General features: G+C 33.0%; 4 protein-coding genes across 4 annotated transcripts; 1 reads left to right on the top strand and 3 right to left on the bottom strand.

Annotated features, from left to right (window-relative positions):
• Positions 1–22,037: 22,037 nt before the first annotated feature.
• xmas (RRM_XMAS2 and SAC3_GANP domain-containing protein xmas) lies at positions 22,038–64,017 on the bottom strand. Its single transcript, XM_072523246.1, has 7 exons — positions 63,874–64,017; positions 63,491–63,822; positions 63,236–63,350; positions 49,127–49,340; positions 42,781–42,966; positions 42,398–42,727; positions 22,038–27,806 (listed from the first exon to the last, which is right to left on the bottom strand). Exons 1-7 carry the CDS (start codon positions 63,897–63,899, stop codon positions 24,495–24,497), a joined length of 4,515 nt encoding a protein of 1,504 aa, XP_072379347.1. The 5' UTR covers positions 63,900–64,017; the 3' UTR covers positions 22,038–24,494.
• A 4,045-nt stretch (positions 64,018–68,062) lies between these two features.
• On the bottom strand, positions 68,063–71,281 carry LOC140433388 (uncharacterized). Its single transcript, XM_072521402.1, has 4 exons — positions 71,091–71,281; positions 70,130–70,229; positions 69,777–69,963; positions 68,063–69,717 (listed from the first exon to the last, which is right to left on the bottom strand). The coding sequence occupies exons 3-4, from the start codon at positions 69,899–69,901 to the stop codon at positions 68,688–68,690; spliced, it is 1,155 nt and encodes a 384-aa protein (XP_072377503.1). The 5' UTR covers positions 69,902–69,963; positions 70,130–70,229; positions 71,091–71,281; the 3' UTR covers positions 68,063–68,687.
• Positions 71,282–75,557: 4,276 nt separating this feature from the next.
• On the top strand, positions 75,558–76,007 carry LOC140433831 (uncharacterized). The gene has a single exon (XM_072521806.1). It carries the CDS (start codon positions 75,558–75,560, stop codon positions 76,005–76,007), a length of 450 nt encoding a protein of 149 aa, XP_072377907.1.
• Positions 76,008–79,130: 3,123 nt separating this feature from the next.
• Positions 79,131–122,910, bottom strand: LOC140434749 (uncharacterized). Its single transcript, XM_072523245.1, has 2 exons — positions 122,395–122,910; positions 79,131–81,006 (listed from the first exon to the last, which is right to left on the bottom strand). The coding sequence occupies exons 1-2, from the start codon at positions 122,828–122,830 to the stop codon at positions 79,274–79,276; spliced, it is 2,169 nt and encodes a 722-aa protein (XP_072379346.1). The 5' UTR covers positions 122,831–122,910; the 3' UTR covers positions 79,131–79,273.
• Between the last annotated feature and the right edge of the window lie 7,505 nt (positions 122,911–130,415).

Raw genomic sequence — 130,415 nt, 5'->3', positions numbered from 1 at the left:
ATACCTAAGTTTTGGTCTTTCTCTGGCTGGTCTTCCCACTGGTCCTCTTCGGTCGAAAATTTTCAATTTTTTACAATCTGCTTCACTATAAAACCAGTAAGTAAAATTGTTTGTCTTTACAATGTCAGAGAGATGTAAGGTCCAATGACCAAAGCATCAGAACACAAATAGTGGCTTGTTTACCGGTGGGATGCACACATACACAGATACGCGAACACAAATACTAAAAGAAGCACAGATCACAATGGCTGGGCGCTGTTGAAGGCGTAGCTTCCACTACTGTAGGCACTGTCATGAACGATTTGGTAGGTCCAAGGAATCATATCGCTTCAATCTCTTCGCTTGTTGGTTGTTGAGAAGATTGTATGCCAGGGTGTTAGGATGCACGCGCAACCTGTTTTTATATTGTTTAGAAATTTATTTTGCAATCTTCAGAGACTGTTAGTATCTGCATATCTCTATTTAAGGTGTCATCCTGGATATACCAAGGGGCATTAGCGATTGTTCTTAGAGTTTTAAATTGAAATCTTTGTATTTTCATAACATAATATGAAAGCAGCATTCAGCTGGAGCTGCGAACCATTTGACCAAACGGGTTTTATTATTACTTTTTTATTAGGTAAAAGTAATTTTTTTTTAAACTGGATTTGGATTTTCTCCAAAATGTCATAATACCGGAGTCCCCAAACTGATATAAAATTAACCGCAATACTTAAAACTAGATATTCAGAAGGATGAACTGTGGAGGACCAAAAACAGATTTTACTTCTTATATGAAGTGGTAGGACAGACGCAATGGCAAGTTTTGCTTTTGATGTTATTGAGACTCTCGAAATAGGCTAGAAGAGGTTATGACATCGATTGGATGTTTATTACACAAAAATTCTGAACCTACATACTTGTGTCCCTGCCTGAAAAACGCATAATTTTAGTTTTCTGTGGTTACTTTTAGTTCCTTTAAGATGGCATAGCTGTGCAAATATTGAGTTTATTCTGACTCTATGTCAGACAGAAATATTGAGAATAAAATAGCTTCCCTAATAGGCCTAATAGGGCTTATTACTTCTCCCTGGAGAACTCCTGAATCGATAGAAAATGGCGATGTGTAAGAGCCATTAGTTCTGAAACGTGTAGCGGCATTCGAGTAAAAATTTTGCAATAAACCAACAAAACGTGTACTGACTTCACAACTATACAATTTATGCCAGAGTAAAGAGTGATTAACTTTATCAAATTCGCATTTAAAGTTAACGAATATGGCAAAAACGTTACATTTTCGAAGTCGGAGCTGTATCTGTATAGCGGAGAAGAGTGTGTATACATTGTAAGTGCAGCCTCTATTTTGCTGAAACCCTGAATGGCATTCTGGAAATTGCTGGAAATAGAAAATTGCTCGCAGAGACGGTTATATAAAATGTGCATAAACACCTTACATAAACAACTTATTAACGCAATGCCTCGGTAATTATTAGTATTAGGGTCTTCCTTTGGTCCTTTTTTATGTATCATTGTTGTGATTATATTACCCCTGGATCAAGGAACTTGTTTTTCCTCAAGTACTTTATTAAAAAGTGAAGTTAGGTATACGATCCAGTTAGGGAGATATTTTAAGAATTCATAAGATAATTCGATATTACGTTGATTCCCTACAGTTACAAAGTTTTGTTATAATTTCTTTTTTTGTTTGTTTCTGTTTATAATTTTCAGACAGTTTGTTCTTTTTCCTCGGTAAATTTTAGTGTTCTTTTTTGGAAGAGACATATGAGTTGAGATACTCTGAGGAAAAATAATTTTGTTTGCAGATTTGTAGTCTATTTTTCAGATTTTTTTTTGTTTGATACATTCATGGCCGAACCAAAGCTGTTGTATTCGGTTATTATTATTACTACTATTTTTACTATGACTATTTTACAAATATGAAGTTTCAGTTCAGTGGCAGTTTCGTTTACCGCGTCAAGAAAATTATTGTAAGCAACGTCCATGTTAGATATACATGTAACTCTAGGGGAATTCAGCATTTGTAATTTATAAGCCATATATTATTCCTCCGAAAGTTTGAAAACGTATGATTTAATGGTAGTATTATTATTCAAAGCAGGAACCTCACTGTAATAATATTTGAGCTTGCAGGTTACTGTAAAGTGATCAGAAGAAGGGATTGTATGAACCTCGAAATCGTCTACGTCATTCAAGTAAACACTGTTCAGCCAAATCAAATCAATTACACTTTTCCCTAGAGAATTAGCAAAAGTGAACTGAGCGGGAGAGTCTGAAATAGCCCTCCCGTTTTTACACAAAATCCGTTTTAATCCATAAAGTCAGAAAGAATTCTGCCTCTTGTATTTAAAACCTTGTCACGGTTTGATCTTATATCAGACAAATCAGTATGTTCGAACAGTGTAAACTAACAAGACAGAAAATTCACCATGGCGACTTTTCAATTAAATATGAGTTAAATTTGTTACTGACAAGTATCATAAGACCACAACTTGCTCTTACAGTTGATTTTTCTTTAGTAGCCTTTGATTGAATTATATGACGGGATGAAAACTAATCCAAGGTAATTTCCAGAAGATGAGTGAGCCAAGTTTCTGTAATACATAAAAAACTAAGATCCTCAATTTCTTTACAGGTTTCATGCAAGTTGTTGAAACCCTGACAGTTCCAGAATGTGATATTAATTGTTTTGTCGAAATGTTTTAATAATTTTAGGGCCAGATTCATGTACGGGAGAATTTTCCTCTTTGCGTGTCCGTTTATTTTGAGCAATCGGAATAATACTAGGTATCTCTCTAATATACTTTATTGTGACTTCATTTTTCTTCCTATCTTCGAGCACCTGACGAAGATCAGTTCAATGTTGCCTTTGAATGAGAGTGAGGTCTAATCGAATGAATAAATTTAGATAGGATGAGCGTGATAACGATCTACCTACTTTTTTTTAATGTTGTATGCACCTTCAGTCAAAGAAAGGGAAATTTTAAATGATCGAGGAAGAGATAAAAATGTCGGGAAAGAAATGACAGGCATAATTTACAAAAAGAGTCATCAGATCAATAATGACATACGCGATAGAAACACTGCCTGACACAAAGAGAACAAAAAGGATGTTAGAAACAGCAGAGATGAAAACACTTAGTAAATTTGATGGTAAAATACTACGGGACAGAGCTAGAAGTACAGATCTACGACGTACATACAAAATGGAGGACATCGAGGAGTGGATAAGAAATAGAAGAGTAGAATGTGGTACACGTAAGTACAATCATGTAAAAACTAAATCTGCGTAACTCCCTTGGTGTTCCTGACGAAGTTGATGGAAATGATGCTGTCGCAGTAGTACGCCACTGCTCATTATTCAATTTCAGTTCCATCTATGTTACTATTTTAGATACTTGTAACCTAATTTCAGCAATAAGATGTGGTGAAAAGTTCAGCATCAGGCATGGAATCGTAAAATTTGTGAATAGTAGATTTTTTTGGTACAGTTTCTATCTGCGTTAAAATTTTTTTAAACAACTGATACCTAACTTGCTGTCTCTTCCAAAATATTGACCAAAGCATTTTAATTAGATATTTTTAACTTTTTTTCCCAAGGGAGTGAAACATTGTTGACTATCTAATAGACTAGTTTGAGCATTTTTTCGATTGTCTTCGGTACTTTTTTGAATCTCTGATAGATCTTGGGACTCCTCTACAATGTCTTGTGTCTCCGGTGTACATTCTCCAGTCTCTGTTTCATTTTAAACATTTAAATCTGCGGGAAGTTCCACGCTTGATTTTTCTTCGTTAGTTACAGTACTTCTCTGTGACTGAACTTCCGTAAGAAATATTAATTGAGACATATACTCCCACGTACGTTGGTTTTTTGCCTAACCTCTGCCGCCAGTGTCGTATCTTTTTTTTATGTAGTGGTCCGTAATACTTATGTTTCCATTGTTTTTGACATCTGCTACTAAAGATATTCTGTATAGTAATATAATTTAAAATAAATAATGGATTTCTTTCTAAACATAGTTTTTTACAGATTTTTGGCCACTATAGAAAGTCTTCGATCACTAGCATTTCAATTTCGCATCTCACTTCCGCATATCAAAAATATCGGAAAACAAATTAAAAGCGATTTGTAAGCGTATGAAACTACACTTATTCTACAATTACAAACAGTTTTTTTTTTCATTATTTTGTTAGCCTTAGTAGATGCAAATTGTAAAATATTATTTTTATAATTTACATGTGCGGCTGGGGTGTAGAGTTGTGTTATAGAGGTAACACCTTTTATCGGAACGACCACATCGAGCGTCATAGACGAGATATGGTTCTTGATAACTGGTCCTCATAAGACAGCTAACTCTCACTTATGGCTCCACGTGCCTTACCCGGGCAACTGCATTGGTCTGCAGGCTAAACTAAGTGAGGGTAGCCAGAGATGGCGAAAATTTTACCGAGCGATTGCCGGTATAAGCGATCCCCCACTTGCTGACCAACGGCTTCGGGCGGATGAGTTGGTAAGTGGTAGGGCACTCTATTGTCCTGGAGTTAAGAAATCTGCTCCGAAGGAGAATGAATCAAAATTTGGCCAACGGCATAAGGATGTAGAAGGCAAGGGGAAACCACTACATTAAAGATCCCTATGGATTTCCCCAGGAAAATTATCATGGCTTTCGGTAGTGATAAGGAATATGTTACTGATCATGGACTTCGGAAGTCAAGATCCGGCAAGGGAGGATACTTAAACTCAGAATGCAAGGCCTCCCAGGTCGACATCATGCGAAATCCTTGCAACAACAAAACAATTTTGAAGAGTAAAACACCTAAATTGAGATGCTTACAAATGGCCACCTGGAACGTTAAAAGTATGTACGAAAGTGGCAAAGCACATAACATCGTAAAAGAAGTCAAGAGACTCAAAATCGATATAATGGGTATCAGTGAAACTCATTGGCCCAACTCGGGGGAATGTAATATCCTAGACCATGCAATGTACTACTCTGGTAACGATACCCCTAAACACAATCATGGAGTTGGAATAATCGTTGCACCTCGTTTAAAATCGTCAATAAACCTACACTGCACTATCAGACCGAATGATTTTTTTACAGCTGTATGCGTCCCCATTTGATTTGAACATAATACAGATATACGCACCTACAGCTGACAAAGAGGAAACAATAATGGAAGACTTCTACGAACAACTAGAAATCTTAATTAAGGCAACCAAAAAGAATGAAATAACACTTATAATGGGAGATTTCAACGCGAAAGTAGGACGAGGCAAAACAGGAAAGGTAGTGGGAAATTCCGGACTTCGTGAAAGAAACGAAAGAGGAGATCGTCTAGTTCAATTTTGCCAAGAACACAACCTAGTACTTACTAACACTCTCTTTAAGCTCCCGCACCGTAGACTCTATACCTGGAAATCACCGACAGACTCACCTGGTAAAATAATCAGAAATCAAATAGATTATATAGCTGCACCAATCAGGTTTAGAAACTCCATCAAAGTCGTAAAAACTTACCCGGGTGCGGACGTAGCATCAGACCACAATCCGGTGGTATGTAAGTTTGAAGTAAAGTTAAAAAAGCCAAATGTAAAGAACAGGCCCGAAACGCTAGATATTAGGAAGATTTCCAACAATAATATTAAACAACAGATGCAGGAGAATTTAAATACCGAAATATCAAAAATCCTTAAAAATAACAATGAACGGCTGGAAAAGTGGAGTGAAATTAAAGAAGAGATTAGGACTTCAAGCACTAAGTTTTTACTATCTGATAAGAGAAAAAAGAAAGACTGGATGACTGCAGAAATCCTTGACATGATGAAAGAGAGACGGATATATAAAACTAAAGATACTGCCAAATACCGTGAAACCCATAGACGAATAAGAGTTGAGATAAGCAAAACTAAAGAGAAATGGTTCTCGGAGAGAGGCGAAGAAATCGAACAGTGCGAAAAGGTATACGACTATCACAATATGCATAAGAAGATAAAGGAACTCACAACAAAGAAAAGCTACAATATTTTATAGAAAGGGCTATGCGATGATAATGGAAATCTATAACTAGACCCCGACAAAATAGTTAGAATCTAGGAAACTTATGTGGAACAACTGTTTAATGATGACCGTCCTAGTGGGTATACACTGAGCAATGATGATACTGGCCCTTTTATTCTAAAATCAGAAGTGGAGAATGCTATAAAGGGTCTTAAAAATAACAAAAGACCAGGCAACGATAACGTATACGGGGAAGTATTGAAAATGCTTAGCGAAACAAACAGTCAATTTCTAGACTCACTCGTCAGACTCTTTAACAATATTTATAACAGCGGGGAGTTTCCTGAAGACTGGCTAGAGACTGCCATACCGAAAAAACCAAAAGCAAAGTCTTGTGATCAACATCGGATGATAAGTCTAATTATCCACATTTCGAAGGCATACACCAAGGTTATTTACAACAGAATAAGCAAAAAATGCGAGGATAACATTGGAGATTCGCAGTTTGGGTTTCGGAATTCTCTTGGGACAAGAGAAGCACTTTTTAGTCTACAGGTACTCATCCAGCGCTGCAGAGATATGAACAAAGACGTGTACATATGCTTTATAGACTACGCAAAAGCATTCGATAACGTAAAGCACGAAAAGATAATTGAAGTTCTCCATAAGATCGGAGTCGACTACAGAGACATTCGAACAATAGCGAGTCTCTATTGGGGTCAAACAGCTAAAGTGAAAGTAGGATCTACATTGACCAATAAAATTGAGATCAAGAAAGGGGTACGACAGGGCTGTATCTTGTCTCCTATTCTCTTTAATATATACTCAGAAGAAGTATTTAAGACAGCGCTGGAGGAAAGCACAGAAGGCATAAAGATAAATGGAGAAATAATTAATAACATAAGGTATGCTGATGACACTGTGATTCTAGCAAGTAGCATGGAGGAACTGAGTTGCCTAATGAGTAAGATACAAAAAACAAGTGCACAATACGGACTCAGACTAAATATCACAAAAACCAAATGGATGTTAGTAAGCAAAACCCAACAACCACCACAGCAAGTGATATTAGACAATGAAAGAATTGAACACGTGGATTCGTACATCTACTTGGGAACAACAGTTAACTCAAATTGGGATCAAGCGAAGGAAATGCATCAATCAAGCAATCAAGCATCGTTCACTAGCATGAAGCAAATTTTCACCTCTAAAAGCCTCTCCCTACCTCTCAAAATTCGACTTCTGAAATGTTATGTATTCCCGGTTTTGTTATATGGAATGGAGGCGTGGACAATGACCGCAACATTGATGAAAAAAGTAGAGGCCTTCGAAATGTGGGCTTACCGACGTATATTCTGGACTGAGCACGTGACCAACGAAGAGGTACTACGAAGGATAGGTAAAGAGAGAGAGGTAGGAATAAGTATAAAGAAAAGAAAGTTGTAATACTTGGGTCACATTATGAGACATAATAAATATAGAGTACTACAGCTGATCGTTCAAGGGAAAATAGACAGCAGAAGGGGTCCAGGGAGGAGAAGACACTCGTGGCTCCAAAACCTGCGGCAATGGTTCGGATTGTCATCTGCTGAACTATTCAGATCTGCCGTAAACAAAGTCAGAATAGCCATGTTGATTGCCAACGTTCGGAACGGACAAGGCACATGAAGAAGACATGTGCGGCATCATACAAATTCTTCGCACCAATTCAACTAACAATTCATCTTGTTCTTTTTGATATCGTCTGCCATAGTCATAACGTCCACCGGTTGCAATGCTTCGAAACCATATGAACCGACACACGCAGCGGGTAGACGCCAACCGTCGACGCTAGCCGTTACCGCTGGTGTGTCTGAGAAACCACGTGTATACACTCTCGATCGAAGTTCTTCGGACGAAGTGAAGTTAATCAAGGAAGTATCTGTCTACACTCTCGTACTCACTGAACTTCGATCAACTTCGCGAGTAGTATAGTGGCCGCTTTAGGAGTAACATTCAAACGTTCACGACAGCTGTGCAGCTGTTGTACGTCGCCACTGATGTGTGTTCAGACAAACCAGCGTCTAACTTCTCGAATAGTCCATCACTATCGTCGTTATTATCAACGCCTCGCCGGTCCTGCCGCACAGTAGGTCGAAAACGTCAAAAAGTGCTTAAAATGTTTTTTTCTTCCTATATTCAATCGATTGATGATTTGTAAATTTGCATAGGCCTACCTTGTATGCAATCGGAACTGGAATTTTATACCCCTTTGTCCACTACAAAGCTAATGGTAGCCTTTAGACGGCGAAGTACCATGAGTGCGGGAATTTGAACAAATTTTTAAGAAATAGTCTATATTTTTTTTATTAAAGGGGAGTATATTAATTTCTCTCCTATCCAACGATGGTATTATGAGGAACAAAATTAATAATATAATATTAAAACCGAAAATCAGTTTTGATCAGCCCCGAAAACCTAGAGAATTCAAGGTTTTTACCAATACCCTACAAAAAAATTGCCTCTTATTTACTCTTTGAAATACATATTAATCAGTTATCAAGGGTCTAAATAAAGATCCTAAAAGGGAACCCCGAGTCCAAATAAATCGAAAAAAACTCTCTAATTACTCCAGTCGTCAGAGACGAAAATGCCACTGACCCTCTAAAAATCATACAAACAAGCTGAGTTTTGCTGAAAATGTCAATTTTGAACAAATATTTTGTCAAAAAATATGCAAAAAGTTTTCACTCCTACCCCTCGGCTTCTCCCTAAAAAACTCCCTCGTATAAGGAAAACGGAAAAAAATCGATTTACCAATAATCTGTACGTCGTACGTCGTAGAAAAAGGTTACAAATTAAACATGTAGGTGAGATAATTTTAAACAGAAATGTTTATTAACACTTTTTGTGTAGAATGAACACTTCTCTCAGAAACAAAGCTTAAAGCGAATGTCAGTTACGCGCGCAAAATCAATTAAACAAAATTTGTTTCAACTCGACAGTAAAAATTCGATATATTTTGATCAGTCTCCTATCGACAAAAATCAAGATTCGTTAAGGTGAAGACTGAAGCTTTCATATGCAATTTTTGTATTTTGCCGCAAATGAAGCCAGTTATTGTAAAGGTGTGTAATAAATAAACATAAATTAAATTAAAGTTAACATAAAAATATACAGATGCTTCATTAAACATAAACATGATGAACTGTGCTAGATTTGTGTGAATCACCCTGTACATTTACATTTATATCTAAAAAGCGCACATTTGAATTTAATAGTTGATGTGTCCCAGTGTTGTTCATAATTCAAAGTGGTTCATATTCCATAAGTGGTTTCCACACTTTCTAATTTCAAAAATTCTCCCTGTATTATGCATAATAGACTCAATATGATATAGTTGGTTGAGATCGGGTTGTTAAGGAGCTTTTAAAAATATAAAAGTATACAAGTTGTTCCTTTAAAAAAAGGTTTTGAACTATACTAGGCTTACGTGAGTCACCCTATACACTTAAATCTATGTTTATTTAAAAAGCGCGTATATATATATATATATATATATATATATATATATATATATATATATATATATATATATATATATATATGTCGAGGATTGGAGAGTTCGGCCCTGATAGCGATCAAATCTACCACGTTATCAGCAGTCCCAAAATATAGTCATTTTAAACGGTAAAAACATATCAGAATTTAATATTTTATACTTAATGTTTTGTTCCGTTTTTTTTTCTCTTTTGCTGTTTTTCTTCTCTGTCAAAGTTGGAGCTGTGAATTGGACATCCTCAGAAGTAGGAGATGAAACAGCAGAAGTAGTACGTTTATGTGAAATATTTTGTGTTAATGACGGATCAGACTTGGTATTGTCAACCAAGGTATTTTCGCAGAATTCATAGGAGTATTGATAGGCTGAGAGAGGGGTGGGTTTGCCAATTCTGGATTTTGGGTCTAAGATGACTCAAACTTGTCTGGGACTAATTTTTTATTTATTTGCGAGCTGTGAGCTGTTGGATTCAAAAGCTGTAGTGATTCCAGCAATAGGAGTTTGGGCAAGAGATATGTTACCTGATTGAGTATTACTTTTTGTAGGTATTATATTCAAAGTTGGCGAAAAAGAGACAGTGCATTGTGAAGCACTATGTCCTGCTTGCTTGAATTTGAAACAATTATGGCACTAGAATTTTCTACCAAATAACAAAATTTATTTAATTTATTAATGTTTTATATTTTAAGAACGATTTCCGAAGTGGAACTTAGTTTACAATTTAAAGTAAAATTGTGGCTTATTCCCAACAAAAATAGTAAATTGTATTAGGGTTCTTTTCACCAAAAGTACCTTATGTACTAAATTTCAAGACTTAAAAACTTTTTCTTTAAGAATTATCGCAAAGACGTCGTTATCGAAAGCAGAGACGAAAAATTTATGAAAAAGGTCAATAAATTAATACGCAATGTGAGTCAGCATAGGCAATTCAAAGTGAATATTCCAGTCCTTTATTATTTATCTAAATTCTTTATTAGAGTATAGAATACTTATTTAGTATTCTTTATTACTTCTATTATATATGTACTATTAAAACGTAATATTTAAATGTGTTAGGCACAAAGCCTTTAACTACTAAGGCAAAATTAACAGATTTTTAAAAATATTTTCACAATTAAAAAGATGTAATCTGCGAAAGGTATGCAAATCAAGATTTGTTAAAATATAGTCTCAAAAAAGCCATTTTCAGTTTGCCTAAACTATTGAAAGTGGAATATTTACGAATTTGTGGTCTTTAAAAGCTCTTAATGATTCTACAGAACATTCGAATACATTCCTAAATTACATAGTAATAAAATCGAAGAGACAAAAGAAGACATGATTAAAGAAGTAACAATAGGTATAGTGGAGAAAAGATATAATGAGATAACGAGAACCTTTAAAAATATCCGCCTAGAAATTGAAAAGACTAAGCAACTGAGAGTTAAAAGTTAAGTAGAAGTGATTTGTTCCCCTGTCAATGGAATAATTAAGCCTCCTACATTTGACGGCGAGACCTCCTGGCCAGTGTATAGAATACAATTCAAAGCTGCTGCACAAAATAATAGATGGACATATGAACAGAACGCAACAGTTCTCATATTAGCACTTTGAGGTAAGGCTGTCGAAATTCTCCAAAATATCCCAGAGGACGCACAAAAGAACTAGGAGACCATTATATCGGCTCTAGAACTAAAAAACGGCAGCCAATATTTGATGCAAGTATACCAACTAAACGTGCGTCAACTAAAGGTGCGTATCCAAGGCTCCAACGAATCTGTCTATAAATACGGAGCGGAAGTAGAAAAGGTGGCACGACTCGCTTAGCCTGAAGCCCCGGAAAAGTTCCTAGACCAATTCACTATCCAATGTATGATGGCCTGCGCGATGTAGATCTTCAGCAAACATTACGCCTAGGAAGAGGACGGTAGGACGGTAGAATGTGCCGCGTCATCAACGCAAAGTCCGTCAAGTAATAAGTGTTGCCTAAGTGGAAGAAGGCGATCTAAATACGCTAATTCTTTGAAACAAAAACGTCAGGAGCGCCCAAAGTGTTACAATTGTGGATTGGTAGGCCACCTTCAACGTGATTGCAGACAACGTATATGAGCAGAGGACAGAAAATCGGCCGACAGGCCATTCCCACCACAGCAACGCAGTTCCCGGTTCTCAATATCCACTATAAGACGAAGCAGCGACAGTTTGGATACAGATGGACTTCTCAAGAGTCACCGAGTAGGAAGAAGTCATGCGAATGCCTACTTTTTCTCGAAAAGACCGCGAGGAGTGCAACTGTCGATTCTGGGAGCGCCAAAAAGTACGGCGGCGCCAGATTCGACAATTGAAATCCCTAGAGGACAGAAGTAAAGACGAAGTTCTAACCAAGGAACACCTCCAGGCTGAGCAGAAGAAAGATCCAGATCCAAATCTAGTCCGTGCGCAGAAGAAAGATCCAGGTGTGAAGATATTCCGTGAGTGGCTGGACAACGGAGTTAGGCCACAGTGGCAGGAGATCACCAAATTTGGGCGAGCAGTGAAGGGCTATTGGCTTCAGTGGGAGTCCTTGTCGGATCCTCTATCCGACGGCGTGGTAGAAGGACATAACCGGGCCATCATCAACTACCTGCCCCTGTTTGTACATGAAAATCAGAGAGACTGGGACACACTGGCGCCTCTGTTATGCTAGCCTTCTTCTCATGACGCCGTCTCCTTTCGAAGGTTGACGATCCAAATGGCAATTGTAGTTTTGGAAACTGCTGAGCGAAATATTTCTGCGGATGAGCATGAGCGGTCGAACCATCTCCTCAGGTCTTTCAGCCACGAGTTCTGGCGTCTTCCTACTGATCTTTTGCCTTGTACTTTTCCTTCCAGTATAACTTGAAGTAATTCATATCTTTCGCCTCTCAACACATGACCCAAGTATTGCATTTTCTTCTCTTTGATTATTCTTAGTAATTCTTTTTGTTTACACATGCGACAAAGTACCTCAACATTAGTAACTCTTTCTACCCATGGAATTCTCAACATTCGTCTGTATATGTACATCTCAAAGGCATCTATGCTTTTTTCTATTTCAGAGTCCATTGTCCAACTTTCACAGCCATACAGTAAGACAGAAAAAACGTAACATCGGATCGTTCGGATTCTAAGCTGTAGACTAAGGTCTGATCTTGTAAAAAATGTTTTCATGTTCATGAATGTTTTCCTTGCTTGTTCGATTCTTGATAGGATTTCTTTTTTTGGATTACACTGACTATTGATATACTTTACTTTACTTAATCAGTAGAACCCATTTGTACCTTTCGGTGTTGGGCCGTTTACAATACAATTCATCAAATTACAATATTTGACAGTCTTCTGAGGTGTCCTAGCTCTTAACGAACTTTCTCCATTCCTTCCTATTGGATGCCATCTGTGTTGCTTCCTGCCAAGTCTTACCCTTACTCTGCAGTATCTGCGAGATGTCACTGTTCCATTCTTTAATGGGTCTTCCTCTTCTGTTCTTCCCTATTGGTTTAGCGTCCCACACTCTTTTTACTTGTCTATTATTGTCCATCCGGGTTAGATGTCCGAACCATGCCAATTTTTTCTCTTTGATTGACTCGAGTATCGGTTTGATTTTGAGTCTTTCTCTTATTTCTTCATTTCTGATTCTATCAGTTCTTTTTACTCCTATCGTTCTTCTGAGGTATTTCATCTCTGCTGCCTGAATTCTGCTCTGATGTCTTTTGTTTAATATCCAATTTTCTGCTCCATATGTCACTGTAGGTCTATATATTGTTTTGTATATTGTCATCTTGGTCTTTGTTGATATTTCTTTGTTATTAAGTAATCCTCTATTTAGTGCTTGGAATAGTTTTCCTGTGTTTTCCATTCTGTTGTTAAGATCATCCTCGATGTCTCCTTTGTTGTTGATTACTGTTCCTAAGTATTTGTATGAATTTGTCTATCTGTATTATTTGTATTATTTTTTGTTGGTCTATCATTACTTCTATTTGATCTTCCGTCCCTTGTTTCCTTGATATTTTCATTATTTGAGTCTTCTCTTTGTTTACGTTTAAGTTGTATTTGCTTGCTTCTAGGTTCCATTTCTCTAAGTTGTATTTCAGTTTTTCTGCAGTTTCCGCAATTAATACTATGTCGTCTGCAAATATACACATCTCAGCATTTATCATTTGCATTTTGTTCCAACCAATGCAGTATTTCTTGAATGTTTTCTTACATTCTTTCACTATCTCATCTATTACATTTATGAATAGTACTGGGCTGAGACTTCCCCCTTGTCTAACTCCTTGGGTTGTTTCAAATGGTTCTGACTGTATATTTAACATTCTTACTGTATTTGTTGTTTTCATGTATATACTCTTTGTTGCTTCTATCAGTTCTTCACTTACTTGTTTCTTCTTTAGGCTTTCCCATATATCTTTTCTTTTGACTGAGTCGAATGTTTTTTCCATGTCTATAAAGCTTAGATGTATTTCTTTATTTTTCTTTAAGGCTTTTTCTATTACTTGTTGCATGGTGAATATATGGTCTTGTGTGTTGTGTCCTTTCCTGAATCCACTTTGTACATCCTCTAATTTATGTTCTATTTCTTTTCTAATTTTCCTTTCTATTATGGTTTCGTATACTTTTGCTGCTACACATGTGTGACTATTGATATTTGCTCCCAAATATGGCGATGTGGCGATACCCAACAATAATGTTCGTGTTAAACAAAACGAAAAGATCGCCAAGTACAGGGATCTGGAAATTCAAATACGAAGACAGTGGAGAATGGAAAGTACCCAGACAATATCTATTATTCTCTCTACTACTGGAGTCATTCCGAAGAACCTCCTAGAAAACATAAAAGAGCTAGATCTGAATGAACATCTCTACAAGACCATGCAGAAAGCTTTACTACTCTCAACGTCCAGATATGTATAAAAATGTTTGGGAGATACTCCAGAGTACCAAGTAACCTAGGGTTCGATAGCACGGAAAGAGTCCCACCAGAGCTCAATCCTTTTGATACCGTAGGTATCTGAGATGAGTGAATTTTCCCCTTAGAGGGAGTGTGAGCCGTATGGCTAAATCTGGATGTCACTAAATCATACAAATACTATATATCCTTACCATACATTAATGGATTTTCTGAACAAATGTCACAAATGTAGGCAAAATATGATATTCATGTTGGACATCAATCATCAAAAACAAATATTTTTCAAAGTTTAAACCCAAGGTTAATAAAGATCATCAATCAAATGTTATTTATAAAATAAATTGTAAAGACTCTAATTTAACATATATTGGGCAAACACACCAATACCTGCATAGAAGGATTGTTGCACACAAACACAGTGTACAGACCTACGGATTAAACACAACAGCCCTAACCAAATATTTTCTAGAAAATAGCCATCTTTTTGATTTTGAAAATGTACAGATTTTGGAAACAGAAAAAATTACAACAAAAGATGCATATTGGAGATGATTCACATGACTGAAGAGACGTTTGGGCGATTTTTAAACATCGAGTCGATTCAATTTCTTTGTGTAATATCTTAAGACCGGTTAAGGTGATAATACTCTTTGCATAATGGCAGTTTAGAACAGAGTAATCACCATAAGATTTGTGCAGTACACCGGAACTGAAGAAACTTTTGAAAATTATTATATAGGATGTCCCCGTCGTCAGCTTGCTTCCTCCACCGAACCTAATTCTACATCTCTTGATTGTTCGTCCCTGAGTATGGAAATGGTTGCTTTGTCCCTGTTGGAGAATATGTCCAGATATATGTTCCATATATGTTTAATAAGTTTTTTTTAAAGTTAAGCGCGAAACAGTGAAATCAAGGTAACATTTAACATATTAATTTTAAAGTAAAGACAGACATTTTTTTTGCTAAAAGTAATAATTGCTTTCATTAAAATTTAAAAGGATTTGTAATAATTAATAAATTGTAAATTTTATGGTTTAACTTAGCTGTCATTTTAATTGTTTTTTTTTTAATTTAATGTTAACATATGATAGCTAGCATTATTTTTTCGATATTTATTTGTTTTGTTAGTTTAAAAAAAAGGTTAATCTCTGTGCAGTAACATTTGTAAGTTTTTGTAGTATCTCCAACCCCTGGAGTTTGTAAACGGACACATACGTAAGTTTTTTTATTCTGTATTTGGCAACTATTTATATAGTATATTTTTTGTGCCATTTATATGTTTGATAACTGTTTGTATGACACAAAAAATTTTGTTTTTTTATTAACATTTAAGATTTTTACAATCTGTTTTGCAGTGAAAACAATAAGTAAAATTTTTTGTCTTTACATGACAGAGAGATGTAAGGTCCAGTGACCAAATCATCACGACACAAATTGGCTTTTTACCGGTAGGATGCGCACAGACACTGATACGCGAGCACTAAAAGCGGCACTGATCACAATGGCTGGGTGCTGTTGAAGGCGTAACTCCCACTGCTGTAGGCTCTGTCAGGATCGGTGAGGTAGGTCCAAGGGGTCATGTCGCTTCAATCTCTTCGCTTGTTGGTTGTTGAGAAGATTGTGTGCCAGGGTATTAGGATGCACCCGCAACCTGTTTTGATATTGTTCAGAAGTTTTTTTGCACTCTTCAGAGAGTGTTAGTACCTGAACATCTCTATGTATTGCATCATTCTGGATATACCAAGGTGCATTAGCGATTGTTCTCAGAGTTTTGGATTGGAATCTTTGTATTATCATAATATTAGATTTGCTAGCTGAACCCCAGAGCTGTGAGCCATATGTCCAAATGGGTTTTATTATTGTATTGTTGTCAATCGATAGGTGAGAGTTTTTTCCCAACATCCAGTAAGTTTTCTGTATAAAATTCCCAATTGAAGCCTTTTCGTCCATATATGTTTGGTCCAAGTTGGACGTTTGTCAAGGTGAATACCTAAGTATTTTACGTCATGCTTTTGGGGCAAAGGATGTCCATTGAGGTTAACTTGTGGACATGTACCTCTTCTTAGAGTGAATGTAATTTGTATGGATTTTGGGGGGTTTACTCTAATTCTCCAGAGTTTAAGCCATTCATTTGTTTTGTTCAGATGCAGTTGCAGTCTCTCTGATGCTATTATTGGGTTGCTATGAGAGGCCAAGAAAGCAGTATCATCTGCGAATGTTGCAAGCGTTAGGTTATTGCTTATTGGCAAGTAGGCCGTATATATCAGGTACAGAATCGGTCCGAGCACACTACCCTGAGGTACACCAGATAGGATGGGATAGAGTTTTGTATAGGCTTCACTATATTTTACCAGATATCTCCTTTCTGTAAGGTATGATTGAAGCAGTTTAAAGTAAGGGTAAGGTAAATTTTTCTTTAATTTGTACAGAAGTCCTGTATGCCACACCTTGTCAAAAGCTTGAGAGGCGTCTAAAAAGGCTGCAGTACAGTATTGCTTGTTCTCGAGACTACTTCTTATTGTTGTGTATAGTCTGTGAACTTGTTCGATTGTACCATGTTGGTTACGAAAACCGAATTGATGGTCAGGTATGAGACACTTTTCGTCCAATATTGGTTTGATTTTTCGTAGCAGAAGTTTTTCAAAGACCTTAGAGATGACTGGGAGTAGACTAATCGGTCGATATGAGTTGACATCTTTTGGATCTTTACTAGGTTTTTGAATGAGTATAATCTGTGCCACTTTCCATCGCAGAGGGAAGTAATGCAGACTAAGCATAGCATTGAAGATCATAGTGATTATTCTGTAACAGTCATTGGTTAGTTCCTGGAGGATCTTACCCGTTATGAGGACGAATCCCGGAGCCTTATTGGGTTGTATCTCATTCTTTATTATCTGTTTTAGTTCTTTAATATTAAACTTGGTGATTGGTAGATCCATTTGATATGGAGCCTCAAGAAAAGAATTAAATGGTTCTTCTTGTTCTAATGGCACTACTCTGTTAAATGGACTAAATACTGTAGAAAGATGTTCAGCGAATGTCTCAGATTTTTCTGTGTCTGTTCTTGCCCATTTACCTTTGACATTTTTTAGAGGAGGTATGGCGTCTTGTGGACCTTTTACCTTTCTCGTCGCTTTCCATAGAGAATAATTGGTGTCTTTGGACGGAGTCAAATTTTCTAAGTTTGGATCCCCCTGTTTTTCTCTTCTTTTAATAGATTTTTAAGTCTTCTGGTAATTCTGTTTAAATTTTGTTTGTCAATAGGAGCGTGTGTGTTTTGCCACTTTTTCCTAAGTTTTCTTTTCTCATCGATCAGGTTTTTTGCACTTTGCGAACAGTTTATGCTTTCCTTCCATGTTGTTTGTTCAGGAGTAGAAATCCAACCTGCCTTTTGTATGGAGGTAGTAAGTTGTTGTACCACATTTTCAAATTGTAATTCTGTTTTAAGTGGCAAGTTCGTTGGTATTTGTTCTGCTAGTGCGCTTCGGAATATTTTCCAATTTGTTTTATTATTGGTTAGAACTGGAGGCTTATTTCTGAGTATGATTTTGGAGTCTAGGTCAGAGAATGGGAGAATGATCTGAAGAGAGGTCCCAGCATGATTCTATTGCTAAATAGTTAAGAGAGATACCTTTAATCACACAGAAGTCTAAGAGATCTGGTGTTTTATTTGGATCTGTAGGCCAATAAGTTGGTTCTCCTGTAGATATGTGTTGTAGGTTGTTTCCTGTTATTAACTTCAGCAGTTGTCTACCCCTTGTTGTAATTACTCTAGAGCCCCAGTGATGATGTTTACAGTTAAAGTCTCCTCCTGCTATGAATTTGTGTCCAAGAGAACTGAAATAGGTGCTAAAGTTCTTTTCGTTGATTGGTTGACCAGGAGGACAGTAGACCGCAGATAAGGTAAGGTTGCCTAGCCAGTCTTCGATGACAATGCTAGTTGATTGCAAGTACTTTTCCCTGAGCTTATTTAACTCATGGTGTTTTATATTAGATTTGATAATGATAGCTGTGCCACCGTGTGCCTTGTCATTTGGATTTTTTGTGTAGTGGACAATGTATTTTGAAATTTTGATATAGTTTTTGTCTGTTAGATGAGCTTCTGATACAAGCATAACATCAATTTTCTTCTCGTCGAAGAAAATTTTTATTTCTTGGATGTTGTTCGTTAGGCCATTTGAGTTCCAGACGGCTATTTTAAGTCTGTGTTGCATTAGTGCATTTTGGAAATCATAGTCATAAGAAGATTAAGCATAGTGTCCATTCTCTCTACTAGTTTTGTCATCAGGTTTTCAAGGTTGGCAATTTTCGTTGAATGGTTTGAGCCGACATTAGTTTGTTGATTTGTGATTTCATCCTCTTGACTATTTCCTGAAGTTTTTTGAGCGTAAGAAACACCAGGGGTTACTCTTTGACTATTGGTTTCATAGGTGTCTGTTCTGTGGGTCTCTTGATTCTTTCTGAGTTGGGGGAATTTTTCTTTTTGTATTTGTTTGTATACGCTGCAGCCCTTATAGTTGGCCGGATGGTTTCCCATACAAAGTACACATTTTACGTTATTGCTGCGTTTTTTTCGTGGACAATGTAAAGTAAGATGATTACTTGCACACTTTACGCATCTTGGAGGCATATGGCAGAATTTTTGTGTGTGACCGTAGCGTTGATATTTGGTACATTGGGGAACCTGACGTTTGGGATATGGTGGTTCGAAGGACACAATCATGTTCTGGAGTGCTCTCACATCATATATGTCTTTATTATTTGGCTTAGTTTTTAATTCTATATAAAAGAGCGGAAGCGCTATTTTGGATCCATTCTTATATATATTAGCTATGTTGGTTACTTCGTGTCCCATTAATCCTAGCTCATGTAGTAAAGCGTCTTTATCTGCTGTCTGATGCATATTACGAAGCACAACTCGGAATGTTCTTTCTTCCTTTGTTTGGTAGGTGTGATAATGTGTTTTTTTCTCATTGAGTGCTTTGGTTATGTTTCGGTAATATTCAGAAGTTGAGGGCTGGATCTTTACTTGGTCGTTATAGAGACATCTGATGGAATATCCCAGAGGGGATATTGTGTCTAACAATTGTCGAAGAGGTGGGTGGGGGTTGAATACTTTCTTTAACTGCATCAGTTCTGGTTTGGTTGGTCTCATCAGGTACTTCATCTAAGCTAGCAAATCTATTAGACGTTGGTGTGGGTGCTTTGAGCCAGTAATCGCTCATTATTGTTTGTTTTAGTTGTTTATCACCTCCAGGGCTGTCATTTCTTGCTCGTTTGTGGGCTTGAACAGTTTTCCATTCTTGATCTTGGTTTTCTTGGCTATCTTGTGGATTAGCGATGTATATTTGTGACGGTAGATAAGAAGAAGAAGAAGCATGATTAGAAAGAAAAGAGTTACCTGGTTGTTCATGTTGATTCTGTCTCTTGGAGTAGTATATTGGTTGAGCAATTTTCATTGCTTTGTTGTTCGCTAGACAAGGTTCTGTTGCATGGTAGTTATTTGCAGATTAGAAATGTGTTTTTCTGAAGTTGAACTTCTCGGCGGAGATCTGCTCACTTTGTTTGAATTTAAGAACGGATTGTCTATGTCCATCCTGTATCACGATTAAATATTTTATACATCACGATCAATTATTTATGATACGCCTATGACTTTTATTTGCCGGTATTTGGCGTTTGGAAATAGCACTTGTTTTATTTTGTTTGCGTTTTTAGAACACTGATAATTAATATTAGTAATTAACGATATAGTTTCCAATAAGAACTGGTTACTATAATAGATATTTTTGTACTAGAAAAACAAATTTATGCGACCGTCTCCAGCAAAGGTTGGAACGAGACTCAGACAAAAATAAACGTTTGATTTGTTTCTCTGATCCATTTTTTTGTTTTTATTTAGAAAATCTCCTAACCCTTTATGTATTTTTTATTTTAGGATATTTTTCCTAAATCCAGCAAGTTTAGGATTCTTCGAAGCGGCGTCCTTTCCTGTAAAATAGCTAGAAGCCCTTTCTTGTTGTATTAATTGTCCAGTTGTCCAGGAGATTTACGTAAGTAACCCCTTTGTTTCATATTCTGGTAGTTACCCCCAATCCAACCCCCTTGTCATTTACTTATCCACGACCCCAGCTCTCCAACAACCCCCTGAGTTCCGTTCGCATACGTATCGATTTGTTTTGCTTGTCCTTTCTCAACCCCTTTAGTTTCTGTCCCCAATTTTCTACCCCCATAATCTTACCCTATGGTAGGCAAAATATATATCGTTACAACTTATAACTCAATTATAGAAGGTCCTGTATGTCAAAAAACAACATTTGGTGCCTGGTAAATGTAAAACTTTTTTAAGTTATAAGTTCATGAACATAAATATCCGATTGGATGTTAACGGACTAAGTGGTGTGGAAGTTTTATTGTATTAACTATTATATGAAATGAACAAAATTTGATGGTTAGGACATGGTTTTGTAGTATGTTAATAGTATAGTACTCAACTTATAACTTAAGAAAGAACGAAAGAGTTAAGAAGCTTGTTACTTCTATAAAAAAAGAAAAAGAAGATTGTACTATTGAAAATCAACCTGTACAAGAAAAAGAAACTGATAAAGATGATTTAAGTTTATGGTGTATTTTTGATGAATTGGACATGACTCATCTAAACATACACCTGTATCGAGAGATATAAAAGAAGTCGACATGTATTTGTCTGATGATATATTACCCACAAAAAAATTCGAACGGAGATTGGAACTGTCCATTACAGTGGTGGAAAAACCATCGCCATGTGTATCCTAACTTAACCTATATTCATTAACTTATATTCATAACTTATATTCATAAAATATTGTAGTATTGTAACAAAATCTGTTCCTTGTGAACACGAAATGTTCAAAATCTGGTTTAATTTTAAATAAAAGAAGAACACGGTTACCAAGAAAGTGAAAAAAATTTATGTTTTTAAATGTCAATTTAGACGATTCGCGATTTAATAATGTGTAATGTAAATGTAAGTACTATTTGTATATTTAAAATGTCAACGACCCACCTCTAGTTTCTTATATTAGGATCGGAACCAGAGATATGTAAAATATCTCTTATCGGAACTAATCCTTTCACTAATGGGCAATGGACGTCAATAAGAAATATGGAGGGGAGACCAAGGGGAAATATGATTCTTATCTTTGTCTATTCGGTGAAAATATGATTTTATATCTGTGTTAGATATCCTGTTAAATTTTACCATACCAACAATAAACTTTTACCTACACAGTATATATATATATATATATATATATATATATATATATATTAAACTTTTTGTAATACGTAGAATTTAAAACCTTATAAGCAGCATAAAATTTTTATTACAGAAAAAATTTCTTGGGTTAAAACTTTATCTTCAGATCTTGAAAAGTTTTAACCCAATGTTTTTTTATTAATTAATACGATTAAAGTGAACTGTAACCTGCTCTTAAAATAAAAACTCAATTACGGAAAAAAAATCACCACTGGTCAGATCCAATATTCTTGGCCAATTCGAGTTGACTGTCAATTGCACTCCATAAATTGGTGATAATAAGTGAATAGGCGCACTGTTTTTTCAATGATATTTAATGTAAATTGTTTTTGAGTATCAAATATTTTTTTATAAAGTTATACAATACAAAAATTTCTACCTCTCAGTATTAATAGCCCAAATAAACTTAAAGGTGCAGCCTTTTTCATTAAAAAGAGAAGAATAATCATGAATAATGGAAGTTTATATTCATTAATTTTCATTAAAAACTTTCTATTTTTAAATACTAATCTACAAACGACTATACAATTTTAAAAATAAACTTTGGTTTTAATTGACGCAGTTTTATTTTTATAATAAACTGAAAGATGAATATTTGTTTGTTTTAATATTGGCTATGAGCACGTATGATCAGTTGTATAGTAATTTTCAGTTACTGCCAGTCGGTCAATGTTTAACCAAGGTAGCAAAAACAATTACTAAATTTACAGTTGGGATCAGCGAAATAAGTATATTAAGCTTACTTCAAGTACAGAAGATTGGAAGTTTAAAGTTGATAAGATGAGCAGATAATAAAACCAGAGATAATCGCTCAAATAAATATTACTGCAAGCGAGAATTTACTTCAACTTGAATAACTGAACTTATTGGTCTTCAAAACAAAAGAATGCTTTTCATGAAATGAAATGGAATGATTTGAGTCTCTTAAGATTTTATTTACTCCATTAAACATAAATTTGAAATTAACAGAAAAATTAATTATTAATAACACAAATGTAAAAGCTGTATGAGTATATGGCTATGGAAGATATCACCACCCATAGTAAACCAATTACAACTTTATCAAGTACATCAATGAAGCTTTACGAAAAATTCGTCATATATTTTCACCTAATCGAATCTCAAACGAAAATTTATGGAACCAAACCAACCAAGAAAACGTCATAAGGCCAATAAGGTGAAGATAAAGCAGATGGCTGGGCCACACACTCTGTAGACCCCAGATGACACTGCCAGGACAGCGCTGAATTGGAATCCTTAATAACAAAAGAAGTGTCTACTAGTATTTATACGAAAGGTAATATATTTATAATTTTGTAAAGACGCACCCTGTATATTTCTAATTTACTTATACAGATAACTTGATTATTAAAAAAACTTTTATTTAACACTTTTTTGGAAACCCATCAGAAATCTAAGTAATTAGCAAGTTACATTACTTTTTGTACCAACTGAATAAACACACTAAAAAGGAGTGACAAGGAGAAACAAAGCTACAACCTAACATATCCCTACTTGAATTTAAGTATTTTTCACAAACTAGAGGAATGACAATAACATTACTTTCTCCATTCACATCTTTTAAGGTGACAGTTAAATACTTTCGTTAAAACAATATGACGAAAACCTGACTTAAAACTAATCGTAAATATAATTACCAGAGGGAAGAAAAGGAATTTATGATTATTGTACCATAATTAAATAGTACTAATTTTTTAGAAAATTTAAATATTTATTACAAAAAGTACTAACCTTATAACTAACAATAATAAACCTTAACAATACAATACAAATACTTGGTACTCTAAAAGTCTAAAACTAGTATAATTTTTTATGTCGACATACTTGTTGCAGAAGGAAATGTAATATGTGAATTAGATCAAATAGTTTTGTCTTGTATAAAATTCTTCGTTTTGTATTCATCGTTACCAGAGCTCCTCTAAATTTATTAAAAGTGTATGAGAGGAAGCAAAATAAAGGCAACAGGGATAGAGTTTCTCAGGAGAAACTGTAGAGACAAGAGATAAAATAAACATTGCTGATATTAAGAACCGTATGGATATAATGTGGCAGAAGATCCAGAAGCCTTCGCAATGGTGATCGCCAACGTCGGATAACTCTGATATGGCACGCGAAGGAGAAGAAGAACGGATATAAACTTCGATATAATCTATTATAAAACCATTTAGACATGAAATACACGAGGCAATGGATATAACAAACCTGCGAGATGGATATTGGCAAGATAGACAGAGACGAAGAGAACGGTTCAGAAAAAATGTGCAAATTTTTAGTAGTAGTAGTAGTAGTAGTAGTAGTAGTAGTAGTATGAAAAGTATGTACCCGCTTACCAAAAATAGGAAAATGTAAATAAAAATTTACGCGAAGTTTTAAATAGATGAATCAAAATAAAAAATGACTCTACACCGAAGTAAGCAACGATAATTTCATCGGCTGGAAAGATGATGATTAGTGCCTTTTGGAACTCCAAAATTTTATTGATTTCCAAATACTATGAAATAACAGTATATTTGGAATTTTTCCAGAGCAGCGCCCTATCAATGAAATCGAGTTATTGCAGAAATTTAGAAATAGATTTGTAGTAAACAAAAGGCCTGCAGAAATAAATATGTCTTAAAATGCAATACTCATTTTTTCATCACTAGAACTTTTTTATCTTATCGTTGTATTAACTAAATTTATTTAAAAAATCACATATTTTTACTTCTTATTGTATTTGTCTAAATATAAATCTATCTCTCTGCAATCGCATTGCTTAAACTTTGTTCCAATCGAGATGAAATCCTCTTTTGCACAGCCATAGTAGCAGCTAAATTATCCAAAGACTTATTTAAATCTGACAATTCTTTGGCCATACGAGATGCTTCCGGTTTGGGCAATAAACAGCTTTCCCATATTGTATTAATAGCCTGTTCGCTGATTTCTAAATGCTCTGATAGGGTAGGATTTTTCTTAATTTCCTTAGCAGCTCTCTTTATTAAATCTTCTTCAATAAATTTCTTAATAACTGGGTGGTAGATATAAAACCAATCACAGTAATCATACTCACTAAGAATATTCTTGTTATAAATAACGAAGTATTCTTTGAAAATGGAACCTGCAAATTGTTTGGGTAAGGAATGATTTATACTTGCCAACTTTTGTAAAGCTAGCGGTCCTATAATATCGGTCCACAATACATATTGGATATCTTTAAAATTTATGTTTGGATCTATGTATTGTAAAAATAAACTCATTGTCTTATAAAATAGATTTCTAGGTTGCCCGGTAAGTTTTGAACAGTAATTCATGACGCTTAGTTCCAGTTCTTGCTCATTGAGTGGGGGCCAATCGTATTTCCAAGCTGGTAAACTCAGATCATCTAATATTCTTTCCAATTTTTCAAAGTAACAAGATGATTTCCAATTTCGAGGAAAATAATGAAAAGAACATGGTAGGTAATCCGGAATTTTACTCTTCAGATATTTTTTAAACTCCTCTGGAAAAACTGCATATTCCGAATTTGATTTGTCCAAAATAATTGATTTTAATCTACGGAGACCTTCGTTGTATAAATTCAACACTACGTTCGGATTCTGTAGACATTTTTTGTAACTGGAGTTCCACTTGGCAAAACTATTAGCTCTTTTCCACAGTTCCGTACAAAGATACTTCGATATAAAAGATTTTAAACTGTCCAGTTCCAGAGGTGGCCAACTCTCCACATTCTTTGCCAAAAATAATAGTCCTTCCTCTACAGCATTAATTAATTTAGGAGTAAATGCGTTCTCGACTAACACTATACAATTGGTAATAATGTTTTCCTCCATAAGGTTTTCCAATTTTTTCTCATTGCTGTTATACTCTTGAAGAATAATAACTATTGGTACAGTATTGTGGACACCAAATCCTTTAAGACTAGCGAGAATTCTCTGCTGGAGACTAGAATTATAATCTTTAGCGAGAAAAATTATACCATTTGCATCAAACTGATGAATCATAGAACCTTGCTGTTTTTCAACACAGTATGTAACGGATTCCAAGTTATTTGGTTTGCAATGTTCCAAATGTAAGTATCTATTTTCTGATTTTGACCACAGAAATGCACTTTCCATGGCTTCTTCCAGTCTATTTAATCCAACTTTCAATTCATTGGCATCGGGCAAACTTACTACAACTTTCCAAAAAATATTTTTCGGTTTATTAACAGTCAGTTCAAATATTCGATTCTTTAAAACAGCGTACGTCAACTCAAATAAGTTTACACATTTAAAGTCTTCCATGAGAAGATGTTCAATATCTAAAGGTTTACCATATTTGTACCTTTTCATTAATGTCAGATTTAAATCTTGGGAAGAAACAGACAATTCATGCGCCGATTGTTCCAAAGTTTTTGTGTTTATCCAAAGAGGGCTGCAGTCTATAGCTTTGCGTTTTCTTCTGTTTTTTGATGCATTAGTTTTCCACTCGCAAAATATTTTCAATACTAACCTTCTTTCCATGTTTTCTTTTATTGCAATTAGCCTCTGTTGTCGAATTAGATGGTCCACTTTGTCTACCAACGAATTTATTAAATTTTTTACGTCAGATTTTATTTCCATTTCTTTTAATTGTTCCTCCTCTTTTCGAATTTCTTCTAGTCGTCTTCTTAATTCTTCTTCTTGTCGCTGTTTCTTAATTTCCCTTAATCGTTTTTCTTCTCTTAATGCTTCCTCTAGTTCTTCGCGACGTTTTTCTTCCTCTATTCTCATTAACTCCAATCTTCTTTGCTCGTGCAATCTTTTTAATTCGAGTTGTTTCTGTTCTCTCTGTAAGTCCAATCTTTTTTGCTCCGCCAACCTCTGCATCTCAAGTTTCTTTTGTTCTTCGATATATCTCAATCGTTCTTCCTCTTGTTTCTTAAAGAGCTCCTCTTCATCTCTCTTTCTTTGTTCTTGAATTTCCAACACTGTGGTTGGATCTGGTTCAGGGACCAAATCAGCTTCGTTTTGTTTCGATGGAAGCACCAAATCAAATTTAAATCCACCCAGTTTAGATTTAGTTTCTTGTGGAACTGGTTGTGTTATAAAACTAAAATTTGTTTGATTTGTAGAGCTCATATTGGTGACACTGTTTGTTCCAAATGTGGATTGGAAGCTTACTGATGATCCGAAGATATTTTTCGGTGAAGGGGGTGTTGTATCGAAGATGCTACCTTGTTTAGAAGTTGATTCGTTTTGACTGAATGCAAATGGATTAGTAACTTTTTCCTCCATTTTATTAAATAAGAAGGGACTCCCCACGTTATCACCCTTTTTAGCCAAAAATGGATTATCAATTGTTTGTTCTTTCGTTGCAACTGGAAATAAATTTTTACTTTTCACTTCCTCGTCTTTTCTTTTAAATGAAAAAGACTTATCTGCTTTTTCCTCCCTTTCTGCGAAGACAAATGTATCAGATGATTTTTGTGCAAATGATGAATTTTTAGTTTTCGATGATTCGACATTTTCCTCTAGTTGTTGCAATAACTTCAATTTTACTGTTTCTAAATCAAAGTGTTCTAAAATATCTTTATCGATTAAATATCCTTTTTGATCAAAACTATTATGGAGTTTGTGTGATTCGTAAGTTTTTGGTGGTAAATCCTTTCCACATATTGTTTTGCCCACAGAATATTGTCGTTTTTCCTCGACTATATTAGATCTATCCAGTATATAAGGAAGTTCTGGCATAATAAAACCATTTTTATCTAAAATTACATGTTTAGTATCTTCTGTAATAAAAAGGCCATAATACTCTAAAAAATCCCTTGTTGAATCTATGTCATCAAACGCCAAGACTTTCGTTAATTCAGTCAAAGGGTAAGATGTTTTTGTGGTTCGTGGTAGATAACATTTATGAAGCGTCTTTAAAGCAGTTAAGCGTATTTGGTTAAAATACCTCATGAAAATGCATGCGTTTAAATAGGTTGTAGAATATAACAATTTAAAAAATTTTACATAGTTGTTTTTATCTATTGCAGAATGGACTTGTACGGCAAACTGTACTTCTTTGGACTGTTGAATCTCCCTGCGAAGCTGTTGAACCTACAAAAATAGTTTTTTTTGCATTATCTTGAGTCTATCTAGAGTCATATATATATATATATATATATATATATATATATATATATATATATATATATATATATATATATATATATATAATATATATATATATTATATATATATATATATATATATATATATATATATATATATATAAACGGAGCATAAATATTTAATACATTGTATCTGTACCAGGTTTGAAACAGTAGACCAATAAAAAAAAGTTAACACATTAACGCCCTATATTATAACAAAATTAAGTTCGATATGCAGAAAATATCGCCCAACAGAGGAGAGACACTGTGCCCCTTTTGCGAGGCCAGCCGAAAACAATCGAAATTTTCATTTGTCAAGCTGAGCTTGACTGTTTAACTTCGAACGGTGTGTCAATGATGCCAAACATACTATAATTATTAATATATAAACTTAGGTATAACAGTAAGTATTTCTTTACTTCGCGTAACTAATAATAGATGAAACCAATTCTGAACAGGACCAGAGTTCATCAACCCCTCCAAAAAAGAAAATTTGTATCAAGAGAATCTAAAAATATCGCAAACTGGGAATCAACTTTTAAATGGGTTTGTAGTGATTAAGATTCCAAAACAAAAGCGTACTGTGAAGTTTGTTCTAGTTCACTGAAATCGAAGATTCGGGTATTGAAACTTCATGAAAATACTGCAAAACATAAACAAATGATAAATTCTAACACTCACAGTTCTCAAGCATCATTAGTAAAGTTAATTAAAACAAAACAAAGAAATAGATTAATTACCAATACTGTTAACGGTAGCTTATCAATACTTTCATCTCAACGTATAAAGGAAAAAAATAGTATATGCGTAATATTTGAGCCGTCAAAGCAACCGTACATGGTATCAATGGATAGCATCAAAATATGTCATGAAATAAACTAAGTTTTACTATCATGACCAAAATTTTTAGAATGTATTGTCCAATATTATATTTTAAATTTGTGTGTTTAATGTTGAGTGTCAAAGTTTATTTTAAATAATCTCAACGACTATGTCTTGAAAAAGGAATAAAGCCATTCCGAAAGCTCGATAAAAAGTCAAAAGAGTGTTTCTCCAACATCTCGGCCAACCTTCTGACTGCAGCCCTAATAAACCTATATATATATATATATATATATATATATATATATATATATATATATATATATATATATATATATATATATATATATTTATAAATATATATATATATATATATATATATATACATATATATATATATATATATGTATATACACACAATATGTCCCACTAAGTTGGAACCATGGTGTTTTATTAAAACACCATTTTACCGGCAGCATTCAAGAAGCCAGGAGTGGTAATTTCATTATACATTAAATTATTCAATTTCAATATTAATTAATATAATAATGCTACCTAAAGTTAAAATCAAATCATAACTATTGCTGTATTGTTGAAAGTGCATCTATGATTTTCTTAGTTCTTCATTCTCTTTTTCAATGTTTTTTACTTATACATTTTTTATATAAAAAACAAAACCACATGTTCTTTTTGCTGTGCTTAGTTTGAACAAATTGTTAACTTATTTAGTTCAATTTATTGTTTATACATCGTAATCGTATAATGTCCACTTACTTAAGTGTCTTTACAACTTTAATATCACTGACTGCTACATATCTTTTTAAGGTAACACATGTAACAACTTTTCCATGCTTATGTGGTTTTTTCATATTGTTCTTTTTAGATGAACTGATGATGCTTTCTGATTAAGAAAGCGAAACGTCTTCAATAAATAGATGAAGTAGCCATCAACTTTGTCTTTTTTCTCCACCTTTTGACAAAAAAAAACCCACCACTCTTCTGAGTTATCCTTAATTTATATTGGATTGACGGTCGTACTCCTTTTCTCGATATATATGTATATATATATATATATATATATATATATATATATATATATATATATATATATAGATATATATATATATATATATATATATATATATATATATATATATACAGTAAAACCTCTCTTAACCGAAACCTTTTTAACCGAAACATCGTTTAACCGAAACGGCTGACAGTTTCAATAATTTCGTCAATAAAAAGTAAATGTTTGTCGCAAAACGTAAACAATTCCGTTAATTTCACTCACCAATTGATGTCTATGTGTGTTGGGAAATCACAAAAACCAAGAGCTCTAAAAGATATTTCCGAAAAGGCATTTTAAGGTATAGAAGCCAAAAAAGTTCATGGATGTCGACCACTTTATTTTTAGAATGGTTTGAAAATGAATTCGTCTCAAGTGTAAAATCCTTTTTAAAATCAAAAAACCTTCTCATCAAAGCATTGTTGCTTGTTGACAATGCGCCCTCACCCTCAAAATCTACAAAATGGTGACAATTGTCACATTTTTGCCACCGAATGTCACAAGCTTAATCCAGCTGTTAGACCAGGGGGTCATAGAGACATTATAGAGAAGCATTCTTAAGACATCTGTTATTACAGGAGACGAATTAATCCAAAAGTATTCCCGAAATTCTCAAATCTTTAACAATAAAACATTTTTATTGGTGAGCTGAGTCGTGGGCCAAGATCAAATCTTCAACTTTAGAAAAATGCTGGAACAAACTTTTTGATAAGATTTTGATTGACGATCCTGAAGAAGAAAATGGTAAGAAAACGACAGAAGAAATTAAACCTTTCATTAAAAATTTGCCGGGACATGACCAAATTAACTAAGAAGAGAAACGTGACTGGTTAGCAGCTGATGACTCAGAACGTGAATTCATCGACCAGGACATCATTGATATGGTTCTTTATCAAGACAACCTGAGCATATCAGATGACGACCCAAGAGTCAACAGGCAGCACAAGACCGTCGACGAGATTTTCAATGCTTTAGAGGAAAGAATTTTATACAGTAGGCCTAATTAGTTAGGGACAGGACTAGATTCTTAATTTTTGTTGTCATTACATAAAGTTTTGTCCTTTTCAGATTGCTTTACGTTTCGTCGAACAATCGAATGAGGCAAACTCATGACTTTCTGCAAATTAACGATGGAGGGAGAGAGAAACATCGTTGTCAAACGAAAACGCAAAAAAATAGCAGATTTCTTTAAAAAAGCATGTTAAACTTGTTCATTTTCCTTAATTTTATTTCTTTATTTTGGATTTACTTATTAGAAAACATTACGAAATCAACTCATAGTATTTTTTAATACCAATACTTTGATCAAGAATATTATAAAAAACAATGTTATTTTTAACCGAAATTCTTGTTATCCGAAACGGCCTCCCCCCCAATTATTTCGGTTAACGGAGGTTTTACTGTATATATATATATATATATATATATATATATATATATATATATATTTATATATATATATATATATATATATATATATATATATATTTATATATATATATATATATATATATATATATATATATATATATATTATATAAAGAGTGACAAGAAAATAGGTAGGACACAGATCTTCAAAACTATACGGTCGCCAAAAAGGAAGTAGCAGGAGCGCATACAAATTTATGCGATCAACTTGATATCAGCGAACGAGAAACAAAGATATATAAAATGGCCAAACATGGGACAAAGAAAGAAAGATTTTAATCAGATTAGTTGTATCCGAGATGAAAATAATAAAATACTAGTTCTGGAGAAGGATATAACAAAGAGATGGAAAAAGTGCTTTGACAGTTTATCAAATGAAAGATTTGACAGAAAACCAGTTAAATTAACGGATATGAAAGATTTGACAGAAAAAGAAGTTAAATTAACGGATACAGTGCCAAAAATGGACACCAAAATATCACAGGAGGAAGTGGTTCAAGCACTTCAAAAAATAAAGAAAGGTAAAGCAGTTGGACCAGATGATATCCCTGGGAAAGTGTGGACAGTATAAGGAGCGACAGGAACAAGTTGACTAACAGGTTTATTTAATAGAATTATGGAAGTGGGACAAACGATAGAGAAATATATTAGTACCTGTTTACAAAAACAATGAAGATAATACAATAATGTGCAAACTGCAGGACCATAAGACTTCTTAGTCACACCAGGTAAATATGGAAGAGTGTAATTGATAGACGTATACGTGAAGAAACCGAAACATCTGATAATCAGTTAATCGAAAAATAAAGGAATAAATAAATAAACGCTCATATGGTATCCATTGATCTTGAGAAAGCATGACAGTTTCTCGGTAGAATCTGTGGTGTTCATTCAATAAGGAAGGAATCTCCGGCGAATAGAGAGATATCGCAAGTGCATTTTTATCGCACTCTAATAGCGGAATACGCTATTTTGACATGTACCCAAGCGCATAGTGAATGTTACGTTAATAACGGATAAGGGCTTCCGCTATTTGGGTCGAAATAAGGGGTGGTAATTACGTTAAACGATAATTTGACATTTCGCATAAAACATAAAAATATTTGATAGAATACAAATTTAGAAACTAAAAACTGTGACTGTGGATCAAGTGGATGATCTTGTTTGGCAATCTAACCTTATCTATGTTGTTTGGTTTGTTTTGAGAAACACGTGTGTTCTTATTTTGTTTAGACAAGTTTTATACATTGATATTGACTATTGGTTAAATCATTAAAATTAAAGTGCACGTCTACCCTTGTATATCAATATCTTCTCCTTGTAGCAAATTAACATGAATTAAGTCTTCAATTTCGTTATCATCAGCACCAGCTATTATTGCTGCATCAATTTCCAAATCCATTATTCAATAAAAAAAAACAATTAAGTACAAGTAGTTATATTCGAGTATGGCTATGACTAACATTAATTTCTAGGTTACAGTTAATGCCAAACGTCGGTTGTCATAATAACGTTAAGTCTTATCGTACCCCCCAGAACAATTTGCGATAACTCTCTTGATACCTGTGTTTCAACAGACCGTTATCCGTTATTTACGTCTCAATACGGTATTAACGTTTGACGTTGCGATATCTCTCTAATATGTAAAGATTGTGGGCGACATGCATAAGAGAGTAACAACTAGTGTTAGGCTAGGTGTGGGAGAGACTGATAAATTTCATTCTAAAGTAGATTACACCAAGGCACGGTGCTTATTTGTTTCTTGTTGTGTTCCTTGTTTGCTTTCATTAGTTTTAGATTAGATAACAACGAAACTACAGGAAATAGTGAAAGCGACTCAGAACAAAAACTGCAACAGTGGAGACAAGCTCTCGAGAAAAAAGGTTTAAAAGTTAGTATGACAAAACCAAAGTATTTGGAATGTTCATTTAAAGATGAAGTTAGTACACAAAAAAATGATAGCTTTGGATGGTGAAATGATTGTGAAAAGTAATAGTTTCAAGTAACTAGGATCGATATTACAGAGTAATGGAGAGATAGATGTATGTAGAAAAATTAAGGATGCATGCATGTAAAATTAAGGTTGGATGGATGAAGTAGAAGGAAGCAAGTGGTGTGTTGTGTGACAGATTAATTCCAATGAAGCTGAAGGGATAAATCTAGAAAACAGTCATACGACCAGCTATGGTGTATGGAACTGAATGTTGGGCGGTTAAAAAGAAAGAGGAACAACTCTCAGAAATGCGAATGCTTAGATGGATGAGTGAAGTAACAAAAAAAAAAAAAGGATTTTATAAGGATATATATTGTTATTATTTTAAAATGCTGTGAATAATTTAAATGCTGAAGGAAGTTGAAACTAATATAATAAAAAAAAATGTTTATTGTGTGTGTAGAATTAGGTAATTTTACAGTTGTAAATACGCTGAATAATTATTCAAGAAACCAAAGGACGTATATTGGTGTAGTGACATATGGTTTCCTTTGTGTGCAAAACGGTAAATCGGAAATTTTATTTATGAGACAATATATCTGACCTCGCACAGGTAGTAGATTAAGAGATAGTTAGATAGATAGAAATAGCTGTTTAATTTTACGTGGAAATGAGGGAAATGTGGAATGAGAGAAGTTTGTTACTGAGGCATAGGAAAGATTTTAGTAGGCAGAAGTGTTGGCGAGAAAGATAACATCCGGTGTTGGTTAAAGGAGATAAAAAGGAATAAGGAGACAAAATTTCAATCTTTTACAGAAAATTGTTCGAGAAGTAAGTAGTCAGCAACAAAAAGCCGGCATTTTGATCGAAAAGTCTTTTTGATAACTAAAAAGTTTGTCGTGAGTAAAAGTGTTCCAAGTGTTCAGAGGCAGAGTTGAAAGCAGTGCAGTTTTGGAGATAATATGTAAGTCAATTTATTTAATTTGAAGTGGGTTTGGAATCATCTTATCAAAATTTTAAGAGATATGTTTGATGCTTTCATTTCGGTAGGATGGACATACTATGTACATTAGGTAGGATACTAACTAAGGAGGACAATTTATTCATAGCAGAGGACAGGAGTTCATTTTAATTCATCGGGATTTGGTTTGTTTTAATTATTCAGTATAAAAGAACTTTCCATAAATCACTATAAATTTGGTGGATATTTTCGTATACGTTTCTATGTAAACTTAGACAACTATAGAAGTAGATAAATCGTTGCGATAACTTAATATGAATATCAACTATTATTATAACTTTCAAAGTATAAAAAATTTAGAGGCATTATCAATATTATTATTTGCAATATCTGATCAGATCGATAATAAAAAAAAAACATCTAAATTTATTCATTTTGCATTAGCAAAGCAATACAAAATTTATATAATATAGTGCATGATTGAACACATTACATATTTTCTGGTTGAGTAATCGATAATAAAATAAAAAGCGCATTTTTATATATTTTTTTTTATATTTCCAATTGCCTTATAGGATTCTGAAATAATTTTGAATATAATTATATTAGTCGTCCCAGTCTGTGGATCAAGATTCGAATCCATTCGTTCTCACCGTTACACAACCAGCGAACAACGACTTTCAACTTTTTGCATCATTAAAAATCGGGCATAAAACTTACAAAGCACTAATTAATACAGAGGCTATTAAAAATTATGCCGGAGACAAAATTACATAGGCATACAAGGGCTCCCTAGAAAGCTATAGCAGAAAAATAGAATTAGCGAACGGTTCATCGATGGAACTAAATAAGAAATTAGCTATCGACTTCAAGATCGAATCGATAATTTACAGACCCGAGAAACATTCATAATAATGCACGGATTAACAGAAGAAGAAGAAGTTTATTGATTCAAAAATAGGGAAAGCATTATTACATACAAAATTAATCAATTTATAACATTCATATATGATAAAAATAACAATTACACTTAAAATATAGTATCTAGACTTATTAAAAAATATAAAACAATAATATATAACATAAAACATGACAACAAAACAACTACCTAACTATTGGTGCTTTTAATATGGTCCATTAATTTGCTTTTAAACATTTGTATAGATGAACAACTTTTAACTGTTTGAGGAAGCTTATTAAAAAGATCAAAACCCTTAAACAACAAAGTGTTTCTTGAAGCCGTCCTTTTTGTTTTCACAATGTGTAAATTGCACTTACCTCGAGTAGAGTAATTGTGAATATCACAATTCCGTGTAATAAACTCACAAAAGTAAGCAGGGGCCAAATTATTTAGAATTTTATAAATGAACAACATTGTAAGGTAAAAGACCCTTTGTTGAACTAAAACCCACTGCAGCATGCTAAGCATTGTTGCTATAGGTGTATATCTGGTTCCACCAATAATGATTCTCATTCCACCATTTTGTAATTTTTGCAACTGGGCCGATTGATTTAAATTGAAGAGAAAAATAACCGACGAGCAAAAATCGAAGTGAGGTTGAATAATCGCATTAAAAACTGTAATTTTAGTTGCAGTTGACAAATTTTTAGATATTCTTGAAAAAAAGTATAATTTTTTAGAAATCTTTTTTAATAGGTAATTAAAATGGTCATTAAAAGACAATAAATTATCCAATTTAAAACCAAGGTATTTAATTGTTGTAATGATTTCTATTTTGTCATTGTCAATTTGAAGATTAATAGTATTAATATTAATATTTGAGTATTTGTATTTCATTGTTATTATCATAGCCTTTGTCTTTAACACATTTAACTTTAGTTTGTTGATCTTTAAATATTTATTAACAGACTGCAATGCTGAGTTCATTTTAGATACAGCATTTTCTAAGTTTGAATCAAAACATGCAAGTAGGGTGTCATCTGTATACAAATTAAAGAAATCACATTTAACAAACAAGTTTATATCATTTAAATACAATATAAATAAAAGGGGTCCTAAGACACTACCTTGAGGTACCCCAATATTAACACTAATTGCAGAAGAAGTAATATCATCAATCCTCACTTGTTGCTTTCTATTCAATAAGTAATCTTGAAACCATTCAAGAATATTTCCTCCAATACCATAGCCTTCTAATTTAGTGAGAAGTATATTACGATCAATAGTTTCAAACGCTCTTTTTAAATCAAGGAATACTACTACTACAAAATTATTATTGTCCAATTCAGACCTGAATTTACAAAGTGAAAGTTGCAGTGCAGTTTCACATGAATACTTTTTACGAAAACCTGACTGAGTATTCATTAAGATTTCATTTTTATCAATGTGATCCATGACTTGATCATATACTACCAATTCTAATAATTTCTCAATGGGCGGAAGTATATTTATAGGTCTAAATTCATCCGCCTTAATAGTATTATTAACTTTTGGTATTGGAACAACTGTACTGATTTTTAATAAATCTGGAATTTTTGATGATCTAAGAGAAGTATTTATAAAATTTAAGATAACGTGACCACAAGTTACAAAAAACTCTTTTAATATTTTGGAGTTTAGTATTTCATGTTACTTCTATTATCTAACGACTTAACCATGACTGCCAAGTCGCTCAGTGACAGTAACCGAAATTCATGTATACTAGGATACAAATTCTGATTATCATAACTCCATAGTTCTTCAGAGTCGATAGTTTCAACAATTTGCTGAATACTAGAGACGAAATACTCACCAAACTGACGCACCATTTCAACTTTGTCGCTCAGAATGCATAACTGATTCTGAACCTTAAATTCAATGCGATAAGGGAATTTTTGACAATTATTGTTAATTAGTGTTTTTAGCGTTTTCCACATAAGTCTAAAGTTATTTTTATACCTATCGATTTTATCAAAATAATATTGTTCTTTTTTTGCTTTTAACATATTAACTACTACATTTCTTGCTCTTTTAAAATCCTCCCATTTGGCATTTCTATCATTTATGTTAGCAGTTTTAAAAGCTTTGTATAATTTGTCCCTAATTTTAATTTTACTATTAACTTCGTTATCAAACCATGGTATGTTACTTTTGATCTGACATGTTTGAATAGGTGCTATTTTATTTATGACAGACTGACTGTTTGATAAAATTTCATTGTAAATAGTATTGACATCAGTACAATCTAAATCCCAATCACAAGAAAGTAAATTCATTTGGATTTGATATATTTTTTTCTCGTTCAGACATCTGTAACGTTTACTAGATACATTAACATTTTGAAAGCTATTACTAAAACTGACCGATATTATTGAATGATCACTCAACTTGGGAGTTGAATGAACAAAACAACTAACCAGATCATTATTAACAAGAACATAATCAATTAAGGTTTCACTAAAATTCGTAATTCTAGTAGGTTCTGTTACTAACTGCTTAATGCCACATTGTAAAAACATTGCTTTAATTTTCTGAGTGTAGAAGCTGGCACTTAAAAAATCCAAATTAAAATCACCAATTAAAATACAATTGACATTACTTTTAAATAATTCATCAAAAATATGCTCTAAGTTATCTAAAAATACTGCATCAGAACTAGAAGGTGAATGATACATGCCACCCAAAACAATCTTGTAAGAACCAATATCTACTTTAATAAATTTACACCAAAAATTATCTTTTTTAACAAAAGTTTTAGCGGCAGTACACTTAAGGTTATCCTGAACATATAGTACAACACCCCCTGTAGATCGTTTAGATGAATTGCAGCGTATCACCTTATACCCACACAAAGCAATTTCAGAATCTTCAATTTCACTTGTAACTCGAGCTTCGCTAACCACTATTATTTTAGGACAATAACACAGCAGACTTAACTTGATTTGATCCATTTTGTTTAACAAGCTCTGTGCATTTAAATATAAAACATCAATATTAAATAATATACTAGGGCTACTTACTAGTTTTTTTGAGATAATATTACGTCTTTTTTCACTATTGTAGGCTTATTATTAATGAATTTGATTGTTTTAGAATTATCACCTTTCTTAACCATATCATCTAATTGTAATTTGATTTTCTTGAAATACTCTTGCTGGGCTTTTGTTTGATCAAGGGAAATTCTGACATCGGGCACTTTAATTAATCTTTTATTTTTGACAACAGTTTTAGCATCTTCAGCTGTATTCAATACTACTTTAATGGGTCTCGTTCTGTTAGCAAATTTTCCCAATCTAAATAGTTTAATATTATTTTTGTTAATATTAAAATCAGTCAAAATATTTAGTACCGCTTGTTTGTCCTTTGCATTACGATCCGATTGATTATTTTTAACAGAGTCATTAACATTAAATATAATTATATTGGAAGCCCTATTCTGCCTCTCCAGCATTTCGTAAATAATATCCTCCATATCTGGTGCAACAGATGTGACATTTTCCTTATGTAGAATTTTATTTATACTTTCCTTAAGCTCACTCACTTCTTTTAACAGAGCTGGTACCTTCTGAAATCCCACTTCACACTGTTCACAGAAAAACTTTAGTTTACGTTTCGTTTTCAACTGCATGCATTTAACTTCAGGTGCTGTTAGATTACCACATTCCATACAAAGCACAGTTCTGCATCCATCACAAGCAAAAACTTGATTTAAGTCAAGTTGGTTTTTACACTCGGCGCATGTATCCATTTTATTTATTAAAATATAGAACAAATATAGAAAACTTCCTGGACTATAATCATAATCTCGGAACCACGTAGCCTTATCAGCACATTAAGTTTTTATTGTCACTATTTTATTTTATTCATCAACTTTTTGTAGTAAAGAAAGGATTCAACATCAAAGTTATTCAATTAAACAGCTAGTTACACTTAAAATTTTCTAGAAATTTACTTATACACAATTTCAATTTTAACTTGCCAAAAAATTAGAAATTTTTGACCAGTTTAAACCATAAAACAACACACATTTATGGAGCACATCAATTTACCATACAATTAGAATACAGTTTTTTTGAAAAGACGCTATATCTGAGTCAAATTTCTTAGCAAAAATTCAATTAAGTTCGATCGAGATATGACTACACAACATACGAAGCTTCGAAAAGAGACCTGTAATGCTTTGAAGTACACTACCCAAACTAGTACAGATTTTGTAACGACTTTCGAAAAGTCAGCGAGCTATCAGATAAGGACGCATATCCGTTACCCAGAATATCGGAAATTCTGGATAGACTCAAAGAGGCAAATTTCATTTCAGCCCTTGATTTAAAACAAGATTATTTCCAAATACCTCTGGAACAGACAAGCCGCCCAGTAACAGCATTTAATAATAACCGAAAAAGGACACCTTCAATTTAAAATTACTCCATTTGACCTGCACTCCGCTGGAGCAACTTTCCAACGCCTGGATATAGTAATATCTCCCGTTATAGAGTTTACATTCGCCTAATTAGATGATATCGAAGACATTCCAAGAGCATTTAAATCATCTACAAGAAGTCTTTCGAAGACTGAGAGTGGCTAGATTATAGATAAACATCGAAAAATGCACATTTTGCCATCCAGAACTCAGATACTTGGGACACATTGTTGGAATAGAAGGAATAAAAAGCGACCCGGAGAAAACCACCGCTATAAGCGTACTTGTGGCACCGAAAAATGTGCGTCGGATCCGCCGTTTTCTAGGAATAACTTCATGGTACCGCCGATTCATAGAAAACTATTCGACAATTAAATAACAGGACCACTAAATTTGCATCTGGAAAAGAGATTAAAATGGAAATGGACCGATAAACAGCAACACCCTTTTAAAGAGCTTAAATCGAAACTTACATCAGCCCCAGTATTAGCATGCCCAGATTTTTCGAAAACATTTGATGGAGTGGTGGACGTGATGTTGCGTTAACACAGAAGTATGACGGACAAGATACTCCACGGCCGAAAAAGAATGTCTATCCATCGTATACGGAATAAAACAAATGAAACTATACATTGAAGGTTATAATTTTAAGGTCATCTCAGACCAACAGTCCTTGAAATTGCCGAGGAACCTGAAAAATCCTTCGGGTTGGTTAGCTAGGTGGACTTTAGAATTACAACAGTATGACTTTGAGGTAATATATAAAAAGGGAGTCCTCAACAAGCAGATGCTTTATCCCGGCAACCACAAGAAATTCGTAGCGAAGAACCAGAGCTGGAATTGTTAGCAATAAAATTTGCCGAATGGTGCAAAAATACTACTGGACTAAAAGGTTTAAACAAATTGCAGACTGCTAGAGCTTGTAGGAAGCGCCTTCAGTATAAACCGTCACAGATACAACCAGCAGGAAAAATGCAACCATCCATTGTAGAGAAGCCTTGACATAACGTCTCCATCGATTTAATGGGACCATTCCCAAGATCTACAAAACGGAAAATTTTTTATAGTCATCCAAGACCGGTTTACGAAATGGGTTATCGCCCAACCGATAAAGAAAGCATCCGTAAGCTCCATCATGGACACTCTGTGCTCAAAAATATTTATGCAGTTCGGAATCCCACAGAAAGTCATATCGGATAACGGTTTACAATTCACATGTAGCAATTTTAAAAGGTTCCTAAAAATATACAACGTCCTTACATCACTGTGCAGATTGCTTTGTTTGTCTTCATTGGATCAACATCCCTAAATGAAGCCAAACATCCGTTTTAAATATCTAAATCTTGAAAACGTATCTTCAACAATAGGTCTAAAAATGAACATCAGTAAGACCAAATTTATGACAAATTTAGTTCCCAGCGAACACCTAATCATCCAAAATCAAGTGGTAGAATTGACAGAAAAGTACATATATCTTGGTCATGAAATCAAAATAGGCAAGGACAACCAAACCTGCGAATTTCAACGACGAATAACACTGGCTTGGGCGGCGTATGGTTCACTAAGAGACATCTTTAAGAGCAACATCCCGGAGCTATGAAACGGAAGTTCTTCTATGACCAATGTGTTCTTCCTATTATGACCATCGAGCAAAAAGACAAAAGAGGGAATGTAATCCTTATGAAAAGGAGACCAAAAAAGTGGCCTCTGATGGCGGACATATCCGGAAATGCGAATGCGCCAAATTTAAATTTTCCGACACTTATTAACAGTAGCTATAAAATATTTTTCGAATGTGTCTTAGACGAGAAAGTTTTAATTAAATATTAACGATAATAGTCTAAAATGCGACACAATTGTTAAAAAGCTTCAATATAAATAAGATTTCATGTGACAGTTGGGACAAACAATAACATAACCCAACTAAATTTAATGTCTTAAACAAGGAAAGGGACTCTCTTTCCTTGTTTAATGTGGCCTCTCAAGATGGCACTTCCTGTCTAACAATATTTTTGCCCCCACTACCTTTACATTCCCTCTTTTGTATTTTTGCTCGATGATTATGACATACGAAGCAGAAACTCTCACGCTCACAAAAACAACAGCACTAAAAATGCGAGTGGCACAAAGGCGCATGGAAAGATCATTTCTCGGCGTGACAAAAAACGATAAAATAAGGAATCAAGACTTAAGGAAAAGAACAGGTATCAGTGATGTCGTCGAACGTATAGCCAAGCTGAAATGGAATTGGACAGGTCACATAGCGAGACTGAAAGACACAAGATGGACCCGAAAACTAATTGACTGGCGCCCACGAGAAGACAAACGCAGCAGAGGACGACCACCAATACGCTGGATGGACGACATTAGACGAATATCCAAGAAATGGCAACAAGAAGCACAGAACCGTGAAGAGTGGCGAAAAAATAGAAGAGACCTATGTCCAGCAGTGGACAGAAGAGGTTGCATGATGATGATAATATATATATATATATATATATATATATATATATATATATATATATATATATATATATATATATATATATATATAAACCATTTAAACATCATTTTAAAACTGGGCACCATTTTGACTAGGTACTCAAATTTTAAAGTTCTGAAGCAAGAAATTAATTATAAAAAAAGATTAAAATTAAGATTAAAGAAAAATAGGCAATAAATTACAAAGCAGACACGGGACAATTAAGCAAGTCCATAATTGGTATCATAGTTACATAGTTTTTTTTTATTATTTTTATCAAAATTATATTGTAGTTTTCTCCTGATAATACTAATATTGAGACATAAAGAAAAAAGAGTTTTATTTACAAATAACGGACACCGCAGACCTGGTAACACACAACAATTATTTGTTGTGTTAACGTTGGTAAAATTTAAAATTTGAAACTAACGACACGTCGTGAAATGAAATGAAAAGAATAAGTATGATAAATCGTCTCACCTCCCACATAAAATTTCCATCATTTAAATTCAGCAAAATGACATACGCTCTAAATTCAGCTTCATTCTTACAACTTTCACCTTTAAGCGATAAATCATGATACATATACTTCAAGGTTTGCAAACATTTCGTCAAGTTTTCAGTGTTAATTTTCTGATCAAATACCGAAGGATCTTCTGCTACAAGTCTGGCTGAGCAATGGATGTGAAATCGAGCACATTGTTCTACTAACTCAACTGCTCCCTGGGAACAGAGTTCCTGTTGTGTGATATCCTTTCTAATACTTCGAGTTCGATCCCAAAGAAAATGAAACCAATCACCGATATGAATCTGCAAATGCATCCATTAAAAAGGATTTATGAAAGATTTTAGTAAATAAATACCTCGTCCGTGTCGCACAGATCAATTATATTATGTAAAAGATAGCCCATAGTCATTTGTAGAACATCTACTGGTCGCAATTCATGTGCCAACGGAGCCTCTTGATCAGCGGAACTTCTAGAATATTGTTTGACAGCTTTGTTGTGTTTCATTGTCCTTTCGTTTTCATCTTGTTCATACCAGGCCACCTAAAATGACCGTGAAATGAAAAAATTAAAATTATAAACAAAAAATTAAACTTATATATTATAATTTATTACAAAACATACATTATCATAAACTAGACAATGATTCAATACAATACAATACAATTCAAAGACAATAAACAAGAAGCAGGAGTGATTCGAACTTCACATATTTAATCATATTTATTATGGTTATATTAATTGATATTTTAGGATTTCAAACCACTATAACGAATTTACTAGAGTAATTAACTTAATATATACAGTGTGTCCTAGTAATGGAACGTGATTTCACTAACGGTGATACAGTCACGCTGATTTATAAATAAATAAATAAATCACCGATAACTAGCGTTCCTTTCTAACTTCGATAACCGTGATCAGTGACCAGATATATCAGATATCAAATCACGGTCACTGGCTCACAAAACTGTTTATATAATATATTACTCATATTGTTTATATAATAAATATGATATTCTCGGTGAACGTGATTTGGAGAACGGTAACTAACATCTGGGTTTTACTAACCGGTGAATATTAGAAACTGAAATACCAGATATTTTATGTTATTATCTACTGATATTTGTCTTTTTAAAATGATGTCATTGATTTAACGTACTGAATATATTTTTTCTTTCATAAAAACATTCTTATATAAATAAGTTTATAAAAAAATTTAAGTGAAATTCTGGAGTTATTTTTAGTTTTATTTAAAAAGGAAGCGTTGTCAAGAAAGTTTTAAAGTGCTTTCTTTAAATGGATTATTTTATTGATATCATTGTAAATTTATTATTATAATTATAAGTTAAACCATCTAGTTGTGAAAGTTAAACAAATCAATTATCAGCAATATGTTTTTATAGTAATACCTAACACAGAGTGATCGCGATAGTTCTGTTTAGTTTACGATACTTGTGACTACCTGTTACTGTACGTAAAAGAACGGTGATTACGGTCACCGTTTAAAATCACCGTTATTTAAAAATCACGGTCACTGATCGCAGCCACGTTCATCACTTGTGCCCAACTAAGTCAGCATTATTTACTTTTATTTGTAGTTTTATTATAAAAACTTATTCTTTACAAAAAGTTCTGCATGTTCTAAAACCTAAAATACAATCATCAAATATTAATTTTTTTCAGTCATATACGCGGTTTGTCAAAAAATATGAATTGTGGATAGATATTGTTAACTCCTAAATAAAATTCATATTTTTTATAAAAACCTCGTACATGAATACAGAAATTTAATATCTGATAGTCGCATCTAGGTATTAGATCATTCAGAACTTCTTATTTACAAGAACTTTTTTCATTAACCTAAAAAAAAGTGGTACAGTAGACGGTACTGTAGACTAGCGTGAAGCTTCATACTATGTTTGATGTTTTTTTTTTTAATTTAAATATTTTTAAAATTGAATAAAGTCATTTTATTAATTATTTATTATTTCTATAGATTTTAATAAAATTAAAAACTTTACATTTATACATTTACATTTGTATAACGCACTCTCCTCGTCACGAAAACGGACTCTTCCAACTGTTATGTTGTACTGTTATTTTGTAAAAGGCCATATTTAATATGTGCCGATTTAAAAATCTCTTCCAAAGTGTAAATATGAAAATTCAACTTAAAATGTTTTACTAATAACCCTTTTTATCGCACTTTAATACAATATTCGAACTGATAACTGTAAAAATCCGACATTGTATTTATATGAAATTATTTTAAAACTAGAAGTGTCTAAAACAAACATTTAAACAGATGATTAATATTAATTATTGTTATTAATTAGATGGAATTTAGAATGATTTTAAATTTTGACCGTTCGAGAATCGTTACGAATCGAATTCTAGTATCATTCTTTTATTTTTCTGTTTATTTTACTATATTTTTTATTCGCAGATATTTTTTTAATTTTTTACATTTCATTTATTGCCTATATTTTGTTTGTTAATATTTTTTCTTTTTCTTAAAAGAAAATGGAGAGTAGTGAATCGATGTGCGGACCGCTATTTCGTAGCGCTACTTCCGTGACGCTTCCCTCGGCATTTTACTACTAGAGAAAAAGTAATATAACACTATTATAGAAGCTTCGCTTCAAAAGTTTTCCATATTATGCATACTTAATTGGGCGATATGGGAAACTTATTTATTTTTATCTTATGAAGAAAAAAAATTCTTTATAAAAAGTTCTGAAAGATCTAAAACCTAGAATATTAATTTTTTTAGTCATATACGCAGTTTGTCAAAAATATGGATTTTATGTAAGAGTTAACAATATCCATAATTCATATTTTTTGACAAACTGGGTAGGTATATAACTAAAAAAATTTAATATTTGATCTTATATTTTAGGTTTTAGAACATGCAGAACTTTTTATAAAGTATAACTTTTTGAAACGGAACTTCTATAATGGAGTTGTATAACTTTTTCGCTATACTGAAATGCAAAGGCGAGTGTCACGAAAGAAGTGCCATGAGACGGCGTCACGAAATAACGGTCTTCACATCGATTCACTACTCTCCATCAATTCGTTTCTGGTCATCATATATTTATTCTAAGCAGGTTTAAATTAAAAACTGTAAAAAAATAACTATCAAAATAAGGAGTTCATATCGAGACTCTAAATCGAACGGAGGATTAAATGTTTCCATGTCTACGTGCGACCGGTTCTCGAATTGAACAGATAAATGTTAAAGTGAAGTGATTAAAAAGCAATCAATTAATAATAGACTTGAAAACAATAAACTCATCAAAATTTTGTAAATTTAAAAACAATTTACCAATTTATATATAATGTTTCCAACGGGGAACGGACCAGAATTTGACAAATCCTGGTCCGTCCATCAAATAAAATAAATGGTTACGCACTAATGCATATTCCAAACAACACACAGGGTCAACCACAAATCAACAATACACAGGGTTATCCACAAATCTCAAAAACACCAGGTATGTCCAATATGCAAATTAACCAACCCACAACATCTTCCACCAATATGATATTTCCCCCAAAACAAGAAAATATATAAATCGACAAAACGCGCCACATAACACCAATATAAATAACAGTTTGAGTTTTAACTTTAATCTTGGGTACTGTTCTGAAGCTATTTTCTTGTGGCATCTTAATGCAATTACTATTTTCATTGGAAATAAGCCCAATATAAGTTTAAAATAATTTATTATTGGCGTTTCGATTTCCACTGCAGAAATCGTTCTTAAAATACAAACAATAAATTAAACAAATTTTACATAATGACGGTATTAGATTTTTGTTTCGATGCAGGGCAGCGAAAGCCGCTTATACGTATTTCGACCTCTTTAGGTCTCCTCAGAACGGTATAGCCACTGCTCTGAACCAAAACAAAAATCTCTCCCGTCCTAGACAATAGTTATCAAAATAACTATATACGGACGTAACTACGCCATCTAAAAACAAAAAGACAAATCAAACGATTTCTACCTAGCGAAACCGAATTCAAATTTTTACCAGTGTTTCCTAAAACTTGCGAAACAAACAGCTGGATAAATTGGATAAATGTTTGTTTCGCAAGTTTTAGGAAACACAGTGGTAAAAATTTGAATTCGGTTTCGCTAGGTAGAAATCGTTTGATTTCTCTTTTTGTAAACAAATTTTGTTTTTTGTTACTTGGTGAAAAATTCATCTAATAATTTAATTTTATCTGACTCATTCATATTGAAAATTCGGAAATATATTATACATTTTAAAGTAGACGACTTTAAAGTTATACATTTGCCAATATTGTTGAGTTGCGTTCCTGGGACGACTTTATTGTAAGATAGTTCGTTCATTCGATTACATGAAATTAACTTTAACTTGAGAATACCCGTCAGAAAAAATCATAGCATTTGATCCGTCTTTAAAAAGACACCCACATGCAATGATGACAGTAAAATTCTTCCGTTAGTGATTCAATAGTAAATCATGAGAAAAAACCAGGAAAAACATCATGATACTATCCAGACATGCTAAGTATTTTTTTCTTATTCGTATTATAGTTTACTCTAAATAAACACCAAACTCTCATTTTTTATGTATGTTTTAAAAACATAAATGATGTATCCTCGATAGGTTGTTTTCCTGAATAGGTTTGATTTCTTTGTTATTGAGGCAAAAGTAGTAAGTACTCTGGAAATTTTTATTTTAAAGTAAGACGATTTTGTAAATGATTAAAACTGTATAAATACCCATTTATATTATGTGAATGAATAATTTATAAAATATACAGTCACAACCATTTAAAACAACTCAAGGAGTTAGACCAGGGGGAAGTCTCAGTCCAGTGCTATTCATAAATGTAATAGATGAGATAGTGAAAGAATGTAAGAAAACATTCAAGAAATTCTGCATCGGTTGGAACAGAATGCAAATGGTAAACGCTGAGATATGTATATTTGCAGACGACATAGTATTCATTGCGGGAACTGCAGAAAAACTAAAATACAACTTAGAGAAATGGAACCTAGAAGCAAGCAAATACAACTTAAACATAAACAAAGAGAAGACTCAGATAATGAAAATATCAAAGAAACAAGAGACGGAAGATCAAATAGAAGTAATGATAGACCAACAAAAAATAATACAGACAAATTCATACAAATACTTAGGAACAGTAATCAACAACAAAGTAGACATTGAGGACGATCTTAACAACAGAATGGAAAACACAGGAAAACTATTCCAAGCACTAAATAGAGGATTCCTTAACAACAAAGAAATATCAACAAAGACCAAGATGACAATATACAAAACAATATATAGACCCACAGTGACATATGGAGCAGAAAATTGGATATTAAACAAAAGACATCAGAGCAGAATTCAGGCAGCAGAGATGAAATACCTCAGAAGAACGATCGGAGTAAAAAGAACTGATAGAATCAGAAATGAAGAAATAAGAGAAAGACTCAAAATCAAACCGATACTCGACTCAATCAAGGAGAAAAAATTGACATGGTTCGGACATCTAACCCGGATGGACAATAATAGACAAGTAAAAAGAGTGTGGGACGCCAAACCAATAGGGAAGAACAGAAGAGGAAGACCCATTAAAGAATAGAACAGTGACATCTCGCAGATACTGCAGAGTAAGGGTAAGACTTGGCAGGAAGTAACACAAATGGCATACAATAGGCAGGAATGGAGAAAGTTTGTTAAGAGCTAGGACACCTCAGAAGACTGTGAATTATTGTAATTTAATGAATTGTATTATAAACGGCCCAACACCGAAAGGTACAAATGGGTCTACTGATTAAGTAAGTAAGTAAGTAAGTTATAAAGGATTTTAAATTAATAAAAGTATTACTTATATGTATTTTTCTTTTACTTTGTGGTATTGCCGTAATTTTGATAAAATGTATCAGTATATAAGTCCGACCCTGTATACAACTATAAATAGAAGATAAAATCCGAAATATCTTGCTACGAACAGTACTTAGTGGAATACTCCCCTACAAGTCATTTTAAAAAGTTTATCTAATTTTATAAATTAGGTTAACTGATAGTCATTAGAAACACTTATTGTCAATGTAGACAGATTGAGTGAATAAACTTTCAAATATATATATATATATATATATATATATATATATATATATATATATATATATATATATATATATATATATATATATATATATATATATATTCTCAAGGTTTCAAATATTAGTTTACTCTTGTATACATTTTTAAGTTAATAGTTCTGTTCTGCGAAAATACAACAAAAATGATAAAACGAACGCGTTATATTTTTAACATTTGGTTATTCTTTGATTTTACAGTATATGTGGTAGTAGTAACATATATGCAACCTAAACTGGTCTTTTTAGGTTGGGCTGCACTCCGAAAAATGAGACGACAGGTGGACAAAAATATTAGAGACCACGTACAGACAAGCAAAGCCGCGGAAGACCCCAACGCGATGAACTAATTACCTCAAAAGAATTGTGACCAATTGGATAGTAGAGGCGCAAAACAGAAAAAGATGGAAATATCTGGAGGAGGCCTATGTTCAACAATGAACAAAGCAAGGCTGATTGATGATGACGAATGATTAACATATATAATTAGAAAGGTAAGATTTCGTGGAAACCGGACATATGAACAAAATTATCATAGTACATTCTCTTACCTGATGTTTTATTTCTCTAAACAGTCTTTCTTTTTCAGGGCACATATCAGGACATGTCCCGACTGTAGCCGATGACTGTTCTGTAGGATTTCGCTTCAGTTTAAGTTTCATCAATTTGTCTCTGGCCTCCAAAATTCTATACTTATCATCAACAGTACAACCTTGAGACACAACTAACTTTACCAGTTCTATTTCCTCTGCAGATAGGGCAGCACTAAAAATTTTAATTTTTCAGGATAATGTACACATTCGTAGATATACTAAAAAAATAAATAAAACTGTCATAACACTACTGTATACTTGTAATGCACCTGAACACAATTTGATAAAAGTTAAATTACAATAAAGTCTCCTACATGTTATTGTATTAAAACGTCGCTTAGTAATAACACTCAAATGTAAAGCACTCTGTGCTTTAGATAGAAAGATAAAAAATATTAAGCATCAGATATATTGATGACTTAGAGGATGTTATACAGAGTGGTCCTTAAGTAATTGTACAAAAAGAAACCGTAGATTATACACTTTAAAATATTACGATTTAAGCCAAATTGCTTTAATAAAATGTTGATATTAAGAAAGATACAGGGATAAAGATACATTATTTTAACAAAAAAAGGTATACTTGTTAATAACTTCAAAACTCAGCAGTTTTCGAGATAATCGCATTTTACAAATCAACTACATAATTCAGATTTAACGCAATTACTCGCAACGAAAGAAAATTAGACAAAAGCATCAATACTTCTGAATTTTGGTATAAAATACTGTTGTGAATTTATTAATTGTTAAGTCTTTAATTTATAATGTCTTGTTCTTATCTTAATTCATTAAAAAGCACAATAACTGATATTTATTTATTTATCACTACATATACAATAATTTATTAGTAGGCGAGCGTAACAATATCGCGAGCGCGAATCTTCTTTATTAACTGTTTCTTCAATTAGAGTTCCGTTATTATATACCAGTGCCGTTATCTCGAAAAGTCTAAAACCTTCGATGGCGAAACGGTAAAGGCAAACTGGATTTCCCTCGCATCGGTTCGCCCTTATTCCGGAAGGTCATTCAGGTAAATCGAAGTCTCTCGTAAAATCTAAAACATATTAGCATTAGTCATCATATATTTTACAGTTATTTTTAGGCCAGGATAGTTATCGTAACATTGCCCCCCTCTTAAAAGATGGTTCCTCCTGGAACCTTGTCGGGACTGGAACCGGAACTGTATGCTGGTATCGGCAACTGGACCCTCTTTTACAACTTCCAGTTGTATAAAAATGACAAGGGACGGTTTTCTCTCCGCACCAGTAACTATGCGGATTGCAACAGACTAACACCTGGACTTCGGTGTCTTTGAAGATCTCCTCCACCATATTTCGGATAACCCTCCAATCTAATTGGCGGCACTCCAACTTTGGTATGGCTAACTTTTGCACGTCGGACTCTAGTACGTGCTCTCTCAATTGAAGTAAGGCTTCCCATACATCTCGGTAGGTAGGTTGGTCACGGGCAGTGTCTTTTGTCACCAGGTAGAAAAGGTAACGTGATGCATCTTGGAGCTTCAAGGTTTTACCGGGAGCTGGCACTTGGCATTGAAGTTCTGCAACTCGACCAAACTTCCTTCGAAAGACGGATGCCAACCCTGGTGCGTCCTTGATACTGGCCGGGATGGTAAGGGCCAGCGAGTAGTCATCGGGGAGCGCGAGTAGATCTTGCTTTTCTTCAGTGGTAACACCATGTCTCGCTTTACCGGTACCTCCATAGGCACCCATGAATTCCTCAAACGTGAGGTCACACACATCTTGGACTTGGTTTACTTCCACTTCTTCATCTACGTCGTGGTCACCTTCGAAAGACGCCAGCCGGTTATGGTGTACTATCATCGGCTTTCCCCTCGGAATCTTGCTTATTCGATAGATGACATCGTTGATTTTCTCCATGACGAGGTATGGACCTTCCCAAAACTGCTGCAATTTGGGAGAACAACCTTTTCGCTTCTTGGGATTATACAGCCATACTTTGTCGTTCTTCTTAAAGCAACCCTTTTCGACTTGTGTATCGTACCGTTTCTTCATTCGGTCGCTAGCGATCTGAAGGTGGGAACGGACCAACTCATGTACATCGTCCATTCTTCTTCGTAATTCGATCACATAATCTTCACCTGCTACATCTTCTCCAGGTCGACACCCAAATTCTAGATCACAAGGTAGTCGCATTTCGCGTCCGAATAGGACTCTGGCTGGTGTCTGGCCCGTTGATTCGTTAACAGCAGATCTGTAGGCCATTGTGAAGAACGGAAGGTATTGGTCCCAGTCTCGCTGATGATCGGACACCATCTTTGTCAAATACTTGCCAACTGTCCTATTCATTCGTTCTACCATACCATCCGATTGCGGATGATACGCGGTAGTTCTTGTTTTCTTCATGCCTAGTCTATCACATATTCCTTGGAATAGATCACTTTCGAAGTTCCTGCCTTGGTCACTATGGATCTCCAAAGGCACTCCAAATCGGCTGATATATTCTTGGATCAACTTATCTGCAACGGTGGCGGCCTTCTGGTCTGGAAGTGCATAAATCTCGACCCACTTAGTGAAGTAAAGTAATCCATTACTACCAACATGTACTTGCCCCCATTTTCACTTTCTGGAAATGGCCCTGCAATGTCCAAAGCTATTCTTTCAAACGGGCTTCCAACATTATATTGTCTCATAGGAGCTCTCCTTTTCCGGTGAGGCCCGTTACTCGTAGCACAAATAGTACATTTCTTACACCAGTCTTTTACGTCGTCGGAACTGTTCATCCAATAAAACCGTTCCCGAATTTGCTGAAGGGTTTTCCTTACACCAAAATGCCCTCCCGATGGACTGTCGTGTAACTGACGAAGTACTTCGGCTATTCTGCTCTTTGGGATCACCAACTGTCTTCTTTTCTCTGAACCGTCATCATTTTCCAGGACTCGTTTGAGCAAGCCATCTTCGATGATAAATGAGTCCCACTGGGCCCAATACGTCTTAACTACTGAGCATAGGTTTGATATTTCCTGCCAAGGTGGTCGACGGTTTTCCTCTTTCCATTTTCGGATTTTCCGTATAACTGGATCTCTCTCTTGTTCTTCCCTTATCTTAGTAGGCGTCCAGTCGTCGTTGACAATCGTCGTTCTTAGCACTGCTGCTTCCTTGGATTCCGTTTTGTTGCAGTGGGAACACTCTGCTGGGCATGGCCTTCTGGAAAGAGAATCAGCATTTCTGTGGCTAACTCCGGCTCGGTGCTCAATCTTAAAATCGTATTCTTGGAGTCGTTCGATCCACCTGGCTATCTGACCCTCTGGATTCTTAAACTGCATCAACCACTTAAGGGCGGCATGGTCGGTTCGGATTAAAAACTTCCTTCCATAGAGGTATTGATAGAAGTGCTCTACTGATTTCACTACTGCCAGAAGTTCTCTTCTCGTGACGCAATAATTCCGCTCAGGTTTTGAAAGAACTTTACTAAAATATCCGAGGACTCGTTCCTGTCCTCCTTGAATCTGAGACAGCACTCCTCCAATTCCCACATTACTTGCATCTGTATCTAAGATGAACTCTCCTTCTGGCAGTGGATACCCTAAAATTGGTGCTGTTATTAAATGCTTTTTCAAGGTCTCAAAGGCATTTTGGCAGTCTGTATCCCAGCGGTAATCTCTTGCTTCCTCCGTAAGTCGCGTTAATGGCTTAGCGATATCTGCAAACTTCTTAATAAACCTCCGGTAGTAAGTACATAGTCCAAGAAAACTTCTCACTTGATGTTTGTCAGTTGGTTTTGGCCATTCCTTAATGGAATCGATTTTCCCCTTATCCACGGCCACTCCTTCTTTACTGACTATATGACCCAGATAATTGACTTTACCTTGAAATAGCTGGCACTTCTTGGGGTTTAGCATCAATTGGGCAGCTTTAAGTCGATTAAAAACGTTTTCTAAATTCCTCAAATGATCTTCGAATGTCTCCCCCAAGACGATTATGTCATCTAAATAAACCAGGCATGTTTTCCAAGATAACCCTCTCAACACATTTTCCATAAGCCTCTCAAATGTCGCAGGAGCATTACAGAGTCCAAATGGCATAACGTTGAATTGCCACAATCCAGATCCTGTGGTGAAGGCTGTCTTTTCTTTATCTACTGGGTCCATTTCTACCTGCCAGTATCCAGACTTCAAATCCAAAGTAGAAAACAATTTACTTCCAGCCAATGTGTCCAATGTGTCATCGATCCGAGGCAGAGGATAACTATCTTTCTTGGTAACGTTGTTCAGCAAACGGTAATCCACACAGAACCTCGTCGTTCCGTCTTTCTTCTTAACCAGGACCACCGGAGAGACCCATGGGCTCGTAGAAGGTTCTATCACCCCGTCTTTCTTCATTTCCTGAACAATCGTTTCAGCTTCCTCTCTCTTCGCCTGTGGTAATCGTCGAGCTGTTTGACGAATTGGCTTAGCATTACCAGTATCAATTTTATGCTTAACAACGGTAGTTCTTCCCGTCTGTCCTCCTTTCGGTACGAAAATATCACGATACTGCCGAAGAAATTCCCTTAATTTCCTTTTCTCCATCTGATTTAGAGACTGTCCTGCAACTGCAACCATTTGGTCGAATTTGTCGTTGGAATTATCAGATGTTGTCGCCTGACGGATTATGGATGTCACAGGTACACAAGTTCCTACCTTTGTCTCTTTCTTGATGGTCACTGGGTAGTCGTTGACATTGATAAGTCTCACAGGAATTTCTTTGGCCGAAGTCACCAATTCCTTTCCAATTATGATTTCACGGCCAACCTCATCGTCGTGGTTCCAAGGCTCCATCATAACAGGTGTCCCTTCGTCTACAATTCCCTGTAGTCGCGCTACTATGATCGTTTCGCTTCTCGCAGGCACGACTGTATCTTCTGTAATGGCTGCTTGCACAGTGTTGTCATTATGTGGATGGAGAAATACCTCCTCGTTGCCAACTTTGATTACCTTATTCTTAAAATCCAATTGGAATCCATGCATATTCATTACGTGCATTCCTAATATAACATCCTCTTCGATGTCAGCAACTATAACAGTATGGACGAACTTTTCTGCTCCAATTCAAAATTGTACCTGGATTTCTCCATGAATGTTAGCATTTTCACCTGTAGCGGTCCGAAGTCGCAACCTCGTTGGTAACAGTTTCTTTCGGCTGTTTATAACTGTCGGGCGTATAATGGTTCTGGTCGCTCCGGTATCCACCAACAACGTATGCTTTTTACCATTTATGTCTCCATCTACATATACACTATCTTCACGACATTTCAAAGAAGCTATTAGTATGAGAGGGTCTTTGGAAAAGTTCTGGGTCGAAGCTGCCCCCCTAAGGCTGACCCGTTCTAGTTTTCCTGATGGTGAGTTTCTTGATTTGCGTCGTACCTAGGGTGCTTACAGGAGCTTCGTACGTGTCCTATTTCGCCACAATTCCAGCATCTGATGGTCTTCGTTTTCTTGTATGTCATGCTTTTTATCATATTAACGAGCTGGTCAAGTTTATCTTCATCTCCTTCCTCTTTTACAGTTCTAACTTTACTGTACCCGCCAGAGGCCTGCGTAGCTGACTCGTATTCGAGGGCGGCGGATAAGATATCAACCAGCGTTTTGTGACGAGCTAATCGCAGTGTTCTCTGCATTTCATGATCACGAAGACCATCAATAAACGTTTGAACGGCCAATTTTTCCATCATGTCTTCGGGAGCTGTTGGATAAGCATATCGTACTAATCTGGCAATATCTACCTCATATTCTTGAAGAGCCTCATCTTTCTCCTGTCTACGATTTTTAAGCTGTGACTGATATACATGCTCCAAATGTTCGTGGCCATATCGCATATTTAACCTCTTCTTCAGTTGTTCGAAATCATCGGTCTCCTCTACGGCTATGGTCTGAAGCACATCTAAGGCATCTCCTCGAAGAGCGATAGTCAGGTTTACAGCCTTTTCTTTTTCAGACCATCCATTTGCTCTTGCGGCTGATTCGAACTGTTTCATGTAGTTGTTCCATGATGATTTTCCGTCGAAAGTTGGGACTTTCACATGGACAGTACCTCCACTTCCTTCAAATTTCGGTCGTGTTTCCAACTTACATTTCGTCTCGTATTCTTTTGTCTCCACTGTAATTGGATTGTTTCCTCTCTCTGCTGTCCCGGTTTCCTCCATCTTCCTTTCTATCTCTTTAATCTTTTCTTCGAAGGCCGACATATCGGCAGCAACTTGGTTTTTTAGCGAAGACATTCTATTGTCGAGGGCAGACATCTCAGAAGTTACTTTAGAGATTTCCAAAGAGATATTAGCAGAGACTTTGCTTTCCAGCGAAGAAATCTCGTTAGAAACTTTGTCTTCCAAAGAAGCGATGTCGCCGGAAACTTTGTTCTCTAATGATGCGATATCACCAGAAACTTTGTTCTCTAATGATGCGATGTCACCAGAAACTTTGGCTACATCACCAGAAACTTTCGAAATCGACGAGAGGACAGCATCATGCTTGTCTTCAAATATATAAGTTTCCGGATCCAAACCTTCTTCTTTTAAAGCGTTCTTTAGTCGTTGGACTAAATCAGCCTTTTTCCCGGTAGAAGCTAATTCCCTATCTTCAAGATGCCTTCTTAAATCCGTAACTGTGAGCTCATAAATCGTCGTCATTTTCACAATTTATTTTATATTCACTTGTATTATTATTATAAGTCTAATTTATGTTCGATCTCACTTCTGCCACCATTTGTTGTGAATTTATTAATTGTTAAGTCTTTAATTTATAATGTCTTGTTCTTATCTTAATTCATTAAAAAGCACAATAACTGATATTTATTTATTTATCACTACATATACAATAATTTATTAGTAGGCGAGCGTAACAACAATATCGCGAGCGCGAATCTTCTTTATTAACTGTCCCTTCAATTAGAGTTCCGTTATTATATACCAGTGCCGTTATCTCGAAAAGTCTAAAACCTTCGATGGCGAAACGGTAAAGGCAAACTGGATTTCCCTCGCATCGGTTCGCCCTTATTCCGGAAGGTCATTCAGGTAAATCGAAGTCTCTCGTAAAATCTAAAACATATTAGCATTAGTCATCATATATTTTACAGTTATTTTTAGGCCAGGATAGTTATCGTAACAATACCTTTAATAAAGTTAATAGTTAGCAAGCAGATATCCTACATGTTATTGTATTAAAACGTCGCTTAGTAATAACACTCAAATGTAAAGCACTCTGTGCTTTAGATAGAAAGATAAAAAATATTAAGCATCAGATATATTGATGACTTAGAGGATGTTATACAGAGTGGTCCTTAAGTAATTGTACAAAAAGAAACCGTAGATTATACACTTTAAAATATTACGATTTAAGCCAAATTGCTTTAATAAAATATTATAGATATTAAGAAAGATACAGGGTGTTAAAGTGGAAATTTAAAATTTTAATTTTCGCTATAATTTTTATGTTTGTGAACATTTATGTATCAAAATTCATAACTGGGTACTATTGAACATCATAAATTATAATTTGATGCATGCTTTAATGTAGCTGATAGAGGGAGCCACATATGCCACATATGTGACATACATTTGCACTTAACTTTTTTGCTCTCTAAGTTACCGGTGTTTGTTATATAAAATATTAAAGATACATTATTTTAACAAAAAAAAAGGTATACTTGTTAATAACTTCAAAACTCAGCAGTTTAAGAGATAATCGCATTTTACAAATCAACTACATAATTCAGATTTAACGCAATTACTCCAAGCAACGAAAGAAAATTAGACAAAAACATCAATACTTCTGAATTTTGGTATAAAATACCTTTAATAAAGTTAATAGTTAACGAAATATTAAATAAAATAAATATATTAGCAGGATATAATAGCAGAATTTGACAAAATAACAGAATAATTGGATTTTACATCAAACATTTTACGTTGTATGTTAAATTAAAATCATTATCAAAATATTTTATTTATAAACCAAATTAAGAAATAGTTAAACTAAATAACATTAAACTTTTTGTCAAAGTAAGTGTTCGATATGTCCACCATTTTATTTAATTCATTTGTCAATACATTCCATAAAAGATCGTCTCATATCAAATAGCATCATTGGTTATAAAGAAACTGCTGCAGAATCTATGGTTTCTTTATGTACAATTACTTAAGGACCACCCTGTATATGGTCAATATTAATAACCGGAGTCGAGGCATGGGCGCTAAAGACAGTGAACTTATATAAACCAAATGCCTCTAAAATTTCAAATTATCAGGCGAAAATGATAACAATAGCACACAAAACGGGATGTGGCACTCCGGGAGTGACCGAGTAGTGGAAGCATAGCTTTCTTCTATTATATTTATTTTTTCATTTTATGAATTTTATCAATTTTATTATTATATTGTTTTTGTTTTATTTATTTTATTTTACGTTATTTGATTTTATTTTATTTTAACTTTTTTTTTTTGTTTTATTACGAAACCCGCGTTGGGCTGCGTTTACTAATCCAATTAGTGTGTGGTCACGCGATCTTCGTTACAGTCGTTTCATTTTACCGTTTCAGTCGTTTTTATGTTTTCTGCTAGTCTGTCACCAGCAGCGACAGCAACAGCAGTGGTAAACACAATAACAAAGTAGGAAGTCCAAGCACTACAAAAAATAAAGGAAGCTAAAGTAGTTGGAGCACATAATATTCGTAAGATATAACCAAATTGAGTAATAATAATGGGTTGTCGAGATACCTACCACAATAAATAAAAAATCCCATTTTCGTCACAATATGTCTAATCGGAATAATAGATAAGAAGTTACAAATTGACACCCCATCGTTTAATTCAATATATATTATGGATATGAATGAACGTATGAATTGGCCAAATGCAACCTTCAACTAAAATGGCGTAACTTATACTTATACAAGTGTCAGCTCATAACAAGTTCATAATGAAAGTGATTTGATTAAAGATTTCATTTTAGTAATCACTTATTTTACCACAACATTTTTTTGAAATTGATATCGATTGTAGACAGGCGATATATCGGTGGAGCTCACTATACTCCACACATGGTTCTAAAACTATTGTGGCATTTTTTATATTAATTATTATATTTTATAGCCGTAATGGTAATAAAAAGATATTTTATATTTACCGCATCGATTTCCACTACGGAAATTGTTCTAAATAAACTTCTAAATAAAAAATAAAGATAAAGTTCCCCAAGAAAGTCTATTTGGATAACGATTTCCAACATTTTCGAATTAGAGTTAGTGTATATACAATATACACCGGTATTTAGGCGCCACGCCCTTCCGGTAGGGATCTATGGAGGAGTATCACCGAGACACAAGCCCTTACCTCTTGCCGTACTGCTCCACCATAGGTTTTTTCCACCATTTTTATTTTTCTGTACACCGAGCCGGGGCTTGAACATACATCCATTGGTTTATTCGACAGTGAAGCGAATGAGAATCAGCCGCCTGGCCCGCTTTGGCTATCTGACCGACGGTCGATAATTATACATTTATTATACCTATCTTTATACATAGTATATATATATATATATATATATATATATATATATATATATATATATATATATATATATATATATATATATATATAACGGTTCATAAATTTCCGCGCTCAGATAAATGAAAATTACTAAGTTCTCGGTAAGAAAAAAAGCAAAAAAAGATGAAACTAAATTCCAATAAGTTATTACCGACTACAAAAATGGGGATACTATTAAGTAAGGGAAATATATTACGCGTTATTGTGACAATTGTAGGTATTACAAAATCGAGACAAAAAGGGATACATTACCACAGTTATTTACAATAAATCAGTTCCTCTCATCAGGGAAGAGTTCCAATCAGGCTCTTCTCATTGCTACCTAAAAAGTTTCAGTTGTTAAAAAATCTCTTCGTGAGATTGCGGACTTCATCTCTACGTGGTGATCAAGGATACAGAAGTTTGTCATGTTTGAATAAATAGTAGGTATTTTTGATACAACGTTGTATTATTTTCTAATACAATATTCAACATTAACAAGGAAACTCGACATTAACCAGGTAATGTCAACAGCTCTGAATTTCGTATGAAATTAACATTACATTTCTGTTAAAGTTAAGATTTTCCAGTTAATGTCGAGATATTATCCATTTTCGAAGTTTAACCGTAACATTAATGGGTCAACAGTTGTACTGATCTTGTCAGTGACACCTTTAATAAAAGGTAGAATAGGAGAAACGGAGAACGATTGAACAACATAAGATACGCTGATGATACTGTCACTTTTGCAGACAGACTTAAAGGTCTGCAGACACTTGTCTCCAGGGTGGCACCAACTTTTGTTATCTGGGTGCAAACTTAAATGAACAGTGGGACCAATCGACGGAAATTAAGATAAGGATCGAGAAGGCAAGATCAGCTTTCGTCAAAATGAAAAAAATCTTTAACAGCCACGATATAAAATTGGAAATAAAAGTTCGTTTACTAAAATGCTACTGGAGTCATGGACCTTAACTGAAGCATCAGTGAAGAGACTCGAAGCATTTGAGATGTGGTGCTATAGACGCATGTTGAGGATTTCTTGGATACACAGAGTTACCAACGAAGAAGTACTACATAGAATGGGTAAAGAGCGCGAACTAGTCATAATCATAAAACGTCGCAAACTAGAATACCTGGGCCATATAATGCGCAATGAACAAAGATGCAACCTACTTCGGACCATACTTCAAGGTAAAGTGCATGGGAAAAGAGGTCCGGGACGAAGAAGAATATCCTGGCTGCATAACCTGCGAAAATGGTTTAACTTAACCGCTACCGGACTTTTCAGGGCAGCAGTCAACAAAGTCAGAATAGCCATGTTAGTGTCCAACATCCGTAACGGATAGGCACTATAAGAAGAAGAAGAATAGGATTTGAAATTTCCGCGGGAGCTATATGTGGTTTCAGTTGTTTTCCGGGTTTAACTCCGCGTTAAATAGTTTTGGTTTTTAGAAAAACCATTGTTTTGGAGACGTTTCGGCAAGGTCACACTTGCCATTGTCAAGTCAGATTAGTTCTTCGCTATTTTATTTTCTACGTTTTTCTGCAGAATTGGTTTCCACGTATTTCATCTCTGGTGTTTAAATTTTTCGGATGTTTTTCGATTTCTATGGCTTCCCTGATTACACGTCTGGCCTTATTTTCGATGTTGGCTAACATTTTTGTTCCATTTAAGTCTATTTTGTGTCCTGTGTTTATGACATGTTGTGCTAGGGATGAAGTTTTATCTTTTCTTTCGATGGCGTTTCGATGTTCTTCGCGTCTAACCTGTATCCTTCGATTTGTTTGTCCGATGTACGATTTATCGCAGTCTTCAGGATTCTGTATACGCCTTGATTTTCCAATGCAACTTTTGTTTTTAATGATGGTAATATGGTTACTGCTGATTTTGTCTGTCGTACCCTTTATATAGGGCAGGATAGTTTTTCCGACTGGTTTTTCTTCTTTTTCTGGATCTGTGCTGTTGTTTCGGGATTTCTGTGCTTTTTCAATCGTGGACATGGAGAAACCATTTTTTCTTAGAGCTGTTTTGACTTTATGCATTTCTTCGTTCTTATGGTCCTCATCTGCCAGTTTCTCAGATCTTGTTATTAAGGTTTTTATTAGCGAATTTAATTGTGCAGGATGATGGTGTGAGTCTGCGTGTAAGTACCTGTCAGTATGGGTTGGTTTTCGGTATACTGTATGTCCTATGCATCCGTCTTCTTTCTTAATAACTAACACATCTAGTAATGGAAGTTGTTGGTTATTCTCCTGTTCCATGGTAAACTGTATTTTTGGATGGATATTGTTAATGTGTTCTAGGCATTCATTAAGTTTCTCTTCTCCATGTGTCCAGATAATAAATGTGTCATCAACATACCTAAGCCACAGTTTGGGCTATTAATTAGAATTTTCTTTAATTTATAGAAGGCGGCTCTGGCTTTTTTAATGCATATTCTTATTTCTTTATTTATATCCCAGTTATCGTTAACGTTTGCGCCCAAATAGGTAATATTGTGAAATCTTTCTAACTCTATTCCATACGCTCTGATGTTCGTTGGTTGTAACTCCGTTTTGCTGACAATCATAAGTTTTGTCTTAGAAGTATTAAGTTTTAGCCCATATTCATCACATGCTTTGGTTACCCTGTTTATAAGTCATTGCAGGTCTTCTTCATTGGAGGTAATAAGTACCGTGTCATCTGTATACCTGAGATTGTTGACATTAATTCCGCTGATTTTAATGCCTGTATCTTCAACTAAGGCTTCTTTGAAAATAAATTACATCCTTGCCTCACTCCACGTCGTATTTCCACTGCTTCCGTCGTGTTGTGTCCAATTCGTATGTTTGCACATTGATGCCAATACAAATTTTTGATAATACTGAGAATAATAGATTTCCCAGTGGACACCAGTTTGAAGGTTTAAATTTCCTAAAATCCATTATGTGAACTTGGTGGGGAGCGGATCCCCAAACAGCACTACTTTTTTATAGAGTGTATATAAGATGAATCATTGGTTATGGTTATACACTTTATGGAACAGCCAATAAAATTAACCTAAGTAAAGTGGATATTATAAAGAACAAAGCACTAAGAATATGTATGGGAACAATGAAATCTACACCTCTCAAACCCCTAAGAGCAGAAGAAAAAAACAGCCCTTAGGACTCAGAGGATCATTTTTTGCAGAAAAAAACAATGGTTAAATTACAAAGGAAAGGAGCACCTATCATTAGCAATATATTCAAGCTTAACGAATATGATTTAACTAACCCTTTTTGGAGAATAAAAACTCTCCTCCTATTTGCAAAGGACTAAGAAATGTGGCTAAACAACAAACAACACAAATAGAATTCGATTACTTCAGCTTAGTCAGCATATGTTGTGTGTTTATAGTACCCAATCAGATACAAAAAAAAATCAAGTTACATAAACATACATCTATTTTTAGAGCTGACGCTATAGCAATACAAAAAGCATTAGAATATGTACAGCAGGACAATTACCAAAATGTAATTATTTTTATAGATTCGCTTTCAGTTTTAAAAAATTTGAATTCCAATACATGCAACCACATTATACTTAACATTAAAAATAGACTTAAAAATTTATAAGATCTTAATAAAAATATTAAATTCAACTGGATCAAATCACACGCAGGTATAACAAACACTGAAGTCACAGATAACATTCCCAAAGAAAGTATACAAATGGGAGAAGATATCTAACAAGAATGGGTGAATTATTAATAGAAGAACATATAAATTTAACAAAACAAAAAATGTTGAAGAAGTGGACATACTTATGGCCAGAGTACTGTTTTACAAATCCAACTTGATATACTAAAATAGAAACCAAATTGAGAAGAAATCCTTGGTATAGCAAATATGCTTACAGTGGTAGAAGTATGTCAGTAGAATGATGTTTGGTCATGTGTGTTATCAAACAGATTTGCATAAAATCAAAATACACTAGAGACCTTTGTGAGGTTTTTAACATAAATGGATATCTGGACCACATTTTCTTTGAGTGTATAAAATATAGCGCACAACCTGTTGAACTCTTCAAGAAACTTCTACAATTCAAAATCAAAAGCCCATATAATATCATGTATCTGCTGGCTTTGGATAGAAAAGAGATTTATGATTGCTTGTTATCTTTTGTTAAAACAGTGAAAATTCAACTATAAGATTATCTTTATTTTACTTCTCATGTTTTTCCTTAATGTTTATACCCACACTATATGAGGTGTACCTTGTGTTGTCAACAAAAATGTCCTGATTGACCCCCGGACAAGAAGAGTGTAACCAGGACAAGAAGAGTGTAATCCCTGTTAAATCCTTTTAATAAAATAATATAAGTAATGATTCTGGTTGCTATTAAAAAAATACTATTCTTTTTCATGCTTTGATTTACCATAAGTGTGTACAAAAAATATCAGTCATTTCATTTGTTGCTATATTAACCTGTCATTAGTTTTGTCATAATGATTAGTGATTAGTTTTTTGTACCTGGATATAAAGTAAATTTAAACTCACCTCATGGATTTATTTGCTTTAACAGTTTTTTTACCTCTGGCCTTAGGTTCACTTTTCCAAGTTGGTTTTAATTTTGTAACTCTTGGAGAAACATTCTTGGGAGGCCTAGTTGGACCTAAATTGAAGCAATGTTAATATCTTAGGTAAACTCTGATACATATCAGATTTTTAAGACCGCAATTTGGAAAGGTCTATAAGGTCAAATATGATCCACTGGAAATCTAAAATCCAGGAAAATTCTAACTAAAATATTACCTTCTAGAGACCTATGCAATTTGGGCAGCTCTCCAGACATTGCTGCTAATTCTGCTTCAATTTCTCCCGTGTCTACCCATATAGGAACTGTTCTTTTGGAAGTTTCTTTCTTTTTTGGTAAAGTATCTTCTAGTTTAAAAACACTAAAAGTTGTTCCTCTGTAGTCTCCAGCATTATTAAGTGCTTTAAGATAACCTTCTTCATTTACATAATCTACCGTGCAGCATCGTGCTTTAGGTTTAAAGGTAATTCGTTTAAGTTTACCAAATTGTTTAAAATATTCTTTAGCAACATTTTTATCCAATATAAATTCAGGGGGATAATCTTGACATCTGAAACCAAATACTTTAGATTCAACATAAACTACTGCTACCACAACTTACATTATTTTGTAAGAATTTAAATCCATTTTTTACAATAAACTTTTAATAAGATTTTACTATTTATTATTATTAAGTTAAAAATGCCACTAATAGAGGTTATAATATACGGCGTACGGACGGACTAACGGACATCATGCAGTATATGCTGCGGTGAAGATAGCTACAAAAGTAATATATATTCCATGATACTATGATTAAGAAGATAAGATATTGCGCATAAGTCGTGACGTAATTGGAGACTTGCACGTTCGTAATTAATGTCAATTTTTTGTATGTGTCAATAAATAATTTTTAATAAATAGTTTGGAGATATCCTTTTGTGTACGATTACTGTAATTATTAAACCTTTATTTAATATTATTATTTTGCTAATTGAATAATTTTATCACAGAATGCATAAAAATCCCATTTAACTTTAACAAGAATTCAAATTCTGATCTCCAATGACTGCATGCGCGAACACGACCGATTTTGTGCTACGGGAAGATCCTATCTTGTTAGTCATAGTATCATGATATATTCTTTATCTATGGCTACAAAGAATGTCCACAGAACGAAATTTTTGTTTTGCGGTGTTGTCAGGTCCGGATAATGTATTCTTCAAAGAGAGATTTGAACAAGTACATTTTTATTATATTATTTTATGGAATCTGCAATTTTTTCAATTTATGTAAAATACGAACTAATAAATCGATGGTATAATGCACAGAAGTGGTAAGTACAAAAATAGTAATTTTCCAGGAGAACGATTTGAAAGTTTGATGTTGTGTAGAAAATGTGTTAATAAGTTTATAGCTGCCGCAATATTCTTTAATTATTCAATAGTTACTTAAGTTCATAAACAATAATATAAAAACATTTAAAATATTAGCAATAATCTTCTATGTCCAAATATGTAATAAGCAGTATGTACTGTCGCCAATACCTCAATTCCGGCTTTACGATTGGTCAAATTGCAACGATAATTGTAGCCAATGGTATTGCCCGAAATTGAGTATTGGCTGTTGTGCAAGCTCCAATGGCAGAGAGCCATGGAGCAGTTGACTTAATTAATTTCGTATATAAATATAGGTGCACAACGGCCAAAAGTTCGTTCTGGTCTGGACAGGGCTACGCAGAACCAGCCTTCTTGGCATTAGAGACCGTCTGGTTGATTTAGTTCCCAGAAACTCTGCTTTTTATTGCACCTAACCGCTGTTCTTTTATTTCAGGATTTTTCTAAGTTCTCTAGCGAGACTTAGTCTAATTTATATTTACCTAAATTGTATTTGTCAATGTAGCTTTTTCGACTTAGGATATTTCTCGTGAAATATTTTATTTCGAATTAAATCGCATTTTCGATTTAGAAGAAATTTTGGTAAGATATTTATTTCTGGTTTAATAACTTAGGATAATTTGAATGATTTGGTTATTTCTCTCAGGATTTTTCTCTTAAACGAACTTTGAATAGTTTCTTATTTGAGTTATTCAATATTTTCAGGGAATTTTAACTTAGCATAATTTCGTAAATTGTTATTTTAATTTCTCTTTCAGGATTTTTCTAAGTTCTTAAACGAACTTAGAATAGTTTTTCATATTTTTTTATTTGGTGTTTTTCGACGAATTTAGACTTGGATAATTTTGTATTTTTTGTATTTCTCTTTCAGATTCTATATTAGAACAATTTTATAATATTTTTTATATTTCTTTCAGCGACTTGGGATAATTTCTGACAAATTATTTCTTTTCCTTTAGGGACTTTGAAATATTTTCGGATGTAAAATAGCTTAGGATATTTTCTAATAATTTATTCTCATTCAGAGACTTTGAAATATTACTAATATTTTATTTCTCTTTAAGGACTTTGAAATATTTTCGGATGTAATATTTATTCTCTTTCAGGGACTTATATTATTATATTTTATTTCTTTATATTTCTAATATAAAGAAATAAAATATTATAGAAATATTTCTAATATTTTATTTCTTTTTATTGACTTTGAAATATTTTCAGACCGAAAATAACTTGAGTAATTTTACTAATATTTTATTTCTCTTTTAAGGACTTTGAACTATTGCTAGTATGTTATTTTTCTTTATCGACTTTGAAATATTTTTGTTATAAAAATAACTTAATATTTTTCTTTGAACGGCATACATGTCCTCAATACACAAAAAGGGGGACAAAAGGAATTGTAATAATTATAGAGGCATATCGGTAACCAGCACCCTGAGCAGACTGTATGGACGAATTTTGAGAAATATGATCGAGGAAGAATATAAGCACAATGAAGAGGAAGAACAAATCGGGTTCCGTGCAGGAAGATCGTGCACCGATAACGTATTTTGTCTTAAACAAATAATAGAAAAAAGATCGGCTAAGAATCTAGAAACTCATATTACTTTTGTAGACCTGCAAAAAGCATATGACAACATCCCCTTAACAAAACTGTGGACAACGTTGAAAAGATCTAACATCAACCACACATTGATAAATGCTGTACAAGAACTATATAGACTCTAAGGCACAGATAAAAACAGGAAAATATCTAGCGGAGGAATTCCTGGTTACAAAAGGCTTGCGACAGGGATGCTGTATCTCACCAACCTTATTCAAGATATATGTTGCAGCGGCATTGGAAAGATGGAAAAGAAAGGTACATAGGATAGGTATAGAGCTTAGCAATGAATGTATATATACACTCCAGTTTGCTGATGACCAGGTAGTGCTAGCGACCGACAGGGAAGACATGCAGTACATGCTAAGAAAACTGATAGAAGAATATAACGACTGGGGAATGAATATCAATACAACAAAAACCAAATATCTTTGTATTGGAAACGAGTCAGATAACATAGACCTCGAAAACGGACAACATATTTCCTGCTGTCAGAGCTATGACTACTTGGGTGTTGCCTTTGACAATACAGGAACTGATACACGGGAAATAGAAAAACGAATCACTCAAGCAAAGAAAGTCTTAGGATGTCTCAGTAGTATACTGTGGAGTAAAGAGATAACGAAAGGAAGGAAATTTAATATATATGAGACCATGATTAAAACTACTCTTCTTTATGGCGCTGAAACATGGAGAATTAGTGAAAAGAACAAAAAGCGAATAGAAGCAGTAGAGATGGATGCAATGAGAAGATCTTTAGGTATTTCCAGACGAGACCGAATCAGAAATGATGTAATAAAACAACGTATGGGAATAGAAAGAAATATAACTCAAGATATAGAGAAGAAACAATTAAGGTGGTATGGGCATGTTCAACGGATGCCAGCATCAAGACTCCCCAAAAAAGTAATAGAATGGCAACCGATAGGTCGACGGAAAAGAGGAAGACCCAGATTAGAATGGCAACACGGCGTAAACAAGTCCATGAGCGAAAGAAATTTAACAACAAACGACTGCGAAGATAGGAAGAGATGGTGTTTAGGTATCGGACAACGTCGAAAGACGTTCTAAGCCGATGTATATATATATATATATATATATATATATATATATATATATATATTTTTCTAACATTTTATTTTACTTTTGGACTTTGAAATTTTGGTATAAAAAATAACTTAGAATATTTTTCTACATTTTAGGTGTCATCGACTTAGGAAATTTTCGATAGTCGAAAATTTCCAATAACTTGCTTTGTGTTGATATTTTGTTACATGTGTTTGTTGATTCGTCCCGAAGCCACCACGACGAACACTTCTATCACATTTTGGACGAAATCGAAAATTCAACTTTTTCCGAATTTTGGGACTTAGTCTTAGGTGTGATAACTAATAACTTTCTCTTACAGATTCTTAGTTCTAAGACTAATTAACACTTTATTTGCAGATTCTTAGTTTTAGTAAACATTTATTTGCATTTCTTTAAAAAGGTATTTCCCTCTAGCTTTGTGGTCATATACGGTCTATATGTCCACGGACCGTGACCCTTATCTGCTCCGGTCCATTTCAGCTATGGATAGTGCGACTGGACCACCTTCCCTCATTCCCGAGGGTTCAGGCCAGCGACAGTACTTACCACGTCAGTCGTTCACTAAGTGGTACTTACCACATTTTGGCATTAAGATTGACAGTGTTGATAGGGGAAAAAATACCGGTAAATAGTGTTTTTGTAAAATTTTATTCATTTTTGAACTATATTCACAATACTCTTTAGGTAGAAAAAATAAAAATTGAATTGGCCACTTTATTGAATTTTGAATTTATTCAGAATCTGTATTATCATCTCGTAATGCTGTCGTAGAACAGGGTAAAGATTCATAAAACGATGTATAATCATTGGGTATTATTACACTGTTAAGCAATGAAAGTAAGTCCTTTTTTAGCCTGACTTATATGACGCTTGTTTGGATAAGCGTGTTGTTACTGAGTGTTATTTTTTATCAACAGACGAATTAATCTCATACAATTATTATTTTTACCTGTGCATTCCTCTTCTGATTGATATTGATTTCCAGCAATTGTTCGTCTGAAAGTGTATATTTGTAAAGAATCGAGTAGGGTTTCTCCTTTACAAAGCGGAACCATTTAATTTTAAGCCAGTTAACGGAATCACCTGCAGTATTTTTGGTAGTATTGTGTAGCGTTTCCTTTGACAAAAAGAGTAGGTCATAAATCTTCTCATATGTCAATGTTTGAACAATATACGGTCTAGGGTTTATTCTTGCAGCAGATATAAGTAACGCCCATTCTCTAGTTGTATAAATTTTCTTGTGTTTCCGCGCTCTTTCAATAGTTGCGAGTATAGCATCTGCTTCTAAGTAGGAATTCCCTGATTCCATACATTTGAAATCCATTGTCTCTAGGTGGTTAAAGTAATTCACTGCATACAACATGGCTGCGGAGACATATTTGTTTCTGTTTTGCTTTCCACAGGTATCGGAGAAAGAGGAAAAGTGAGAACCGTCTCTGGTAGCACTGACAGATATTTTAAAAGACACGTTCCAATTTTGTTGCTTCCATTTTTTCCATTGATCTTATCCCAAACGAAGCAATATCGATCTTTACTGTGGTTTTCGAAAAGTGTGAAGTTATATGTTAATTTCCTCTTATAATATATTTGGGATTCTGCTGCATGCGGTGTACTAAGTACACTTTGGAGATCAAACGATACTGATCTAAATGTCTGTTCGGAGTCTTTTATAGCTTTCGTCTTATCTGCTGTTTTCATGTCCATAGCAGATTTTTCCCGGTCTTTGTGTGCCGTCCACTCGGCTTTCATTTGTTCAGTTTTATCAGAATTGCTACGATAAATATTGCATTTAACGCACTGATCCTTCTTTGGTGCATAAAAAGTAAGTTGAGAATCATACGAATTAAACATTGATTTATACACGTAATAGGACACCGGTTCACCCACATTTTGTTCTTGATATAAACGATGCATTAAACTAATGTTTAAATCCGATGATAAGTATAATCTTTTCATGTCCCGACGGCAATAATGAGATTCCATTCGGGGAAAAGAATCGATATGTGCCTTAACTTGAGCTATACTATGATCATATGTATTATTTGCAGGTTTTTTACCAGTCCTTCCATCTACGCCAATGTAGTTTCCTGTGGCAGATAATAATGTATGTAAGTCGTCAATACTGCGGTGACTTATTGCTAATGTCTTGCATAGAAACTTCATACACACTCGAATCAGTTTTCCCCCACAAGTTTTTAAATGGTATTTGTAAGAATCTTGCTTCGGTTTGGTAGCTTGAGTCCGTCGACGTACAACTACGCTGGTTGTTATCAGTGAAGACAACATTTGTTTCTGTTTTTGCGTGTCTCTAAGAGCCCAGTACTCAGCACATATAGCAATATGTTGCTCCTCAGTGAAATTATATGCACATTTAAATCTAAAATAATAAAACGTGAATTGCCCTTTTATACTACAATTAATAGTACCGTGTCATACCTGCACTTGATGCAATCTACATTTTCCTGTCTCTTCTGTCCAATCGCTTTCCCTGACCTATTTATGTAAGCCTCTCCCCTCATACGGCACTTTTTTATATTCTCCCGTTTCCATAATGTAGGCATCGCTTTTCTACGCCGAGTCTTTTTGAGCGGTTCTATGTTTTCTTGAGCTATTTCTTGATTTTCTAAAAGATAAACAAGCACTCAGGTAAAAAAATAATACTAAAAATAACGCCTAATTAACACATTGTATTAAAAATAATGAGTGGTAAAATTGTGAAAAGTCATCACTCTACAGAATAAAGCTTAGAGATCAACACTTTATTATAGTTTTACACACATTTAACTTACCATTGGCCGTATTGTGAGATTCATCTTTCCTCTGAGCTATCGCTTGGTTTATACAAATTCAAAGAACCATCACTAAAGTCTACTTCATCGGTGTTTTCACCTGTATAATAAAATTCACAAATTAAAATCTAAATGCTGTGTAAAATAGCAATTCTTACAAATAATATTGAAACTTAATATAATTTTCACAATATGGCAACAGCGCGCACTGCATTAAAAATAAAATCACAAAGCAACTTTAGCAAGTAGTAGGTTCCCTAACTAAAAGCTCACCGTCTTGATCGGGTATATCAGGATTGTCTACTAAACTTTCCTCGTCACATGGAAATTCATTAGTTGAACTTATTAATATTGTTTCAGTATTTTCTACAACAATTACAATTATTAAATTTCAAACTTAACCTCACAATTCACTAAATGCCTTACCACAGTATAAATAACAACAGTATAAATTGTTGTCTATACTGTGGCCTTACCTTGTTTGGATTGGATAACAAGATTAACCATTGCTCGGCCACGTGATCCCATTTTGGAAATAATCACTTTCGTTCTTTTTTATACAAAATCACAATAAATGTCTAAATACTACAATGCCTTCTTGTTTATTGGCTGCACAACGCGAATGTTTGTTTTGTTTACGTTACGTAAACGTCTTTTTTTTCTTGTTTGAGTTGTTAAATCATATAGTGGCCATTCTCAATTATATTTTGAATTGAAAGAAAATGGATGGAGAGGCTGTCGGTGATCGTGGCACTAAATTGTCTGTGGAGCAAAAGGAAATCATGGTGGCTTTTTTGGAGGACCATGCTGATTTTGCTAAGGGCAAACTCCTTGGCCATGATGGCAAGGAAAGAAAAAAATCGATGTGGGAGATCCTTAAGTTATAACCACTAAGACTTGACTTAGTGGTTATATTCTAATATATTTTTAAATTTACTGCAGCGAGCTTAGTAATACTTACCCTAAACATTTTGGGTATCCTAGAGGCATAAACACCCTCCTCCAAATATGGTTCTAATACCCTTCTGGAATTGCTGCCTAAATTGAGCATCACTTAGTGAAAAAGGATTTTAAGTATCCCGTAACATTCTTCTTATCCACCGTTGTGAGCGTCGCATATCTGTCCTCTCTAATTCCTCCAAAACCAGCAAATGTCCGTACAACGCAGCCATATTAATACTTTTTGCCTCAGTTTTCCTTGCAAGAATCAAAACACAACCTACCTACAACCGCCTAAACTGAACCTAAGTTCACTTATCCCAGTCCAGCCAGTCATGTCAGATTAATTTCGACTCGAAATGAAATTTCAACCCAAGGTTAGTAGATATTAAGTAGGTTGTCTCGTAACTATAGACCAATCAAATGCTCGCTTTTTAAAGGCGGGAATACGTCACCCATACGACACTATTAAAATTGCCATAAGCTTCAATGCTAATAAAAGGTTCAAAAACTTAGGTTTTGCAATATATTTTGGGATTTTCTTGGGTATAGGGATGTTAAGTGCTTCTTATATTAGTAATTATATCAATTTTTTTTCTAAAATCAATAGTCTGATGACAAAAAATAGAATTGATTATAGTGATAATATTGTGTGTTTTAAATGGAGATAACAGTTTATTTCGCACAAAAACCCAAAAAAACAGTGGAAAAAGTTCAAAAGCAAAAATACTAAATATGTAGGAACTTACTTATTATGTTTTTCCTGGAATTTGCAGCATTCTTATCATATCTAGTGGTAGGCAAAAAAACCAATAGGTAATATAAATAATTTATTATTAGATTAAAATACAAAAAATTATTAGTCCTTCAAGCACGAATCTTCAAGCTATATATACTTATCTCATCTAAAAAATATATCATTATTATAACGTACAAAACTACATATAATTGTTATGACAAACCTTGATATCACGGCCATAGATAAAGAATATATATTACCGAAATCACGGCTACGAAAACACACTTCACAAGTGTTTATGTACACAAATAACTAAATAATAAGTATCTATAAATAATATTGTCCTTATACCTATACTTAAAAATAAAAACTAAACAAATAAACGAACTAATGATACTATAGAATAAAGACAACAACAAACGTGAACTTAAACTCAGACGTGCAGACAACTGTCCATCAACTGTCAAATTTGACTTTGTCGTATGAGTGACGTAAGCATTCTGCCTTCCCCTCGCTTCGCCCACATAGTTACGAGACAACCTACTTAACATCTACTAACCTTGATTTCAACCACTCTCTTGAAGTTGAAATTAATTTCGATACGTCGAAAATTAGTGACGTCGTTTGGTTAGTTCAGTTGAAATCCACAAGGCTCGCAAAGTCACATTTCGACGTCGCCATGTTTTGAATCAAAATCTTAATGAGAATCAGGGCCCAGGAATATTTGCTTCCTAAGAACGTCTACACAAAGATTAATCTGTGTGTCACATTTACTTACGTGGCGTTACCACGTTGTATACTAGCAAAGGTCACGGTTCGTAGACTTACTACGGTTGCCTCTTCCGACTGGGGTGGGGATGCTTGAGTTACGTCACCAGAGTACACAAGAATACAAAACCCATTTATTCGCTATTGAAACTGAATGTAGAGGACAGGTCGATTGCAGTGTTGATTGGTTGAAGGGGAAGAATTACGTTACGAGAGTACAGTTTCGGGCTTAATGTTCATTGGTTCATGGGTCATGCACTATAACAAATCGGGGGCCTCGTTGTGTCGGCTGTTTTAGGCCTGTTGACAACCCCTTAACAAACGCATCCCTGGTTGAAGTCACTGAGAGGTCGTTCCATTCTTTGGAAACACTATGTCCAACATTTATCCAAGTTTCGTCCAAATAAACGCCGGTGTATCCTTGAGAACGAAATTTTTTTATCTCACGCAAATACTGATGCCTCCATTTTAGAATATCGGACCGTTCAATCATGCTTGACTTTACTCCTTGTTTACAAAGTTCATTTCATGGAGTATTCTCCTTATTGTTGTGCGTGACATGTTTGCTTAATCTTTGTCTTTTTTAACCAGTACAAAAACTTTGTTCAATGTCGGCGATAAATTTTTAAAGAAAAAGCTATCCACGATGGCACGTAGCCGCCTATGAACTACTGCATATGATTTAAGTTCCTTTAAGTTTTGTGGGAGTTTAGCTTTCTTAATACATTCCTTCATTAATTTTTACATTAAATTATTCTCGACGTGAAAGAACATTAATTACATTATAAGGACAATTTTCAAGATATGTACCATAAATTAATATGTCATCGATATAGCATTTGATGTTTGGTATAACTGCAAGAATATTTTCTATTACTTTCTGGAACATTCCAGGTACTGAACTTGTTCTGTTTCGCATCTGTGGTTGTTTTGGACTTACTTGTCACAGTGATAATGTATTCATTTTTTGTCTCTGTTCAAACATGCGCACCACTAACTAGAGCGCTTTATATTTTATAAGAAAGAAGATCATAAAATATATAACTGCGCTAAGTTCTTGGGGTCTTCGACCCAAGAGCGAATCAAACATGCTAGGGATTCAAAACTTTGTACAAATTGCCTTTATTCTGGCCATTTTAGCTCCAAATGCAAATATGGAGCATGTAAAAAATGTTAGGTAATGTAACTATAGTTTGTTGCATTAGATAAACAATCCGTTCACACTACCGATACTAATCAGTGGGTGGAATCTGAACCTGAACACCAAGTGTCCCTTGCAGCTCACTCGAATGTAGCTTAATCAATTTTGTCTACAGCTGTCGTTCAAATATTCGATAAAAACGGTAGAATTCATCAATGTAGGGCTCTTCTTGATTGTGGCTCTCAATCACATCTCATAACGAGAGAATTAGCTGATAAGCCAGCGCTATCACGGTCCGAGGTCAACATCTCTAGTGTGGGTACAGGTCATGCAGTCTCAAACATTCGATCTAAGTGCACAGCGAAGATTCAGTCAAGACAGTCTTCGTTTTCTACATCCCTTTAATGTCTCGTAGTCAATAGAATCTGCGATAGAATTCCAGCATATAGTTTCGACATTGGAAACTTAGATATTCCACGTCATTTAAGGCTAGCAGATCCAAATTTTCATGTTGCTTCAAAAATCGACATTCTGATAGGTTTTGATACCTTCTGGAAAATTTTGTGTGTAGGACAATTCAGTCTAGGTCCTTCTGCTCCAGTCATGCAAAAAAGTCATCGAAGGTTCGGTTGGATAGTTTCCGGTCAGTTTAATGAAAGATCAATATTAGGTACTACCATCAGAGATAAAGTACCAAACCTAGAAATAAAAAGAAGAACAGAAGTCACAGATGCAGTTGAAAAAATAGCCATGGCTAAATGGGCGGACGGACATGTTGCCAGAATAACGGATGATAGATGGACCAGAAAGATTCTGGAATGGCGACCAAGGCAAGAGGCGTATCGAGGCAAATTCGAACGCTATGTTTTACCTGGTAAGGATAGTTCAGAATGAATGTTTCTCAAAAGAAATTCGCAATTTGACAAAAAAAGGGGTCTGTAAGCCCAAAAGGGGTCTGTTTCCTGGATGGAGATTCGAAACTCCACAATACTAGAACGTCTCAGCAAGACTACTGAGATCATAAAAAGCATCAAGCAGAAAAAACTGGAGTATTTCGGACACGTAATGAGAGGTCCCAAATATAGGTTGCTACAAAATATCATGCAAGGAAAAATAGCAGGCAAACGCAGTCCAGGACGAAGAAGAACCTCATGGTTAAAGAACTTGCGAGATTGGTATGGTGTTGATACAAGCATGCTATTTAGTGTGGCAATGAATAAAATTAAGATAGCTATGATGGTAACCAACGTTCTGAAAGGACATGGTACATGAAGAAGAAGCCCAAAAGGCAAACCCATTTCGTTGCAACCATTTCTCGATTCAAATCGAATACTTCGTATTGATGGTAGATTAAAAATTTCATCTTATTCTTTTGAGAAGAGACATCCGAGTTTGCTGCCATCTGATAATTACTTTACTGACTTAATTCTTTCACACCTGCACGTTAAACTCTGTCATGCAGGTCCTCTTCTTCTTTTATCTACAAATCTAAATGAATTTTGGCCTATTCATGGCAAAAATGCAGCCAAGCGTATCGTCCATAAATGTATTAGGTGTTGTCGTGCAAGTCCACCTAAAAATAAGTCTCCAATTATGGGTGATTTACCGAAGGATCGTGTTGACCCATCCCCTCCTTTTTATATCATAGGCGTAGATTACGCGGGTTATTTTTTAGTCAAGGACCGAAGGGGCGTGGATGCAAACTTTTAAAGGCATATGTAGCCTTATTCGTGTGTTTCACAACTCGTGCTGTTCATTTAGAACTCGTATCCGATTTAAGTATTCATTCATTTATAGCAGCTTTTAAGCGCTTTGTAAGCAGAAGGGGAAAACCTCTTAAGATGTACTCTGATAATGGAACTAACTTTCAGGGTGCCAATCGTGAAATAAAAGAGTTTTATGATTTTATTAAGACTAATAAGCGTGAGATTCAAGACCACTCAATAATCGAAAGTAATGAATGGCACTTCATACCTCCAAAATTGCCGCACTTCCGTAACCTTTGGGAGGCCGGCGTTAAGTCAATGAAATCGCATTTAAAACGCGTCGTATGCAATGCTCACCTCACGTATGAGGAATTCTCTACAATACTCACGCAAGTAGAATCTGTCCTTAATAGTCGTCCTATATCCGCCCTTTCATCAGACCCCAATGACCTTTGTCCTTTGACTCCGGCTCATTTTCTGATCGGAAGGCCTTTGACAGCCATTCCTGAACCTGATTTGATGTCCATAAACGAAAATAGATTGACCCACTTTCAGCGCCTTCAAAAAATGGTGCAGAACATTTAGTCAAGGTGGTCTAAGGAGTTCATAGGAGAGCTGCAGCAGCGGAAAAAATGGAAACAAGTTGCCAAAGAGATTAATATTGGCACACTAGTTCTTATCAAGGAGAAGAACTTGCCGCTTCTAATTTAGCAGTTGGGACGTGTAGTCGAGCTGCATCCAGGTCCAGACGGAGTTTCCAGGGTGGTGTCCATAAAGACGACGAGAGGGATCATCAAGAGAGCAGTATCTGTCATCTGCCCTCTACCATGCAGTAAATAGTGCTAGACTATTGAACAATTTTGTTAATTTTTAAAATTGTTAAGTTATTGTATTATTTTGAAAAACTTTAGCCTTTCAAGGCTGGCGGCCTGTTCCGTTTCGCATCTGTGGTTTTGGACTTACTTGTCGCAGTGATAATGTATTCATTTTTTGTATAGAGCGCTTTATATTTTTACCCGTTAAGGTGGAAGCCAGCTTTTGGCGCGAACAACTTCACTTCGCCATCAACACCAGACCAAGTCGGTCGATATTTTGTATAGTCGGCTTTTTAATTATTGTAATTTATAAAATACGTAATAAAAATGTATCAACCCTTACAATTTTTCTTCAGAACTACTGCCATATGTTAATCGATTGAGTGTAAATAACCCTAAATGTGTTGATGGTAAGTAAAACTCTTGATTTTTCACTAACTTCTAGCTGCTGATGCTTAAGTCTAAGACTGTAAAATCTTATTTCTAATTTACCGTTTTCTTGAAATCTACATATATTCTAAAATATGTTTTCTCACTCTTTGGAACAACTACTATAGGGCTTGCCCGCAAACTAATTCTAGTTTTAGTTAAAATTCCTGACTCTACTATCTGATTCAACTCTTCCTCTACTTTAGACTTAAGGGCATATCATAATATGATCTATGAAAAATAGGACGAACATTATCTTTTAGCTTAAATTCAACTTTAATATTTCTTATACACGAGTTGGGGTCATCTTTAAATACATTGGAATACTGTCACTTCAACTCTGATTATAAGGTGAGTTTTATGCTGATTATAACTACATTCATCTACTGACTTATTCTGATCTATACCCATTAAACTTAAATTATACTTACTTACATGATTTTCACTACTTGATACACTATAATCAAGTGTTACTTTATTAAACAAGACTGTCTTCCAAGAAGGATTGAAAACATTTAGCCAATTCATTCCTATCAAAGGCAAAACCTATTTGAGCTTTCAATAACTAATAATGGTAACAAGGTTAACTAGCTTTTATAAGACATTCACATAAATTTGACCTATAACTGAAATTTTATTGCCAGTAACTGCCCTTAACTTGTAATGTTTATCTTGCCCTTGGCAAAACATTTCTAAAAATCCGTTATATGCATGGCTGACTTACATGCACCACTATAAATTTCCATAACTAAAGGCACACCTTCAACTTGAACATTCACTTTCCAGGGTTTTTCAATACACGCTGTAAGGGCAGCAATATGACCTAATTGCAAGAATTCACTGCTCTCTTCCTCTTCTGTCACTTCTAGCTGGTTAACTTTTTTTTGTTATACAGACTCTCCTGGTATGTCTCACTTTTTGACAGAATAAACATTCCCAATTAACTGCTGGGCATGTTTCTGGTAGATGACGTCTTCCACATCGGAAGCATGGTTTTAACACTGACCGGTTTCTGGACTCTGACTGACTACAATATTACTTATTAGACATTTGTAGTTTGCCTACTGATATTGCTGCCTCCCCCAACCCCCCTACCACCCCGTGAACAAGCTTGCTTTGTCATTCAGCCGCTTCTTGATTCAGGCTTTCTTCAAATGTTATGGTCTTAGCTTCACTAAGTAACTTAGTCTGAATACTAGTATTGCTAATACCGCAAACTAGCCTATCCCGTAGGGCTTGATCGAGGAAACCCTCAAATTTACAAGACTTTGATAATTTTATTCATCATACGCTACAATACTTTGCTTTGAATGAACTATTTCATTCTCGCTTTATAACTTTTTTATCCAACTTAATGGAAGTACATTACATTAAACCCCAGAATGAACCTTAACCTTAATTAGACTATTATCAATACATAGATTTTCTGTCCAACTTTTATTTAAATCTGAATAATCTATTCATAAATGATAAATACAGTCAGATTATCAATAACATCTTCTTCAACATTTACATGGTGGCTAAACTGATTGCTACTCATATTTCTATTATAATAACTGTTAAAATATTTACCTTTATGCTGATTTACCTTATTATAGCTATAATTATCTTGTTTACCGTTTTACTAGTTTTGCATCCAACTGCGAAATGTCCCACCTGTCCACACTTTGCACAATTTGTTTCCAAATGCAAACCATTGTAAGTCCTTTGCTTAGATCTTAATAGCTTCCGTTGTCTTACATGTGTCTTCTGCAGTTTTCAGATTTAAATTACTTATTCCCAGTAGATTTTCTTGTCAATTATGATCTTGGACTCCAAAAATTATCCTCTCTTTTTTTGCGTTTCAAAATTGCATAGTTTATCCAATATTTTTAAGTCTTTTTTACAATAATTATCAAAAGCGGTTATTACTTCTTTCTATTTTCTTGTTCTTCTGTGAGATTCAATGTATTAAATACTTCTATGGTTTGATTTACCACTTAAATCGGCTACTTTTAGGTAAATATCAAAATGCTGTTTAAACTTTACATAGTTTTTCTGTAGGTTCCAATCGAAGGTTAGGTTAGATGGCGGTTTAGATCCACTTGAATCCATTTTGAGACTGTACTAGAGTATTAACGCATCAGTACTATACGATGATTATACCAATGTCTATTCTTATTAATTTACACCTGACACCATGTTTCAGGTTGTCTTTATATTAATTTAAAGTAATACAAGATTAACGTGTGAACACGTTTATAAAAAGTGTAACCTCTTTTGCCCGCCCAGCTGTCATCTGTCTCCATGATCATATAAAATGAGACATGACACTGTGAAGCATCATATATGTAACATGTATTCAATTCAACGGTAAAGTGAATAAAGTGGAGGCAAAAAATAAATGGCAACTAAAATCACTCTTACAAGAGTTAACCAAGAAATATATACAAAACCAAAATAAATAAAGAGGGAATAAGTGACAGACAGGAACAAAATACGAATATATTCTAAAATAAAGAACACTACAATCTTTCAATGACACGTGAATTCAAGAAATTTTAATCAGATTCATATTATCCTAGATATATTATAGTAAATAAATGTTACACAGATGTTACTTCAAAACTAAGAATGGCTTTTCATATGATAGTTTAAACTAGACTTCTGAGAGTATTTTTTAAAGCAAACGGTGCAAGTAAATGGTTTTTCTCCAGTATGAGTCCGGACATGATCTCGTAGATGAGCCTTTTTTGAGAATTGTCTATAGCAATCATGACACTTAAATGCTTTCTCTCCAGTATGCGTAACCATGTGAATATTTAAATCTTTTTCTTCACCAAATCTCTCTGTGCATATTTTACACTTTAGACGATCTTCCTTGCCATGGTAGTTTAGGTGTACTGTTAAATTCGACTTTTGGGAAAATCTTCGTGGACAAAGTGGGCACTGATACGGTTTTTCTCCAGAATGACTTCTCATATGTATTATGAGACCAGGTTTTAGGGCAAATCTTTTTGGACAGTATTCGCAGTTAAAAGGTTTTTCGCCAGTATGACTTACCAAGTGTTGTTTTAAGTGAGAAGGTAAGATAAAACACTTAGAGCAAATCTCACACTTGTAAGGTTTTTCTCCAGAGTGAAACAGCATATGACGATTGACAACAGATTTTCGAGCAAATCGTTTTGGACACAACTCGCATTTGAATGGTTTTTCCTGTGTATGGTTGCTCATATGTAGACTCAAGCTTGATTTCTGAGTAAATCCTTTCAGACAGATATCACACTTAAATGGTCTCTCAGTCTTATGGATATACATATGATTTCCTAGACTAGACCTGTGAGTAAAAGATTTTGAACATATTGGACAGGCAAAAGGTTTTTCACCAGAATGAATTCTGGAATGTTCCTTTAAATGAGATTTAGTAGTGAATTGTCTTGGACAATCGGCACACTTAAAAGGTTTGTTCGCTAAATGTGATTTCATGTGTCGATCTAAAAGGATATCTTGACTAAAAGCTTTAGAACAAATAGGACATATAAATGGTCGTTCGTCTGAATGTGTTCCCATGTGAAGAATCATGCTTTTCTTTTGAGAAAATCGTCGTGAACAAACTTCACAACTAAATGGTTTTTCGCCAGAATGACTTCTTTGGTGTGTTGCTAAAGCATATTTTTGAATAAACCTCTTTGGACAAAGCTCACATTTAAAGGGTTTTATGCCTGTATGTATCTTCATATGCTGTCCGAGGTAAGATCTGGTCATAAACTTCTTTGAACAAATTGAACAATTATATGGCTTCTCTCCAGTATGAATTCTCATATGAATTATTAATTGGGATTTATTTAAGCATTCTTTTGAACAAACATCACATTTAAAAGGTTTTTCCTGTGTATGACACTGTATGTGATATCTTAAATGAGATGAAGTCACAAAATTTCTAGCACACACAGTACAAGAATATGGCTTTTCTCCAGTGTGAATTCTTATATGCTGTTTTAGATAAGATCTTTTAATATACTGTTTACAACAAATACTACATTGCCATTTTCCATCCACTTTCTTTAAATCATTTATTTCAATTGCATTAGAAGTTTCTTTGCCTGTCTTAGGTTCATTGTAATCCATAAAATGTTTGTATTCAAGCCCATCCCAAATATCAAGTTGTTCTGTGGAGGTCTTTATTTTTTTTAGGTATTTTACTTGATCTTTTGTATAGCGTCGTTTAATGAAGTAAATTTTTATATGGTTCAAATATTCATTATGTTTTATGTAACATTTGCCACACATGTGACAGGCAATACAAGAAGATCCAAAGTGAGATTTGATATGCTTATTTCTTAATAATATCGACGTGAATCCTAAAACAGAAAAATATATTTTAAATAAACTTGTATTTAAGATCTAAGTAATAAAAAAGTTGAGATTTAACAAGAAGAAACATATTCAGACTTGACAGAAATTAAACAAGTTTGTTATTGAGTTTTTTTCTGAGACACTGTCGGTATCTCCTGTTCAAAAATAACATATCTCAAATGCATTATAAAGTATATTTTACGAATTTGCGGCTATTTTGGATTAGGGATTAAACCTTCGAGTTAAACGGTCCGCTGTACTGAGAAAGCTAATAGCAAATTCTCTCAATGTTTGAAGCACTGTAGAAGACAAGCAAAAATACGATTTTAACTGATAATGTATTTTACATTCATTTAGAGAAATATACAATTATTAGTCCAAAAATATAAACTTTCTTTCTTTCTTTCTTTCTCCCCTTCCTTTTACCCTAACAGGGTGTCGGATTTGGGCTAGCTATTTTAATTTCCATTTACCCACCTCTTCCAAATACAAACAAAAAATACAAACAAAAATCCAAATTCTATTGTTTCTAAATTGTAGTAAAGTATTTACTAATAAAATAATAACAATAACACTCAAAATTTTCTTAATGAGAAAATGAAAACATATTAGCTTACAATGTAATCAAGAATTAGATACGCATATTCACTGTCGACGGTATCTTCCTTTGAATTGTAAATAATGACTGGGTTAATTGCTTTGATGCGATTTTCACGCATCCAACATTCTCCAATTAACTTTTCACATTTCCTTATACTTTTTTCCCAAATTGCAGCAGTAGTAATATTTAATGTTTCTTACCATGTTTCCAAAGCTACTGCGTTACTGTAGCCGCTACGTATTGATAACGATAGTTATCGTAGTAAGTTTTGTAGATTCCCCAAATATGTTGAATGGGATTGAATTCACGGGGGCAGTCTTAGCGCATTATGTCCAAAACTATGTATAATCTTATCTACTATAAATATTTTTGGTTGTTCATCCCTTTTGGCTAATTGTAGTAATTCCGGATTGAAAGAATTCTGAAGAAATGAAATATTTTCATTCTTTAACCTTTTTTTTTTTTTTAATTTTATAAAATAAAATTTCCGAATAGTATCGGGCATTACGCAAAACTATAACAGATGGTTCATGTAAACTTGGAAGCAGTTTTTCGTTCAACCAGTTCATAAACATCTCCAACCATTTCATAAACATCTCTGTATTCATATTATCGTGAGCGGGAAAACACAAGATCCGCTCTATCAATAAAACCATGTTTTCCACCCGTATGCAATATAATAGGTTATTATTTAATATTATAATTTCTTAAAAACTTGATTCTTTTGTAAACGACACTAACTCTGTCATACAAACACTTAAACCCAAACTCTCCAGAGACTTTCCCTGGAAATGAAAATGTATTTATGTCTTTTAATTTTTTTAAAACTGTCTCTATAGAAACAGGTTCGTTCTTTTAACGAATTTTATATATAATGTCTTAAATTTCAAAGTTACAACCCTCAGGAAGATCTTTAGTCTTAGGGTTGTTAGGATGTGGTCTTAGGTTTATATTATTGTGCGACCTCTACCTACTTCACTATTTACAGTTTGTCTGTTTTTCAAAATTGACTTGATTTTGTCTTATTAGTACACAATGCATACACACACGTTTATGTACGAGTTAAACTAGTCTCAAAGGGCCTCCATTGCCTTTTTCAGCAGTACAATAAGCATGCAAATTAAATATTGCTTGATTTATATCTTAGGCTCGATGCACACATGCGTCTTTGCAAGTAGCGTGCACGCCGCGGGTAAGCTGCGAGCGATCGCTGGCGTTTCAGCAGTATATGAGTTGTAATTAGGAGTAACTCGGGCAGCTTGGCAGTCTGTGCTAGGCAATCAGCGAGGTACACATTGACCGCGTGATAGATTTCAACGTGGATACAGAACTGTTTATTGCTGTTAAAAACCAGCCTGTCATTATGGGAGGCCTAACTAGGAGATGCACCCTCATACTTCTTTTTTTTTTATATATATATATATATATTGTTATGATGTGTTTTTTTTTGTTTGAATGATGAGCAATGAGTATTTTTAATAATATAGGGTTTTTATCGCGGTTCTCAAAGAATTAGTTTGTAAGTACTTTTTTAAATTATCTTTATTGTAACTATTATGAAACACACATATATATATCTAACCTAGCCAATGTAAATTTAAAATAAACTATCTTTAAATTGATATTCTTACAAAACTAATTAAATTCTATAGACAATCTAAAATTTAAACAAACTATCTTCAAAATTGAAATTGTTATGACACTAACTAAATTATATTAACAAAATTTTGTACCTTTCTTTCACTGAATGCCTAAATGAACTGTTTTCCACTATATATATTCTAATCACCACTGAAAGTCTTCGTACTTCGGTTATCCTTGTTTTTGTGAAATTTCTTTTTCCAATTATCAGCTTCTACCAATTTAAGATATAGTTTTCTTCACCAGCATGTATACACCACCAACCAAACCAGCAAACAGCATTTATATTTATTCTTCTTTTCAATATACCAATATCCAATTATTATAAGTTGATTTATACTAATCTCCAACCATAATATAATTTAATTTCTTCCAATATACCTTTTTTTATCTTCAATAATTATTTGTGTATAATTATAAATGTGCATTAAATTATATGCATAATTTTTAATCTTCATTTAACTCACTATATTAAACATTTTGACTATTTGTACTTGATTCACTGACTCCAACTAACTTTCATAATAAACTGCTTGACTTCTGACTAAAAACTTCCAAAACTGCTGAACAATTGACTTCACTAAGTAAATGTATCTATCTTCTAACTAACTTTCATGATAAAACTGCTAAAAACTGCCATCTTGAATCCAAATCACGGGTATTTATATGTTTTTGGATTTTCTAGAACTATCTCGTAAGATATCATGTTCCAATTTGTTCCATTAACTACTTGTCTGAATTTTCTGGAACAAACCATTTCGCAAACATGGCCATCTCCGGAGATCCAGAGAATTCCATTCTTTTCTATTAATAATTTTGTTTTACATTTAGGCTTTTCAGATCAGAATATATAATTAAATTAGTAACTAACACTCTAATTTAATAAAATACACAATTCAAACAATATATTATTATAATAACCCCACTTATATTCGTATTATGATTCTTAATTTGACACTTGGAGTATGTATAGTTGGTTGCCTAGGCACATGGCTCACTTAAATCTATTATTTTACAATTTATTATATTTTTCTATTATATTTTTACAATTATTATATGCTAATTTCTTAAAATGCCCTCACATAAATATATTTTTATAAAATTCTCTAGTATATAACTTATTTAAAACAACCAAATATCTAATATTATGTAGTATATAACTTATAAATTATTTTCTATAAACCCCAATCGTTACAATACCCCAAAAATAATATTTAAAATAAATAATTTACATATTATTTTTTTAAATATTAATTTTCTCATACCTTATTAAATTTAATAAATCAAATTTTTTTTTTATTTATTTAAAATGTGTTAAATACATCCCTGTTCGCTGTCTATGTCAAAACAGAGAACAACGGATCACAGTTCGGCTATTCTATGGTCAAACTGTCATGTCAAATGGAGAATGGATTTTATCAGAGAATAAAATATAACCTTAATTAAAAATATAATAGATATTGTGTTCTGTTTATTTATAGACAAAATCTAGGAATTATTTCCATTCAACATAACTTCATCAATATAAATTGGTAAGTTTTTCCACTTTATTATATTAGAAAGACATTTTTATAGCAATTATAGTATCTAACCCCAAATTATGATTTTTAGGGTACCAAACAATTTCCATATGTACAAAATTCAACAAGTATGATGTCAAATTTATTCACAACAAAGAAATCTACCATCTATCTATGAAATGGATCTATCAGTAAGTTATTAGTGTTATTATATTTGTGTTAAAGGTATAGAAATCATTATTCAATCTCTTCATGATATTGAAAAATGTCGTTGATATGAAATATGCCTCTTAGTCTGTTCTCTGCATCTATTAACACATAACTATTTAGTCCATTCTGATTTTCAATTCTATATGGACCTTCAAACATTGGTTGTAATTTCTTACAACGATTTTCTTTAACATTACTTTTTCTAAGTGAACGAATTAACACTAGGTCTCCTTTTTGAAATGTGATTGGTTTTTTTATATTTCGATTTTGTCTTCTGATATATTTTTCAGCTTTCCTCCTAATTCGGTTATTCACTTTCTGCATTACTTGTTCTAACATATCCTGATTATATTCACTAATCCACTTTCTGTTTCCTATATGGCCAAACATTAAATATTCTGGTACTTCCTCTGTATTCAAATTATGTGTATTATTTAAAAAATATTCTACTTGTGGTATATGTTGCTGCCAAGTTTCATGTTGGTTTTGGCACAGTATCCTTAAATATTTTATAACTTCTTTAATATATCTTTCTGCAGGATTTGCCTGAGGATGTCTGATACTTGTAAAATGAATGTTGATTCCCTTTTTCTCACAAAATGCCCGAAATTTTTGGTTGTTAAAATATGTAGCATTATCTATTATGCAATTTCTAAATGGTCCTATTTCTTCGAAAAATTGATTAATATATAATTTTAATGTTTTAACATTTGTTCTGGAGCAGGGATATAGTTTAATAAATTTTGTATATAAATCAACTATCACTAGTATATGCTTTTTTCCTGTTGGACTGAGAACTAAATTTGAAATAAAATCCATGGAAACTGTATTTAACTTTTCATATACAACATTAGATTTATATGTGTTCTGGTTTTTGAAATTCTTTTCTTTGTTTAGTTGACATATTGGGCATTGGGTAGTAATTTCTTTTGCTATACTTATGTCATTCTTTGCAAAATAATTGTCCCTAAATAGCATCCATAGCTTTCTTGAACCAATATGCATATAATTGTTAGGTAAATTTTTCAATATTTTCTTTGCTAAAGTTCTAGTTATTACATATACTTCTATGCCATTTATTATTTTATAATATACCCCATCTTTCCTAAGGACTTTTTGTTTTTCACTCAAATTGATCTGATCTCTTATAATTTCTTCTTTAGAATATAATCCAGTACTTTCTACTAATTGATTTAATCCAATTTTTATTGTTCGCTGCCCTTTTTGTGATGTATTTTCTAACCTTGATAAAGCATCTGCCACTATATTGGATTTTCCAGAAATGTATTTGATTTCAAAGCAGTATTCACTAAGTATTAGACTCCACCGATGTATTCTACTGTTTCCATATTTGTTATTTAATATAGACGTTAAAGCTTGGTGATCTGTTTCTATTGTAAATTCATTACCCAACAAATAAAATCTTAATTTTGTGACACAGTGTATTATACTTGCTAGTTCTAATTCTGAAACTGAGTAACCCTTTTCATGTGGCTTTGTAATTCTTGAAATGAATTGTATTGGGTATTCGACCCCATCATGTATTTGTAATAATACCCCTGATAATCTCTCTATTGATGCATCTGTTCTTAATATGAATGGCTGTGTGTAGTCAGGATAGTATATTTTCAAATTTGACAGAAAAATGTTTTTAATTTCTTGGAATGCTAGTTCTCTTCTCTGATCCCATCTCCATTTTACACCTTTTCTCAGTAGTTCAAGTAATGGAATTTCTTTTATACTTAGATCTGGTATCATCCTTTTATAATAATTAATTATTCCAATAAATCCTCTTAAAGTTCTTAAATTGTGTGGTGTTTTATATTCCTGAATGACTTGTGTCCGTTCTGGATCCATTTCGATTCCCTTAGTATTAAGTTTATAACCCAAATATATTACTTCTTTTTGAAAAAATGTACATTTTTCTTGATTTATTTTTAGTCCAACTTTGTCTAATCTATTTATTATAGTTTTTAGGTGTTTCTCATGATCTTCAGCCGTTTTAGAAAAAATTAATATATCATCAATGTAGTGAATTACAAAATGTTCATATTGATCCAAAATATCATGAAGACATCTACATAGAGCACTGCAAGATGATTGAAGTCCAAATGGTACTACTTTGAATTGATATACTACTCCATCTATCTGAAATCCTGTATACTGTCTACTTTTTCTTTCTAGAGGTATTAACCAGAAACTATGCTGTAAATCGATTTTAGTGAAAAATGACATTCCTGTAATTCTTCCTAATATTCCATCTATACTCATTGGTGCTTCAAATTGCTTTTCAGTAATCTTGTTAATATTCCTTGCATCCAAACATAACCTGATTTCACCTGATCTTTTTCGTACTACTACTATGGGGTTAATAAAACGTGTGTCTGCCTTCTCAATGATCCCATCTTCTAACATATTATTAATTGTTTTGTTTACTTCTTCTCTGTATTTATATGGTATTGGGTATGATTTTGTTTTAAAAATCTTTTTCCTCCTTAACTCTTATACTATGGATATAATTTTGTGCAATTCTATTTTCTTTATTGACAAGTCCCTTGTGTTGCTGCAATATGGAAATGACTATTGATTTATATTCTTCAGGGCAATTTAAAACTTTTATCACATCTTCTTCTTTACAAATAAAATTATTCTTCATTATGTACTCATTATTCCTTGCTTCCAATTTTACGCACTCCGCCTCGTAGGCATCCATCTGCTTAAAATTTCCATTCCTTAAATATTCACTATAATAATTATTCTTTACATTCTTCTGGGACATTTCCCTATCATCAAAATACATTTCTTCTTCATAAACATCATTATTTTCTTTTAATAATATCCTATCAACTCTTATTCCTTCTTCCACCTCATCTTTCTGCATAAATTTAATTATTTGCCCTTCCAAAGTTACCATTCTTTCTTCAAAATCTATCTTTACTTTCTTCTTTTCCAATTCATTATTTCCCATTAATATATCAACACATAAATCCTTGACAATAAATCCTTGCATATTAATTTCTTTATTAAGAATATTAATTTTAAAATTGGCTAGTTTATCAATTTCACCCAACTTCTTATTATTTGCACCAATAATTTTAATTTTTGGAATCTTTATTATATCTGATAGTTTTAATGTATTAAAAATAAAATTCTCCGAGACTAAAGTACTTTCTGAACCAGTATCTATCATAATCTTAATCATTTTATTTTTGGCCAAAGCATTTATATAAATTAAATTAATAGATTCAATAATTTTCTCTTCATCTAAAGAAATAAATTCAGAAGGTTTTTCATAATAGCAATGGCCTAACTTGTAATTCAGAAAGTTTACTGCACAAAATTTTGATTATTAGAATTGTCAGATTGTATCTGACCACTTGGATCTGATGTCCTATGTCTTTCCCTACTATGACTTCTACTCACATTCTCCTGCCTTGTACTACTTCGTTCCCTGCCTTCGCAGCTTCTATTCCTTCGAACACAATTTACCTGTCTGTTATAGTTAGGTCGTTCTGTATTTCTTCTATTGTTAAAATCTTGTCTATTATTATTAGTACTGTTATTAAAATGTTGTCTATTATAATTAGTATTATTATTAAAATTTTGTCTATTATAACTAGTATTATTATTAAAGTTCTGTCTATTTGGATTAGTGTTAGTATTATTAAAATTTTGTAAATTATCACCATACCTAGTATTATTGTTATATGATTGTCTATATTGTTGATTATCATTTTTATTATATTGAAAAGTATTGTTGCTTTTTCTGTTGTTATTATTACTTGTCATATTGCCTCTTTGTATTCTTTGAATAAAATTAATAAAACTATCTATTGTTTGAATATTTTGTACAGTTACGGTTTGCACAACATCAGCATCAAAATGTCTAGATACATTTAAGACTGTTTCATCCTCTCTAAGTGGTGGTTCTAAATATTTTGCAACTGTTATCAATTTCAATGCATAATCTACCATATTTGATTTTAAATTTTGATTATACTTTCCAAAATATAGAATTTCTCTAAACTTGGCTTGCTCTAATTCACCCCAATAATAATTTAAAAATTTATTTTCAAATGTTTGAAAATTATCTAAATCATTCTCAATACTAGCAAACCAAGTTGCTGCATTGTCATTTAATGTCATTCTAATATAATCTTTAATATCATTAATATTATTCACAAATCTTAATTTATGTTTTAAACTATTTATGTATACTCTAGGATGCAAATTTTTTATATTACCAGAGAATTTAATCCCAGTCTCATTTGTTAAATTTAAGTAAGGTCTCCCTATGTCTCTCATTTGTGAAATATCATCTATTCTCTGTTCCACATTTCTTATTTGATTACAATTTATTTGGATATTTTGTTGTATATCGTCTAATTTTTCTTCTGTGTTTCTCCTGTCTTCGTTAATTTTTACTTCTAAGTTACATTTCTGTAACTCTATTTTCTGTTCTATATCTATCTTATTATCTTGAATAATCCTCTTTACTTCTGTCCTCTCATTGTCTATCCTTTTCTTGTAGTCATTCCGTATACTTTTTATTTCATTTGCTACTTTTTTCTCTGCAGCTTCAAGTTTTTTATCCATTTGTTTTACAATTTTATTATTATTATCTTCTATTTTCTTTTCTAATTTTCTATAATTCTCTTCCAATTTCTGTTCCATTTTTTTCATGTCTTCTTTGATTTCTTTTGAATTCTCTTCCATTTTTTTCGTATTCTCTTCCATTTTCTGTTCCATTTTTTTCATGTCTTCTTTGATTTCTTTTGAATTCTCTTCCATTGTCTTGTTCATCTGCATCATTAATGACATCAAAGCTGCCATATTGACATTTTCCTCTCTTTCTGGATTCATTTCTGCAGTATTTTGTGGAACTTGAACTAAACTCTCCTCTTGTATAGGTTGTGTTTCTACTTCCACATCTTCTTCATTCTTTTTGCTTCTTGTACCTTTCTTTCCTTGAGACATTTTGAGACTTTACTTGTTCAAATATAATTAAAAATAAAATCTATAATTTTTTCTTTCTACTGATAATTAATTTACTTATATGAGAGCACTTATCTTCCCAAACTAATTCTTTTAAATAGAGAGCCCCACGTTGGGCGCCAAATTGTTATGATGTGTTTTTTTTGTTTGAATGATGAGCAATGAGTATTTTTAATAATATAGGGTTTTTATCGCGGTTCTCAAAGAATTAGTTTGTAAGTACTTTTTTAAATTATCTTTATTGTAACTATTATGAAACACACATATATATATCTAACCTAGCCAATGTAAATTTAAAATAAACTATCTTTAAATTGATATTCTTACAAAACTAATTAAATTCTATAGACAATCTAAAATTTAAACAAACTATCTTCAAAATTGAAATTGTTATGACACTAACTAAATTATATTAACAAAATTTTGTACCTTTCTTTCACTGAATGCCTAAATGAACTGTTTTCCACTATATATATTCTAATCACCACTGAAAGTCTTCGTACTTCGGTTATCCTTGTTTTTGTGAAATTTCTTTTTCCAATTATCAGCTTCTACCAATTTAAGATATAGTTTTCTTCACCAGCATGTATACACCACCAACCAAACCAGCAAACAGCATTTATATTTATTCTTCTTTTCAATATACCAATATCCAATTATTATAAGTTGATTTATACTAATCTCCAACCATAATATAATTTAATTTCTTCCAATATACCTTTTTTCATCTTCAATAATTATTTGTGTATAATTATAAATGTGCATTAAATTATATGCATAATTTTTAATCTTCATTTAACTCACTATATTAAACATTTTGACTATTTGTACTTGATTCACTGACTCCAACTAACTTTCATAATAAACTGCTTGACTTCTGACTAAAAACTTCCAAAACTGCTGAACAATTGACTTCACTAAGTAAATGTATCTATCTTCTAACTAACTTTCATGATAAAACTGCTAAAAACTGCCATCTTGAATCCAAATCACGGGTATTTATATGTTTTTGGATTTTCTAGAACTATCTCGTAAGATATCATGTTCCAATTTGTTCCATTAACTACTTGTCTGAATTTTCTGGAACAAACCATTTCGCAAACATGGCCATCTCCGGAGATCCAGAGAATTCCATTCTTTTCTATTAATAATTTTGTTTTACATTTAGGCTTTTCAGATCAGAATATATAATTAAATTAGTAACTAACACTCTAATTTAATAAAATACACAATTCAAACAATATATTATTATAATAACCCCACTTATATTCGTATTATGATTCTTAATTTGACACTTGGAGTATGTATAGTTGGTTGCCTAGGCACATGGCTCACTTAAATCTATTATTTTACAATTTATTATATTTTTCTATTATATTTTTACAATTATTATATGCTAATTTCTTAAAATGCCCTCACATAAATATATTTTTATAAAATTCTCTAGTATATAACTTATTTAAAACAACCAAATATCTAATATTATGTAGTATATAACTTATAAATTATTTTCTATAAACCCCAATCGTTACAATATATATATATATATATATATATATATATATATATATATATATATATTGTGACGATTGGGGTTTATAGAAAATAATTTATAAGTTATATACTACATAATATTAGATATTTGGTTGTTTTAAATAAGTTATATACTAGAGAATTTAATAAAAATATATTTATGTGAGGGCATTTTTTATAAATTAGCATATAATAATTGTAAAAAGTTGTATTTTAATATTGTAAATATATATAAGTGAGCCATGTGCTTAGGCAACCAAAAATACTCTCGGAGATTGACAGATATTTATATTCTGAAGTGACGTTTAAGAATATTTACGAATATAAAGTGGGTTATAATAATATATTGTTTGAGATGTGTATTTTATTAAATTAGAGTGTTAGTTACTAATTTAATTATATGTTCTGATCTGAAAAGCCTAAATGTAAACAAAATTATTAATAGAAAAGAATGGAATTCTCTGGATCTCCGGAGATGGCCATGTTTGCGAAATGGTTTGTTCCAGAAAATTCAGACATGTATTAAATAGAACAAATTGGAACATGATATCTTACGAGATAGTTCTAGAAAATCCAAAAACATATAAATACCCGTGATTTGGATTCAAGATGGAGTTTTTGGCAGTTTTTAAGTTTTTTAGTCAGAAGTCAAGCAGTTTATTATGAAAGTTAGTTAGAGTCAGTGAATCAAGTACAAATAGTCCAATAGTTTAATATAGTGAGTTAAATGAAGATTAAAAATTATGCATATAATTTAATGCACATTTATAATTATACACAAATAATTATTGAAGATAAAAAAAGGTATATTGGAAGAAATTAAATTATATTATGGTTGGAGATTAGTATAAATCAACTTATAATAATTGGATATTGGTATATTGAAAAGAAGAATAAATATAAATGCTGTTTGCTGGTTTGGTTGGTGGTGTATAGATGCTGGTGAAGAAAAATATATCTTAAATTGGTAGAAGCTGATAATTGAAAAAAGTAATTTCACAAAAAAACAAGGATAACTGAAGTACGAAGACATTCAGTGGTGATTAGAATCTATATACTTAGTGGAAAATAGTTCATTTAGGCATTCAGTGAAAGAAAGGTACAAAATTTTGTTAATATAATTTAGTTAGTGTCATAACAATTTCAATTTTGAAGATAGTTTGTTTAAAATTTAGATTGTCTATAGAATTTAATTAGTTTTATAAGAATATCAGTTTAAAGATAGTTTATTTTAAATTTACATTGACTAGGTTAGATATATATGTGTGTTTCATAATAGTTATAATAAAGATAATTTAAAAAAGTACTTACAAGCTAATTCTTTGAGAACCGCGATAAAAACCCTATATATTATATTATTAAAAATACTCATTGCTCATCATTCAAACAAAAAACACATCATAACAATTTTGGCACCCAACGCGGTGGCTCTCTATTTAAAAGAATTAGTTTGGGAAGATAAGTGCTCTCATATAATTAAATTAATTATCAGTAGAAAGAAAAAGTATAGATTTTAATTTTAATTATATTTGAACAAGTAAAGTCTCAAAATGTCTCAAGGAAAGAAAGGTACAAGAAGCAAAAAGAATGAAGAAGATGTGGAAGTAGAAACACAACCTATACAAGAGGAGAGTTTAGTTCAAGTTCCACAAGATACTGCAGAAATGAATCCAGAAAGAGAGGAAAATGTCAATATGGCAGCTTTGATGTCATTAATGATGCAAATGAACAAGACAATGGAAGAGAATACGAAAAAAATGGAAGAGAATACGAAAAAAATGGAAGAGAATTCAAAAGAAGTCAAAGAAGACATAAAAAAAATAGAACAGAAAATGGAAGAGAATTCAAAAGAAGTCAAAGAAGACATGAAAAAAATGGAACAGAAATTAGAAGAGAATTATAGAAAATTAGAAAAGAAAATAGAAGATAATAATAATAAAATTGTAAAACAAATGGATAAAAAACTTGAAGCTGCAGAGAAAAAAGTAGCAAATGAAATAAAAAGTATACGGAATGACTACAAGAAAAGGATAGACAATGAGAGGACAGAAGTAAAGAGGATTATTCAAGATAATAAGATAGATATAGAACAGAAAATAGAGTTACAGAAATGTAACTTAGAAGTAAAAATTAACGAAGACAGGAGAAACACAGAAGAAAAATTAGACGATATACAACAAAATATCCAAATAAATTGTAATCAAATAAGAAATGTGGAACAGAGAATAGATGATATTTCACAAATGAGAGACATAGGGAGACCTTACTTAAATTTAACAAATGAGACTGGGATTAAATTCTCTGGTAATATAAAAAATTTGCATCCTAGAGTATACATAAATAGTTTAAAACATAAATTAAGATTTGTGAATAATATTAATGATATTAAAGATTATATTAGAATGACATTAAATGACAATGCAGCAACTTGGTTTGCTAGTATTGAAAATGATTTAGATAACTTTCAAACATTTGAAAATAAATTTTTAAATTATTATTGGGGTGAATTAGAGCAAGCAAAGTTTAGAGAAATTCTATATTTTGGAAAGTATAATCAAAATTTAAAATCAAATATGGTAGATTATGCATTGAAATTGATAACAGTTGCAAAATATTTAGAACCACCACTTAGAGAGGATGAAACAGTCTTAAATGTATCTAGACATTTTGATGCTGATGTTGTGCAAACCGTAACTGTACAAAATATTCAAACAATAGATAGTTTTATTAATTTTATTCAAAGAATACAAAGAGGCAATATGACAAGTAATAATAACAACAGAAAAAACAATAATAACTTTCAACAATATAGACAATCATATAACAATAACACTAGGTATGGTGATAATTTACAAAATTTTAATAATACTAACACTAATCCAAATAGACAGAACTTTAATAATAATACTAGTTATAATAGACAAAATTTTAATAATAATACTAATTATAATAGACAACATTTTAATAACAGTACTAATAATAATAGACAAGATTTTAACAATAGAAGAAATACAGAGCGACCTAACTATAACAGACAGGTAAATTGTGTTCGAAGGAATAGGAGCTGCGAAGACAGGGAACGAAATCGTACAAGGCAAGAAAATGTGAGTAGAAGTCATAGTAGGGAAAGACATAGTACATCAGATCCAAGTGGTCAGATACAATCTGACAATTCTAATAATCAAAATTTTGTGCAGTAAACTTTCTGAATTACAAGTTAGGCCATTGCTATTATGAAAAACCTTCTGAATTTATTTCTTTAGATGAAGATAAAATTATTGAATCTATTAATTTAATTTATATAAATGCTTTGGCCAAAAATAAAATGATTAAGATTATGATAGATACTGGTTCAGAAAGTACTTTAGTCTCGGAGAATTTTATTTTTAATACATTAAAACTATCAGATATAACAAAGATTCCAAAAATTAAAATTATTGGTGCAAATAATAAGAAGTTGGGTGAAATTGATAAACTAGCCAATTTTAAAATTAATATTCTTAATAAAGAAATTAATATGCAAGGATTTATTGTCAAGGATTTATGTGTTGATATATTAATGGGAAATGATGAATTGGAAAAGAAGAAAGTAAAGATAGATTTTGAAGAAAAAATGGTAACTTTGGAAGGGCAAATAATTAAATTTATGCAGAAAGATGAGGTGGAAGAAGGAATAAGAGTTGATAGGATATTATTAAAAGAAAATAATGATGTTTATGAAGAAGAAATGTATTTTGATGATAGGAAAATGTCCCAAAAGAATGTAAAGAATAATTATTGTAGTGAATATTTAAGGAATGGAAATTTTAAGCAGATGGATGCCTACGAGGCGGAGTGCGTAAAATTGGAAGCAAGGAATAATGAGTACATAATGAAGAATAATTTTATTTGTAAAGAAGAAGATATAATGAAAGTTTTAAATTGCCCTGAAGAATATAAATCAATAGTCATTTCCATATTGCAGCAACACAAAGGACTTGTCAATAAAGAAAATAGAATTGCACAAAATTATATCCATAGTATAAAAGTTAAAGAAGAAAAAGATTTTAAAACAAAATCATACCCAATACCATATAAATACAGAGAAGAAGTAAACAAAACAATTAATAATATGTTAGAAGATGGAATCATTGAGAAGGCAGACACACGTTTTATTAACCCCATAGTAGTAGTACGAAAAAGATCAGGTGAAATCAGGTTATGTTTGGATGCAAGGAATATTAACAAGATTACTGAAAAGCAATTTGAAGCACCAATGAGTATAGATGGAATATTAGGAAGAATTACAGGAATGTCATTTTTCACTAAAATCGATTTACAGCATAGTTTTTGGTTAATACCTCTAGAAAGAAAAAGTAGACAGTATACAGGATTTCAGATAGATGGAGTAGTATATCAATTCAATGTAGTACCATTTGGACTTCAATCATCTTGCAGTGCTCTATGTAGATGTCTTCATGATATTTTGGATCAATATGAACATTTTGTAATTCACTACATTGATGATATCTTAATTTTTTCTAAAACGGCTGAAGATCATGAGAAACACCTAAAAATTATAATGAATAGATTAGACAAAGTGGGACTAAAAATAAATCAAGAAAAATGTACATTTTTTCAAAAAGAAGTCATATATCTAGGTTATAAACTTAACACTAAGGGAATCGAAATGGATCCAGAACGGACACAAGTCATTCAGGAATATAAAACACCACACAATTTAAGAACTTTAAGAGGATTTATTGGAATAATTAATTATTATAAAAGGATGATACCAGATCTAAGTATAAAAGAAATTCCATTACTTGAACTACTGAGAAAAGGTGTAAAATGGAGATGGGATCAGAGAAGAGAACTAGCATTCCAAGAAATTAAAAACATTTTTCTGTCAAATTTGAAAATATACTATCCTGACTATACACAGCCATTCATACTAAGAACAGATGCATCAATAGAGAGATTATCAGGGGTATTATTACAAATACATGATGGGGTCGAATACCCAATACAATTCATTTCAAGAATTACAAAGCCACATGAAAAGGGTTACTCAGTTTCAGAATTAGAACTAGCAAGTATAATACACTGTGTCACAAAATTAAGATTTTATTTGTTGGGTAATGAATTTACAATAGAAACAGATCACCAAGCTTTAACGTCTATATTAAATAACAAATATGGAAACAGTAGAATACATCGGTGGAGTCTAATACTTAGTGAATACTGCTTTGAAATCAAATACATTTCTGGAAAATCCAATATAGTGGCAGATGCTTTATCAAGGTTAGAAAATACACCACAAAAAGGGCAGCGAACAATAAAAATTGGATTAAATCAATTAGTAGAAAATACTGGATTATATTCTAAAGAAGAAATTATAAGAGATCAGATCAATTTGAGTGAAAAACAAAAAGTCCTTAGGAAAGATGGAGTATATTATAAAATAATAAATGGCATAGAAGTATATGTAATAACTAGAACTTTAGCAAAGAAAATATTGAAAAATTTACATAACGATTATATGCATATTGGTTCAAGAAAGCTATGGATGCTATTTAGGGACAATTATTTTGCAAAGAATGACATAAGTATAGCAAAAGAAATTACTACCCAATGCCCAATATGTCAACTCAACAAAGAAAAGAATTTCAAAAACCAGAACACATATAAATCTAATGTTGTATATGAAAAACTAAATACAGTTTCCATGGATTTTATTTCAAATTTAGTTCTCAGTCCAACAGGAAAAAAGCATATACTAGTGATAGTTGATTTATATACAAAATTTATTAAACTATATCCCTGCTCCAGAACAAATGTTAAAACATTAAAATTATATATTAATCAATTTTTCGAAGAAATAGGACCATTTAGAAATTGCATAATAGATAATGCTACATATTTTAACAACCAAAAATTTCGGACATTTTGTGAGAAAAAGGGAATCAACATTCATTTTACAAGTATCAGACATCCTCAGGCAAATCCTGCAGAAAGATATATTAAAGAAGTTATAAAATATTTAAGGATACTGTGCCAAAACCAACATGAAACTTGGCAGCAACATATACCACAAGTAGAGTATTTTTTAAATAATACACATAATTTGAATACAGAAGAAGTACCAGAATATTTAATGTTTGGCCATATAGGAAACAGAAAGTGGATTAGTGAATATAATCAGGATATGTTAGAACAAGTAATGCAGAAAGTGAATAACCGAATTAGGAGGAAAGCTGAAAAATATATCAGAAGACAAAATCGAAATATAAAAAAACCAATCACATTTCAAAAAGGAGACCTAGTGTTAATTCGTTCACTTAGAAAAAGTAATGTTAAAGAAAACCGTTGTAAGAAATTACAACCAATGTTTGAAGGTCCATATACAATTGAAAATCAGAATGGACTAAATAGTTATGTGTTAATAGATGCAGAGAACAGACTAAGAGGCATATTTCATATCAACGACATTTTTCAATATCATGAAGAGATTGAATAATGATTTCTATACCTTTAACACAAATATAATAACACTAATAACTTACTGATATATCCATTTTATTCAATAGACTTGATTTGTTAAATAGATGGTAGATTTCATTATTTTGAATCAATTTGACATCATACTTGTTGAATTTTGTATATATGGAAATTAATTTGTACCCTAAAAATCATAATTTGGGGTTAGATACAGAATTGATTGTGTAAATGTCTTTATAAAAAGTGTAAAACTTACCAATTCATATGGATAAAAGCCTTTTGAATGGAAATAATTCCTAGATTTTGTCTATAAACAAACAGAACACAATATAGATTATATTTTTAATTAAGGTTATATTTTATTCTCTGATAAAATCCATTCTCCAATTGACATGACAGTTTGACCATAGAATAGCCGAACTGTGCAGCGTTGTTCTCTGCTTTGACATAGACAGCGAACAGGGATGTATTTAACACATTTTAAATAAAAAAAAAATTGATTTATTAAATTTAATAAGGTATGAGAAAATTAATATTTAAAAAAATAATAAGTAAATTATTTATTTTAAATATTATTTTTGGGGTATTGTGACGATTGGGGTTTATAGAAAATAATTTATAAGTTATATACTACATAATATTAGATATTTGGTTGTTTTAAATAAGTTATATACTAGAGAATTTAATAAAAATATATTTATGTGAGGGCATTTTTTATAAATTAGCATATAATAATTGTAAAAAGTTGTATTTTAATATTGTAAATATATATAAGTGAGCCATGTGCTTAGGCAACCAAAAATACTCTCGGAGATTGACAGATATTTATATTCTGAAGTGACGTTTAAGAATATTTACGAATATAAAGTGGGTTATAATAATATATTGTTTGAGATGTGTATTTTATTAAATTAGAGTGTTAGTTACTAATTTAATTATATGTTCTGATCTGAAAAGCCTAAATGTAAACAAAATTATTAATAGAAAAGAATGGAATTCTCTGGATCTCCGGAGATGGCCATGTTTGCGAAATGGTTTGTTCCAGAAAATTCAGACATGTATTAAATAGAACAAATTGGAACATGATATCTTACGAGATAGTTCTAGAAAATCCAAAAACATATAAATACCCGTGATTTGGATTCAAGATGGAGTTTTTGGCAGTTTTTAAGTTTTTTAGTCAGAAGTCAAGCAGTTTATTATGAAAGTTAGTTAGAGTCAGTGAATCAAGTACAAATAGTCCAATAGTTTAATATAGTGAGTTAAATGAAGATTAAAAATTATGCATATAATTTAATGCACATTTATAATCATACACAAATAATTATTGAAGATAAAAAAAGGTATATTGGAAGAAATTAAATTATATTATGGTTGGAGATTAGTATAAATCAACTTATAATAATTGGATATTGGTATATTGAAAAGAAGAATAAATATAAATGCTGTTTGCTGGTTTGGTTGGTGGTGTATAGATGCTGGTGAAGAAAAATATATCTTAAATTGGTAGAAGCTGATAATTGAAAAAAGTAATTTCACAAAAAAACAAGGATAACTGAAGTACGAAGACATTCAGTGGTGATTAGAATCTATATACTTAGTGGAAAATAGTTCATTTAGGCATTCAGTGAAAGAAAGGTACAAAATTTTGTTAATATAATTTAGTTAGTGTCATAACAATTTCAATTTTGAAGATAGTTTGTTTAAAATTTAGATTGTCTATAGAATTTAATTAGTTTTATAAGAATATCAGTTTAAAGATAGTTTATTTTAAATTTACATTGACTAGGTTAGATATATATGTGTGTTTCATAATAGTTATAATAAAGATAATTTAAAAAAGTACTTACAAGCTAATTCTTTGAGAACCGCGATAAAAACCCTATATATTATATTATTAAAAATACTCATTGCTCATCATTCAAACAAAAAACACATCATAACAATATATATATATATATATATATATATATATATATATATATATATATATATATATATATAAATACTCATATACGGCAGCTTACCCGCGGCGTGCACGCTACTTGCAAAGACGCAAGTGTGCATCGAGCCTAAAACTCGTCGCACCATTTTCGCTGTCAATATACAAACTCTTTCCAATCACAAGTACTACTATGACAAACTTATTAGGGTACCATTAATTAGGCTTGTGTTAATCTCTCAGAGATCACTGATTAGAACCACATTAAATTTTGGGTAATAACTAATCTGATTGTAACAAATATTTTGCAGGTAAATATAAAATAAAAATATGTTCCAAAAATATAAATCTTTTCATGATCTCGATAACATGGAACTGTCTTTAGTGTTGAGCAAAAAGGTAAAACTGTTACGCAAACAAACATTTCCTTGTACAATGTGCAGTGTACGCGAATTATATCAAGAGGATTTACTGTATATAACTTCTTATTAATATTGTAAAAAATGATTATAAAAGGATTTTTTTAAATCAATTTAGAAATTACTTGATTCATATTTTAATTACTAGAGCAATTTACTTCCGTACTTCTTATGTTATATTTAAACCGGAAATGGAAAATAAGTAATTTGTCTTAAGAGCATGACTATTATATTCCCAATCTTTAAACTCTTTTCTGCTTTTGTTGTAAGATTTTTGCGACTGCAGAATATAGTAGCTTTACTGAAGGATTTAAAGATTGGGGAAACTTATCAAAAGCCTCCCAAGAAACAGGCAGACAATCTAAAATCTAAAGAATTAGAAAAAAAAAAAATAAAACTATTATTGATTTCCAAGAACAAACTATAGCGGGATGGATGGAAAACATGGAATAAATGTTTAACAAGATTAATAGAAATATTAAAATTTTTGGGAGAACAAAAATTTGCAAGATAGAAATAAAGGCAATTTTTTGAAACAAGTATAATTGTGTGGAAAATTTGGTATATTTTATTACAATTTATATCCAATTTAACTCTAAAACAACCTACGAATAAGCGCTGAGAAAGTCAATGCTATTCGGTCTTTTCGATATCAATTAAGAGAAATTTACCAAGCTTTTAAAAAAATTTAAAATAAAGATAACTTTTAATAATTAAATTAAACATAAAGCAAAATTTTAATGCCGTAACACAAGATTTTAAATTTATTTGCAGTTTATTAATTTGGTACGATTTACTCAATGGAATTAATCCAGTTAGTAAATCTATTCAAGAGAAAAATGTAAATACATATTTCGTTAGGTATGCAATTTATTAAGAATTAGTTATATTTCTGAATATCGACATGATACAAATTATAAAAAAAATTGGAGGTTACAAAACAATTAAGTGAAAATCTGAATGAAGAAACGGAATTCAAATATATACTAGAAGCTCGACAGCGAAAAAAGAAAAATCAATTTGATTGATCGAGTTTCTTCAAATTCCCGAAGATAGATTCAGAGTTATTGTTTTTTTATACCCTTATCGATACTGCTTTATGATGATTAAACATGTTTTATCCAAACTATTTGAGATAAAAAACGAATATTTGAGAAAATACTGTAACTTTTTATAAATAATTCTGACACAATAATTTTGTAAAAATTAAAATAAGGAGGATATATTTTTTAAACTATTTACATTGCCTTTTACTAAATTTTGCACGATTGCCAAAAGATGAAATAAATAAATAAAAATAATTAAATTAAAAAAAACTGAAGGGCGACATCACTTTTGCAGGCGGGCACCTTATACCCTAGCGCCGGCACTGAACATCCCTGAACTATATTATTTATATATATATATATATATATATATATATATATATATATATATATATATATTGTTACGATAATTATCCTGGCCTAAAATAACCGTAAATATTATGACTAATGCTGTTCTGTTTTTAGATTTTACGAGAGTATTCTATTAGCCGGCAGAAATTTACCTGAAGGGATCTTCCAGAAACGGTCGAGCCGATGTAAAAATACCCGTTTGCCTTACCGTTATAATTTCGCCGCTAATCGAGAAGGCTGTTCGATGATTCTAGCGTAAAGGCAATGGCATATATAAAGGACATTTTATTTGGAAGGAACAGTTAATTCGGACGACGCGCTCGCGATAAAATGTTACGTTCGCTTTTTAATAAATTATGTATGTTTAGTGAAAATAAATAAATATCAGTCATTGTGCTTTTTAATGAATTAAGATAAGAACAAGACATTATAAATTAAAGACTTAATAATTAATAAATTCACAACAAATGGTGTCAGAGTGAGATCGAACATAAATTAGACTTATAATAATAATACAAGTGAATATAAAATAAATTGTGAAAATGGCTACGATTTATGAGCTGACAGTGACTAATTTAAGAAGACATCTTGAAGACAGAGAATTAGCTTCTACCGGAAAAAAGGCTGAGTTAGTCCAACGACTAAAGAACGCTTTGCTAGAAGAAGGACTAGATCCAGAGACTTATATATTTGAAGACAAACATGATGCTGTCCTCTCGTCGATTTCGAAATTTCTGGTGACATCGCATCATTAGAGAACAAAGTTTCCGGCGACATCGCTTCTTTGGAAGACAAAGTTTCTAACGAGATTTCTTCGCTGGAAAGCAAAGTCTCTGCTAATATCTCTTTGGAAATCTCTAAAGTCACTTCTGAGATGTCTGCCCTGGACGATAGAATATCTTCGTTAAAAAACCAAGTTGCTGCCGATATGTTGGCCTTCGAAGAAAAGATATGGAAAGAGATGGAAAAGAAGCTGGAGGAAACAGGGACAGCAGAGAGAGGAAACAATCCAATTACAGTGGAGACAAAAGAAGACGAGACGAAATGTAAGTTGGAAACACGACCGAAATTTGAAGGAAGTGGAGGTTCTGTCCATGTGAAAGTCCCAACTTTCGACGGAAAATCATCATGGAACAACTACATGAAACAGTTCGAATCAGCCGCAAGAGCAAATGGATGGTCTGAAAAAGAAAAGGCTGTAAACCTGACTATCGCTCTTCGAGGAGATGCCTTAGATGTGCTTCAGACCATAGCCGTAGAGGAGACCGATGATTTCGAACAACTGAAGAAGAGGTTAAATATGCGATATGGCCACGAACATTTGGAGCATGTATATCAGTCGCAGCTTAAAATCGTAGACAGAAGAAAGATGAGGCTCTTCAAGAATATGAGGTAGATATTGCCAGATTAGTACGATATGCTTATCCAACAGCTCCCGAAGACATGATGGAAAAATTGGCCGTTCAAACGTTTATTGATGGTCTTCGTGATCATGAAATGCAGAGAACACTGCGATTAGCTCGTCACAAGACGCTGGTTGATGTCCTATCCGCCGCCCTCGAATACGAGTCAGCTACGCAGGCCTCTGGCGGGTACAGTAAAGTTAGGACTGTAAAAGAGGAAGGAGATGAAGATAAACTTGACCAGCTCGTTAATATGATGAAAAGCATGACATACAAGAAAACGAAGACCATCAGATGCTGGAATTGTGGCGAAATAGGACACGTACGAAGCTCCTGTAAGCACCCTAGGTACGACGCAAATCAAGAAACTCACCATCAGGAAAACTAGAACGGGTCAGCCTTAGGGGGGCAGCTTCGACCCAGAACTTTTCCAAAGACCCTCTCATACTAATAGCTTCTTTGAAATGTCGTGAAGATAGTGTATATGTAGATGGAGACATAAATGGTAAAAAGCATACGTTGTTGGTGGATACCGGAGCGACCAGAACCATTATACGCCCGACAGTTATAAACAGCCGAAAGAAACTGTTACCAACGAGGTTACGACTTCGGACCGCTACAGGTGAAAATGCCAACATTCATGGAGAAATCCAGGTACAATTGGGAATTGGGGCAGAAAAGTTTGTCCATACTGTTATAGTTGCTGACATCGAAGAGGATGTTATATTAGGAATGGACGTAATGAATATGCATGGATTCCAATTGGATTTTAAGAATAAGGTAATCAAAGTTGGCAACGAGGAGGTATTTCTCCATCCACATAATGACAACACTGTGCAAGCAGCCATTACAGAAGATACAGTCGTGCCTGCGAGAAGCGAAACGATCATAGTAGCGCGACTACAGGGAATTGTAGACGAAGGGAGACCTGTTATGATGGAGCCTTGGAACCACGACGATGAGGTTGGCCGTGGAATCATAATTGGAAAGGAATTGGTGACTTCGGCTAAAGAAATTCCTGTGAGACTTATCAATGTCAACGACTACCCAGTGACCATAAAGAAAGAGACAAAAGTAGGAACTTGTGTACCTGTGACATCCATAATTCGTCAGGCGACAACATCTGATAATTCCAACGACAAATTCGACCAAATGGTTGCAGTTGCAGGACAGTCTCTAAATCAGATGGAGAAAAGGAAATTAAGGGAATTTCTTCGGCAGTATCGTGATATTTTCGTACCGAAAGGAGGAAAGACGGGAAGAACTACCGTTGTTAAGCATAAAATTGATACTGGTAATGCTAAGCCAATTCGTCAAACAGCTCGACGATTACCACAGGCGAAGAGAGAGGAAGCTGAAACGATTGTTCAGGAAATGAAGAAAGACGGGGTGATAGAACCTTCTACGAGTCCATGGGTCTCTCCGGTGGTCCTGGTTAAGAAGAAAGACGGAACGACGAGGTTCTGTGTGGATTACCGTTTGCTGAACAACGTTACCAAGAAAGATAGTTATCCTCTGCCTCGGATCGATGACACATTGGACACATTGGCTGGAAGTAAATTGTTTTCTACTTGAGATTTGAAGTCTGGATACTGGCAGGTAGAAATGGACCCAGTCGATAAAGAAAAGACAGCCTTCACCACAGGATCTGGATTGTGGCAATTCAACGTTATGCCATTTGGACTTTGTAATGCTCCTGCGACATTTGAGAGGCTTATGGAAAATGTGTTGAGAGGGTTATCTTGGAAAACATGCCTGGTTTATTTAGATGACATAATCGTCTTGGGGGAGACATTCGAAGATCATTTGAGGAATTTAGAAAACGTTTTTAATCGACTTAAAGCTGCTCAATTGATGCTAAACCCCAAGAAGTGCCAGCTATTTCAAGGTAAAGTCAATTATCTGGGTCATATAGTCAGTAAAGAAGGAGTGGCCGTGGATAAGGGAAAAATCGATTCCATTAAGGAATGGCCAAAACCAACTGACAAACATCAAGTGAGAAGTTTTCTTGGACTATGTACTTACTACCGGAGGTTTATTAAGAAGTTTGCAGATATCGCTAAGCCATTAACGCGACTTACAGAGGAAGCAAGAGAATACCGCTGGGATATAGACTGCCAAAATGCCTTTGAAACGTTGAAAAAGCATTTAATAACAGCACCAATTTTGGGGTATCCACTGCCAGAAGGAGAGTTCATCTTAGATACGGATGCAAGTAATGTGGGAATTGGAGGAGTGCTGTCTCAGATTCAAGGAGGACAGGAACGAGTCCTCGGATATTTTAGTAAAGTTCTTTCAAAACCTGAGCGGAATTATTGCGTCACGAGAAGAGAACTTCTAGCAGTAGTTAAATCAGTAGAGCACTTCTATCAATACCTCTATGGAAGGAAGTTTTTAATCCGAACCGACCATGCCGCCCTTAAGTGGTTGATGCAGTTTAAGAATCCAGAGGGTCAGATAGCCAGGTGGATCGAACGACTCCAAGAATACGATTTTAAGATTGAGCACCGAGCCGGAGTTAGCCACAGAAATGCTGATTCTCTTTCCAGAAGGCCATGCCCCGCAGAGTGTTCCCACTGCAACAAAACGGAATCCAAGGAAGCAGCAGTGCTAAGAACGACGATTGTCAACGACGACTGGACGCCTACTAAGATAAGGGAAAAACAAGAGAGAGATCCAGTTATACAGAAAATCCGAAAATGGAAAGAGGAAAACCGTCGACCACCTTGGCAGGAAATATCAAACCTATGCTCAGTAGTTAAGACGTATTGGGCCCAGTGGGACTCATTTATCATCGAAGATGGCTTGCTCAAACGAGTCCTGGAAAATGATGACGGTTCAGAGAAAAGAAGACAGTTGGTGATCCCAAAGAGCAGAATAGCCGAAGTACTTCGTCAGTTACACGACAGTCCATCGGGAGGGCATTTTGGTGTAAGGAAAACCCTTCAGCGAATTCGGGAACGGTTTTATTGGATGAACAGTTCCGACGACGTAAAAGACTGGTGTAAGAAATGTACTATTTGTGCTACGAGTAACGGGCCTCACCGGAAAAGGAGAGCTCCTATGAGACAATATAATGTTGGAAGCCCGTTTGAAAGAATAGCTTTGGACATTGCAGGGCCATTTCCAGAAAGTGAAAATGGGGGCAAGTACATGTTGGTAGTAATGGATTACTTCACTAAGTGGGTCGAGATTTATGCACTTCCAGACCAGAAGGCCGCCACCGTTGCAGATAAGTTGATCCAAGAATATATCAGCCGATTTGGAGTGCCTTTGGAGATCCATAGTGACCAAGGCAGGAACTTTGAAAGTGATCTATTCCAAGGAATATGTGATAGACTAGGCATGAAGAAAACAAGAACTACCGCGTATCATCCGCAATCGGATGGTATGGTAGAACGAATGAATAGGACAGTTGGCAAGTATTTGACAAAGATGGTGTCCGATCATCAGCGAGACTGGGACCAATACCTTCCGTTCTTCACAATGGCCTACAGATCTGCTGTTAACGAATCAACGGGCCAGACACCAGCCAGAGTCCTATTCGGACGCGAAATGCGACTACCTTGTGATCTAGAATTTGGGTGTCGACCTGGAGAAGATGTAGCAGGTGAAGATTATGTGATCGAATTACGAAGAAGAATGGACGATGTACATGAGTTGGTCCGTTCCCACCTTCAGATCGCTAGCGACCGAATGAAGAAACGGTACGATACACAAGCCGAAAAAGGTTGCTTTAAGAAGAACGACAAAGTATGGCTGTATAATCCCAAGAAGCGAAAAGGTTGTTCTCCCAAATTGCAGCAGTTTTGGGAAGGTCCATACCTCATCATGGAGAAGATCAACGATGTCATCTACCGAATAAGCAAGATTCCGAGGGGAAAGCCGATGATAGTACACCATAACCGGCTGGCGTCTTTCGAAGGTGACCACGACGTAGATGAAGAAGTGGAAGTAAACCAAGTCCAAGACGTGTCTGACCTCACGTTTGAGGAATTCATGGGTGCCTATGGAGGTACCGGTAAAGCAAGACATGGTGTTACCACTGAAGAAAAGCAAGATCTACTCGCGCTCCCCGATGACTACTCGCTGGCCCTTACCATCCCGGCCAGTATCAAAGACGCACCAGGGTTGGCATCCGTCTTTCGAAGGAAGTTTGGTCGAGTTGCAGAACTTCAATGCCAGGTGCCAGCTCCCGGTAAAACCTTGAAACTCCAAGATGCATCACGTTACCTTTTCTACCTGGTAACAAAAGACACTGCCCGTGACCAACCTACCTACCGAGATGTGTGGGAAGCCTTACTTCAATTGAGAGAGCACGTACTAGAGTCCGACGTGCAAAAGTTAGCCATGCCAAAGTTGGAGTGCCGCCAATTAGATTGGAGGGTTATCCGAAATATGGTGGAGGAGATCTTTAAAGACACCGAAGTCCAGGTGTTAGTCTGTTGCAATCCGCATAGTTACTGGTGCGGAGAGAAAACCGTCCCTTGTCATTTTTATACAACTGGAAGTTGTAAAAGAGGGTCCAGTTGCCGATACCAGCATACAGTTCCGGTTTCAGTCCCGACAAGGTTCCAGGAGGAACCATCTTTTAAGAGGGGGGCAATGTTACGATAATTATCCTGGCCTAAAATAACCGTAAATATTATGACTAATGCTGTTCTGTTTTTAGATTTTACGAGAGTATTCTATTAGCCGGCAGAAATTTACCTGAAGGGATCTTCCAGAAACGGTCGAGCCGATGTAAAAATACCCGTTTGCCTTACCGTTATAATTTCGCCGCTAATCGAGAAGGCTGTTCGATGATTCTAGCGTAAAGGCAATGGCATATATAAAGGACATTTTATTTGGAAGGAACAGTTAATTCGGACGACGCGCTCGCGATAAAATGTTACGTTCGCTTTTTAATAAATTATGTATGTTTAGTGAAAATAAATAAATATCAGTCATTGTGCTTTTTAATGAATTAAGATTAGAACAAGACATTATAAATTAAAGACTTAACAATTAATAAATTCACAACAATATATATATATATATATATATATATATATATATATATATATATATATATATATATATATATATATATATATACAGTGATGAGTGCCTTAAGAACCGGCAAGATAACGCAAAAGATAGAAAACATAATACGTTGTGAAATAAAAAGAGATGAAAGTAATAGAGGTGGGAAATTATCGATAGAAACCTCTAATTTACATTACATTACATTAGGACTATCGATAGTTTCCCACCTTTAGACGTTAGCTTATGAGCTGGTTGACTTCAGTCATAATATTACAAGTATGACGTCGAACATTACCATTTTTTAAATTTCGCATAAAGTAAAAACTGATTGAAGGCAATAAAGCAAATAGTAAGTAAACAGTTTAATTAGTAGTAATTTGATAAATACAGAATAACAATCTATGATAATTCTGTATTGAGAAGAGTGTATGCGACGTCTCAAATCACAGTTTATTATTGATCAATACTTTAATTTTGGATAAAAACATACTCGTACTTGAACTGTTTTTACTTACATTACGTGATACGTATTACTATGACTGAAGTCAACCAGCTCATAAGCTAACGTCTAAAGATGGGAAACTTTCGATAGATCTAATGTAATGTAAAGTAAATTATAGGTTCATATCGACAATTTCTCACCTCTACTACTTGCATCTCTTTTTATTTCACAACGTATTATGTTTTCTATCTTTTGCGTTATTTTGCCGGTTCTTAAGGCACTCATCCCTGTATATATATATATATATATATATATATATATATATATATATATATATATATATATATATATATATAGTGTGTAAACCACTTATGGAATAAAATTGTTTGTGTCCTTATTATAGAAAATAATAAAAAACTCTGGGACACGTTAACTTTTAAATTTAAATGTGCGCTTTTTAAACATAAATTTAAATGTACAGCGTGATCCATGCAAGTCTGGCATAGTCCATAATCCTTATTTTTAATGAAACATCCTGTATATTTTTATGTTTTTAAAAGATTCTTAACAACCTGATCTCAACGAACTATATCATGTAGGGTCTATAATGAATAATACAAGGTGAAATTTTAAAATTAATAATTTATCACGTGTTACGGCATTATTTTAAATTAGCTAAATACAGACAATACACTTCTACTCTACAGTGTCAATATATTGGAGAAAATTTCTGTTTAGTAACCGTGTTAACACGTGTTTTTTGTCATGAATAGGTAAAAACTGTCTAGATAGTCTGCTAATTAAACTAAATCGGTAAATAATGCGGATTGTTATCAATCAGTTGTTGGTGTGTTGACATTTTACATTAAAATAATAAATTCCTAATTAAAAGATAATTTCTTGCAGAAATAAAAATTAAATATTTAACTGAGACCCACCGAATTGAGATTTTAATGATGATCGATTACGGGGAGAATTGTAGAAGTCAAGTTGATGTAGCAAACTTATTTAATCAGAGGTATCCTCAGTTGCCTAATATTGCAAAAGGTAATGTATCTAACATTTATGCGCAATTCAGAGAACTTGGAAATGTCAAACCATTAAAAAGAAACCGAACTTCATTGAAGATGAGGTGAAAGTGGATATTTTGTTAAGTGTCGCAGAGAATCAAACGTCAAGTTCACGTCACATTGCACGTCAAAATAATGTGAGTCACACAACTGTCCTAAGGTGTCTCCATGAAGAAAAACTTCATCCATATAAATTGACTTTTGCGCAGGAGCTAACAGAAGACGATCCAGATCGTAGTATGGATTTCTGCAAAATAATGATGGATAAAATTAACACAAATGAAATAGCTCTTGGCACAATTCTTTTTTCTAATGAATCAACATTTACATTAAACTGAGAGATAAACCGACAAAACTGTAGATATTGGTTAGGGGAGAATCCTCATTGGATGCATGAGACACACACTCAGTATCCTCAAAAGTTGAATGTTGGGGCAGGTATTATAGGAGATCATATTATTAGTCCTATATTTGTAGATGGTAATTTGACAGCGGAAAAATATTTAAGCATGCTAAGAGACGATGTTCTTCCTCAGTTGGCTAACTTATATCCCAATCCAATAGATCCGACCCTACCGCATGAAACTGTCTGGTTCCAGCAGGACGGTCCAACACCCCATTATGCTTTAATGATGAGAAATTACTTAAATGAAATTTTCTTCAATAAATGGATTGGACGAAGGGTACTATTGAGTGACCAGCTAGGTCGCCAGATCTTACGCCTTTGGATTTTTTCTGTGGGGTTATTTCAAGAACAAAGTATATGCAACACAACCATCTAGCATTGAAGACCTCAAAGAAAGGATAACTACAGAAATACGGAATATTTCATCTCAAACTTTAAACAAAGTTCGGGACGAGTTTTATAGGAGACTGTTATTGCCAACAACAAGGTGGAGAACATTTAGAGCATTTATTTTAATGTAATCCAATTAATTACCTCGGGTATTCTATGAATTAATTGTCTTGAAGAAAATTATACTTAATTTCAAAATTTCACCTTGTATTATTCATAATAGACCCTACATGATATAGTTCGTTGCGACCAGGTTGTTAAGGAGCTTTTAAAAACATAAAAATATACATGGTGTTTCATTTAAAATGAAAACAACAACTGGCGAATTAGGTATAACAGAGAAATATACGAGCAATATAGCTAACCAACTCTAGCACAATACACTAAACTGCAGAGATTACGGTGGGCAGGGCACGTGGTCCGCATGCATAAGAATAGAATCCCCAGAAAATTACTAAATGCAAGAATGCAGGGAAAAAGACCTGTTAGAAGACCTAAAAAGAGATGGGAAGACGAAGTCGATGAAGATGCCAGGAACCGCCTGGGAACGCGTTCATGGAAAAGAACAGCGGTAAATCGAGATGATTGGAGAAGCTTGTTGAAGGAGGCCAAGGCCCGATTTGGGCTGTAGTGCCATTGTATGGATGGTTTCATTTAAAATACAGATTATGGACTATGCCAGACTTGCGTGGATCACCCTGTACATTCAAATTTATATTTAAAAAGCGCACATTTAAATTTAAAAGTTAAGGTATCTCAACGTTTTTTATTATTTTCTAAAATAAGGACACAGACAATTTTATTCCAGAAGTGGTTTCCACACTATATATTAATATTTACAGGGTGAGTTTTTAGTGCGACATCGGTCGATAATTTCATTGTGGTACAAGATATCCAAGAAAATTATTTAGAAAAATTTAGGCAATTATATTCTCCATACTTGAAAAATATGTGGAATTCTACAGGGTGATTAATAACTACGTGGTATAGCAAACATACAATTTTTTAAATGGGACGCCCTATATATTTTTTCATATTTATATTCCTCTCATAATTCTTGTTCTCATAATATTGAACTTTGCATTACTATACAGAGTATTTAACAAGTTATGACCATTTTTATTTCGAAATTCCAATGAAATCAACACCATGTATATAAAGAAATAATGCATAAACAATTATTTATTTTATCTAATAAGGTAAGCAATATATTGTACTTTTTAAATTAAAAATTTGTATACAGGATAACTACAAAACAAAATTATGATTTTCTCAATTTTTTTAAATGGATCACCCTGTATTTTATTTTTTAGAAATATTGAATTTATGATACTATATATTTTATTTTTATATAGCATTTCCTATACCCAAACACAATATTTTCCGAGAAATTTTTAGTTTTCTTAAAATTTTGGGAATACATTCAATTTATGTAAGCAGGAAAAAGTATTGAGTATTGAGTGATAATATAACAAAATTATTTTTATTCAATAAGTAACTAAGAAAAAATATAAACCATATTAATGTGTAATGAATGTAACAATTAATATGATATTAGGAAATAAGTAAATGTTCAAAATGTCCACCTTCAACGTCTATACAAGTTTGTAACCATCAGCATCATCTGGCGCTGTTGGAGGCTTCTTGTATAAAAGGTCTTTTATATAGCCTCACATGAAAAAATGAATTTTGGAGATTCCGGAATTTAGATGATTGTGAATATGAGCAGTGTGGTGAACTGGAGCACCGTCGTGTAAAAACCACATTCGTTGTCGAATATTAGACGGTATATTTTGCAGTAGTATTGGCAAATGATTATTTAGAAAATCCAGATATATGGCACCATTCACACGACCGTCAAAAAATGTGGACCAATCACTTAATCGCTTTTTTCACTTAGAACAGTTTTGGTTCTCTCATTATTTTTTTTTTTTTTTCATATAGGTATAACTGATACAGTGCGAACAAAACGATCCATTAATTTTTCAAAAGCTCTTGCGTTTCGCTTCATCCGTTCAGGATATCGCTCGGGATATATTCTGGATACAAGTAAGCAATTTCTCGAACTTTCTCCTAATACCCAGATCATATCTGTTAACTCTTCTACAGAAAAATTCATTTTTAACAATAAAGAAAGCCATACATTGGCTTCGTTCACGGTTTAATACTTAGAGAAGGAAAATGAGAGGACAGATAACACTCATTTAATAAACCTTCGAAAAGTGAAGCCAGTTTCGATGTGACCGCCATGTTTTGGTGCCTGTACGTTGCCCATTACTACCTCTCGCAGTATTATCAGGTCTACTGATTTTTCACTAAATCTACTGATTTCAACTTCAATTTACTGAAACACTATATCGATCTACTAAAAAGTTCAAAAAGTAACCATTATGTCAGTCTTCAATTATAAATTTTGAAAAAAATCTATATATATATATATATATATATATATATATATATATATATATATATATATATATATATATATATATATATATATATATATATATATATATATTAGAAGTGATTATTTCGACCAAAAAATAATTTATAAATACGTTCAAATTATCGGGTATAGTGGTCTATAATAAAAATCTTTCTTTTTTCTAAATTACTCAATATTTCGCTATTTATTTAAAAGCTTCGTCAGGAGTAAACTAAAAACAATTTGAACATTACAAAAAATGGCGTACAAATAAATTTTAAAACACTTACAGAATTTAAAAGCAAAATTTATTTATTTTAAAATTTATTTGCGAAATCTTTTAAATTCTGTAAGTGTTTTAAAATTTATTTGTACGCCATTTTTTGTAATGTTCAAATTGTTTTTAGTTTACTCCTGAGGAAGCTTTTAAATAAATAGCGAAATATTGAGTAATTTAGAAAAAAGAAAGATTTTTATTATAGACCACTATACCCGATAATTTGAACGTATTTATATATATATATATATATATATATATATATATATATATATATATATATATATATATATATATATATATATATATATATATTTTATAGCCCTTTTTCTATCCGAGTTGTCGAATAAAGGCCTCTCCCATTTCTCGCCATTCATCCTTGTTGTGTGCTAGGCGTTTCCACATTGGTCCTGCGACTCTTTTGATATCGTCGCTCCAGCGCATTTGAGGTCTTCCTCTTGGTCTCTTCGCATCGTACGGTCGCCAGTTTCCGACTTCTTTGTTCCATCTACCATCTTCGAGACGTTCGTTGTGTCCAGCCCATTTCCATTTTAATTTAGCTGCTTGTTTCGCGGCGTCCTTTATTTTTGTTTTGTTCCGGATTGCTTCGTTCGTTTGCCGATCTATTAGTGAGATACCAAGCTTCTGTCGTTCCATGGCTCGCTGAGTTTTTCGAATCTTGTCCATGTTCTTTTTTGTGAATGTCCAGGTTTGAGCTCCGTAAGTGAGAACGGGAAGGATACAAGAATCGAACACTTTGGTTCGAAAGTTTTGGGATATATTATTCTATATATATTCTTATATCTATTATTCTCAATCTACTGAAGAAATAAAATATGACCTGGCAGCTTTTCTGATGCCGGTTTTGCTTCAGTCAATTCCATACGATTACGTGTACGCTCTCTTTCCTTGTGTAATGTTTAATAATACGAACTGCCATTTTTTCAAAGCCTACTATTTTACCTTTGTAATTGACACAAATCGCGTTTTACTTATTAATAACTGTGCGTCATAATCGGCAGTTAGGAATGTTTTATTAAAAATTCCTGGCTAAGAATACTGTTGATATACCAATCTAAAAAATTTTACACAATTGTATATTATTTTGATTTCTGTTTTGTGTGAGTTATTTATTGAATAAAAATAATCTTGTTATATTATTATACAAACATATTATGTAGGAACTAGGAATCTTGTATTTCATTAAGGAAATATATTTCCATAATATCACATTTATTGGTACATTCATTGCATATTGTTATGGTTTATATGTTTTGTTAGTTACTTATTGAATAAAAATAATGTTGTTATATTATCACTCAATGCTCAATACTTACTTCTACTTACAAAAATTGAATGTATTCCCAACATTTGAAGAAAACTGAAAATATTTCAGAAAATAATATCTCGGACATAAAAGAAAACAGCAAGAAAACACGGATTATGAAGCAATTACTATGGATTACCAACGCCTAACATATCAACTAGTGATGTGAATTATAAGAGACAGCTTACTTTCGTGAGTTTTAACGTACATGTATTCTCTACGAATCGATCTGTTTTTACACATATCCACAAACCATCACAAAGAAAGGTACTGATAATGTTATATCTATGCTATATCATTTTTGTACAAAAATTCTCAGTCTACAAGTAAGACACCTTTGCATATTTTGCGGCTCATGCGATAGCCAAAATAAAAATTATACATTAATTAGATTCTTACACAACTTCTTAGATTTGCCTCTATCCGTGTACGATTTCCAATACGAGGGCACTCATATTTGGAATGCGCCAATGATTTTGGATTGATTAATCAAAAGCTAGAGTGGAAGTTCCTGAGCAGTGGAATAACGAGTTTAAAGCGGCACGATAAAAACCATCACCTATTGATGTAATTGGTTGCAATCAAGAAATATTCTTGCTTGGACAAAAGTTCCCTCCAAATTCTATAATAAAAGTCCGAGAGCTGCAGTACTCTACAAACCATCCACGTATAATTAAAACAGTAAAACAGAGTGTCTACAATACTACAACACATTTTGTTCTAGTACCTGGAAACTCAAAAATTTCTTCAAAAAAATGTTCAGCCTGAACAACTTTATAGTGGATTAATACCAATACCTATCTTAAAAAAGTATAAGGAGTTCCAAGAACTTAAAATATTCATTTCAGAGGAAACACAATCATTTCATGATAATTTGCCAGTAGTTGAAGCAAACCGAAGTGATGAATTTGGAGTAAGTATAACTTGAAGATGGTGAAGAGTTACAATTCTTCCAAATTTCAAGGGAGTAAATAAAAATCTGTGTACTGCTAAATTACATATGTGTATTACATAGTATTCTAATTCTTTTTTATTTGCACGCACTTTAACTAGAACTGGACTGAGACCAGTTTTTCCATACATTTTTATTCATTTTTCTTCTGTTTAATTTAGAATTAAAATATATACGATGTTTTTGTTAATAAAAAAATCGTTTTCATTTTTCATCATCACTCCTTTATAACGTTGTAATTTTTAATTAGGAATACCTTAAAACTATTAAAATGTGACAAAAAAGGTATATCGATGGAAGGCAACCGTATATAGTAGTTTTTATATAAAAATGCGTGCACGTCATTCAAGATTTTCGACGTCAGTACCCCACAGCATTGCCAAAACATCATAATTGTTAGTAAGTGAGGAATTTTTAAAATGTCAACTATTTGTCAAACTACTATATTAATAATAAATAAATACACTTAGTTTTAAAATTTCTGCAACACACTAAAATACATAAGAAAACATTTTAATACAAAATTATATATTCTAAATTTTAAACTTACCTCTTTTCGAGCACTAATATTAAAAACGTCCCGCCATTATTTCTTGTTCAATATAATCTATCTTATATGAAAGCTTATCAGATTTCTACAGACTATTTAGTTGTTTTGCTATAGCACAATCACAATACACAACAATAATTAGTTTTTAAAGCTATTAATCTAAATTTAATATGTATTTATAAATACAATGTATTAATATATATATATATATATATATATATATATATATATATATATATATATATATTATGATAAATTTGTGTAATACATCAAAACATAAACAAAATTCTTACTCTAAAAAAACGGCAACACTTTAAACAATTTTGCCACACGCTGAACTGTCAAAAAAATTGAAGTATTCATGTATCAGTTGCGTACAATTGTCTAACATATTTAATTAAAATTATTATTTTGTGGATTATTTAGACTTAACGAGTTATTTCATAAAATTTATATTATTAATAATAACAAATGTTTTTGGTTATTTAATCAATATAATTATAAAATTCCCAATATAATGATGATTACATTTTTCTGATTATTATACCCTGTTGACGCCTATAAAAGATCGAGCAGTTCCGTATGGGTTTCGTATTATTAGCTGTGTTAGGAAAATTTGAACTCTAAGGTTGACGTTCTGGAAATTTTAAATATAAGTGACGTCACTTAATATAAATTGTGACGTGCACGCATTTTTATATGAAAAATACTATATACGTATTTCTGACTATTGGTCGTCTTCAGTACGGTGCAGCCAATTTAGAAAATAACTTGAGAAAGGATCACTACGGGAGCAATGCAACCAATTTGTGGCATTAAAGTTAAAAGACCCTGATGGTTTCCAGGGCAACAACTAACAATAACCACGGAGGAAGCTACAGCTACCTGGGGAAAGGAATGCCAAACGTTAAAACGTTTAAAACAAATGAAAAAAGATAATGCAAGTGAATAATAAAAGTAAAATGTATTGGCATGTCTTACAAAACAAAAAACCAAAAAAGGTATATCGATGGAAGGCAACCGTATATACGTATTTCTGACTATTTCTGATTATATATATATATATATATATATATATATATATATATATATATATATATTTATATATATATATATATATATATATATATATATATATATATATATATATGATTTTGAAATCTTATGATCTATGTAATCTAATTTAATTATCCTATGTAATTTAACGACTTATGTCCAACATGTTCAACATTTGTTCAGAAAATCTATTAATGTAATATATAGTGTTTGTTTGATTTAGTGGCATTATTATTATTATTGCTAGGTATGGTACAGTACCAATCCAAAACAAACCCAGAACATACCTAGCAATAATAATAATAATAATACCACTAAATCAAACAAACACTACCTATATATTTACCGTTCATTAACGGATTTTCTGAAATATGTCGAAAATGTTGGCAAAATACGATATTAATGTTGGGCATAAATCGTCAAAAACATCTGGAAGATATTTTTCAAAATTTAAAACCAAGGTTAATAAAGATCATCAATCAAATGTTATTTATAAAATAAATTGTAAAGCCTGCAATTCGACATATATTGGGCAAACACACCAATACTTGCATAGAAGGCTTGATTTCAAAAATGTGCAGATTGTGGAAAAAGAACAAAATTACAACAAAAGATGCATATTGGAGATGATTCACAAAAAAAAGATTTGAATTCTAACAATAATAAGACTGACATCAAAGATCTTTCCAATATGTACCATAATTTAATAAATTGACTTATTTTTAAATGCACTTTGGCGGATATTTAAGATACGACCCTGGACCACTACTGTTGAAAGATACCGGGCAGATGTCATCTGTCAATGTCAGATACCAATTTTTCAATCCGTGTAAAACTTCCTATGTAAACTTCTAATAAGTGTAAACATGAAATATAATTGTATAATGTAATATTACCAACAAACCCAGAAAATAAAAAAGATTATATAAAAGCCGGGGACAATTATTAGTTTAATGCACCCAACAGGACCAAATATATTTTCCTCAACGCACCGCGTCACAGTGTTGCCATATTTTTTTGTAAAATGTATATGAATGTTTAAAATATCAAGTTACTTTTACGAAATTATAATTTGCGTTATGAGAAGCTACAAGTTTTGAATAAGTATAAAACAGCATTCATAAATATTTTTCTGTTACTTTAAATGCATTTAAACATTGTAAATTATTTGTGGTAACTCAGCTTTGATAAATTGAGTTTAAGTTTTAAAATAAATTTAAGTTTAGTTTAATGTAGTGTACTCTTTAGTTTACCTTCATTTTTTATCTTTAATTTAATTTAATTAAAAAATATGAATTTTTATATCATTTCAATGCATTTCTGTTATATATGTATTTTTTTTAAATTCATCTTTATGCTTAATTCATTTTTAATTTCATCATTTAAGCTTACATTAAATGTCAAATATAAGTTTGATTATGTTGGGTGCATTAAACTAATCATTGTCCAAAGCTGGTGTATATATAGAGAGAGCGGCTGGTCTGGCCAATGTAGCAGGAGTTGCACTCTGCACAGGATATATGATAGACGACATTAGTTTTTTCTAGAGGGGCCAATGGAGTTTTTGTCGTTGACAATAGCTTTCCTAAGGCTCTGGTGTTTTTTAAGGCTATTTTGACAGGTAAGTTTTTGAAAAGTTTGGTAAGCGTGTTCTTGATCTGTGGGAAGTACGGGAGCGAAACATACTTGTGGTTTGTTCAGGGGCAAAGGGCGAATTATTCATCTGTATTTTATTAGAAATGGACGCTAATGTTCGCCCGTTGGGTGTTAAGGCGCTATTGGTTAACTATTTATTATCTCAAGCTTTCAATTGTGTTTACAATTATTATCAAGAGCTGCTAAAAAAGACACAATATCTTACAAAGTTAAACTAGAAAGAAAACAATTTTTTGTTAACTCACCAAATAAAATTAGTTTGGTCAATAAAATTGCTGCAAATACATTTCAAAAAGGATTAATACTAAAATGCCCTTATCTAATAAATTCTTCCCTGAAATTTTAATAATTTTGAAAACATTTTCTTAACACAAATAATTGAATTTATAGATAGTTTAAACTATTTTCCAAATGAGTTACAAGTACGAGGCATGTTTTTTAAGTAAGTACCGTTTTGCGATTCCGCCGCCGCAGCGCTACGGTCAGCGTTCCGCGCATGAGCGCTGGTTACCTACATCTCTTGTCTACGCACTGACGCCATTACAGTCTGATTCTTCATTGTATACTTGTTTACTCCAGTGTTTAAGATGCCTCCAACAATCGTGAGTCACGCTGATTGTGAAGTACGGGCTGTTACACGATTTCTTAGTGCTAAAGGCGTAAAACCGATCGATATTCATCGTGAGATCGTTGAAGTTTACGGACAAAACATTATGAGTGATGGAATGGTAAGGAAATGGGTGAGAGCATTTAAAGATGGCCGTAAAAATGTGTATGATGAAGAACGGAGTGGGCGTCCTTCGGTCGTTAATGAAAATTTGGTGCAGAAAGTGGACGAAAGGTGAGAGAAAACAGACGCTTTACAATTTCATCATTGTCCGACTGCTTTCCTCAGTATTCTCGTAGTGTTTTGTATCGCATTGTCACCGAGAACTTGAATTACCGGAAATTGTGTTCACGTTGGATTCCAAAAATGTTGACGGATTTGCACAAAACCCAACGTTTAGGCAGTGCATTGACTTTCCTTGAGCGGTACCACAGTGAAGGTGAAGATTTTTTAGAAAAAATTGTTACTGGTGTAGAAACGTGGGTGGCCTACGTCACACCAGAATCGAAACAACAATCCATGGAATGGCGACATTCATCATCACCCAAAAGAGTGAAGTTTAAGCAAACAATTTCTGCCCGGAAAATCATGTGCACAGTTTTTTTGGGACAGAAAAGGAGTATTGCTAGTGGAGTTTCTGCCTCGTAATGAGACAATCAATGCAGCGTCTTATTGTGAGACATTGAAAAATCTGCGTCGTGCAATCCAGAACAAAAGACGTGGCAAGTTGAGTAAGGATATCGTTTTGCTGCATGACAATGCCCGTCCACATGTGGCTAATCAGACCAAAGATCTCATCAAATCATTTAAATTGGAAACTCTAGATCATCCTCCATACAGCCCTGATCTGGCGTCCAGCGACTACCATTTGTTCCAGCTCTTGAAGAAACACCTGGGCGGTCAGTGTCTTCAAGATGATAACGAAGTCAAAACATTTGTGATGCAGTGGTTAACAAGTCAGGCGGCAGAATTTTATCAGGAGGGTATTCAAAAACTGGTGCCACGTTATGACAAGTGCCTCAATATTCACGGAAATTATGTAGAAAAGTAGATTAAGGTACAGGCTTTCATGTAAAAATAAAATTATTGCCATATCTTTGCACATCTTTTTTTAATTCCAAAACGGTACTTACTTAAAAAACACGCCTCATACTTCTTTTTTCTTACTCTTATAAATATATATATATATATATATATATATATATATATATATATATATATATATATATATATATATAACAACATACATGTAATAATGTAAATATAGTATCTTAATCCCCTCAATATGTTACTGTGAAGAAAGTAGTATTATGAGGTTACTATAATATTTGTTGGAAATTTGTGAGGAAGAACACAATACTAGATAGAACAAGATCCAGGAGGATGTAAAAAATAACATTGTGGAGCATATAAAATGGATTAACTCAAAATACTGTACTTAGAAAAAGGCTTAAATATATCTGTAATGTACATAATGTACTAGAATATAACAAACTAAAATAATGGGATGCAGTAGACAATACAGGGATATCTAAACTCACAATTACAAAAAGCAGAAGAAAATTACACTGTGTGCCATGTTTTACAAACACTTTGTTAAGACATCTGAAAGATACGAATAAAGAATTGTTGATAAGTAATAAATTGTTTTTAACAATATGCTTTTATTTGCAGAAGGTATTAGTAACATCTAAGACAGAAGTAAGTAATTTACTATTTTTGTGGGAACAAGCCACAGTTTTACTTTAAAATAAGTTTCTCAAAATACAAAACATTAATAAATTAAACAAATTTTGTTTTTTTTAACAAAACTTTATTTTTGTCAAAGTTTAGTTTGATGTTTTTATTTCTACTCAATATAGATCAATAAAATAAACCAATTTTGTTTTCTTTTTTAAACAAAAAAAATTGTTTAATTTTAATAATTTTTATATTTTATGAATAATTTTCGAAGTGGAAATTGAGACATCAAAATAAACTTATTTTAAATTAAAATTCCCAATAAAAATAGTAAATTGTATTAAGATACAACAAAAAATATCTTCAGAACAATAATAAGTAACTTTTATTACAAGAGTAGGATTGCAACATATAATTTTACCATTTACGACTTGAGCAATAATCAGGGATACTGCTGTATATTAAACGAGCAAATATTGAAAAGGGGATTGGATGAAATTACAAGCTGATTATAATTTTTTTAAAAGTGCAAGATAAGATGTCATTCAAAAAATCGTAATTATATTCCAACAATTACTGAGAGCAAAATCACAACCATTTTATTTCTTTGATATTTGATCATGCATCAGTAACTTTAGGTCTGAAAGTAAAACACCATTTTTCTAGAGATTGGCCATATTCAGAACGAAAAAAGACAACATGCATCATGTGATATAAATTGCAAAAAACCTCATTTTGCTATTTATCCTCCGCACCAGTGGATTAACCTCATCAAAATGGCAAAAATTACTTCCTCACAATATAGAGCTAAAAAAAATGTTCTAAAAATACTCTTAGTTTTAAACCAATGGTTCAGAATCAGAACTAGAAGAGAACTAACATTACAGATGTGGAAAAAATAAGCAAAATTAGGTAAATTCACTACGAACCAAAGACTTATTATACCTTTCATTTTATCAACAGTTTTACACGATATTACAGAGAACATAACATAAACCTGAAGAATACAAAGCACCACAATAAAGTCTTTTACCAATTGATAGTAAAAAATTTAATGGCTATTAATTCATATATTTATTCTATACTAGTACCAATTATTTAAATAATAAAAAGACAATATAATAAAAGTAAAGTAAGAACAATGGGATTTCCACGGAAATAAAAACAGCCAAAACATATGTGATAATGACTGCAAAAGGAAATTTACTATTTTAAGATATATCTTTCATAATTCTTATTATCAAGAAATAAATTCACAATGGAAGACCAAAACGGTCAATAGGAAAATCATAATAATATCCACAAATAATGGAAAAGTATTAAAAAAAACAAATAAGCCCTTTTGCAGATCAGGGTTACAAGTCAAATACATATTTATTGACTTACCTTTCCCACATATGGAACACATATTTCTTAATTTTGGTGTAGATTTTTGGGTTAATTTTTTCAAATTTTTTGTACATTGGTTTTCAAGTGTTATGCACGCTGATGATGGTCCTGATTGCAACAGCATTTCCTCGGGTTTTATAATATCAGGCAAATCTTCACATTCAATTTCAGCCTTAAGAAAATATGGATTTAGTAGTTTTATTTTTCTTATATCTTTCTCCACTTCTGATTCATTATTAAATACATCAGTTTCTCCAGGTTCCCTTTTAATTTCTTGTTTTATAGGTTCTATTAAGCTTGCTTCTAAGGATTCTGTTTTTATTTGTGAATTTTCTATAGGAAGTTGAATTTTAATATCTGAGCAATCTATATCTATTTCATCTTTAAAGTCGTGTTGTCCATAAGGCTTTAGGTTCTGAGAAGTGGGATCCATTTTTGATGTATTCCACTTATTCCAGACTTTTATGTATGTCTTATGTCTTTTATTATTTGGCAAAAGTATAGAGAAAGTGCCGATGAAGTTAGCTACAAATGATCCGTCAAATTTGTGTTTGCTGTATTGCCAAGTACTTATTATGTATATGTTTTATGCCTCAAATATGCTTTGAAACAGTACATTTTTATTATATTATTTTATGAAATCGGGTATTTTTTAACATATTTTAAATTTATATAAAACACGAACGAATAAATATTTGTTTTTTTTATATTAGTTGCAGTTAGTTATTAGAAAAAAAAAAAAATTATAATTGGCCTTTGGTAGATTAGCAAATAAACTTGGCAATATTGTCAAAACTTTGAAAACACTAGTTGCCAGATTGCAACAGATGTTCAGCAGATTTCAATTTTATGCCTATTTTCTTATAATTTTGGGATGAAATGGTACCTGAATACCTTAAAAACTTAAGAATTTAAAAGCTTAAAAAGTTAAAATTAATTTAAATTATAATAGATTAAATTTAAATCAATTAAACTTCTTTTAAAAACTTAAAAATAATGTTTAGTAACATTAATCTTCTTCTTCCTATTTCGTCCCCATTAACGGAGGTTGGCGACCACATTTTTAAAAGCTTCTCTGTCTTTTGCAACGTGGAATAATTCGTCTACAGTCATGTTTGTCCAGTCTCGAATATTTCGCAGCCATGACTTCCTCTGTCTACCTATTCCCTTTTTGCCATCGACTCTACCCTGCATGATGACCTGCAGAAGACTATATTTATTATTTCTTAGTATGTGTCCAAGGTATGCAGTCTTGCGTACTTTTATCGTTCTCAACAATTTTTTGTCTCGACCCATCCTTCTCAGCACTTCCTCATTGGTGACCCTGGCAGTCCATGGGATTCTCAACATTCTCCGGTATATCCAAAGTTCAAAGGCTTCAATCTTTTTAACTATTTGCGCTTTTAGTGTCCATGTTTCTACCCCGTACAATAGTTGCGACCAGACGTAACATTCAACAAACCTCAGTCTCAGCGCAATATTCAGATTTTTGTCACAGAACAATTGTTTGAATTTTAAGAACGCTGCCCTTGCCATTTCTATTCGTACCCGGATCTCTTGGTCTGGATCTAATTCTGTGTTGATGTAAGCTCCCAGATATTTATATTTTGTCACTCTCTCTATTTGCTGTCCACCAAGAGTTAGTTGTTCATTATTTATTGGACTTCTTGATACTATCATAAATTTGGTCTTATCTGTGTTGATGTCAAGTCCCATTTGAATGCATTCACTATTTATTGCATCTAGTAATGTTTGTAGTTCTTCTATACTCTCAGCCAGAATTACCGTGTCATCTGCAAATCTCATGGTGTTTATGATTTCTCCACCAATTCTTATTCCCTCTTTTCTTTCCCATAAGGCTCTTCTGAATATGACCTGTGAGTACACGTTGAAAAGCGTCGGAGACAAGACGCATCCTTGCCTAACCCCTCTCGCAATCGGTATATTATTTGTTTCTATATCGTTCACCTTTACTACTGCTTTCTGGTTCCAGTATATAGCCTTAATAAACTCAATGTCTTTTTTGTCTAAATTGATATTTTTTAATTCATCTATTAACTTCATATGCTGCACTCGGTCAAAGGCCTTCCTAAAGTCTATGAAGCATACACATGCACTCTTGTTATATTCCCGACATTTCTGCAAGAGTACCGTCAACGCAAATAATGCCTCTCTTGTACCCATGCCTCCTCTGAAGCCAAACCGAGTTTCATCTATCTGCTCCTCACATTTCTTATAAATTCGGTTTTGAACAATTTTCAAGAGAATCTTTAAAGGGTGGCACATTAGGCTTATCAATCTATAGTCATTACATGATTTGGGATTGTTGTTTTTTGGTAGAGGTAAAAATATCGATTTAAGCCATTCTTCCGGGATGTTGCCCTCTACATATATGTGGTTGAGAATTCGGGTTAGTCTCTTTATATTACCGTCATCTAAGGCTTTTAACAGTTCAACTGGAATTTGATCAGGACCCGGTAACATTAATAATTAATATTATATCGCATGCTCTTTCGTGATTTATTTGTGATATGGCAACACTGCCAAATACAAATCTGTCCCTCATTTGTAGCTAACTTCATCGGCACTTTCTCTATACTTTTGCCGACAAACGATATTTCTCTATTTACCATGGAGTTAGAATATAACTCCATGCTTGCTAAATATTTAGTATTTAAAATTTATACCATAGGTAAGAAGGTTAGGTTAGATTTGGTATTTACTACTATTATTTCTATTTACTAAATAAACGGAAGTTGGGACCACTCAACCACTTAATTTGACACTATGTATTAATTAACCAATATGGCGACGGGCAGGTCCGGATTCAAATTAATTCAAGTTATATTTACGATACCTTTATGCACCCTTTATGTAAACTTCTTCCACAAAAACTTAAAAAAATTTCGATTCTTCAGCTTAGTTTTGGTTAATATATTAGTACTGTGGAGTTAGTGTGATACTAAAATTTTAAAAGTACACGTCGAATAAATTAAGAACTACCTATGTCGAACATGAAATTAAGATCTTCTGTAAAGGCGTGAAGGAACTATGTGAAAAACGTGAATTTTTAAAAATTTAAACAGACAAATTCCATTAAGATATATAATACCTACACAGTTAAAAGTATATTTTAACGCTTTCATTGAAATGACACCTGGTTTTTGCGATTTTATTTGTATTCAGTAGATAAAATCGTAATTAAGTATTGTGATATAAAAATAAATTAGTAAACATATTGGAGAAAAAGTGTAAGTACCTACCTAGTATTTAATATAAAAAAAGATACATCAAAACAAGTTTCCGATAATATAAATATTTTTTAAAATGGATGAAGATTCTGTTGGTTATAGGTATTTCTTTATTTCTTCTCCTCTCAACAATCAACCCAGTTCATATTCCAACGCTATAACTTCATTTAAATATCCAACTAAAAACCGCTAGGTATAACCAAACTACCAAACACTTCCATCTATCAAAAGTGGAAGGTAGATCCCGCTGACTGGGAACTATATCAACATCTTGTAACCAATGATGTACATCTTGGACTTTACTCCGGAAGAAAATATAGATACTAACATACAATCTACTAATATTATTACAAAAGCTACTGATATATCCATAGGAAAAACCAAATTACGTAAAAGAAAACTGGTGCTATGGTGGAATCAAGAAATAGCTGTTACTATGAAAGCTGGCAAGAATGATTCTGAGAATCTTCTTAATTTTAAAAGTTTGAGAGCTAAAACTAAATATCACCCGGTCGTGGAGATGCCATTTGAAGAAAACTGATGAATTCTATCCTCGATGGTGCTTTAAAGGTCCATCAACGGGAGGTATCGACATAATGTGTTCTAGGCCGATACTTACTTACTTTCCGTTACACGTTAGGCTTAAAGCCTAACAGCTTTAAATTTTGTGTTTCCAATGGTTGGCCACATAGATGGCCCTGTCATTCGCTAAGAATAGGTCTTTTTTGTGCAGGCCTTCCTCATCTCTGTGCATGATAGTAGATTCTGGCTATTTTGAACCGCGCCACAGTCGCAGGTACCGTCCTCCTGGTATCCCCATTTCTTCAGGTTACTAGCACAACGTGAAACGGTTTGAAGCAGATGAGGGTGGATTTGCCATTAAGTCATTTATCTAATATCGTGTAAAAATCCATTTCCATATTAAGTTCAATTTTCATTTATTCAAGTGTTTGAAGTATGTTTATTATTATTATTTTTAAGTTGTATTCGACGACAGCATTCTCGCAATGAGAATGCCGGCATCGAGCTATTTCCGTTTCTTCTTTAATAAAGGAAGAGTAGACGGCAATAAAACACAGTAATTGTCGTAGACAACCACAACTCACCAAAAGGAGATTCACAAGGAGTGCTTGACCAGGCAATGGGCACGCTGTACTGTGAGACTGAAGAGAGCCCTTTAAAGACTCTTTAGCCGTTGTTCTTTTGCAAATCTGCCGTTGCCGAACAAGCTTTGGGAAGAGGAGAACATCGAATACTGTTTGAAGAAACGCAGATGCTGGACAAAACTTCACAGTACTACCCACGGTTGTATCGGGAAGCGGTGGAAATATATAAGCACCCAAATAATTTTAATCGGATACAAGAAGGACTGAAAATTGACAAGACATGGATACCAATATTAAAATCCACAAACACCCTTCCCGCCAAACACGAAGAAAGAAAAGCTACTACGAACGACGACACGCCCCCTCAAGCCGAAACCAGTGGAGGGAAGGCGAGTGGGAAATATAAATATTGCCTCCGTAGTATAACGCGGAGGCGATACATGGAATGGCGACATTCATCATCACCCAAAAGAGTGAAGTTTAAGCAAACAATTTCTGCCCGGAAAATCATGTGCACAGTTTTTTTGGGACAGAAAAGGAGTATTGCTAGTGGAGTTTCTGCCTCGTAATGAGACAATCAATGCAGCGTCTTATTGTGAGACATTGAAAAATCTGCGTCGTGCAATCCAGAACAAAAGACGTGGCAAGTTGAGTAAGGATATCGTTTTGCTGCATGACAATGCCCGTCCACATGTGGCTAATCAGACCAAAGATCTCATCAAATCATTTAAATTGGAAACTCTAGATCATCCTCCATACAGCCCTGATCTGGCGTCCAGCGACTACCATTTGTTCCAGCTCTTGAAGAAACACCTGGGCGGTCAGTGTCTTCAAGATGATAACGAAGTCAAAACATTTGTGATGCAGTGGTTAACAAGTCAGGCGGCAGAATTTTATCAGGAGGGTATTCAAAAACTGGTGCCACGTTATGACAAGTGCCTCAATATTCACGGAAATTATGTAGAAAAGTAGATTAAGGTACAGGCTTTCATGTAAAAATAAAATTATTGCCATATCTTTGCACATCTTTTTTTAATTCCAAAACGGTACTTACTTAAAAAACACGCCTCATACTTCTTTTTTCTTACTCTTATAAATATATATATATATATATATATATATATATATATATATATATATATATATATATATATATATATATATAACAACATACATGTAATAATGTAAATATAGTATCTTAATCCCCTCAATATGTTACTGTGAAGAAAGTAGTATTATGAGGTTACTATAATATTTGTTGGAAATTTGTGAGGAAGAACACAATACTAGATAGAACAAGATCCAGGAGGATGTAAAAAATAACATTGTGGAGCATATAAAATGGATTAACTCAAAATACTGTACTTAGAAAAAGGCTTAAATATATCTGTAATGTACATAATGTACTAGAATATAACAAACTAAAATAATGGGATGCAGTAGACAATACAGGGATATCTAAACTCACAATTACAAAAAGCAGAAGAAAATTACACTGTGTGCCATGTTTTACAAACACTTTGTTAAGACATCTGAAAGATACGAATAAAGAATTGTTGATAAGTAATAAATTGTTTTTAACAATATGCTTTTATTTGCAGAAGGTATTAGTAACATCTAAGACAGAAGTAAGTAATTTACTATTTTTGTGGGAACAAGCCACAGTTTTACTTTAAAATAAGTTTCTCAAAATACAAAACATTAATAAATTAAACAAATTTTGTTTTTTTTTAACAAAACTTTATTTTTGTCAAAGTTTAGTTTGATGTTTTTATTTCTACTCAATATAGATCAATAAAATAAACCAATTTTGTTTTCTTTTTTAAACAAAAAAAATTGTTTAATTTTAATAATTTTTATATTTTATGAATAATTTTCGAAGTGGAAATTGAGACATCAAAATAAACTTATTTTAAATTAAAATTCCCAATAAAAATAGTAAATTGTATTAAGATACAACAAAAAATATCTTCAGAACAATAATAAGTAACTTTTATTACAAGAGTAGGATTGCAACATATAATTTTACCATTTACGACTTGAGCAATAATCAGGGATACTGCTGTATATTAAACGAGCAAATATTGAAAAGGGGATTGGATGAAATTACAAGCTGATTATAATTTTTTTAAAAGTGCAAGATAAGATGTCATTCAAAAAATCGTAATTATATTCCAACAATAGGGATGTTCACTAATTTTTAAATATTGTTAAATTCAATAGGTTATAACATATATAAAAACATAGCAAACATAAAATTGTTTAAAAATATATATTTCTTAAGATAAATCAATTCTTAATTTCAATTCTGATGGAGGCTAGAAAAACGGCTCCTCGCAGCGAGGCTACGGTGTGTGACGTCAGCAGTCGTATCGACAACTTGTTTTGTATACGTATTTACGAAGTGTGACCAGTTCTTTAAATATTTAATCACTGATAATGAAGCCAATTAAGTGGTGTTTTGTTCCTGGGTGTCTAAATACATCTAAAAACAATTCTGAGAAGATTTTTATTACAGTTCCAAACAATTTAACACCATATTCACATAAAATTTTCAAACCACAGGTTTTTATATCTGTACCTCGGAGGGATATTCTACAACACTATGTCCATTTTTTCAATTTTGACAATTTTACAGACATTAACTTTTATAACTTTATTTAAAGGAATAGAGCACTAGGTCCTAAACCATTTGCTGATAAAGAAAGTGAATTTTAAAAGAACACCAAGTCCATTTTTACTTAGAGGGATAAAACACCATGTGGACTTAATGTTTTGTCCCTCTACGCATGTAAATTACCGCCGCGCATATATCTATGATGGGAGGTAGACTGTTAGTGATCTAATAATAATACTTTTGCTATTTATGGTGTGTTTACAGTGGTTTGTTACTAATAATAAGAACAATGAACCATAATAATTATCGTAGGAGAAAGATTCTTGAAGTACCTACTAAAAAGTCTGCGAATTCTTCTACTGCATTTACAGGTAAGCTACCTTTTTCCTCATTATTTTTAAATTATTAAAAAACATAACCTCAAAAGGATAATGTAGTGATTTGATACCAAAATTAGACTAGCAATATTATTAAATCTTTTACAACCAATATTATACGCCTTGTTTAATTTTAGAATCAAATAATACACCAAGAAATGATGTTTTAAATGAAGAGCATATTATTAGAGATGCCTTGAGTTGTGATAACGAAGATCAGTCTGATATAGAGAAAATTTCTGATAAACTATTCGTAGTGGAAATGAAATAAGATCTGCATTACTAAAATGGGCAGATACCGTCATTCCTGACAGTAACATAGAAGAAATCATACTACGGTCTTACAAATGTTACGGCCAGAATAAAAATGTTAGCATTAATACTTGTTTAAAAAAAAAATATCATCTAGAAGTTTCTACTAAAGAGTAATACCCACATGGAGGCGGACACTGTCCATGCGCTGATAGAGCGAAAGAGAAAAAACTTTTCTATTTACACGCCCTGGGACTGGCAGCCGTTAGTTAGATAAACCTCAATGAAATATACCGTACATACTATGGAACTAGAAGAATTAAAAAATTTAAGGTCTTTGTATGATATCAAAACATCTTAAAATCCGCCTTTGATTAATAGAAAAGAGACATTAACAAACAACAAGTTCTTCTGT

The sequence above is a fragment of the Diabrotica undecimpunctata genome, chromosome 2 (assembly GCF_040954645.1).
Source record: "Diabrotica undecimpunctata isolate CICGRU chromosome 2, icDiaUnde3, whole genome shotgun sequence".
NCBI classification, from domain to species: Eukaryota; Metazoa; Arthropoda; class Insecta; order Coleoptera; family Chrysomelidae; genus Diabrotica; species Diabrotica undecimpunctata.
This window is presented reverse-complemented; position numbering and strand designations above follow the sequence as displayed.

Coding starts and splice junctions, on each gene's coding strand:
- LOC140434749 (XM_072523245.1), bottom strand. CDS start 122,830: ATGGATCCCACTTCTCAGAACCTAAAGCCTTATGGACAACACGACTTT. Junction 81,007..122,394: donor GTGTTCCATATGTGGGAAAG/GTAAGTCAATAA, acceptor TTTCTGTTTTAG/GATTCACGTCGATATTATTA.
- xmas (XM_072523246.1), bottom strand. CDS start 63,899: ATGGATTTAAATTCTTACAAAATAAT. Junction 63,351..63,490: donor ATTGCATAGGTCTCTAGAAG/GTAATATTTTAG, acceptor GCTTCAATTTAG/GTCCAACTAGGCCTCCCAAG. Junction 49,341..63,235: donor AAAGCAAATAAATCCATGAG/GTGAGTTTAAAT, acceptor TAAAATTTTTAG/TGCTGCCCTATCTGCAGAGG.
- LOC140433831 (XM_072521806.1), top strand. CDS start 75,558: ATGTACTCTGATAATGGAACTAACTTTCAGGGTGCCAATCGTGAAATA.
- LOC140433388 (XM_072521402.1), bottom strand. CDS start 69,901: ATGCCTACATTATGGAAACGGGAGAATATAAAAAAGTGCCGTATGAGG. Junction 69,718..69,776: donor GTAGATTGCATCAAGTGCAG/GTATGACACGGT, acceptor TTATTATTTTAG/ATTTAAATGTGCATATAATT.